Below are 144179 nucleotides of genomic sequence, written 5' to 3'. Positions count from 1 at the left end.
GCCTAATAGTTCCTTACCTTCTTTCAGTAATTTGATGCTTTTGAGATTTTTTTTTATAGTTTATCCAGCATCTTTAGTCATTATCAGTGGGCATATTAGTTTGAATAACCTAGCCCATGATAACTGGAAATAGAAATTTGAGATTTCATTATTTTCTTTAGTTTCTTGCTTTTATCTCTCTCTCTCTCTTTTTAAAAAATCTTTGGCCATGCCACGCATCATGCAGGATCTTAGTTCCCCAACCAGGGATTGAACCCACGTCCCCTGTAGTGGAAGTGTGCAGTCTTAACGACTGGACCACCAGGGAAGTCCCTCTTGCTTTTATATATCAAGACACCTTGCTAAATGTTACATTCTTGCATCACACTATTTTTTTTTCCTTAACTGTGTGCTTTGTAGGCCATTGCTCCATTTTCTCCTAGCATTGAATTTTGATATGGAGATTGCTAAAGCCAGCCTGATTTTCTCTATCCTTTATAGCTGACATGCTCCTTTTCTATGTATAAACCACTTTTTCAGGGTCAGACTTGGAGAAAATGTACTATAGTGAGTCTCTTAGCTATTGAGTACCTCCTACTGCAAGATAAGTAGGCAAAGAATAACCTCCAACTTCCAAAGAGCATGCAGGAAATCAGCTAAATTTCTTTTGTTCTAGTTTTATGTATTTCACACACATAGATATATGACTGAAGATGCAAATATGGATAATTGTGGACATACATTATTTTTATTGGAAACCTACTATGTGCTAGTAATTGTGCTATGTGCTTGATTTATATCTTTGAACATAAGACATACATCCTTGATCATATTCAATTCAAAGAGCTAGGTATTCAAGAATAACCAAACAACTATTATTTAGAGTTGTGATAAGTGCAGCCAGGACAAAGTACAGGGTGTTATGAAAGCATAAAACAAAGACCTAACCTAGTTTAGGAGATATGGATAAGTTTCAGTGAATAAGTCACAAATTAATTAGAGACCTGAAGGATAAGGAGGAATTGGTCAAGTGAAAAGTTGTGCAGTGAGCCTGTGGGCAAAGGAGATTATGTGCAAAGGGCCCGAGGTTGAACAAAGCTTGATGACTTCTAGGAACTGAAGAAAAGTTACCACTACAGCAGCATTATGAACAAAGAGGAGAATTGCCAATGAGTGTGGAAAGTCAAAGCCCAGGTCATAGAGGCTTTGTGGACAACGTTAAGGAATTGTGACTTCATCCTGATAGTAAAGAGAATTATTAGAAGTTTTTTAAGCTAGAAAAAGATTTGGTCATACTTTTGTTTTTATAATACAGTATTATTCTAGCTGCAAATGGAGAATGGGCGTGGACACAAGTAGAAATGAAGGCTCCAGTTAGCAGATGACTGTAGGAGTCCAAGAAAAGACAAAGACATTTTGAACTATTGTGGTGATAATAAAGATCTAAGGAAGTGTATTCACAAAATATTCAGAAGAAGGATCCTTGGGGTATGGGGATGTATTAGATGTAATGAGATTATCAAGAGTGCTGCCAAGCTTGTCTGAAGGAATTCCTCTCATTTCTCCCAGGAAAGCAAAGATTTATATTCTCCTTCTGGAATAAGGCTTTACTATTCAGAAAGTGGTAAACATTGAAAGTTAGGTCAATATGAAACTTAATAGAGTCAAACACAAAGAGTCAGAGGAGGAAAGAGAAGGAAATTCCTGTAGAAGGAGCTAAGTAAAAGCTGTACAGCTTTGGGGGCTCTTAGGGAAATCAGAAGAGTTAAAGGAGTTCCAGTTGGGGACCTGCTTTTTGGACTCAGTCCCTGCCTGCACTCCCACATGCCTTCCCTTACCCTTCACGGACCCCAAGTGTCATCCTTGTTTCTGGGATCTAGCCTCCATGCTCTGGCTCTCACCAGTGTCCCCTGTGTGGCTCAGATACTTTCCACCCTTTGGATTGGGCCCTATCTAGTTCCAGCCTCTGAGGCTAAAGCACAGTGACCCTCTACCCTAGTTAGACAAAACTTGGTTTCCTGGTTTATAGCTACCAGTTATTGAACATCCACTCTATAGCATTCTCTTTACATGGAAGCTACATTATGTCATTTAATCCTGACAACTTTGAGGGAGAAGCATTATTGCTCTTTCCATGTTAAAGATGAGGAAAATGTGGAAACTGAGGCTCAAGGAGTTTAAGGGACTAGCCCAAGTTCACAGTGATTGGCAGATCTGTGGTTCTAACGCTGGTCCGCCCACGCCGGAGCCCTGACTTCATGGGGTGCTATGACTCTGGTTTAGTCTCTCAGCTTTACCTCAGGTTCTTAACCTCTGCCTGTGTTTGCAAGCCCAGTCTAGAAATACTACTTGGTTTCTGATGGTTTTCTTTGTGTAAGCATTTGGCTTATCATTCTTAACCCTCGACTGCACCCCTGATTCCTTCTAACTTTGCAGTAATGGCACACAGGAAGAGCCAGAGCCCTGCCTATGAGAAAGCAATTTCTGTCAGCTTAACTCTATTTGGAACACTGAGGATAAGAGGATTAATTCTTGGGCAGCTTTGCTGCTTAGCTAATTGATTATTTGTAATTTTCCTATTAATTTTTTGGCTGCACCCCTTGCTTTCTTTAAGAGTCTCTTAAGTCCACTTTCTGTTTGCACTGTGTATCTTCCTTTGAATAACACAGAGATATATGTTAGGTTTAGGAATGCAGTTATTTACCTCTGCATTATCTTGTATTGGTAAAAATCTGAAACAAACTAAATGTACTTAATCTGGTTAAATATAATATAATTATCCATTAAATGGAACTCAATGCAGCCATTAAAAAGTTATAGAATAATAATTCTGTCATGGAAAACTATTACCAATGTACCTTAGTTTTTAAAAAAAAGCTAAACTGCACGTTTAGCATGTTGCTACTTTAAAAATTATATATATACATATACATTTGTTTCAAATAATGCATTTAAAACTTATGCTATACATAAAAATATTGGGAGGTTAAGTGATTGGACTTCAGAGATATTGTTACCTTTTAATTTTGTTTCCTCTTCCCCTTTATAAAAAAACTTTTCAACATTGAGCACAAGCTTATTAAAGATAGAAGCTTGTTAAAAATAACATTTCCATGATTTCTACAATGCAGATTTCTATGATTCTGTTATTTGGTTTCAGTTCTCGTAAAGATATAGAGTACTTTGGGGAAGATTAGTATTTTATTATTTATTGATCATTTTCCCTTTATATCACTGTGAAGCAAGTTGATTTGTTCTTAGTGCTTACTGTTTCTAACTTAGATATCTGAAAGTCTTGGTTCAGGTCTTAATGGTACAGTTTATTTCTAGGACATTAACATGCAGAGGGTTTTGTATTTCTTTAGTGCAGTGGTTCTCAAGCAAGGACACTGTAGAAATCTATGAGAATAGTAACCAGAGGCGGTGGCCTGTTGCTTGGATTTCCAAAAGTTTAGCAGGCACTGGGGTACAGATGAAAGGGCATAGAGTTGAAAGTTGATAGACATGGGTACAAAACCTAATTCTTTTCTCAACTAGCTTTGGGAAAGAAAACAAGTGAAACTGTCAGGGCCTCCATTTTCTTACCTTTAAAATGGGGATAGCAGTATTAACTCAGAGGGTTACGGGGAGATCTGAATTAGAGTAACCCTATGTAAAGAGACTGATGCATGAAAGATACTCAAATAAACAGTCGTGTTCTCACTCCCCTCTACAACAGAAACCACATGTACCAGCAACGACTATTCACAGGATAACCTAAATCTCTCATTTCTTTGATTTTGGTTGTAATCATATCACTTTGCTATGGGGTCATTTCTGTTAGAATTTTAGGTTTCTCAGTTACCCCCTCATTACTGCCAAAAGCTCTGTTGTACTTTTGGTAACCAAAATTTCCCAAAACCTGGGATCCATTAACAAAACAGTGTTAAAATGGTCTTTGCTGAGAGGGAGGACAGGGTTACTTAGCTAGGACTGCACCTAACTTTTGAAGTGAACACTAGATGGCAGCATTCAGGTGGGATTTTATGCATCAGACCAAATGGGCTACTTTCCCCCTACTCGCCCCCACCCAAATAAAAGAAAAAAATGAACAAGAAAACCCCACAAGCCCAGTGATCTTCCTGCTTGCCTTAGTTAGGGACAGTATTTGAGAATGCAGTTTGCCAGTAGCTAAACTATAAGAAGTACACTTGGGAGAGGTGAATAATAGTAAAAGGTTATTATAGTATTTACTTGTGCCAGGTGCTGTTCTAAGCACTTTTACTTATGGTAAAACAAAGAGTAAATAAATTAACAAACAAAACTCTAACCTACAAGCCCCTACCCCCCATTAAACTTCTTAGAAAAAGTAAACATGAAGTGATTTCCTCTTTCTCATAGTGGATGGGCAGGTAGGTTTTTTTTCAATCTCTTCCTTCTTTATCACTTTCATTCATGCTTTCAACAAAATAAGTGTTTCTCACAACATTGTAAATCAGCTGTACTTCAATTTAAAAAAAACTATAGCTTAAAAAAATAAAATTAATTCAAAAAAAATCTCAAAACGAGTATTTCTTAAGTATATACTATATTTAAGGTACTAAGTGTGTCAGTTTGTGGCAGAGATAGGAAGGTAAAATAATTCACATAAGATTAAGCCTCTAGCCTTTAAGGGCACTGCAAACTGAAGAGGAAAGAGCACTGATACTGTAGAACAAGGTGGAGTGTGCAGCAAAGGAGCTGTGAGTCATTTTATATTGGGATGAGCATAGAGTGAGAAAGAGAATTAATATTTATTGACAGCATACTACATTCCAGGACCCTGCTAGGCACTTTATATACAGTGTTTCAATTATGAACATTTATTTTCATTTATGTAAGTGGTTGTTAATATTTCCATTTCTGGCTGGGGACATTGAGTCTTAAGCAGGGTAAGTAACCTGCCCCCACGGCACAGAGGAAGGGGTAAAACAAGGCATCTTGGATGAATAACAGTTGCTGCTTTTTGTTTCAATTTAAAAAGAGAATACAGGGACTTCCATGGTGGCGCAGTGGTTGAGAATCTGCCTGCCAATACAGGGGACACGGGTTCGAGCCCTGGTCTGGGAAGATCCCACATGCCGCGGAGCAACTGGGCCCGTGAGCCACAGTTACTGAGCCTGCGCATCTGGAGCCTGTGCTCCGCAACAAGAGGCCGCGATAGTGAGAGGCCCGCGCACCGCGATGAAGAGTGGCCCCCACTTGCCGCAACTAGAGAAAGCCCTCGCACAGAAACGAAGACCCAACACAGCCATAAATAAATAAATAAAAATTAAAAAAAAAAAAAAACTTAACTAGCAACTTTCACATTATGCATTTAAAAAAAAAAAAGAATACAGATGTATTTTTCAGGATATAAAGTAATAGATGTACATTACAGGATGATAGAGTTTTGACCAGCCAAGTGGAGGTAAAAGAAGCTCTAGGCACAGAATGGACAAAGACACAGAAGCCAGAGGATTTGGGGCTGGAATAGCAGATATTCAGTCTGATAAGAATGTGTGTAAACAGTGCTTATTTTATTTTATTTTATTATAAATTTATTTATTTATTTTCGGCTGTGTTGGGTCTTCGTTGCTGCATGTGGGCTTTCTCTAGTTGTTGCAGAACCTGGACTCGATAGTTGTGGTGCATGGGCTTAGTTGCTCTGCGGCATGTGGGATCTTCCCAGACCAAGGCTCGAACCCAAACCCGTGTCCCCCGCACTGGCAGGTGGATTCTTAACCACTGCGCCACCAGGGAAGTCCCAACAGTGCCTCTTTTTTAATAAATTTATGTATTTATTTATTTATTTGTTGCCTGCGTTGGATCTTCGTTGCTGCGCGCGGGCTTTCTCTAGTTACGGTGAGCAGAGGCTACTCTTCGTTGTGCTGTGTGGGCTTCTCATTGTGGTGGCTTCTCTTGTGGCGGAGCACAGGCTCTAGGCACACAGGCTTCAATAGTTGTGGCTGGTGGGCTCAGTAGCTGTGGCTTGCGGGCTCTAGAGGTCAGGCTCAGCAGCTGTGGCGCATGGGCTTAGTTGCTCCGCGGCATGTGGGATCCTCCGGGACCAGGGCTCGAACCCGTGTCCCCTGCATTGGCAGGTGGATTCTTAACCACTGCACCACCAGGGAAGCCCCAACAGTGCCTCTTTTAAAGGGGAAAAGAATCGAGTTTAGAAATCTGCCCCGGGATGGAAGTTACCTGTGAAGTAGATCATTTAGGAGAGTCCTCCATTTGACGCAGCACCTCTGCTCTAGTTCAGCCCCTGTTGTATTTTCCCTGTTGCCTTCCACATTTTGATCGTATCCACAGGACTCAGATTGGTGAGGGACATCAAGTTCTGGTCCCCCACACCTGAATAGTTTTGATTTTTTCGCTTCAACACACACTTTTTCATTCCAAAGCCACCTTCATGCTAAGCACTGGCCTGTAAGATGAATGTGCAGATGCCACTTACATTGGGTCCCTGCCTCAGGTCCTCCCCTCCAAACCCCTGCTAAATTGGCAGATCCTAGAGCATAGTAGGGGACATGTGGGCCACTCCCTTTATATTTTCTTGCACATTCAGAGTGGTTAAAGCACAGACTTTAGTCAGACACACCCACCTTTGATGAAATATGGTAGGAGAAAAGTGAGAATCCCAGCATTAGAGCCCGGATTCTGAAGAAGGAAGTGCTCAGGTTGTCAGCAACACTGTGCTGAGGGCTTTCTCAGTCTCTGTGTGCTTCAGGAAATATGGGAGCCCACCCTCAGGCTGCTGAAGCCCCTAAAGGCACATAGTCTCTGCCTCTGACTTGTCTGGAAGGTCTTCAGCCTTTGACTAATGCCTAACTCCTCCTGACCTTGGGCTTCCCTGACCCTTGAACAGTCTGCTTTCATGCTGGGTTGATTAACACAGAGGAGATAGAGGAGAGTGGGTGGTTAAAGGGAAGCCTGTATGCCCTGAATAAGGGAGTAATGAAGTAATTGGCAGTGGAAATGTTACAGGAGCAGGACCCTGCTGAGGAGTGAATGAAATCAGGCTGCACTGAAGTGGAAATGTTAATTAAAAAGGGAAGATATGATCTGTAGTGTGCAGGCTCCTGGTCATCCTTGTCCTCAGGTCAGAGGCTAACACTCATGGTGTTTCTGCAGAGGGAAGACCTTGGGGGAAGCGATCTTTGGAGACATGAGTTAGTACCTCTTAGGATCTGCTTATTGCTCCTCAGAGCTGAGGGAGAGAGAACACAGGCCAGGCCCAGTTCTCCCCGAACCCATCATCTGCCCTTGGGACCCATTTCATATAACTGGAGTAGAATCCTAACCCTGGGGTGAGGACCGAGTCAGAGACCAGGGATCTCCAAGGATTCTCAGCGAGATGTTGAGGAGTCAGAATGCCACAATGGCATGGCCCACTCTGAAGCCATGTGAGGAGTTGTGGTATAGAAAGAAATATATTTGGTCTTTGTCCTTAGTTCCTGGCACAAAGCTCCTAAAGCCCTTGGAAGTTCCAGAGTGAAAGGAGTGTCTTTTAAAAGTTATTCATACCAGAGTTAATGCTGACTTAAGGTGGAGTCCCTAGATAGCCTCAGGATAGGGCTAGTCATCAGAACGACCAAGTGATTAGAGGGCTGAAGATGTCAACCCCACCCGCTGACCTCCAGGAAGGGAAGGCAGAGGGACACTATAGATTAAGCTGTATGAAAATTCTTGAGCTACAATGTTTGATGAGCTTCTGTGTTGGTGAATGCACTCATGTGCAGGGAGGATGGTGCACCGCAGTTCCACAGAGACAGAAGCTCCTGTGCTCAGGACCCTTCTGGACCTCGCCCTATGTACCTTTTCATCTGGGTGTTCATCTGTATCTTTTATGATATCCTTTAAAATAAACTGGTAAAGATAGGAAGTATTTCTCTTGAGTTCTGTGAGCCACTCTAGCAAATTAATTGAACTTGAGGAGGTGGTCAAGGGAACCTTCAATTTACAGCTGGTCATTCAGAAGCACAGGTGACAACCTGGACTTGCAAATGGCATCTGAACTGGGGACAGTCTTGTGGAACTGAGCCCTTAACCTGTGGGATATGACGCTGTCTTCAGGTAGATAGTGTCAGACTTGAGTTAAATTGTAGGACATTCAGTTGGTGTCCCCTGAGAACTGGAGAGTTGCTTGATGGTATTGGAAAACACTCCAGGAGTCAATGCCCAAGGCTGAGCTGGTCACAGAGCTTTGGCAATGATTGACCTGGTTTTGGCCCCAAGTCCCTCTCACTTCATTCCCTGCTGCGGGCCTTGACCTACCCCAAACTCTATAGTAATCCACTAATCTGGTCTCTAAATTGGGGAAATACATAGGAGGTTAGTTTTCTGCTTAGCCTGGGGTGGGGATGGGTCCACCTGGACCTTATTTCCTGGTTCCAGTAACTGGGATTTTAGCTGGATTTTAGTAACAGGCACTCTATATCATTCAGTGACCGTGTCACCCAAATTATCTTAAGTTCTAAGTAGATTTTCTATTCCCCCAGTGTCTCTAGGGCCTCACCGATTCCTTACAGTATTGGAGTTTATCCTCAAATTTAAGCGACTGGACCTTTCTTTGGAGTTACTGCTTGCTAGAACTTCTGCCTACTAATAGCCTTAAAAAAAAAAAAAAAAAAGTTTCTTGAGGCCAAGCTTTGGCTGCTGGTGGTGAAAGATCCTCTTCTCACCCCACAGTGGCTATTGCTAAACAGCTGAACCTCTCAGATTCCAATCTCCTGAAGGCTCCACACTCGCATTCTTATGCTTCCCCCTGAACTGTGAACTGACCCATGACCCTTCCCATCTAACAGGCTCTCCAAGTCCCTCCTCGGGAAGTATCACCACCACCACCACCAGCCAATCCCAGTCTGACAAATTAATTAGGGGTTATCATCTCCACTCTACTCCTTTTTTTCTTTTTTTTTTGAGGACTGTATTTGTATGCGCTCCAACTTCTCCAGACGTATGGATGATCTGTTCATCTTCTGATACAGTGTCTCTATATCCATTGCATTTCCTTTCCAAAATGGGTAGAGGAGGTTCTATGTGTTATTTCTGAGGTCATTTTTGTAGAGAGAATAGGATTTGAGGGTGGAAAAAAAAACAAAAAAACCGACCTATGGTTTATTTGCCCTTTTCACAAGCTGCCCACCAAGTGAACTTTGGAATTGACTCTGTGATACCTGTTGGTGTAAAACTCTGACCAGAGAGTGCTGGATTACACCACTGAGGTCAGCACTGGCCAGGAAAACCCATGTAAATGTGTCATCCAGTGCCACAAGGGTCAAGGTCAGCCTACTTTTAAAACTTTCTCTGTTCACTGTTCCCTCAAGCCACCATGGGATTTTCCTCCCTTTTATCACCAGACATCTCAAGCAGATGATTGGAATCTGCTGCATCCCTTCCCACATCACTCTCAACTTTAGCCCTGCATAGACAGGCTCTAGACCTGGGGTAATTGCCTCTCAGAGGTCACAGGAGTTTTCTCTGTGCAAACTCCAGTGAATCTTTTCCTGTTTCTCTTTCCCCTGACCTCCCTGGGGCATCTGGGCACAGTGCCCCCACCTTGTCTGACATTTTCTCCTCTCTGGTCTCCAAGACTCTAGGCCAACCCATGTCTCCTCCCTCTTTCTCAACCCTTTTCCTTGCTTCCTGCAGGGTCTTTGCTTTCTCTCCTCAAATATGGATGACCCTCAAGGTTTGTTCTGATCAGTTTGGTCAAACCCCTCCCCAGAGAGCTTACGTGGACATGACATATATCCCCCCCACCCGACCTCCCCCTGGAAGTAGGTGGTTCTCAGGCCCAGATCCCTAGACCTGACCTCTGATCTTACATTATTACTGACCTGCTGTGTCCTTTCCCTGAGTACCCCTTCACCCCAACATCAAACTCACCTTTCTGGAGGCAAAGTCAACATCCTACACCCTGAACTTGCTTTCCTCCTGGACGGCCCTATTTCCATTATGTCTGCCAACATCCCCTCATTTCCTAGACTCAAAACTTGGGACTGACCTTTTATTCTTTTTCTCTTGTCCCTTACCTATTCATAGGAAGCATCTTCATTATGTCTTAATAATATCAAGTACTATTTTTGTTTTAATGTTTTAAAATATTTTCAGGAGTGCATTTTTCCATCATAATTCCCCTACATTAATATTAGGCTTAATTATATATATTTAATTTATTATGGGGTCAATGTCTCCTTTTTAAATGATTGGATACTTAGTATTTAAATATAACCATAGGTACTTCTTTGACTGTAAGGGTGTCCCAATTCCCTTCTCCTGGCTTTTCTACAAACACAGAGGCTGGAAAAGCTGAGCCTTCCCAGTATACAGAAGTGGCCGGCAGTGAGACCGGGTCTGACTAATAAGATTCAAGGGGAAGTCTGCTGACTCATCTATTAGGTAAGGCTAATTGACGACTGAGTTTCTTAATCCAATTCCTATATTTTCTTTTTTTTAAAAAAATTGAGATATAATTGACATATAACATTTTATGAATTTTAGGTGTACAACATAATGATTTGGTATATGTATATACTGTGAAATGATCACCACAATAAATTTAGTTAACATCCATCACCACACATAATTACAAATTTTTTTTCTTACGATGAGAACTTTTAAGATCTACTTTCTTAGAAATTTTCAAATATTCAACACAATATTGTTGACAGTCGTCACCATGCCTTACATTACATCCCCAAGACTTATTTGTCTTATAACTGGAAGTTTGTATCTTTTGACCACCTTTACCCATTTCTCCCACTCCCCTACCCCCACCTCTGGCAACCACCAATCTATTCCCTGTATCTATGAGTCCAGTTTTTTTAAGATTCTCCTTATCAGTGAGATCATATGGTATTTGTCTTTCTCTGTTTGACTAATTTCACTTAGCATAATGCCCTCAGGGTCTATCCGTGTTGCTGCGAATGGAAGGATTTGCTTCTTTTTTTATGGCTGAATAATATTCTATTGTATATATACACCACATTTTCTTTATCCATTCATCTGTTGATGGACACTTAGGTTGCTTCACCTATATTTTCTTTTCTTTTTTAAAAAATAAATTTATTTATTTTATTTATTTATTTTTGGCTGCATTGGGTCTTCATTGCTGTGTGCAGGCTTTCTCTAGTTGCCGCAAGCAGGGGCTACTCTTTGTTAGGGTGTGCAGGCTTGTCACTGCTGTGGCTTCTCTTGTTGCGGAGCACGGGCTCTAGGTGCGCAGGCTTCAGTAGTTGTGGCACGCGGGCTCAGTAGTTGTGGCTCATCGGCCCTAGAGCTCAGGCTCGGTAGTTGTGGCGCACGGGCTTAGTTGCTCTGTGGGATGTGGGATCTTCCTGGACCAGGGCTCAAACCTGTGTCCCCTGAATTGGCAGGCGGATTCTTAACCACTGTGCCACCAGGGAAGCCCTCACCTATATGTTCTTATTGAAGAAACAGAATAATTTCCCCCAGGGAGTTCTACACTTCAGCCATGTTCTCAGGGTGTTTTACATCCTCGTCTCTTCTCTAAGGCCATAGAGACGACCTCACCACCTGCACATTCCCATGGATTCTGTAGGGAGGAAGTGATCAAGCAGAGTCCCACAGGCACAGAAAGCAGGTTGGTGGTTACCAAGGTCTGAGGGGAGGTGGGAAGGAGAAGTAACTGCTTCATGGGTATGGATTCTCCTTTTGGAGTGATAAAAATGTTTTGGGTCTAGATGGTAGTGGGGTTTGTAAACATTGTGAATGTACTAAATGCACTGAATTGTTCACTTTAAAATGGTTAATTTTATGTTATGTGAACTTTATCTCAATTAAAAAAAAAAAAAAAGAGTCCCACTAGCAGAAACATCATCCTGCCCTACTTGTTCTTCCCAGGAAGAGGAGGGATGGGGAATGGTGTAGCAGCGGCGTGTAGGTACATGAGTCACAAACTGAGGAGAACCAAGAATTCTCCACCCTCTTTGTTGCTCCTCTCCCATGGTTTACTTAGGGGTATTGACAGTGAAATGGACTGGCCTCACATCAGGCCCAAGAGAAAAGGAAAGAAGTTTGTTGTAACTTAGGAAAAGCATGTCATAGAAAGACTTCCATTATTATAAAGGCAGACATAAAATACAATGAATAAAGTTAGTTACTTGATGCAAACATAAAAGTTCATTGTTATACAGCTATTTTTTATTATTAAAAATAAAGTTCCCAAATAATGTTCTGGCTTGTGTAATAATGAGAAAGAGGGATTCAGCAATTCATCCAGACAAATCACCGGTGGACACTTGCAGGACCTCAGGTGAGAGCTGAGTGGATTGTCTGTTTAAAGGAATTCACACTGAGTTGTTAATGAGGCTTGGCAAGGCAGTAATTGCTTTTAAAGGAGAAACTTGTTTACACAGATGTATCTCTAGTTGGTGTATAGTGGGAAGAGATATTTTTGGACAGGGGCCACTGGTGTTCCTCTGTTCTCTGCTGCCCCACCCCACCCTTAGTCAGCCAGGAAACAAAATTCAGGTACTTACCTTTCATCTAAATCCTTTGACAATTCTGCTTCTCTTGGAAAACAAAGCATCACCAGTGTGTGTGTGTGTGTGTGTGTCCCACAAAGCATCACCTGGGAGCCAGGCCTTCTTGGCTCTCTTACTGGGAATCTAGAATATATTGAATATATGTCTTAATCCTATCTTAAGTAAAAGAGCCTGTGGTTTCACAGCATAGCATTAAGCCTATTACCACAACGCCAGCATTTACAGTGCCAATATCTAGACCTTGTTTAGACGAGAAGAAATATGCCACTATTATTTCAGCTTTTCTGTCACTTATGCCCTAATCTAATCCTAAATAATAAGGTCTCTGTATTGCAAAAGGCAGAGATTTTGGGGTAGTGAATCCTTAAAGTAATGCAACTAATCCCTGCCAGTTTCCTTTGAAACAAGATATTAGATGCTAAACCCGGGTGTCATTTAGTTCTGGTTGCAGAGCAAATCCTGAACATGATCCAAACACATGATATTTATAGATGTAAGCATTCTTAGGGCTTGAAGGATGTTTCCTGAATGCTGATCATGTGCCGGGCTCTGTGCCAGGCATGTTTAAGATGCTGCTCTGCATTTATTCTGCTTTATGATTTCTATGGATTTGAGAGAAAAAGTATAATGCAGTGGATGAGAGGAGGGAAAGAAACATTTTAAAGCATTTCCCCAGATGCTTCTCTCTAAGCCCCTCAAACCCAAGCAGTGTACTCCTTTTCTGTTTCTACATGGATGCTCTCAGATTTATCTACCAGGTGACCATGATCTGGTCTCCTGTTCCTGTCTCTCCCTGCCCAGACTTACATGGGCCCATTTTTGTGCGGATTACACGTCTTTCAAGAAGGTTTCCTTCTCCTAGTCACAAAGTGGCTGTGGACACAGAAGTGCTCAAAAGAGACAAATTTCTTTCTCCCCAGCCCTTTCCCATAGCCCAGTCATACAAAGCACTGCTGAATAAAATCACTTCTGCATTTCTTATAATATATTACTCGTATTATAGAAATTTGTTTCATCAACTGCTCTACCTGAAATATCTCATTCACTTCTCACAGTAACTGTGTGAGCTGGTACTATTTGCATCTCTGCTTTATAGTTGAACAGTCTGGGGTTTAAATTCATCCAAGGTCACCAAACTAGTGAGCAGTGAAGGCACGATTTGAATTTGGGCAATAAGACTTCAAAGCTTATGTATTTGACTACTTAACTATATTGTCTCTCTAATGTAAGTGCTGAATTCCTGTTAAAATAGACCCTTCAAGTCTAAGCATTACCATGGAATTTAGTTTGGAAATTACTAAAGGATCATGGAATACTGAGTTTTTTTGTAAGAAGCATTTTTAGTGAGAGACATTTTTGGCACACAGTTTAAAGGGACCTTGCTTTCAGATATGGCTGGGTCCAGGTTCTCAAATGATGTGATTAGAACTGGATATTTCTTTTTATTTGTCCATTTCTGTGTGATTAAACCACTTTGGGGGAGGTTGTTATATACACTGAATCTAATCCTATCTGATGTGCAACCCCAATTCTCAGAGCTCTGGGCGGATTCACTTAGCTTAGCTTGATGAGCTAACATGATAATGGAAACTAATGAATGTGGCCAGGGGGATTTACTACTCTTCTTTGCAAGGCCTGTCTCCCATGCCCACACCTGTGGCCCTGGAGTGGAGTCAGCCCATCCAAATACATGGCCTGACAATGTGGGGGAAACGCTTTCCCAAAGAAAACCATTGTGTTCTCACCAGAAGCAGGGAGAGTGGGTCAGGAAGGAACTTCAGCTACTCACTGCAGTAATTAAAGGATCTTTTCTATTTACAAGACTTGACATGCTAGTTTAATGATGAAGAAGCCTCCTGCAATAGAGAGGATCTTGGAGTTAGGACCGGAAGACTTATATTCTAGCCCTGTTTCTACTGAAACAAACTATCTAACAGTCCATTCCTTGACCTCAGTAACTTCTATAAACCAAAGGACTTGAATAAATCATTTGTGTATATATCAACTTTTAAAGTTCTATACCATTTTAAATGACTTTACCTACTCTTTCCCCCCACCCTCACTATGCTCCAGGCATGTCAGTCTTTTAGCTGCTTATTTATGGCTGTTTTTTCCTGTTTTTAAACCTTTGCCCATGTTGTTCTCTCTGCCTGGAAAATGCCTTTCCCTCTACTTGTCATCTGATTTGATATTCAGATACCACTTTAAATATCACTTCCTCAGCAAAGCCTTCCATGAATTCTCTATCTAAATGAGGTTGCCCTTGTTATATCTCTTAGAGCACCTGTTTTTTCTCTTTAGATTGATTACCAGAATTTGTATAATATAATATAATATAATATAATATAATATAATATAATATAATATAATATAGTATAATAATTATTTTGAGCGCATACTAGGAGCCAGGCACTAGGCTAATTCTAAGCACTAGGGATACAACAGTGAAGGCAATTGTTCCTGACCTCATGGAACTTACGGTCTAGTAAGGGAGAAAGTTGGAAAACAAATAAACGTATAAGATCACGGCAAGTAAACATATAAATGTGATGAAGAACAATAAAGCAAGAAGAATATAGCGTGACTTATTTTAGGCCCATTTCAGATTATGTGGCAAGGACAGGTCTCTTCAATGATGTGATATTTAAGCTGAATAAACTTAGGGGAAGAATATTCCAGGCAGAGAGAACAACAAGTGCAGAGCGAGAAAGCTGGAGCTGAAGGATCTGGGGGAGAGATGTGCATCTACGGATAGGAAAATGGCTAAACGAATTATATATTAGAATCTCATGTAGCTATTAGTTATTAATATTACATATCTGTTTACTTTTGTTCATTATTTTAACATATACAAGGCCTTTTCCCGACCAGAGTATGCATCTCTGTATTCTTTTTTTGTGTGTGTAGCTGTATTTTTATGTTTTTTTAAAATTTATCTGGAATTTAGTTTGATGTGAAGTGAAACTCTACCTTGAGCATTTTTCCAAATTCTTCTTCTTTTTTTATATATTAAGTTTTTATATATACTAGGATATACCTTGAGATTTTGGTCCATTCATCTGACTGTTGTGTCTTAGGTTAGTATTTCACTGCTTTTTTTTTTTTCTACTTTATTATTACAAGTTTCAAAATAAGAAAAAGAAAAAGAATTATATATATCATTGCCTTGATTCAACAATCATTGCCATATTTTCTTTATATGACTATCTTTTAAATTTCTTTATCACTTCAAAATAAGTTGCAGACATCATAATCTCTCTTCCTAAATACTTCATACACACCTCCTAAGAACACTTCCTACACAACCATTATCACACCTAAGATAATTAACAAAAATTCCTTAATGCCATGTAATATCTAGTCTTGCTTTTTTATAGCTAGTGTTTTGAGCCAGTACTGAATCAGAATTCTTGTGTATATCACATTGTTGTAATTTTTAAAGTTCTATCCTCATTATTCTTTATGGTAAAAAAAAAAAAAGTCCTAACAATTCTTCTTTTTTTTTTTCTGAGGCAAAATTTGCATACAATTTAATAAATGATTCTCCTAACTGTGCAGTGTGGACCCTGTGGTCCCATGAGGAAAAACAAAATACACCTCTTAGCTTTCCAGGTTTTTCCTTTTCATGGTAAAAAACCTACTCAGATATTGATGATAAATTCATATACTTCTAAAAAGACAAATATCCCTGAGAGAAAGCAAATCTACCATTTGCTTAGGAGAAACGGTTTTTAGATTCCCTTCTTATAAAAAGTAATTTGCCCTCTTTCCCCTATCCCAAATTCCTGAGGCTTTGAAAGGATAAAGAAACCAGTTTGGAGCTCTTTCAAAGGATTTATTTGCTACAGAATTGCCTGAGCCCACCAACAAGATGAACTCAGGATTTCTGTGTTTAAAAGGATTTTGCTCACTGCTTTATTTTTACCAGAACTTCAACATTCAAAAAGCAATTCTTTTTGCCAGAATTTGGCATGCCTAGAGGAGGTTAGAAAAAGATAGAATCTATAGAATTAGATGTCTAAAAATAGAAAAAAAATCCCAAACATTAAAAAATTTCTAATTTGGACAGGTCCTGAGTTGAAATCACATTCATCTGCAAAAAGAACAGTTTTAGGTCAGAAATGCTGTATTTTATAACTCCAGATCTTGACCTTGGACTTGACTGGTGAGCATTCTAGGAACTGCATGAATTGACAGGAGGGATGCCATTCCGTTGGCCAATTCTGGCATGTGTCCTGGCTTGTGAAGTTTTATAAGTCTCTCGTAAACCCAAACCTCCTGGTTCTGTGATGCCAATTGCCTAAATCTGATTCTCAATACTTTTTAAACAAATAAACAAAAAATTTCCCTGTAAGATCACACATTTAAGTATTTTTTGCTTGTGGATAGATACAGAGAAACCAAGTATGGATGTGAATTAACAATTCAGTGATGGAGCTGTGAATCTCTGGATGGCTATGTAAGCTGTAAGAAAAGTTCCTCACTGGACCCGCACTTGCTGTGCCCCAGAGGTGACCATCCAGGCAAGGTCAACCTGAAGAGGGTGTGAACCCCAGCAGCTGCTGGATGGGTTTAAATCGCCACTATCTGCCTCCAGCTCTTCTACCAGACCAGCTAGTTTTTCCATCCAAGGCAACTTGCTGATCATGTTTCACCTGTTTAAGCGTAGATGCCACTCGATAGCTGAAAACGGATTCACAGAGGAATCTCTCAGAGCCATCTTCTAACATCTCTCCAGCTCCTTTGGGGTAGGTGAAAAGGGCTTTCCGTGGTGGGGCAAGGTCTGAGCCACTGAAATCAGATCCAGTGACACAACTTCCACTGACCGCACCGACTGAGGAGGATGATGAAGAGGCAGCCATTTCCTCTCTAGTAGAATTCTCACTTCACTCTGCAGCTTTGACAAGTTCCTCTACAGCCCCGCCACCAAGGCCAACCGGAGTGGCCGCGTTTACTGCTACGAGGGCGGCAGCCTGCTCCCTAACAATTCTTATTTATTATTGCAGATAAAATTTAGACCTATTGGTAAAGTGCCAAAAATTACTATTGGATTTTTATTAGACTTCAGTTAAACCTATACGTTATTTTGTGTAGAAGTGATCATTTTTACTATATTTAGGTTTTCCATACAGGATTGTCTTATGTCTCATTACTTCTTTTTCAATTTTAAAAATTTTTATTGGAGTATAGTTGTATGTCTCATTAATTATTGAAATATTATTCAATGTCTTAGTAAAGTTTTTATAATTTAAATCTTGAATATTTAGTGTTAAGATTATCCCTAGTATTTTATCATTTGCTATTATGAATGCAGTTTTTTTCTCATTGTATTTTTTTTAAATTAATTAATTAATTAATTTATGGCTGTGTTGGGTCTTCATTTCTGTGCGAGGGCTTTCTCTAGTTGTGGCAAGCGGGCGCCACTCTTCATCGCAGCGCGCGGGCCTCTCACTATCGCGGCCTCTCTTGTTGCGGAGCACAGGCTCCAGACGCGCAGGCTCAGTAATTGTGGCTCACGGGCCCAGTTGCTCCACGGCATGTGGGATCTTCCCAGACCAGGGCTCAAACCCGTGTCCCCTGCATTGGCAGGCAGAGTCTCAACCACTGCGCCACCAGGGAAGCCCTCTCATTGTATTTTCTAAGTGATCGCTGCTAATGTAAAGGAAAAGGTATTGAAACTCTTATTAAATGTTGCTTATTAGTTCAAATTACTTGCAGCTGATTATTTTGATTTTTATAAGTACTGTAGTAGTTTACAAGTAATGAAATTTGACTCCTCCTATCCAATACTTAATGAAGTTTCAAACTTTAATACAAGGGCTGAGGTTTCCAAAATAATATTAAATAAACATGTTGATTGTGGGCATCCTTGCTTATTTCTAGATTTGTTTGATAATCATTTGTGGTGTTGACTCTTTTGACTGAACTTACATGTTTAATAGGAATGCTCCACATATATCATATTTACACATCATCTAAAGCTGAGTTCAAGGCAGCAACTACACAAAAGAGGACTAACTTGAATCAACATTAGATGTTTTCTTCTAGGCATAAGAATGTGGCAGTCTTTACTGAGTTGGGATAGTGACAGATGAAAACTGTATGTTCCTGAGGCACTCATGTCACTTAACTCCATGGTAAAGTTCGGCTACTTTCCTTCTTCTAGATTTCTAAATAAGTAAGATCTCAACATAAAGTCTCTCAGTGAGGAGCTGTTTGACATCAGGCAGTTCAAATCAACCATGCAGACAGGAATTGGAACCTGTGCAGAAACTATCGGCCACAAGGAATTACTTCCCCAAATCATGGTTGTAACAAAGTTTAGGTATGCTGGCTTAATCTGCAAGAGTGTATCCATCAGGGTTCAAGCAGGAAAACAAATCACTCTGGGCCTTTCAAGCAAAGAATCAAGTGTTTATATTGGGCTTCCCTGGTGGCGCAGTGGTTAAGAATCCGCCTGCCAATGCAGGGGACACGGGTTTCAGCCCTGGTCCGGGAAGATCGCACATGCCACAGAGCAACTAAGCCCGTGCGCCACAACTACTGAGCCTGCGCTCTAGAGCCCACGAGCCACAGCTACTGAGCCCAAGTACCACGACTATTGCAGCCCGCACACCTAGAGCCCATGCTCTGCAACAAGAGAAGCCACCGCAGTGAGACGCCTGCGCACCGCAACGAAGAGTAGCTCCTGCTCGCCACAACTAGAGAAAGCCCACGCACAGCAACGAAGACCCAATGCAGCCAAAAATAAATAAAATTTTTTAAAAAAATGAATGGACTAATATTAAAAAAAAATAATGAATTGACTAAAGGTTAAAAAAAAAAAAAAGAAGAGGAAGTCAGGGGAACCTGCCACTGGCTTCCAGGTTGGCACTATTGCTCTGGTCCTACAAATCAGTAAGTTGTGGCTGCCACACAGGTCAGGAAATCACAGGAACTAGCCACCAGCCAACATCGCTGCTTTGTTGCAGAGAGGCGAGTGACAAACAGTGGAATGCCTGTGCTCATTACAGCAATCCCCATCTGCCTCATCCCACACACCTGCCCACTCCACCAGAGGAAGAAAGACATGGCTTCTACCTCTCTTCTGCCTTACAAATAGTGCATGAGTGTATCTTGTGCTGACTGTAAATGGCATCCAGGATCCTGTAGACAACAGGGTCTGAGAAATACAGTTCCAAGATTCCAGCATTTGTGATATAGAGAAGAGCTTAGAAGGGAGTGAGAATGCATCTTGGATTAAAAGAGAAAAGAAAAAAAAGCAGTCTATCTCTTCGGCTTCTCAGCAGCCACACAGTGCTTTCTATCTATAGTTAAGCAAACAACAACAACAGCAAAAATTCCTTCTAGTTTTATGCAACTATCCCTTATACAAAGAAAAGCATGCCCACCTTTTCTCCAGAAGGGGACAACAAAAGTCTCATCAGCCACTATACTATTTCTGAATGATATTTCTTATTTAGTCATAATCCTCCTTTGATAATCTGTACATACTGGATTAATTTATAACATTAACTGCCACCAAATTCTTTATATAAAATAATACGGAAAGGGGAAAGGGAAAAAAATAGGTTGGTAAATAAAGTATGTACGTAACAAAACATGGAAAAGCATACATAGGAACTTCATCCTTGTTTCTGCAACTGGTCATCAGACTATAACATATTTATAACCTCCTTCGTCCACTACCTATATCCTGTTCTCTATTTCTGTGACCTTAGCTGGTCACAGTTCTCTACCAGTGGTGAGATGACCCAAATCTCCATTTCTGAAGGGTCTGAGCTCTTACTGGCCCTGTTTCTGTTGGGTTGTTATAGTTTTTTATTACATTTTAGCCACTGGTCATGGAAGTACTAAGAGGTGCTTTAGAAAATACCCAGAATTCTGGGACTTCCCTCGTGGCACAGTGGTTAAGAATCCGTCTGCCAATGCATGGGACACGGGTTCGAGCCCTGGTCCGGGAAGATCTCACATGCCATGGAGCAACTAAGCCCATGCACCACAACTACTGAGCCTGCACTCTAGAGCCCGCAAGCTACAACTACTGAGCCCGCGAGCCACAGCTACTGAAGCCTGCACACCTAGAGCCTGTGCTCCGCAACAAGAGAAGCCACTGCAATGAGAAGCCTGTGCACCGCAATGAAGAGTAGCCCCCGCTCACCACAGCTAGAGAAAACCCGCGTGCAGCAACGAGGACCCAGTGCAGCCAAAAACAAACAAATAATAAATTAATTAATTAATTAAAAAAAGGAAAATACCCAGAATTCTAGATATATTCCTTATTCCCAATGTGAAGCAATCAACATGTTTTCCATTTATAATTAGCATCAATTGCCCCTTCTTTGCTTGTGGATTCAGTGGCATGAAGATCCCTAAATGTCCAGGTGGCAGTCTTAACTTCTAGTTCAGTGGGATCATTGTTTTTATTTCCTGGAAAAACATTCCTTTCATTAGAACTAAGTTATCTAAACCAACAGAGCCAATAACTCTGGGATGAGGATAATCCCATATTGTTAATCCCATATTGTTAAACCCATGTTTAACTCTGTGGCCATTTTCAACATGAGCTCATTGAGCAAGTGCTGGAGTGGTTGGGGAATGATCCTGGCTCACATACAGAATCTGTTGTCTTGTCCACTTGATTATTGGAGGCCTTGTCTGCAGTTGGTGCACTTTGGTGAATGTTTACATGGAATGCTAACATCTTCTCATTCTGTGCTATTCTGAGAGGTAGAACCACATGCATCTCTCCTTATCACTGATCCTCTGGTCTTATTGTGCAACAAAAACCATTATCCACAAACCATTAGCCCCTGTCCCAGAGTCAGTGATATCTGTATTTCTGGACATCTCTCTTTCCAAATGAACTGTTTCAAGTTCTGCCCATTTGGAGGATTTCTCTTCCCTGTGGTCCTTCAGGGCTATCCTTAAGTGGGATTATATCATAGTTCTATAGTAATTTCTTTGGGCTTGTGTCAAATATCATGAAGATATCATGAAATATCATGCTTTAGCCCATCTTCCCCTGGATGATGGAATGGATACCATTCCACTTGATGAAGGAGTGCTGCTGGGCATTCCCAGCTTTAAATACTGGTGTGTCAGATAACACCAGTTCATGATGGGCATAATAGATCATACCATCAATGATCAAGCATGGCTTTGCTTCAAAGCCTATGGGTCTACTCTATGATTCTCCCATTAGTGCTTACCAGAGGCTCCATATAGCATCGTTATGTGCCACAGACAGACCACCACTGGATTTACTGGGTCATGAGTCCCAAGTGTTAGACCAGCTTGTTTTTCCTTTTTCTTTGGCTCCACTCAAAACTGTCAACTTTATGGGTAAATGAGTTGGAGCAGTATAAGAAATGTGGCACGTGCTGCCTCCAAAATCCAAAAGAGGCCCTCTTATCATTGCACCTCTTTCTTAGTGATAGGGAGATTAACATGCACAAAATTCTTTCACTTTGAAGTGGGTAGCCCAAGAGGACTAAGACCACTGGAGCCCTAGAAACTTAACTGAGGTAGTGGATTCCTGAATTTTCATGAGGTTTATCTCCCACTTTGTGGCATGTGTCTTCCAAGGCATCAAGCAAACTTGCTACATGCTGCTCACCAGGTCCTTCAAGCACTGTGTCCTGTGGAAGAGCAAGACAATCACAGTCCTAGTGGAGGGACTTCCCTGGTGATGCAGTGGTTAAGAATCCGCCTGCCAACGCAGGGGACATGGGTTTGAGCCCTGGTCCGGGAAGATCCCACATGCAACGGAGCAACTAAGCCCGTGTGCCACAACTACTGAGCCTGCGCTCTAGAGCCCTCGAGGCACAACTACGGAAGCCCACGCGCCTAGAGCCCTGCTCGGCAACAAGAGGAGCCACGCAATGAGAAGCCTGTGCACCGCAATGAAGAGTAGCCCCCGCTCGCCTCAACTAGAAAAAAGCCCGCGCACAGCAACGAAGACCCAATGCAGCCAAAAATAAATAAATAAAATAAATAAATTTATTTAAAAAAAAAAGTCCTGGCGGACTAGAGCATGACACAAAGTTGAGGAGCTGACACAGCCCTGTGGAAAGACAGGCAGGTGTACTGCTTCTGCTGACAGATGAAGTAAAGTGCTTCTGGTGGTCTTTACTAATTGGTATAGAGAAAAAATAGTCTGCCCAGATTAATAGCAGTACACCAGTTGCAAGGGGCTATGTTAATCTGCTCCAGTAATCAGTAAAAGCAGATCCAATTGGAATCCCTACCTGAATAAATTTTCATAATCCATTATCAAGCTCTAAAATCATGTCCTGCACAGATCAAGCAGAAGAGTTGAAAGAGATATGAATCAGACTTATGCTTCTGGAAAAAAATGGAGTTAGATGTATTTTTACTTATTTCTCCTGCCAATTATAACTAAAATCCTTGGTTGAAATACTTAAAGCACTTATCATAAGACTCTGAAAGGTTGGGGAAAAGAAGGTGGCCTGGCCAGGCCCTTTGGGACTTGAAAACTGGCCCAGCAGTGAGCTTCGTGAGGTTTTTATTTTGCCTCCTGTATATCCAGGCCTCAGTACAAGGGAATCCTGCTCTCACTAGCCAAAGGAATGGGAAAACAGTGACTCTTCAGGACAGAACCCATACTACTCCAGGTAAACACCATGAAAAAAGCCACACGCATCCCCATTGTCACTATTTCTGGCCAAGCCTGTGGGATGGAGCCCTGTCGACATTGCCCGGCCTGCACCAACACAAGCAGACGCAGCTATCCCCTAACCTGGCACTACAGAGACTGTGAGGGGGTGCATTCTTGACCGTCGCTGCACTACACTAAGTGAACAGCTGCAAAAAGGCAACGTGCTGCTCCTTCCCAACTAGTGAATGGGTGAGAATTAGACGAGAGAACTGGAAAGCAGGATTCTTTAAATCTGTGTATGAAGTCCTGGGCATACCTTTGAGCAGACCATCCATGAGGTTGACCGTAATCAACACAGCAAACTGAACTATGTGTGGACTACTGCCCAGGTTTCAGTTTGGCTTCTGGGTCACACCCAAGTAGGGCAGACCAGAATAGCAATGCAAAGGCTTTGAAAATGAGTTGACACTTGAAACATAGACCACAAAAGTGGGCCAGGACATGCATTTTGAACCTAAACAGTTTGACTGCCTTCTAAAATGGAAGATCTAAATAGGAACCAGAGTCTCATAATATCCAAAATGTCCTGGATACAATGCAAAATTACTCATCATATCAAGAACAAGGAAAATCCTCAACCTGAATGAGAGCTATAAAGAGGAACTAAATGGAAATTTTAGAACTGAAAAATACCAATGAATAAATAAATAATAAATCAATGGCTGGGCTTGACAGCAGAATGGAAAAGACAGAAGAAAGAATCAGTGGACTTGAAGGTGGAGCAATAACAGTTACCCAGTCTGAACAACAGAGAGAAAACAGGGAAGAAAAAAAAAAAAAAATGAGCAGAGCCTCAGGGACATAGGAGACTCTAACAAAAGATCTAACATTCATGTCATTGAAGTCCCAGAAGGAGAAGAGAAAAAGAGGGAAGGGCCACAGAAAGAAATAATGTCAGAAAATTTCCCAAATTTGGCAAAAAATACAAACCTACATATTTAAGAAGCTTAGTACTATGGACTGAATTGTGCTCCCCATCCCCAGATTCATAGGTTGAAGCCCTAACCCCAATGTGATTATATTTGGGGAGAGGGCTTTTAGGAGGTAATTAAAATTAAATGAAGTCATAAGGGTGGGTTCCTAATCCATTAGGATTGGTGGACTTATAAGAAGAGGAAGAGCTTTCTCTCTCTCTCTTCCTCTTTCTCGTTCTCCTTGTGCACACACCAAAGAAAGTCCAGGTAAGGACATAGCAGGAAGGGATCCATCTGCAATCCAGAAACAGAGCCTTCACCAGAACTGAATTGGCTGGCACTTTGATCTTGGATTTTCCAGCCTCCAGAAATAAATTTCTGTTGTGTCTACCTCATTCATGGAATTTCAGTGTGGCAGCTCAAGCTGACTAAGACACTGAGAAAACCTCAAATAAGATAAACCCGAAGAAATCCATGCCAAGACACATCGTAGTCAAACTTCTGAATACTAAAGACAAAGAAAAGTGCTGAAAGAAGCAAAAGAGAAATGACATTTTATCTATAGGGGGAAAAATATTTGAATGATATGATTTCTCATCAGAAACCATGGAGGCCAGAAAGAAGTGGCACACATTTTTCAAGTGCTGAAAGAAAAGAACTGTTGACCCAGAATACTATATCTTGTGAAAATATCTTTCAGGAATGAAGGAGAAATCAAGTCATTCTCAGACGAAAGAAAACTGAGAATTAGATGCCAGCCTTTAAAAAAAAAAGACTGAAGGAAGTTCCCTAAACAAAAAGAAAATGATAAAAGAAGCATTCTTGGAACATTAGAAGGGAAGAAGAAACAATGGAAAGAGCAAAAATATAGATAATGTCTTCTTGCTATGAATTCCCTCAATTTTTGTCTGAGAAAGTATTTATCCTTCACTTTTTTTTTTTTTTTTTTTGGCTGTATTGCTGCGTGCAGGCTTTCTCTAGTTGTGGAGAGTGGGGGCTACTCTTCATTGTGGTGTGCGGGCTTCTCATTGTGGTGGCTTCTCTTGTGCAGAGCGTGGGCTCTAGGTGTGCGGGCTTCAGTAGTTGCAGCACGTGGGCTCAGTAGTTTTGGCGCATGGGCTTAGTTGCTCCGTGGCATGTGGGATCTTCCCAGACCAGGGCTCGAACCCATGTCCCCTGCATTGGCAGGCAGATACTTAACCACTCACTGCGCCACCAGGGAAGTCCTATCCTTCACTTTTTAAAAAAAGTTATTTATTTATTTATTTTTGGCTGCATTGGATCTTTGTTGCTGCACACAGGCTTTCCCTAGTTGGCATCGAGCGGGGGCTACTCTTCGTTGCGGTGCGTGGGCTTCTCATTGCGGTGGCTTCTCTTGTTGCAGAGCACAGGCTCTAGGTGCGTGGGCTTCAGTAGTTGTGGTACGTGGGCTTAGTTGCTCCGTGGCATGTGGGATCTAAGTTCCCTGACCAGGGATTGAACCTGTGTCCCCTGCATTGGCAGGTGGATTCTTTTTTTTTTTTTTGAAATTTATTTATTTTTTATACAGCAGGTTCTTATTAGTTATCCATTTTATATATATTAGGGTATACATGTCAATCCCAGTCTCCCAATTCATCCCACCACCACCCCTACCCCCCGCCACTTTCCCCCCTTGGTGTCCTTACGTTTGTTCTCTACATCTGTGTCTCTATTTCTGCCCTGCAAACTGGTTCATCTGTACCATTTTGGCCGGTGGATTCTTAACCACTGCACCTCCAGGGAAGTCCCTATCCTTCATTTTTGAAGGATAATTTTCCTGTATAGAAACTTAGGCTGGTGGTTTTTTCTTTTAATAGTTTAAATATTTCACTCCATTCTCTTCTTATTTGCATACTTTTTTTTTTTTAAACAAGAAATCTGCTGAAATTCTTACCTTTGTTCCTCTATAGGTAAGGTGTTTTTTTCCTCTAGCTTTTTAAAAGATTTTCCTCTTTGTCTTTCGTTTTCTGCAATTTAAATATGATATGCCTAAGTGTTGTTGTATTTCTCTTGCTTAGTGTTCTGTGATCTTCCTGGACCTATGGTTTGATGTTTGTTTTAATTTTTTTTAATTTTATTTTTAATTTTTTGGCCTTGTCATGCAGCTTGCAGGACCTTAGTTCCCTGACCAGGGATCGAACCTGTGCCCCCTGCAGTGGAAGTGCACAATCCTAACCACTGGACTGCCAGGATATCTCCTGTTTTAATTTTTGAAAGTTTTCACTTAATACTACTTCAGAGATTTCTTCTGCTCCTTTCTCCTTTTGGTATTCCAATTATGCATATATTGTACCTTTTGAAATTGTCCTACAGTTTCTGGATGTTTGGGTCTGGCTTTTTGTTTCTGTTTTTTTGTTTTTCATTCAGTTTTCTTCTTTTGCATTTCAATTTGGAAAAAGGTCTATTGACCTATCCAAGCTCACTAATTTCTTTCCTCAGCTGTGTCGAATCTACTAATGATCACTTAGAAGGTAGTCTTCATTTCTCTTACAGGGTTTTGATTTCTATCATTTTCTTTTAATTATTTCTTGGAGTTTCCATCTCTCTGCTCACACTGGCCATCTGTTCTTACATGCTGTCTACTTTTTTTCTTTTTTTAAATTTTAAATTTTATTTACTTATTTATTTATTGGCTGCATTGGGTCTTTGTTGCTGCACGTGGCCTTTCTCTAGTTGCGGTGAGTGGGGGCTACTCTTTGTTGCGGTGCACGGGCTTCTCATTGCGGTGGCTTCTCTTGCTGCGGAGCACGGGCTCTAGGCATGCAGGCTTCAGTAGCTGTGGCTCGTGGGCTCAGTAGTTGTAGCTTGGGGGCTCTAGAGTGCAGGCTCAGTAGTTCTGGTGCATGGGCTTAGTTGCTCCATGGCATATGAGATCTTCCCAGACCAGGGCTCGAACCCGTGTCCCATGCATTGGCAGGCGGATTCTTAACCACTGCGCCACCAGGGAAGTCCCTCTATCAGAACTTTTAACATGTTATTTTAACATAGTTACTTTAAATTCCTTTTAGAATCATTCCAACACCTATATCATATGCATGTTTGGTTCTGATGATTTTTGTCTCTTCAAACAGTTTTTTTCTTGACTTTTTGCATGCCTTGTAATTTTTGTTGAAAGCCCAGTGTGCTGTATTGGGTATTAGGAACTGAGGTAAATAGGGCTTTAATATGAGATTTATGTTAATTTGGCTAGAGTTGGGCTGTGTTTAATATTGCCTGTTTAGGACTTCCCTGGTGGCACAGTGGTTGAGAATCTGCCTGCCAATGCAGGGACACAGGTTCGAGCCCTGGTCCGGGAAGATCCCACATACCACGGAGCAACCAAGCCCGTGAGCCACAACTACTGAAGCCGGTGCGCCTAGAGCCCATGCTCCGCAGCAAGAGAAGCCACCGCAATGAGAAGCCTGCACACCAAAATGAAGACCCAGTGCAGCCAAAGATAAATAAATTAATTAATTAAAAAAAATATATATATATTGCCTGTTTAGTTCTTTTTATTGTAGCCCTGTTTATGTGGTGTGTGGTGGTATATAGTGGAGGAGAGGAAGTGTTTCCTAATGTTCTAATTAAATATTAGTGTTTTTGTGGGCCTGCGTCTCGGACTGTGAACTTCCAAGTGTTTCTCCAGTGATAAAGCTCCCTCACTCCCACCCCTGCCCCATACTTCTTTCCCTGGTTGCAGAGTTCCCAGTCTATTTCCTTGAAGCACTAAACCCTTTTGACTTTTTTTTTTCCCCATTATGTGAGACCAGAAGGCTGGAGCGGGATAGAGTGGAAGGAATTCCCTTCTCCAGCTGGGATAAAGCTCTGGTAAAGTCCTTTCCTTTGCAGAGTAGGTCTTTGTCATAAAGAAGACTCTGGGCATATTTCACAGTGATTACTCATTCTTTTCCCCTACCAATGCTATGAGGAGATATTTCTTGGATCTTCACCCTAACTATGGTGGGGCTTCTGGGGGTAAAACCCAAGAAAGTGTGAGAGCCTCACTAAGACTGTAGTTCCCAGGAGTTTTAAATTAGTCTCTTTTAAATTAGTCCACACTTAGCATCCAGCAGTTCATCATAATTACCATTATGTGTTCCTACCTGTTTAGGGCTCCAGTGGCTTCTGCTCCAGGTAATCAGATCTTGGCTGTGATTCTTTGTATGAGCCTGTCTCATCAGATTTCAGGGTGGCATTTTGCCCTGCAATGTCAGTTTTCAGATGTGTGCAAAAGTTATTGATTTTTCATTTGTTCACCTTTTTCTTGTTTTAAGGACAGGAGGGATGACTTCCTTGCTCTTTACATAGTGGAACTGAAACCAGAAATCCCAAATCTCCATTTATATTCTAATCTTCATAACACCCCACTGTGATTTGTGGACTAGAGTTATTTGGTTTGGATCTGAAGAGTTTAGCATTATCTTAGAACAAGGTTCTAATAATCCACCCAAAGTCTGGATATTTTCTTTCGTTGATATATTAGTCAGGGTTCTCTAGAGGAACAGAATCAATAGTATACATACACTCTCTTTCTCTCTCTCTATCTCTCCATTTATACACACACACACACACACACTCTCTCTATATATATAGTCTCTCTCTCTCTGGAATTGGTTCATGAGATTACAGAGGCTGGTGAGTCCAAAATCTGCACTAGCAGGCTTGCAGGCTGGAGACTTAGAGAAGAGCCAGTGCTGCAGTTCAAGTCCAAAGGCTATCAGGGTACAACTAATGTTGCAGTTCAAGTCCAAAGGCTGTCTACTGCACAATTCCCCCTTGCTCAGAGGAGATCCGTCTTGTGTTCTAGTCAGGGATTCAACTGATTAGTTTAGGCCCACCCACTTTATGGTGGGCAATCTGCCTTACTCAAAGTCAACTGATTTAAATCTTTAATCCAAAAGCATTCTCACAGAAACATCCAGAATAATGTTTGACCTGATATCTGGGCACTGTGGCCCAGGCAAAATTGATACATAAGATTAACCATCACACTTGGTAAATGACCACAGGTATCTTTGGGAGAGTTTAGGAGGAAGATTTACAGTATATACTTATAACAGGGCCATAAGATCTTTTCTCAAGGATTCTTTCTTAAGATCCCCATCATCTAAGATGCTCTGGGTCTATGAAACCAGCTAAAGTAAGAGAACTAGTTGAGCAACTGGGTCTCTCCATTTGGGTGACATATCAAATTTTGGTTCACCAGATTAAGTAAGATTTTCATAGGCTACTCATTGATTAGTGAACACCAAAGATCCCTGTGGATCAAGCCCGATTACCTCTCTAACTCTGCTGTGCATTATAGCAACCTTGCTCACTGTTCTCTGTTTTCTAGTGTTGCCACTGGCCTCTACCACTTTGGAACTCCATCATTACCATTGAAATCAGGGAGCCCATTTCAACAGTGGCATCTTCCACCATCATCTCACACATGCAGACATAAAGTACAGAGCTTATCAAGAATAATGCTGATCCTCTTGAACCAATGGATTTCTTTTGGTGAAGATATTGTCCTCTGTGTCTTACTGAGGAATACACTGAAAGGGTTGAAGAGTATGTTGCACATGATGAATCCAGCACTCTTATCTCACCAAGTCTTTGATTTTTTTTCTTTATTTTTATTTTTTTCTTTTTTGGTCACATGGCTTGTGGGCTCTTAGTTCCCTGACCAGGGGTTGAACCTGGGAACTCAGCAGTGAAAGCACGGAGTCCTAACCACTGGACTACCAGGGAATTCCCTCTCACCAAGTCTTTGGATCCTTTCTTCTCTATTAAACCAAGAAAGTTCTAGTATCTTAACCTAATTTAATGAAGGCCATTATTGAGTCTGATTTCAGTCAACCAACTCAGCAGACCCTTAGAGCCACTCCTGACTTATTGAGTTAATACACTAAATCCAGAATCTCTAGTGCTGCAAACACACCAATCACTTCAATATTATATTCCTTCTTCCTTGGTTAGAACCCACTCCTACACAGGAATCCTCCAGTGCCAATGTACATTAGCAATGTCTTGCAATTATTTCCCTGTGTAAGCTTCTCCTCTGGTGTCAGACATCTTATTCACCTTCCTAGGGTATGCTGCATTCTGACTCTGGCTGTGGATCTAGGGGTAAAGAAGCGTTGGCATACCTTTGCAAGATTAATTCTTTTTTTTGGCTGTGCCGTGTGGCATGCGGGATCTTAGTTCCCCGACCAGGAATCGAACCCGTGCCCCCTGCATTGGGAGTGTGGAGTCTTAACCACTGGACCGCCAGGGAAGTCCCTGAAAGGTTAATTTTTCAGTGAAGCCATTACAGGATCATCAAGCAAGGGATGGCCAGCATCTCAGAGAGGGGAGAAGGGACTGCTTCAAGTGGCAAGGGGAACTCAGTGGGATTTGAGGATTCAAGATAATTAAGGGCTTCCCTGGTGGCGCAGTGGTTAAGAAGCCGCCTGCCAATGCAGGGGACATGGGTTCGAGCCCTGGTCCGGGAAGATCCCATAGGCTGCAGAGCAACTAAGCCCGTGCGCCACAACTACTGAGCCTGCGCTCCAGAGCCCGCAAGCCACAACTACTGAAGCCTGCACGCCTAGAGCCTGTGCTCCGCAACAAGAGAAGCCACCGCAATGAGAAGCCCGCGCACCGCAACGAAGAGTAGCCCCCGCTCGCCGCAACTAGAGAAAGCCCGTGCGCAACAAAGACCCAACGCAGCCAAAAATAAATAAATTTTTTAAAAAAGATAATTAAATTCCACCCAAACTACGAAGATGTCCCCATTCCAAATCTTAGGGTTTTAAATTAATCCCAAGCTTTCACATATGAGTCCTAATAAAGCTGTGGATTCAACTTGTATGATAATTTGACAATCAGCTGGATCAAACATTGGGTCTGACTTGTAAATACCTTCTCCCTGCAGCTACAGAAGTTATAGAGCATTGAAGCTCTCTAGTTCTTTGAGCTGTCATTTTATTCGGTAAACTCTCCAGGGCATTCAAAAGCCACTAGCCCTCTCTATAGTCCTTGTAGGCATCATTCCCACCAGAAGGGTCTAACCTAGCAACTATTTGGTCTAGCAAAGACCTGTCTTCAATAGGCAATTTATTCCCCACTGATAATTTAAGTAACTCTTTCCATTTCATGCCTAAGACTATCATGATCTCATTCTCCACTAGTGATAATGTTATCACTGCCTTCAAACAGAACTGGGTCAGATAGCTAATCCGTTTAAGCTTTAAGATTACTACCTTAAAGCTACTTTTGGCCTCAGTTACAGTCTTTGTTAAGGTTTATTTAGAAAAACAAACAAAACACTCAAAATATTTCAAGCATAGCTGGATTAAAGTGCCAGGAATAGGTGCATATAAAACCAGTGGAAGGACTGCAAGAGCAAGAGACAGGGTAGATAGAATACCACCATCTTCGGGTCAACCACTGAAGCTCTAGTCCAGGACAGTAAGAAATTCCTGCTGCCTCCTAGGTTGGAAAACCACAGGACATTTCCATTGATGGACACAGCTGCCTTGCTGTACCAACATGGATGGCTGGTAAAGAAGCGCTTCATGTCTGCTGCCACCCATGCATCTGTCTGCTGCTGTCAGAGAAATAAGAAAATGGTTTCCACTTTTATTCCATTTTCCAGTTCTCACACAAGAGTATTTTGTTGACAGAAGACTAATAACATTCAGAACTCTGGAGCCAATCTTGGAATTATAGTTCTCTTGCTTCCAGTTCCTGTGATACACAGGAAAAAGAATAGTCAGGAATGGGGAATAAATGCACATTTCTCCCCCTCCCCCCATGGCCTCTAGCACTGAGGATATCTCCCAACTTTTATGAAGGCTGTAATTTCAATTCCAAATGGATGAAAAGCTGTTCAGAGACATTGCACCCAGCCTTTCTAGCTCACCACTCACCCCCGCCTGCCACACAAACATTTTGCCTACTGCTTTTTATTTTATACTTTCCTGCCTCTCTGCCTAGTCTCTGTGCCTGTCAGCTACAGAACCCAGAGTGTGCAGAAGACAATTGAAGGAGGAAGCTTAGAGGAGGAGAAAGAGGACGCGTTCTGTTTTTCCTAGTGTTAGTACACCTAATGTTCTGCTGATTTCTGTCCTTCTCTCTTCCTCATATTAGAATGACAGTGGGAATTTTGTAAGTTCATTCTCGATAAAAATCTCAAGAGATAACTAGAGAGATTAGATTTCAAAAATATCCAAGTATAAATAATTTTCCAACTAAGATGACAGTGCAAAATGTATACCTTTGTATCTTTTGCATTTTTATACCACACACCCGCGGGGGGGGGCGTGGGGGGGGGGAGGAGGAAAGAGAGAGAGAGAGAGAGAGCGCTCAAGGCTAGTGTTATGGCAGTGCTTTCAATGCATAATCTCTTTTTAAATCCCATCCAGCTCTATGAGATGCGGAAACCTAAGCTCAGAGGTTGGGTAACTCGCTCACGATCCTACAACTATATAAGAACTCTCATCTGTGCATATTGGTTTCCATGAGATATGACAGGAAAGATACCCCAAAATTAATGGAGACTAACCAACTCTTTGAGTCTGGCCTCTCGGTTGGAATCATCTTCCATCTCAGCTGAATTCCCCAGGCACTTCGCCTGTGGCCTCTGGCACCGAGCGCATGGAGCGCCCCCACCCCGCGTCAACCAGAGATGGAGTAGGAGTAATTGAGAATGGAAGACTCCGAGCGAGGCGCAGCAGTAGTCCGCCGAGGGCCTGAGGAGGGGGTAGGGAAAGGGGGCGGGGGCGGGGTAGACCCCGCCCCCGCCCTTCCGTTCACTCCCATTGGCCGAGCGTTTCCTGGCCGTATCCCACTGCCCACCCCCAGAACGACGCTTAAAGTGTGCGAAGCAGGTGCCTCGAGTGGAGTAACAACTTTGCGCGCGTGTCCGGGCTCCGCGCGGCACCCATTCATTGCCTCTGACCATCCATCCGTCCCTTCGGTCGTCCAGCGGGGAGGGGCTCCAGCCACCCGGGGGCAGCCGCTACCCAGGGGACCGCGACCAGAAGAGGAGCCGAAAGCGCGGCTGACCCTCGCCGGCCCGGCAGGGGACGGTGACCACCACCATGCAGACGTGCGCCAGGGCCTGGGGGCTGCGTCTGGGCTGCGGAGTCGGGGGCGGCCGCCGCCTGGCTGGAGGCGCGGGGCCCTGTTGGGCGCCGCGGGGCCGTGACAGCAGTAGCGGCGGCGGGGATAGCGGCGGGGCTGGGGCCTCGCGCCTCCTCGAGCGCCTCCTGCCCAGACACGACGACTTTGCTAGGAGGCATATCGGCCCTGGGGACAAAGACCAGAGGGAGATGCTACAGGCCTTGGGGCTGGCGGTAAGGACCCCAACCCGGCCCTCAGAGGCCTCACCCTGCGCCACCCCGGTTCTGCCCGTACGGCCTCCCGGCCCCCGCCAGGAGCTCTGCTTCGCTCCGCGTGGGACCCGCACCCTGGCCCGGGGCCCCTGGTGTGGGAGCAAGCACGCGTGCTCGGTCCGCGTGCCCCAGCCTGCTCCCACCAGGTTACTTTCTCCACCCGCTCTTCGCGCCTCAAAACCGTATATTTTTCAACCTAAGTCGCCCTGCAGATGAGCTCTCACTTTGCAAGAGGAGGACCTCCTGATTTATCCGATTATCTCCGGTTGCCCACTGAAATCCAACCCGGAGTGGCCGAATCACTACCCCGACTCATTATTTTTTTTCTCCAGTGATTTTTGGTTTGTTCAAAGTTCTTTTTAAAAAGAAACCCTAATTAGACAATTTAAATGAAGTTTCCCACAAGCTTTTGTAGCTGCAAAATACAGAGGTGACTTTTAACTGAGAAGCAATTTCCTCTGCCTTTAGTGTTCACGGACTTGCGTTTTAATTTTAGAGCGTTGATGAACTGATCGAGAAGACCGTCCCCGCCAGCATCCGCTTGAAAAGACCCTTGAAAATGGATGACCCAGTCTGTAAGTGACCGGGAGACTCCGCTTGCTCCGGCCTATTTGTCTTCTATGGTCTTTGAAAGTCCAGCTGTGGGTTAGGATTGCTCAGGAGGGAGAATGTTTATGAAAATAAATCAGCGTTGGGTACCTCACGGGGCGGAAGAGGGTGGAATAATTCAGTTCTTTATCTCAGTGAGCAGACAGCAGACTTTCCAGGGGAAGGCAGTGCACAAACACGTGTAGAGGACTCCCAACTTTCCAGGCACCTGTCCCAGGCCATGGTTCTCCCATCCTTTGGCTTGAGAGGTGTCATCACTTCTCTGCAGATCAGGATACTCAGAAGGGAAAAGGAATTGCCTACAGTCATGCAAACAGGGAAGTGACAAAAATGGGAAACCCAGACATCTGGCCTCCTACCCCAAGGTTCTTTATACCACAGTATCTTCAGATTGTTCTCTCTCACATCCAAATTTTACTATTTATACTTACTGAAAGGCAGCAGTACTTTTAAAGCCTGAATGATTTTTATAGAGAAACAGAAATAAGATTCATGCTTGATTAAGAAATCTTAGTTTACCCATAGAGTCTCTTAGAATTTTATTATTTATTTATTTATTTTTATTATTTATTTATTTTTAAAATTCAAACAGAAAGAGAATTTTATTTTATATTTAAAATATTTTTAATGGTCTGAAGATCATTTGACTTCCATGGACTGAGCAAGAATCCACAAAAAAATTAAAGGCAAATAGGCAGAGCTGAAGAGCTGTTTTTTCTTTTTTTTTATAAACAGGAAAGAATTCTCATGGTTTTGAATCATAAAAATGCTATCTCTTACTTCTGGAGTCAAGTGAAGAGAAGACAATTGGTTTGTTTTAGGTTTTAGGACAGAAGGGATATGTGGAAGGCAAGCTTTATTCTGTTTTAAAGTATACAACTTGAGGTGTGAAGCAGGTCTAGCTCCAGCTGGCTGATGCTGTAATTCAGGGCGTGCTGAGGGCTGCTCCCTTTGTTAGTTTCAAATCTGAACCATTTCCCCTGACGGCGGGGACCTTGTTCATAGAAGAAAATACGCGCTTTTTGTCCAATTGAACTGATTAAGACTTGGGGATAGCTGGAAGCCTTATCTATTTCAGTTTTAGGAAATCAGAATCCTGATTAATTGAATGTTTAGAGTGAAGAGTTACATATTTTTAAAGCAAGCCATCGGTGAACATTTGAACAAGTAAATGCCCTCCTGAGACTTTCAAAGTCAGGACATGTTAGGTCAGCCCTTTTACTGTATACTCTAAAATAAAATGTTCCTGAAGAAATTAGCGTCTAGGAACCATGTCAAAGTTACCTAGCCTTTTTTAGTTCAGCTGCTTGTTTCCAGCTGACTAATTTGAACCTTGGGGGATTCCATTTCTCCTCCTCTCTTTAGAAGCAGACTTCTGATAAGTACTTTGCAATTTAAGTGTAAACTTTAAACCCAGCTTCTGTGAGACTTGGGGCTGGTTCCATCTGGTTAATCTGAGGTGACTCAGAAAATATTGCACAGTCAGGAGTGTCCCCCCCTTGCCCTGAAGTGGGCTGGCTCTCCAACAAAGCTTGCTACTTGGAAGTGAGCTGGGGGCCGGAAATGGGGAGGATGGGGAGGGGGAGGTGGAGGTGGTGGTGGGCGGCACAGAATGCATCAGAAAGGCATCAGTGTTTTACTCTGAGCTGTGCACACGTCATGGGTAATTAATGTGTTCCACGTGCGGAGAGCGAATTGGTACAGGTGACCAACCTCTAGTAGAAGCATTTTCATTTAACAGTGGAGCAGCATTATCCAAACTTGGTTTCACGTGAATGCTGAATGCCTGCGTTCCACTGTAGTCAGAGGAATTCTAGACCAAGTATTTGTTCACTGCATACAGAGAAAAGTAATAAGAGCTAGTTAGATGAGTCTTAAATCCCTCATTGCTGAGTAAAAAGAAGATTGTGAGAGCTGTAAGCAGCAGGGAGGTACTTGGGTTAGTTCTTATGCATAACTTTATAATCTCAAATCTTTATGTAGTGCTTACCATGTACTGGGCACTTTCTAAAGTGCATTTCATGTATTAATTTAATCCATATTACAACCCTGAGGGGTAACTACCGTTAACAACTCTGTTTTAAAGATGAAGAAACCATGGCATACAGAGGGTAAGAATCCTGCTCGAGGTCACCACTGGTAAGCGGTGAAGGCAGAATTCATCCCACACAGACCAGCTGCTGTTCACACTCCAGCCATCAGTCTACATTGTCTTCGTTGTGTCCTCTGCAAGGGGGTGGGTGTATAAAGTGGAAAACTCCTGTCCTGACTCTTCCAAAGCATCCAGTTTACGGGTATGCACAAGGCCAATCACAATGGAATCACTCTGCCATTTGCCAGCTGCCCTAGTGGAGATGCAGCGGCAGGCTGAGAGCACAGGTGTGAGAACACTCAGGCCCGCTGCCAGGGCGAGGGAAGGGATGACAAAAGTTCAGGACTAGGGCTGGGTATCGAAGGGCGAGTAGTTATGCTCTGCTGGACAAGGCTGGGGGAGAGTGCTGGAGCTAAAGGGACCAGCTTGTACAGGACAGAGTGGCCTGACAGAGTCAGGGAGGTACAGACGGTTCAGCCGTCCCGCAGGATACTCCCCCTCCCCTTGGACACTTCAGGAAGTGCCTTGAAAGAATACCTTGATCATTAGTTGGCTTCACAGTAAGCCATACTTTAGAGAAACAAGCAAAGATATTCAGTTCAAAACCCTATCAGATTCATCTAGTCAAGTGACTTCTCCATCCCTCACTGACATACACAAAGAACAAAAAACTAGAAGGCTATATGTCAGTGGGAACATTTGTTTCTCTGGATGGTGCCGTTATGGATGATTTTAGATTTCTTTTTATTCCTTTGCTTTTTCTAGATTTTCTACAATAACTATGTATTTATTTTATTAATACAAAATTTAAATACTTTATGAACCATGCCAGTCACTTTCGGCTATGCTATGCCTGTCAGTATAGTATTTTCAGTGAAGCCATCTCAAGTGAACCAGACTGAACTAGCCTGTAACTTCACAGAAGCAGGGTTTAAAGTTTACACAAAATTGCACATTGCTTATTGTGAGCATGCTTAGGAAGAGACAGGAGACACTAAACCCTTTAGTGTTCAAGTTATTCAACCAGAACTGAGCGGCTGAGCTGTCGGAATGAGACTTTTGACTGACAGTCTTGTGAGAACTTAGTGTTCTAAGAGATATCATTTAGAGTGATTTTAATAAATGGTTAATGGAGGGCAGTGAGCAGAGGGAGGGGGTGTTGTGTAACGCAGCTGCAGGTGGTGACTCTGTCACCCAGGTGGGGTTAGGCACTCTTCCATTTTTTTTTTTTTTTTAATTTATTTTTGACTGCGTTGGGTCTTCGTTGCTGCGTACGGGCTTTCTCTAGTTGCGGCGAGCGGAGGCTGCTCTTCTTTGTGGTGCACAAGCTTCTCATTGCGGTGGCTTCTCTTGTTGAAGAGCACGGGCTCTAGGCGTGCGGGCTTCAGCAGTTGCAGCACAGGGGCTCAGTAGTTGGGGCATATGGGCCCTAGAGCTCATGAGGTTCAGTAGTTGCGGTGTGTGGGCTCAGTAGTTGCAGTGTGCAGGCTCAGTAGTTGTGGCTCGTGGGCTCTAGAGTGCAGGCTCAGTAGTTGTGGCACATGCTGTTAGTTGCTCTGCAGCACATAGGATCTTCCCAGACCAGGTATTGAACCCATGTCCCCTGCATTGGCAGGCAGATTCTTTACCACTATGCCACCAGGGAAGTCCATGGGCACTCTTCTGAACTGATCCCAAGGACACCTACAGGGCAGTTGTTCCCCTGGCTGTGGACGTCAATTATCTTTCAGCTGGATTAAGTCTGTTGTGAGGTGCAACCTGTAAACTCTCCAGTCTGTGACAAATCTCTCCTTTGGCCATTCCTAGCTCCTTCAGTTCCCAGCACATATGAATTATTATTTCATCTTTAGGATAATTCCAATGGATTTTCATTATACAACTGTGGAAATAAATAAAGACCAGCCAAATGAGAAAAGCAAAGGCTGTTTGTTCTGAACTTGCTCTAGGAGTCAGACTTCTGTTTTGCAGAGGAGTGGGAAGACCTCATAGTGAAATAAAGGAAAGACTTCAGGTGTGCCCTGTTGGCCTGGGCAAGCTGTAGGTGGGCCAATTAAAGCAGGGCTTCCTATGTGATTGGTTAGGGGTGCTTGTTTGGCTTTGTCTGGTTGGTCCTAAATTGGAAGCAAGGACCAAGAGTAGGGAAGCTGTCAGTTATTAATCAAGTCCTGGCCCTTTTGGGCCAATTGTTATAGAAGTTATCATTCATTTTCCTCCATTGTCGCTGGAGATAGCAAAAGATGGCTTTCTGCAAGTCTAATCTGTAGCAGGCTGACTTCAGAGGTGGTTTATTGTAGATAAGGGGGTTGGTTTCCTGAGTAGGTTGCTGCAGGTTGTGGGTGAAAGTTCTGTGGTCTGGCTATTCCTTATTTATATGTTAGACTCTCACAGCAGTCTGTTGTCCTTGTATTTTTGTCATAAATTCTTGTTAGGCAGACCCCTGCTGATCTGACTGATACCTTGGACAGTCAACCTATTGCCTAAATTGTAAGTGTTTATGGCTATTTACTATAGGCAAGGAGCTGTGAGGATAAATGTATGAAAAAACAGTCACTATCCTCAGGGAGCTTCCATCTTAACATAAATTGATTCAGAAAGTTAAAGTGTCCAAGATGTCATAAGAAATATGAATAAAATGCTGTGAGTGTACAGAAATGATGTGAAATTGGATAGCAAAACAGGGATTTCTGAAAACAATGTGAAAAGTTTAAGTATATCTTTTCCTGTTAGAAAGAAAGACAAAATCTTTACATTGACTATGTTTTCTTTGTGTGTAAATATGTTATTATAAGAAGGAAAAAACTCAAAAAGGCAGCTCCTTCATTGAGAAAAAGAAAACGGCAAAATGCAACGTGTGAAGCATAATTACGGAATTATTTGAGTATTGTTATAGTCTCATCCTGGATGGAATCTTAATAGAATAATTATGCTGTCAATGATTTGGGGGATTCTGGAGTGTTTTCCAACACCACCGAGCAATTTTCAGTTCTCAGGGGACACCAACTGGTTGTCCTACAATTTAACTCACTTCTGATACTGTCTACCTGCATATAGCATCAGACCTCACAGATTAAGTCCCCCAAAACTGCCCCCACTTCAGATGACAATCACAAGTTAGGGCTGTCACCTGGGCTTCTGACCAACAGGCTATAAATTGGACCCCCTCCTCTGGTTCAATTAATTTTCTAGAGCAGCTTACAGAACACTAACATTTCCTTACATTTACTAGTTTATTATAAAGGATATTATAAGAGATACAGTTGAACACCCAAATGAAGAGGTACATAGGGTAGGGTCTGGAAGTGTCCCGAGCACAGGAGCTTTTGTCCCCATGGAACTGGGGTGGACCACTTTCCCAGCACAGGGATGTATTAGCCAGCCGAGAAGCTCATCAAATCTGCTGTTTTTATAGAGCTTATCCTGCAACCCCTCCCCCCTTCCTTTTCCCAGAGGTCAGTTGGTGGGCCTGAAAGTTCCAGCCCTCTAATCACTTGGTGTTTTTGCTGACCAGCCCCATCCTGAGGCTATTTAGGGACCCCACCCTAATCACTTTATTAGCAGATACTCAGGTGTGCTCAAAAGGACTTGAGTATGAATAACACAAGATACTCCTGTCACTCAGGAAATACCAAAGACCAGAGATATTTATTATTATACTACAGGGATATTTCAGAAAAATATGTGGTGGTATATCCTGATAAAAGTGGAGAGGTGAAAAGAAAATATTTATTTTAAAAGAGATGAATCCTAAAATAAATTGTGATCAGTTTTTTCCCCTTCCTTTTGAAACTAGAACACCAAACGAGAAATCTCAGTCTTTGTAAAGTATCATTTTTAAGCGTTAATATGTTTTGAACTATCAATCGAAGTTAGGATGTAAACTGAAACAAGCTCAAATTACCAGAAATTTGAGTTTATCTGGGAATAGCAGAGGAATTGCAATTTAGGAGACATGTGCTGTAGAAGCTGCAAACAAGTTATTGAGGGTCTGGGGCAGGTTGTGTTTGTGGGCAGGGAGCACAAAGAGAGGGACATCCAGCCAGAATCCAGCCAGTAAGTTCATTGGCTTGAGTATGGAGAGATTCTTGGTGGATGTTCATTGGTCCAGAGATAAGTCTCAGTCTTCCGTAAATCAGGCGTTTACAGGAAATCAGTCTCTCAGTTCTTAAGTTCCGTTCTTCTGAGGGAGCATGTGTGAGATTCTCCATTTCATATCCTTGGGTTCCATCTTTTTTTTTTTTAGTAGTCCTTTTTCTGCTGATAGCACCTTATCTTCATTTGGCTGTATGAGTCCCATCCTTTTCCTCTTCAACTTTATGTTTCTGCTGTCTCAAATTGTTCCTTTTTTTTTTTTTTTTTTTTTTTGTGGACGGGCCACATGGCTTGTGGGATCTGAGTTCCCCGACCAGGGATTGAACCTGGGCCACAGCAGTGGCCACCAGGGAACTCCCTTTGGGTTCCATTTTGGATTGAAATCCTTTCACAGGACTTGCTTATTTTTTGACATGCAAGGATACAAACATGCTGACATATGGTGATGAGGGACCAAATAGGTCATGTGATTGAGACAAAGAACTTAAAATGTAAAACAACTTTTTCCTTTTCATCTTTTTAAAGGATCGTGGAATTCATCCAGCACCATCAAAGATTTTATGTAAATGGAATTCTTTAACAATATTTTTAAAAATTGGCACTTTTTTGGAAAAGTTACTGTATTAGTTATCTCTTGCGTTATAAGAAATTACTACAAAACCGTGGCTTAAAACAACAATGAACATTTATTATCCTCACAGTTTCCGTGGGTCAAGAATCCAGGAGCAGCTAAGCTAGGTGGTTCTGGCTGAGTCACTCATGAGGTTGTGGTCGCACATTGGTGGACGCTCAACCAGGGCTGGAGGAGCCACTTCCAAGGTGGCTCATAAACATGGCTGGCAAGTTGGTGCTGGCTGTTAGCGGGAGGCCCCGGTGCCTCCTCACATGGGTCTCTCCACAGACTGCTTGAGTGTCCTCACAACATGGCAGCTGGATTCCTGCAGAGCCGGTGATTCAGGAGAGAAGGAAAGCCAGGCAGAAACTATTCTTTTTATGACCTAGTCTTGGAAGTTCTATAGTATCATTTATATCATATGCTGTTCATAAGAGTGAGTCACTAAGACTGGCCCAAATTCAAGGGAAGGGGAATTAGTTTACACCTTTTGAAGGGAGGAGTGCAAACAAGATTGCACACATAATTTTTTTTAATAGACGTTCCTTTTTAGAGCAGTTTTAGGTTCACAGCAACATTGAGCAGAAAGTACAGAGAATTCCCCTATACCCCTTGCCTCCACATATGCACAGCCTCCCTCATTATCAACATCCCCCATCAGAGGGGGACATTTGTTACCACTGATGAACCTACGTTGACACATCATCATCACCCAGAGTCCGTAGTTTACATTAGGGTTCACTCTTGGTGTTGTACATTCTGTGGGTTTGAACAAGTGTATAATGACATGTATCCACCATTATAGTAGCATATAGGGTGTTTTCACTGCCCTAAAAATCTTCTGCAGAGATATTTTAAAAACTACCACATTCATCTAAATTAGCATATACTTGCTATCATAAATTATAATGAATTAAAAGTACTCAATGCTATCAAAATAAAATATACTGTGCTTTAAATATGGTATTACTCTTGAGGACTGTTGAGGTACATAGGGCCATTTGCCCATACACTAAATGCCCCAACCTACTCCCCTTTGTCACCATTGGGTTATAAGCCACTATTACCAAATCTATGTCTACAGCCTCCTCCATCTACTTTCATTCCTTGAGAGACTTCAATGGAAAATACAATACTGCTTTAGGCACTGAGGGTGCAAGAATCAGGAAGTAAAGGGTGATAAAGATATGGTCCCTGACTGTAGGTTAAAACTGATAGGGAGATAGATACTGAATAGCTCCTTAGGTCTGCAAATAGGATGAATGGTTTAGCTGAGGTTATGGCATGAGCAGAGGCTTGGAAGTGTGGACATGCCTCAAATAACCTAACATGGTTATTTGAGGATGGTGAGTAGACCATGTGTGTAGAATATTGAGCTGCAGAGAGGTATGGAAAGCAAGGTATGGAGGGCCCAAAGCCATGATAAAGGATTTGTTTTCCTCTACATAATGGGGAGACATTAACAGTTATTACAGAGGGAAGTGACATATTCAAACTGTGTTTTGCAGAGTGCCTCTGAGATAGAGGCAAGGAGACCAGCTGGGAGATTGTTGGAGATTTTATTGTATATTTTTTATTTTGGGCTGCCTTGGGTCTTCGTTGCTGCACGAAGGCTTTCTCTAGTTGCGGTGAGCGGGGGCTACTCTTTGTTGCGGTGCACGGGCTTCTCACTGCGGTGGCTTCTCTTGTTGCGGAGCACAGGCTCTAGGCACGTGGGCTTCAGTAGTTGTGGCTTGCGGGCTCAGTAGTTGTGGCTCGCAGGCTCTAGAGCACAGGCTCAGGAGTTGCGGTGCACGGGCTTAGTTGCTCTGCGGCACGTGGGATCTTCCCGGACCAGGGCTCAAACTCATGCCCCCTGCATTGGCAGGCGGATTCTTAACCACTGTGCCACCAGGGAAGCCCTGTTGGAGATTTTTTTTTTTTTTTTTTTTAATTAATAGCTACTTTATTTATTTATTTATTTATTTATTTATTTTTAGCTGTGTTGGGTCTTCGTTTCGTGCGAGGGCTTTCTCTAGTTGCGGCAAGCGGGGGCCACTCTTCATCGCGGTGCGCAGACCTCTCACTATCGCGGCCCCTCCCGTTGCGGGGCACAGGCTCCAGACGCGCAGGCTCAGCAGTTGTGGCTCACGGGCCCAGTTGCTCCGCGGCATGTGGGATCTTCCCAGACCAGGGCTCGAACCCGTGTCCCCTGCATTAGCAGGCAGACTCCCAACCACTGTGCCACCAGGGAAGCCCTCTGTTGGAGATTTTAGAGGTGAGATTTTAAATGTGTCTACCAGGAAGCAGTCACCAAGCTGATATTAGATATGTAAGAGTGGGAGCAGGAGAAGGCAGGGGAGCCTTTAGACTGTGATTCAGGTCTGACCCTGGTGGAGGGGCAGAAGGATGGAAGAATTGGGTAAGAAGAATCATAGACTGCAGCACAGATCTAAAAAGTTTTGGTCAGACTGAGCAGAGTTCTTGAACCAAAGTCACCCATCAGAGGAGTCCCACATCTTACAGGAATGGGTCTGCATTAGTTCTCCTGCTGGGCTTAGTATCAATAATTGCCTGGGAGCAGCCTGTGGGAAGTATGGTTTTGGTACAAACATGGTGGTCGGTCCAGAGGGACAGCAGGTAGGACTGTCAGTCAGTCAGTTTCTAGGCTGAGTGTCTTGGGGTGATGGAGATGTCATTAACAGAGAGCAAACAGGGAGAAGAGGAGGGTCCTAGAGGAAGCCTAGATCATGGGTGTTGTTTGAGCAGAACTGAATTTGAGGTGCTCAGGAACATGCATTTGAAAAAGCTGAATCAGTAGTTGGAAATAACGAGTCTAGAGCTCAAGAGAGAGATTTGAGATGGAGTTGCAGATTTAGTGAGTCTTTTGAATGAATTAACGAGAATGAGTGAGATTTCCTATGGATGGAGTATTGGGAAGAAAGTGGAAACCAGGATACTGGGAAATAGAGCATGGAAAAGGACACAGGCAGAGCAGCCTGAGATGAAGTAATCCAAGAGGCCAGAGGATACATTTTAAGTCAGGGGTTTGTGGACCTCAGTGTCATATTCTGGACCTTTCTTAGGCATAAGAGAGAAGAAAGTCCACATGATGACATAAGGACACTCTGAGGTGGGAGGAGTTTAGGGGCTGCCTGTCTGATGATCTAAGTAAGAGGCAGGAAGGGCGAGACTGAGCATTAGAAGAGTGAGAAAGTGATCATCTGGGTAGTGAGGAGCCTAGATCACCCTGCATGGAAGTCCTGCTGAGATTTAATGGCTTGAATCTGTAAGGTTTGCTAGGATCCCCTCGCCCAGCATCATTTAGTGACCTGGGAGCAGGAACAGAGAAATGGGGTGCCTGAATTTAGCTTAGTTTGAGGATTGGTAAAGTCAAGTGGCCAAGGACTTCAAGGTCCACACAGGCTGGCTCGGGTGGGAGACAGGTGAGGCAGTCCCATCCGTCCACATTGGGATGGGAGCTCAGTGACCACCTTATGGGAATGGGAGTAGGGGGCCTGACCTGCTAAACCTCTGAGTCAGCTCGGGAGCCTGAAGGGGGGTGGTGCACAATGAGGTTGTGTGCTGCTTGCAGGAGGGTGAGTGTTGTGGCTTCTATTCCTTATGTCCTCTTTTCACCCCACCAAATGGCATTGTGGTTTGCTTTTAGAAATCTCTGTTACATGATGTGTGAAGAACTTTGATCTCGTTTTGACTGCTCAGGTTTGTTTTACTTGTTAAACCTGAAGTATTTTAATAAAAATGCAAACTGGGAATTTTAGTAAGGATTCTCAATGTCCATATCATCCAATGTACTAACTGATTAAACAATAAGGAAACAAAATTTTGGAAAATATGAAATTATTGTAGGCACTGTATTATTTCACAGAACTTGCTTAATAGCTGCAAGTTTCCCTTTAGAAATGTTTCTCTGAAGCTCATGCCTTTAGGGATGTGAGAACAGCTTGCACATTGATTTGTCATTGTGGATTCTGTGATGGGTGAGTTATTGTGAATATTGAGCTAACTATATGTGGGAGTTGAGGTGAATTTTCATTCACTTGTATTTTCTGAGCACCTAGTATGTACCTAGCAACCACTATGCCCCTGTCCACAAGGAGATTATAATTTAGTTGGCGAGATTCTTGGCTGGATTACAAATTTCTCCATATGCCTGTATTCCTTTGATCTATAAAAATTCTCTCTTTCCTGCAAACATGTTAAATTGTTTGAGTTGGACTCAATACATATTTGTCCCTTCTTGTTGTTGCTCTGCTGGCCATGACAAGCTGCTCACAGGGCAGCAAAGAGGAAAAACAAACACTCCAGGACTTCCACTCTGATTCTCATTTCAAATTGACCATTTGGCCTGCTTACGTAGGTCAACTGGTGTTCCATGTAAATATAATAAATTGTAATGTTTCTCTGTACACTTCTTTTGTAAATGTTTATAGATTGAATGAAAAGGGGCGGTTGAGGAGGTCTCCAACAGAAAGTAGTGTGACCCAAGTCCAAGAAGTAAATAACAGACATGTCCCCACTACCCCACCATGGGATGCTGTTCTGGGTTTCCTACAGCTGCTATAAAGATCTTGAACCTGTATATCTCTTGGGTGAGCAGGCAGAGCTCTAGGGGACTGCTCACTCCTGTGGAGATGAGGGACCATGGAGCCGTCAGAAACACGGATTGGACGTGCCTTGGCTCCTTTCGGCTGGAAGTGCCTGGCTGGGGGTTCTAATTCCCAAGACTCATGAGGGGCTGGGTGAGCTGGGGTATTAATTGGCTGAGCAAGAAGATGGGAAAGAGCCTGGCAGGATTAGGGTTGGGGGGCCAGAGCCCCAGGTCAGGCCTGTGTGGTGCTGCCCAGACCACATCCTGACGCATGGGGTGGGCACCCCACTGCCAGTCTTGAAGGGTTTTCAATTCAAAGAGTTCCCATGTCATTATTCTGCGTTAACAGAGCTTATAGATTGGTTTGCCTTCCTGGACTGAACAAATGCTATAATTCAGCAGACTGTGGTTGTGAAACCCTCCTTTGCTAGGGAAAGAAACTTGACAAATAAGAGGGAGTAGGGTTTAATGGGCTGGGTAAGTGGGGTTAAGCCATGCTTAAGCCCACTTATTTATGGGGGAGGGAGAGAGGTGCTGCAAATGATTAGGCGAAGTTAGAAAAAGGCTACGCATTAGGATGGAGTTTGTAGGCAAATTCTGGCTTCCACTCAGGAAATCAGAAAATCCTGATATATGCTATCATCCATGGTTTGTTTATCTTGAGACCCCAGACTCCACCCCATGGTTCCTGAGCAGCTTTGGCAAGAAAAATGCTAAAGCAGTCTCTGTCCTCCCATTTTAGCCCCAGCTCTTCCCTTCAGCCTCAGGCAGGAAAAGCCTTTTCTGGGAAATTCAAATACGAGTTTGTTGGTTTTCAGTCCTGATGATTTCCTTAGAGCCCTTTTCTGAGAATCTTGCAAAGCACATGAAGGGCAGGGAGTGGGAGGGAGGCTCTGTTGCTGGTTGAGTGGCTGCCCCATGCTGGGTGTTGCTGGGCTGCCTGGAAAATGCTCTGCGGACAGCCAGCCACTGTGGGGACGGCAGATGTCCGCACCCATGTATTTCACAAGCAGGATTTTGTTCTGGGTGTAACATTTTAACTCAATTTAAATTTTTTGAATAAATAACACAGGCATATTATCCAAAATTCAAAAGCATGAAAAGATATACAGGGTAAGCAAGACCCCTTCTCACTTACCAGTTTCTTAAGAATCATCCCAGAGATATTCTGTGAATATACAACATATCCTTATATATTTATTTTTTAATGTAAATGGTAGAATAATATATACTCTGTGGAAATTTAGGCATAATATTTTTAGATTGTCAGAAAAGCAAAAGCAAAGCATGGATACATTTTTCCATATAATTGTGGCAAAAAAAAATTGTGTTGTGTGTTTGGGAATGGGTTAAGGGTGGGGAACAGTGTGTGTGTGTGTGTGTGTGTTGGGGTGTAGCAGGTATCTTGACCCACGTAGCCTGCCTGTTTATTCTAATGACATTCTCCTAGTTCTTGTCCAAGTTCACATGTATGGGAAATTAAAACCTAGGCCTAGAAATTTAACAGCTAAATCAGCTTATTCCTACCAGAAAGTATATTTGGGGAAGTGGTTGGTACAAAATTCTCCTTGACGTTTTAGGTGCAAGTGACAAGGGAGTTACTATTGGAAAGGCTCTTATATGGAATTATGTAAGGAGGAAGCATTCATTCTGAATTCTGAGAAGCAGGAACATTGTGAGACCCACCTGTAGTTTCTTAGGGAATGGTGCCCAGGTCACTGAACTCTGTTCTTGGTACATTAGGACCAGGGCGTTATGCAACGTGCTGAGGTAGAGGAATAAACAAGGTCAGAAGCAGGTATTTATTCCACAAGAAAAGAACTTAACTGCTTAGATCGCTAAAGGATTGAGGACTTTCATGGCTGGGAGGGCACAGTAATGCAAGGTCTGGCTGCTCTTTGAGGCTGTAGGCAGACGTCTGGAGAATGACAGTTTGTCTCCAAGTGTTTTGTTTTTATTTATTTATTTATTTAATTGAAGTATAGTTGATTTGCAATGTTGTGTTAGTTTCTGGTTTACAACAAAGTGATTCAGATATATATATATATATATATATAGTTTTTCATATTTTATATATATGTATATCTCTCTGTCTATCTATATAGATATAGTTTTTTATATTCTTTTCCATTATGGTTTCTTACAGGATATTGAATATAGTTCCCTGTGCTATACAGTAGGACCTTGTTGTTTATCCATCCAAGTGTTTTTTTTTTTTAAATATTTATTTATTTATTTATTTGGTTGTGCCAGGTCTTAGTTGCGGCATGCAAACTCTTAGTTGTGGCATGCACGTGGGATCTAGTTCCCTGACCAGGGATCGAACCTGGGCCCCCTGCATTGGGAGCGCAGAGTCTTATCCACTGCACCACCAGGGAAGTCCCATCCAAGTGTTTTTTAATGGACATTCCCTTTCTCATTCTGTCTCATTTCCTCCCTGGTTTGCTTCATTGTCCTTCATATTCAGGAAGATAGTTACTGGAATTGGGCCTGTTAACAGGAAGAAGCTGTTTTTGTCAAGTTGGAAGGACAAGAGTGAGGAATGTGCACTGCTGTGGGGCTCACTCTGGGGGGAAGCTGATCATTTTCCTCTCTCCTCTTTGTTCACACAGCTTTCCTGGGGCTGTGCTGCCCAGGGTTTGGATGACACAATTGCCTTTTTAAAATGCTTCTCTTACTATGTAGGTGGAAAAGACTGCCACTTTGGACTTAAGGATCCCACACTATTTCTCTAGAAAGGCATTCTTTTCCAAGGGAGAAAGGAATCTAAATCTATCGTGAAGTACAATGGTGGATATTGCATGGTTAGGATTTGGGCTTTTATTTAGACCAATCATGCCCCCAAACTTGCTCTTAGAGACTGCTTCTGCTATGTTCCATTTCAGAGAGGTTCAGCGGTAGACCTCTGATTGTGGACTTTTCCCTCTTCTCCCCTTTTCTCCATGTCCATTGGATCTTGGCATTATTTAACACAGTAACTCAAACTCTGGGCTCCTAAATGTACTAGGTTGGCTCTTCTGCTGATTGGACCAAAGTCAGATTTCATTAGTAGGTATGAGAAATGGTGACCAGTGAGCAAACATTAGAAATAATCCAGACACTCACTAAGTTGTGTTTTTTGGGGAGTGTTTTTTATTAAATGTGACTGGTAAAGCCTGAGGTCTAGATTTTTTTAAAATTTATTTATTTTTATTGACATATAGTTGATTTACAATGCATCAGGTGTAAAATGATTCAGTTATATACATATAACTGAATTCTTTTCCATTATAGGTTATTAGAAGACACCGAATATAGTTCCTTGTGCTATATAGTAGGTCCTTGTTGTTTATCTATTTTATATATAGTAGTGTGTATCTGTTAATACCAAATTCCCGATTTATCCCCCCTTCCCCTTTCCCTTTTGGTAACTATAAGTTTGTTTTCTGTGCCTGGGAGTCTATTTCTGTTCTGTAAATAAGTTCATTTGTATCATTTTTTAGATTCCACATATAACTGATATCATGTGGTATTTGTCTTTCTCTTTCTGACTTCACTTAGTATGATAATCTCTAGGTGAGGTCTTGATTTTATCACAGTAAGAAACAGTTTAACTCTCTGTTCTTCAAGTCACAGACTGTCTTGACTTCTAGGTTGTCATGATGAGCAATGGATTAGTGAATGGTAAACGTTTCTCAAACCATTATAACTTTCAGAAGCATGACCAAGTACCTACCCTACTCTTGATGGCTCATGAGTGTCCATTAGCTTGGTGTACAGAGGACTACTCATTCTATTAACTCACTTTGTTCCCAATAGAATGTAAAATTGGTTGTCAAGACCAGGCTATGATGAGGGCCAATCAGGGAATACAATTGTCCCTCAGTATCCAGGAGGGATTGGCTTCAGGCGCCCCCTTACCCTCCACCATACCAAAATCCTTGGATGCTCAAGTCCCTTATATAAAATGGTGCAGCATTTGCATATAACCTACGCACAACCTCCCCATATACTTTAAATCATCCCTAGATTACTTATAATACCTAATACAATGTAAATGCTATGTAAATAGTTTTAATACAAGGTAAATTCTATGTAAATAGTTGTAAATACGATGTAAATGATATGTAAATAGTTGCCAACACTGGCAAATTCAAGTTTTGCTTTTTGGAACTTTCTGAAAATTTTTTTTCCGAATATTTTTGATTCTTGGTTGAAATCCACAAATTTGGAAGCTGTGGGTCCTGGAGGGCCTGCTGTATGTGTATTAGCTCTATCTGGGTAGGGGCAGAGCCCACAGGTGCTTGGAAAATTTGGTCCCATAGGGACTAGAGTATATCTGTTATAGGATTATTTGGTTGCACCAGGTCTTAGTTGCAGCAGGCAGGCTCCTTATATGTGGCATGCGAACTCTTAGTTGTGGCATGCATGTGGGATCTAGTTCCCTGAGCAGGGATCGAACCCCAGCCCCCTGCATTGGGAGCATGGAGTCTTAACCACTGCGCCACCAGGGAAGTCTCCTCTGTTACAGGATTAAAAACTTGTGTGTCTCAAGTTTGAACATTTTTATGCTTCTGGGTCTTATCTATAATTAATTTTTTTGCTCTTCTTTTATGCTAATTGGCCTTTAAATTTTTTCAAGTGTTTTATCCAAGTGTGTAGGACGTTGGCAACTATGAGGGATGATGATATGTATTGATATATGGACACCCTGAACTGATGTGGGATGTGGCAGTGGGTTCCTGGCTAGTCTGCAGTGGTGAAGGCATATGGACAGGATAGGCTGCAGAATGGACGAGAAAGGAACTGGGCTCTAACTGAAGCTCTTTCACTGGGCACACAAACTTGCACTAACATCCTCAGCCCTGCTGGGAGGTATGAGAGAATGGGTTTTCTCGCAAAAGGAAGAATCAGGTTCCTCCACCATTCTAGTTGAGAGTTTAGGGTCTCCAGGTAAATATCAACATCTCTCGTAGCAGCCACTGATGTTTTATGTACTTGTTTAGGTACCTGGGGTTAGGAGTTCAATGTATCTCTTTAGAGGATACAGTTTAACCCTTTAACCCATAACACTCCCTGGACCATCTCCCTCCTGGACTATTGTGCTGGCCTCTTACCATATCCCCCTGTTTCCAGAGTCTCCTCTCTGACCTATCCACACTACCAATAGAATTATCTTTCTGTAATGTAGAAAAAAAATCGTATTACTCAATACTCTATGACTCTCAAAGGTTAAACTCTTAATTTGACAAAGTCCTTCAAAGACTGTTCTCATTTGAGAGCTGGACCTTTTGTCCTCATGGCATAATATGGAACAGGGACCTGTCCGTCTTGCACAGGATCTTGATTGAAGCTGGCCTTGCTGAATTGGGTGTGGGCCAGGCACTGCTAATTTCCCCTCCTACTGGGCTTCTTAATCACTCTGCCCTAAGAAGACTTTGGGAAGTGATTGGATTTCTTGCATGATTGTTCCTAAGGATGCTGTACTTGCGTTATCTCCTCAGATATTGTTTTATTGTACTTTCACCTATAGTTCCTAAGTTTTCCATGGAAGAAGGCAAGATTGTCCATCATAAGGCAGTAGGGTTGTATTTACTCATGAAACCGATACTTGTAAACTGATACTTACTCCTCTCTTTTGTTAGCCTAGTCTGGCGAAATGACACATCTCTTGTGAATTTATTTACTGTGAAAGCAAGTGGGGTGGGAGGTAGGATGGAAGGTGACAGTGTTTTCAATGAAGATAAAGAAGGATTAATGAGAATAACAGTCACAGAGTTCAGTAGAATTAAAACATCCTGAAGCATCTTCCTAGCCAGTTTGCCATTTTAGAGATTGTTGTACCTAGATCTGTAACAATAAAATCAATCAATTCCAAGATTTAGTGACTGAGTCCCTAATTTTTTTTTTTTTTTTTGGCTATGTCGGGTCTTTGTTGAGGCATGTGGGATCTTTTGTTGTGGCACGCGGGCTTCTCTCTAGTTGTGGCGTGTGGGTTTTCTGTCTCTAGTTGTGGCGCACGGGCTCTGTAGTTGTGGTACACAGGGTCCAGAGCACGTGGGCTCTGTAGTTTGTGGCTCACGGGCTCTAGTTGAGGCGCGCGGGCTCAGTAGTTGTGGCACGCGGGCTTACTTGCCCCGTGGCATGTGGGATCTTAGTCCCCCAACCAGGAATTGAACCTGCATCCCCTGCATTGGAAGGTGGATTCTTTACCACTGGACCACCAGGGAAGTCCCTGAGTCTGTAAGATCTTAAAGGGGGCAGACATTTGCCTAAGTAGTTAAATCTCAGTTAAATTTTAGTAGCATGATCTAACTATACGCAGAGGGGCAGAGAAAGAACCAGGTAAGGTCATTTGTATCTAGAAAGTATCTTTCAGTATAAGTGCTATACATGTAGCAGTTCAAAATCTGGCCCATTCAGGAAAGTGTGGAAGCTGGAGTTAGTCTGGGTAGCTAATTTAAAACCGTGTAGCCTTAGGTGAGTGGTTCTCTTCAAGCCTTAGTTTCCAAAGCGATGTGGAAAGCATTTGGTACAATTCCTGGCAAAGAGTAAGTGCTCAAAATGTCAGATGCTGTTATTACATGCATGACCCAAAATAGGGTCTCATCTGCATCCGAAGACTTTTATAATTCCTCCTTAATTACCTAGTTCCTTAATGAAAATGCTGGTCAAGACTTTCCTGGTGGTCCAGTGGTGAAGAATCCGCCTTCCAGTGCAGGGGACGCAGGTTCGATCCCTGGTCAGGGAACTAAGATCCCACATGCCGCAGGGCAGCTAAGCCCGGGCACCACAAATATTGAGCTCACGCGCCTCAGTGAGAGAGCCTGTGTGCCGCAAACAACAGAGCCCACGCGCCCTGGAGCCTGCACGCCACAACTAGGGAAGAGGAAACCCGCACGCAACAACTAGAGAGAAGCCTGAGTGCCACAACTAGAGAAAAGCCCATGAGCCACAACAAAGAGCCTGTGCACTGTAATGAAAGATCCCGCATGCCTCATGACGAAACGAAAATCCCATGTGCTGCAGCTAAGACCTGACACAGCCAAAAATAAAACCAAAGGGGGAAAAAATAAGGAAAATAAATAAATATAAAAAACCCCCTGCATGTGGGTCTTTTATTATTATTATTATTTTTTTTTATAAATTTATTTATTTATTTATATTTTTTATTTTTGGCTGCGTTGGGTCTTCGTTGCTGCACGCGGGCTTTCTCTAGTTGCGGCGAGCGGGGGCTACTCTTTGTTGTGGTGCGCGGGCTTCTCATTGCAGTGGTTTCTCTTGTTGAGGAGCACGGGCTCTAGGTGCACGGGCTTCAGTAGTTGTGGCTCGTGGGCTCTAGAGCGCAGGCTCCGTCGTTGTGGCGCACGGGCTTAGTTGCTCCGTGGCGTGTGGGATCTTCCTGGACCAGGGCTCGAACCCATGTCCCCTGCGTTGGCAGGCGGATTCTTAACCACTGCGCCACCAGGGAAGTCCTGGGTCTTTTATTATAACTGATATTTTCTTGGTTGAGTGAAGGGCCTTTTATAAGTAGCCCTTTCAGTGACACACAGGAAAAAGTGTCAGAATTAGCACGGCAATTTTAGAGAATAATGTAGGTCATGTGTTATTTAAGACATACCAACTATTGGTATAAGGCAATTTAAAAGGGAAAACAGGGCTTCCCTGGTGGCGCAGTGGTTGAGAATCCGTCTGCCAATGCAGGGGACATGGGTTCAGGCCCTGGTCCAGGAAGATCCCACATGCCGCGGAGCAACTAAGCCCATGCACCACAACTACTGAGCCTGCGCTCGAGAGCCCCCGAGCCACAACTACTGAAGCCCGCGCGCCTAGAGCCCATGCTCCGCAACAAGAGAAGCCACCGCAGTGAGAAGCCCGCGTGCTGCAACGAAGAGAAGCCCCCACTCGCTGCAACTAGAGAAAGCCCATGTGCAGCAACAAAGACCCAACGTGGCCAAAAATAAATAAAATAAATTAACCCTTCCCCCCAAAAAAAATAAAAGGAAAAATATTTTACTAAGAACAGAATTTTTATTTGGTGTAAATAAAACATGTAAAGGCACAGAAGAAAACTGGAATGAGGCAGGTATCAAAACTGGGAAATTCTGACAAAGCCAAAAAAAGAAGAGCCAAAAAAAATTATGAGGAACCAACCTTGAGAAGTAACTGAGTGCTGTTTGGGGATGTTTCAGGTTCCTGCATCTAGTACTTAGTGTTGCTGAGCGGATGATTCTTATATTTTCCATATAGCTGTTCTCCTCATGTCAATATTCAAACAAAACTAGGGCTTTAAACTATAACTAGAGCTCTCTTTTGAGACATTTTCTCTCTGTAACATTTCTCTCTTTCCCACAATCAGGTGAAAATGAAATCCTTGCAACGCTGCATGCCATTTCCAGCAAGAACCAGATCTGGAGATCATATATTGGCATGGGCTATTATAACTGCTCAGTGCCACAGACAATTTTGCGGAACTTACTGGAGAACTCAGGATGGTAATGTATTTCTTGATGAAAAACAGGAGTGCTGTGATTTGTTTTGCATGACTCTTTCTGTGTCCCCACCCCCCAAAGCCTCAGAACTTGCCCACTGACACCCATACTCTAGTGCTATCCGTAACCTGCAGGAACCTACCTGGCTTTCTCTGGCTTGGGAGATTTCCTTACTCAAATGTAGAGGACTTAGAAGCTTCTTTCCACTTTTATTCCCATAAAATAATCTAGAGCTCAGAATTGTGGATGCTGGGCATCTCTTCCTCTTGCTGACTCCGTGTTTGTTATCAGTGAGCGTTTTTGAGCAAGATATCAAACCTGCAGGTGGGCAGATTCAGGGCTTTATTCTTTGGAGACACTAGGATTTGAGATTACTCAGTGAGTCAAAATCTTGGTCCATTGTCTTCTCTCAGGATTTTAGGAGCTACAGTTAATTATACCCCCCTCCCCTGCCCCCTGCCCCAAACCAATATTCTGGGTTTATGACCAACTGAAAAAAGAAGACGTTGTATCAGGTAGATGGAGATGAAAATGTTCGCTTTATTACTTAGCACTTTGTAGAGAAAGAGAACATGTGTATTCTGTGAACAGGCTCTTCTAGAAACAATCAAAGACAAGCCTGAGCTGTTAATGCTGTTACTTGTTCTGCCTCCACCTCACCTATCAGGTGACTCATTCCTAGTCCCCTAGGGGGTGGGGTAGGGGGTGTTCTTGTCCCTGCCCACTCTGGCGGCCACAGGTTGCACAAAATGAAAATGTTTCTCCAGCACTTGAGGAAAACTTCCATGCTATCTTGCTTTTCCATTCCTGTTTGCTGTATGATAGAAAGAAGGAAACAGAGGTTCACGTCCTAGTATACACTAAACCAGAAAACACCTTGGGTACTTCTTAACGGGCAAAGACCGTGGCTTCAAAGGTGCCTGAGAGCAGATCAGAGCATCTGCTTCTTCTGCCCACTGGGAAATATTGTCTGACTATGGAGGAGGAAAGATGGGGACCCCTGGGCCTTTCTTTCTCTTGTTTTTGGATCAGTGCCATTGTATACACCAGCATCTTTGAATTGAAACTTTATTTCAACTGATAACCTTATCTCCAAAGGAATGTGTGCACTTACCATCTCTAGCATAGAAACAAACCAAGCCTGGGAAGGCTTTGATACTTCCTGGGTGATTTTTTTTTTTGTTTTAAGTTGGTTGGTGTACGAGGTAGATTTAATTTTTAGTAGGACCATTATTATGCAAGGACAAAGTGATTGCCTCTGCAATTCCAAGGTATTTATAGCAAGATGCAGAGACTATCTTTTAGGTTAGCATATAGAAAAAAAATCAGCTTTAGTAAAGGGAATGTGGACCCCCCCCCATGGGAAAGCACGGAATTGCCTCCTTTGAAATACTAAGCACGTGCTCCACAGCAATATATCTTAAACATTTGCTGAACACTTCACATCTGTTTTAAAAATAGGTTTTATTTAATAAAATTCTATCAGAGTTAATTTGAATCAAATGACCAAAATTCTCATTTCAGTATAATCGCCTCATATAAGAAGCTGTCCACCTGCCATCCTATGACAGACTATTGAGACAGCTGTTAGTCCATTTTTTTCCTCAAAAACAGAAGTAAGTGCCTGCCTGAGAAGACTCAAAGCTACCCCCCAAATTTACTGTTTGTTCTAGTCAACTCCTGAAGATGGGGTCCGTGTCTCCCAGCTTCTGAGGTTGGGTAGGAGCCTAACTTCTTTTTTTTTTTTTTTTTTAACAATAATAATACATATTTTATTATATCATAAAACCTAATTTTGTCATCCTTTGAGCTTCATTATTCTTGCTCAATCAGAATAGCAGATAATAAAGTATGATATTTAAACAGTTCAAAATTTGGTAAGAGATACAGGTGTTTTGATTTCATGGGAATACAGTTTTCTTACAAATTACACATTTCTGGAGCTTGTAGCAATCACGTTTGCCCCCCTGAAATTGATGATTTTATTCTATGTAAGAGTATTATAAATTATAATGAGGTAAATTATAATGAGGAGCACATAGTCATTATGATTCCGTTTTGGCAGATTTATTTTGAAAATAGGGATATTATCAAATGTTGGTTTAGTATTTTTAAATAATTCATCAGAAAGTGATTTTTTAAATGCTATCTCTTTAAGCAAACTTCCCTTGCTTCTCAAAGTTAAACTTATTACTGGTGGTAATGAACTTCCTTTGCTTCTTAGAAACAAAATTTATACCTGAGCATAGCATGGGAAATAATTCAGGTTTCATCTTCTACTGGAGAAGTATTTAAGGTAATAAGGATTAAAATTTCCATAAAATTTGATCACAGATACTTATATTTTAAGGTACACACATTGGAGCTAAACTCTGGAATCACTAAAATACAAACATTGTATCTATCTAATGCAATTTTTCTATTTCAATTTAAAACAATAAACATAAATATCTTTGGAATATTTGGGGAGCTTAAGAACGTTTTTTTTCTGCATAGAAATATCCTTCCTTTAAATTGGTCACAGTATCGTTTCTGACATAATATTTCACGTTTGAAGCCCTGTTTTTACTTACCTTTAATTCCCTGCATGACCAGTACCATCATCTAGGAGGAGCCTAACTTCTATGAGCACCAGTTAGCAAACCTAGATGGGTTTCATGTGGGCGGCCCCCTTCCTGTTTTTGTAAATTTTCATTTCCCAGACTCTACTGAGTCCCTGCTCATTCCCCTCCCCACTCCCTCATTCTCCCTTTAAAACATCTAGTCACCTCTAAAACACACACACACACACACACACACACAAACACACAGAGAAACATGCAGCCCCATCTAAGATTACAAACGTTGACAATTTTGACATTTTAGAGAGTAAACCTGATACCCTACGTAATTTTAAACTTTGCACAAGGTGTTCTTAGTACTAGGAATAGATGTACTGTTTTGACTACTTACCATATGTGAACTTACACTCTGAACTTACACTCTGTTTGAACTTACAGTCAAACAAACATAGCGGTTTCTGTGTGTTTGAGTCTGTGAGTGAATATGTGTTGGGCCATCAGCACAGCGGGCCTTCATCTGGTGCCTAAAGCCCAGACCTGTAGGTCTGAGGACCAAGACATGTGTGTAGCTCAGGGCATAGGTTAGACTGGGTGGGAGGCACAGCGCCTTTGCATCGTTTGTCTGCTTTTGCATAAGTGCAAAGGTAGTCCTGATTGGTGAGGGTGTTTGTCCTAGATTCAGTGATTCACGTCTCATCATTATAGAAGCCAGATCTGTTGGCCTAATCACTCCTGCATTGCTTTTGGTTTCAGTATGCTCCATTTCTTTATTAATAGGAGAACAGGAATGAACTGTCAAAGAAGTAGTTTTTCTGCTTTGTGTGTGTGTGTGTGTTTGTGTGTGTGTGAACACGTGTGAAGGTATTTGTATTGCTGAGGGCTTCTTTTCCCCTGGGGTATTGGTAAAAGTTTGGATGGTAAACTCCAAGTTTGATTTCAAAAGCAAATGGCCTGTCTCCTCCTTCTTACAAAACAAGCCTCCTAAGTACATGAATGGGCTGCAGCATTCCAGCCGTCTGAATACTGGCCAGCTGTCTTCGCTCTTGGTGGCCGCACAGAATATTCACCATATTGCTTCCTGGCTGTGAGTGGATATGTTCATTTACTTTTAGGATCCACCAGAGTTTTGAGAGGGAGACAGTGTTGTTCTTTGCTTTTCAGTTCTGGTTTTGGGGTGCATTTTAAGTATTGTTCCTTTGCATTCTCCGAAAGCTGATCTGAAACAGAGGGTGATACTGGCCCTTGCCAGCCCTGATAGGGAGGGCTGTGCACATGAGCGTGGGTAGACTTCACATTATCACCCTTCTGAATGGTTGCCATAGAGATGGAACCAACAAATTCTGGTGACGTGAGGTGAAAATAAATGGGTAACATAGCCTCCAGAGAATACAAACATTTGGGCTCTTACAAGAAGATTTACATTAGGCCTAGAATATATTTTATGGGGTCTACTTTTTGAAATTTTCTATTGCTGATAATATCAGTTAACTAATATCAAAACACTTACATTTCCCTTGTGACTATTTCTGCTTTGTGTAATGTTGGCACTGGGATTAAATGAGAGAATCTCATGAATGTTTGTCTTCCTGCAACTCCCCCACGCCTTTTTTGGTTAAAATCGTAGAGAATACTGATTATTTTGGAATAAATGTTAATGCCATGTTGAATATATCATGCATCCTTTTTGAGCGGAACAGAATGCCTTCTTGGATATGCAGATACTTTTTGGGTTTTAATATTAAAATATATCTAGGAACAGAAATCAATTGCGTTAAATATCAGTTGGAACATAGAAATTGTAGATTACGGACATTTTCTTGATCACTGTTTTGCCTGAGGCAACTAAACCCTTTTATGCAGGATGGCAGGCCCTGTGCTAGCATTTTTCTCCTGAAATGAGGGTTTGTTTAGTATCTCCAGGCTTGAGACTCACCAATACGTGTCCATTAATAGATGATTTTTAAGACCATTTATGTCTGTTTATTAGTGTAAAAAAAAAAGTGTGGATTATAAAAGAAGTTTACAAGTAAAAGAAGTAGGATCATGTATTTGTCATCTCTGCAAGAAAAGTTTTAAAGCTCTCTCCTTTTAGCAGTGCTAATTAGCATCAGCCTAAGCTTGGACTTTGAGCAAGGAGAGAAAGGCTGAACAAGGGAGGGGGAATATTAAATCCCAAAGTCTGTGAGCAAAGGAATAGCATGGTCTCAGGTATGAAGGACTGTGTTTGGGAGGTTTGGGGCTTTTTCTTGCAGGTAACTGGGGAGCCATCCCCATTTGAGCAGGAAAGTCAAACACATGCATTTGCACCAGAAATATTAGATAATTTCCTATTTTAAGCACCGTGCTAGGCTAGTAAGGCAACAAAGGGGTGGATATAGGACGTCGGAAGGAAGACTAATGGCAATTGGTCATCATTTGGGCCTAAAAAAATCTGGAGTTTTTACCTTGAGAATTGGCATGATAGTGGTAACTTTGAAGGAATAAGAATATTTAAGAAAAGAAACTACCTTGTTTGGCGATCTGGTTGGAAGAAGGATAGGGAATGTGATGCTGACATGGGATGTGATGAATTTCCAGAAAGAAATTGTTTCCAAGTAGAAATATCTAATAATATCTGAATAGAAGTATGAATAGATCCTTTGGGAGAAGTCTATGAGTGTTTAAAAAAAAATTTCTAAGACCCGAACAGAGGATAAAAACGTTTCAAAACAACCAGCATTTGGGAAGGACTTTACCATTTCCAAAATGCTTTATGTATGTTAATTGGACTTGAGTGTTAAGATAATATCTGATATGGGTGATGTTATCTCCATTGATGGCCAAGAGAAATTGGCAGGGAGAGGTTTAGTGACTTGTCCCAGTTCACAGGTAATAAATTAGAGAATTTAGGTTGACACCCAGAGCTTCTTAATACTTAGCATTGGTGAAGATACAGGGAAACCTGTGAATCACTGTGTTACTTAAGGGAATACAGAATGGTGTGAACTGTCTAGAGAAAAACATGGCATATGTACCGAAAGATTTGAAATTGATTATCACACACCTTATGATTTGAAATTCCATATCTAGGGATTTATCCTAAGGAAATAATACAAAGATAAGGATGTTCACTGTTATGCTATTTCTAATATTTAAAAACCAAAAGTAATATTCAACTTGAGGGGCATTTATCCTAAGGAAATAATACAAAGATAGGAATCTAGGAATTTATCCTAAGGAAATAATACAAAGATAAGGATGTTCACTGTTATGCTATTTCTAATATTTAAAAACCAAAAGTGATGTTCAACTTGAGGGGATTTGTTAAATAAATTATGATAAATGATTTAATAACACATAACAATCAAATGCATATTTCTGAATAATATTTAAAGTTATTAGAAATTGTCCATGGAATAATGTTAACAGAAAAAAAATCGAGATGCAACTTTATACAGAGTACCATCTTACTTTGAAGTATAAATATGATTGTGATGTCAAAAAGAGACTGAAATTAATTAACCTGATTGTGGTAGTCATTTCACAAAGTATACGTATATCAAAACATCATGTTGTACACTTTTAATATACACATATTAAGTGAATTATACTTAAGTATAAGTGAATTATACTTCAATAAAGCTAGAGAAAAAAAAAGAATGTATATAGAAAAGTCACAAATTAACAAGAAAAGGGGCAAACAACACAACAGAAAAATGAGCAGGAAAAGAAAAAGAAAAAAAGACTGAAAAGAAATGTACCTAAATGTTAACTATTGTTATCTTGGAGTTCTGGGATTATGGGTGATTTTATTTTCTCAGTAGTTATCTCAATTTTCCAACTTTTTACAAAGAGCATGCATCACATAATCAGCAAAAAAAGGTTGTAGACATGTTCCTGACACACAGAAGATGGTTAATAAATGGTAGCCAATGTCTTTAAAATTTAGAACATATAATAAAAAGAAAGTAAAAATTATGGTTAATCTTGCCACCCAGAGAAAATCACTGTTTACATTTTGGTTCACGTTTTTACAAATTTACAAAAACAGGATTGTAGTATTTTACATTTTACTTTTTAAATTAATGTATCATGAGCGTCTTCTATGTCAGAAAATATTTTTACTTATCATTTTCACAATCCATAGTATTATATGCATATTGTCTATTTAATTAATTAATTTAATTAATTAATTATTTAATCATTTTCCTTTCAATAGAGACTTTGTTGCTCATTTTTCAACATTCTGTTCAGTGCTGTGATGAATTCTTTGCATGGGCTAGCTGATACATATGCATGCTTGTTTGTGTATGTGTGTGTATAAGTTTGTGTGTCTGTCCGTATGCCAAATAACGATTGTGAGTAAAATGAAAATTTCGTGTTAGCCAGGCTATCTAAGCATATGTCTTTGTGGTGGCAGAGTATGCTGTGTATGAAGATCTTATCTGATCTGAGGTCACAGTGGCCCCTTGCCTGTGCCTTTTGTGTGCCATTTCTGCTGAGATGCCCTTTCTACTTTGTCTACATTATGTATTGTGTGCTTCATTTATTCCAGTTCACCACCCGCTTAGAATTTGGCAGACTGATTTACAGTTGCTAAGCCAGGCTGTTCAAGGAATTAATTTAAGCAAAAACATACTCGGCTGTACAAACACACACACACACACACACACACACACACACACACACACAACTATACCAATGAAAGTTTCAGGGAAATTATTTCAAAGTCTTGACATTGTACTGCTTGGTAAGGCAATCTCCCCCACTCTATTCCCCCTCAAAGGTAAGAAGACATTGATTTCAAAGCCTTCAGAAAAGAAAAAAGAAAAAAAAAAGGTGGAAATATCCTGAACGTGATTACCAGATCATGAGAGAAGGAAAAGGGGTTGAAAAAAATTTTTTTTCCTAATACTCTTCAGGCTTGGAAGAATGAAAACAATAGAGATATGAAACAGTGTTAATCTCATGTGGGAGCATAGCCCCCAATCTGACACACTTTGTTAGTACAGGAATGGATTCTTGGTGAAAAGATAGCAGCTCTTTCCAAGTCCTCAGCCACCCTCTCTCCTCTTATTTTATTTTCTTTAAAATATTTATCACTCTGAAATGATTTTATGTATTTTTTATCTCTTTTTCCCCACTACAATATATTTTCCTTGAGATCAGGGACTGTTACCCATCTTGCTTATGATGTGCCACCAGAACTTATCATAGTTTTTGGCACTTAGTAGACATGCAGTAAATATTTGTAGGATGAGTGAATGAATGAAGGGATGAAAAAAGTGATGAAGTCACTAAGTGGGTTAACTCTCATACCTAAAGGCACATTTTTGGCTAATAACTGGAGGATTTTAAGGTTAGAATTCATGTCTACGCTGCCTTCTAACCATTAGTATTCTTGAATTTTGATAGGTATGGAGTTTACTACTTCCATAGACTTTTTTTTTTTTTTTTTTAATAAATTTATTTATTTATTTATTTATTTTTGGCTGTGTTGGGTCTTAGTTTCTGTGCGAGGGCTTTATCTAGTTGCGCCGAGCGGGGGCCACTCTTCATCGCGGTGCGCGGGCCTCTCATCATCGCGGCCTCTCCTGTTGCGGAGCACAGGCTCCAGACGCGCAAGCTCAGCAGTTGTGGCTCACGGGCCCAGCCGCTCCGCGGCACGCGGGATCCTCCCAGACCAGGGCTCGAACCCGTGTCCCCTGCATTGGCAGGCGGACCCTCAACCACTGCGCCACCAGGGAAGCCCCATAGACTTTTAATAACTGGATAGTGACAATTCTTTTTTTTTTGGCTGTGCCACGCGTCTTGTGGGATCCTAGTTCCCTGACCAGGGATTGAACCCGGGCCCTTGGCAATGAAAGTGCGGAGTCCCAACCACTGGACTGCCAGGGAATTCCCAACAATTCTTAAATAGACCTCTATTAATTTTTTAGAAGCACATAGAACTTCTGGTTAGTATAAACAAAGCTCCTCTCCCCCAAAACCAAAAGTTTCGAGTATTAGATATTAGATTCTTGGATACTTTTCTATTGTGAACCGTGGTTGTGGTGAGCTTTTTTTTTTTTTTTTTTATTCTGTTTATAATATCATAGGCAGTCTCAAGTTGATTTTAAGAGCCAACTTACAATACAACATACTTACAATAAGATCATTAAAATAGAAATGTAAGATTAAGTAATTTAGAGGGATAGAAAAGTAAGTACTGATTATCCCCAAAGGATAATATTGTTACTATGATTTAATGCTGAGCTTCCTTACAAAAGACAAAAAGGAAGCTTATTGATGTATTATATGATTCTCAAGAGAGGCAAACTTAATTTTCAGATACTGAATTCTAAAATGAAGGTATTTCATGAGCTTTTTCTGAATAGTGGATTCACAGTTTGGACATAGTGTTTTGGGTCCCTTACAGGATCACCCAGTATACTCCGTACCAGCCAGAGGTGTCTCAGGGGAGACTGGAGAGTTTACTCAATTACCAGACCATGGTGTGTGACATCACAGGCATGGACATGGCTAATGCATCCCTGCTGGATGAGGCCACCGCAGCTGCAGAGGCAATGCAGCTCTGCCACAGGTGAGAGGCCCAGCATGAGATTCCCTCAGGGGGAGGGACGTCTTCCAGTCTCACAAGTGCTGTGCAGACGGGGGTTCCCCTGCTCCGGTCAGTGCCCAGTGACTTTGTCCCTCTTTCCCTCTCTCTCTCTCTTTCTCTTCCCCGCCCCCTCTTTCTGTCTATCACACACACACACATTTGTGTCTATGAGATATGTTGTATCAGTATCATTATACCAGTTAGTTGAGGTAACAAACAGATGTGAAATATAGTGCATTTAAAAAAGCCACTGCTGTTTATTGTTTAACATTATGAAAGAAAGACATTTTGCTCTTCACATACATAATGTTAAGTTCAGGGATGTTACAGCAAGTCCGAGATAGTATCAAGGACCAATGCCCCTCTCTCTTTGCCATCCTTAGTGCGAGGCTTTCATCCTGTAGACTGAAGAAAAACATACAACCTAAAAGTTGCAAGTTAAGTTTTATTTGGGGATCTTACTAAGGATGAGAGCCCCGGAGACAGTCTCTCACACAGCTCCGAGGAACTGCTCCGAAGAGGTCAGGGAGGAGCCAGAACATGTAGGAGTTTTTTGCTGGAAAAAACCATGCAGTCGAACATCAAAAGATGACTGCTAATCACAAAGAACAGACATCTCAGGTTAATGATGTGAGTGCTTTTCAATATATGGGAAGATGCAAGAGTTTGGGCTCATTGAAATTATTCCTTAGAAATGCATCTTAACTATCTTTGGGCCAGTCTCCAAAGCAGATAATACTTCCTGTTTTTCTCCATCCTGAATTCCTCTCAGGGTGCACCATCAGTGGGCAGCTGCAGTGGCTAATGGCTTGATCCTTGTAGAACTGGGATGGCGGGCAACATTTTTTGTTTACTGCAATGGCAGACAGTAGTCCCGTCCACAGCCCTCCTGGTCACAAGATGACTGCTGGAGCTCTAGCCATGACGCCTGCATTCAGGAAGAAGTAAAGGGTACTTCTAGCGAAATAAGCTCTTTAAATAGTGCTTTGGAAGCCTCCACTCAACAATTTACTTATGCTTCATTGACCACCCCTACCTACAGGTGACCTGGGGAAATGCAGTTTTTTTCAGATGGGCACATTGCCACCCCCTACATGTTGGGGTTCTGTTACTATGGGTGACAGGGAGAATGGATATTGGGTAGGAACTAGTAATCTGCAATGTAATATGTAAATAAGTATCACCCTCTTTTATGAAGAATATTCTTCTTAGGTTGTATTTAATGTTTTATAGCTTGCTTTCTTTTTCTGTTTAACAATATTTTGTGAACATTTCCCCATTTCTTTAGACAGCTCTCTAAACTGTGGCTTTTATTGGCTACATAGCAATATTCATTTGCATGGAAGTACCATAATTTATGTAACCTCACCTCTATTGTTATACATTGTTTGTTCCCATTTTTCACTGTTATTAATGGTATTTTTGTGCATCTGTAGGATAAATCTTTGTCAAAAGTTCTGATTATTTCCTGAGGATGCATTTCTAGGAATAGAATTGCTGGGTCATGGTTAACTTTGGTTAATATTTAGTTAATAATCATTCTCCAGCTCCTCACCTTCTTTTGTTCTTTGCCTTGAGAATACATTTGAGTTTACCTTCCTTCCAGGTAGAATTCTCTTGTAGATGGTCATCTGGTAGGGAAATCTGCCTACATTGATGATGTGTCTGTCTGAGGTTTTGGGGGGTTGGCCCTAGTCAACTGACTGGGTGACTGCAGTGGCTAATGGCTTGATCCTTGTGGAACTGGCGGGCAACGTTCTTTGTTTACACTCTGAATGCCCATGTAAGTTTCTTTCTTGGCTTCCACAGTCTTGAGGGGTGGTTAAATTGATTCTGGTACCAATTCCAGTCAGGGAGAGGGGTTCCTCTCACACCTGAAAACAAACGAACAAACATCTGCTGGTATCTGAGAATTCAACTCAATCCTGACACCATCTACCTGGAGATGGCATCAGATTCCACAGGTTAAGGGCTCAGTTTTATAAAACTGCGCCCCTTCCCCCCCCCCCCCCCCCGCCCCTGCCCTACTTCAGCTACAAGTCGCAAGCCCAGGTTGTTACTTGTGCCTCTGACCAACTGGCTGTAGATTGGGGTTCCAACAACCCCCTCCAACTCAGGATGCCATTCTCAAGTACAGGTTGTTACCTGTATTCATCGACTGGAATTTTCATGACCCCCTCCTCAGAGCAGCGCACAGAACTCAGAGAAACATTTTACTTACTAGAAGCAGTTTATTATCAAATGATATAACTCAGGAATAGCCAGACAGAAGGGATGCATAGGGCTGGGTATCTTGAAAGGGCTCAGAGCTTCCATGCTCCCTCAGAGATCCCCATTCTTCCCAAATCTCCTCATGTTCACCAGTCCAGAAGCTCTCCAAATCCTACCCTTTGGGTTTTTTATGGAAGCTTCATTACATAGACACGATTGATTAAATCTTGGCCATTGGCAATTGATTCAGCCTCCAGCCCCTCTTCCTTCCCTGGAGCTCAGGGTGTAGAACTGAAAGTTCCAACCCTCTAATCACACGGTTGGCTCCTTTAGCAACCAGCCCTCATTCCTCTGTGGGATGCAAAAGTCACCTCATTAACATTACAAATGACACCTTGATCACTTTTCACACTTAAGAAAATTCCAATGGTTTTGGGAGCTGTGAGCCAGGAACTGTGGACAAAGACCAAATATATATGAGAAATATATCTTGGTCATCTGAATGATCAAATATTTATTTCCTATAAATCACAGTGTTGCAGTTGTGAACCTCGAACTCACTGGGCAGATGTGGAGGCCTCTAAGTTCCAGGCCCTTCTGCTTCCCAAGCAGTCCCAGGGGTGGGTTCAGGCTCTTCTTCCGGTCATCCTAGGGACAGCCGGAAAGGAATGCCATTTCTATTCTACTCTCAACTTTTCACTCCTTTTCACCTTCTCTCTTCCTCATCTACCTTCTCGCTGCTCTCCCATCCCCCACCTCCATCCCCTTTTTCTGAGTAAGAGCTTTCATCTCACACTTGCAGAAGCTGAGACCTTTGTAGTTGATGGGTCAGGGGTTCTCTCCTGAACTTAATAGAGTCACTGGGCTACGCACACTCTGCAAGTGCTTGATTTGCTTCCTCTCTCTTAATTCTCATACCTTCCATCCTGCATTTAATTTTACCCTTGAGAAGCAGCCTTGTGTTTCTTATCTTTAGGAAATGTTTTCTTCAATAGCACTGTTTTTGTTTCCATCCGAGGTCATTTAGGCTTAGATAGCTCTTCTCTCCAGAGTTATTTAGATATAGACTTTGAAGAGCTTTGTGCATTGGACAGTTAATTTTGTATCTCCCAACTCTACTTACTGTATTGAATTTATGCTTATTATAAGAATAATACCTGTTCATAGTGGAAAATTTCAAATAGTAGAGAAGGATATAATGACAAGTAAAACCTTGCTGTTTCTCAGTCCCATTGCATTGAGAAACTTGCTGTTAACTGGTCATGTGGATCTTTCTTTTTATACAATATACTTGTATCCTCCACTCATTTCTTTTTACCCAGATGTGCTTGTGATACACAAAGTGTTATGCATCCCCATCAGTTTTGTTTCCTGAAACTATGGACTGTTAGAGAACTTCCTGAATTTGGGTCTTAGACCCAACGCAGTTCCTTCCATAGCTTTGTGGTACCTGCACGTATCACAACCTATCTGAGTTCTTCTCCGCTTCCTTTGAATGAGGACACTCAGTTTAGATAATCTCTAAATGCTCCTTTGGCAATAAACTTCTCAGATGATTTTATCTAGAAGACTTAGTTTTTTGTTCCTACTCGCACCTAATCACTACCCTTTTCTTTCTTTTTCCTCATAGTATATTTTAAAAAATTTAAACCAGTTTAAGATTGATTTTGCTAAATGGGGTTAGAATGGGAATTGGATTTCAGTGATATTCTAATCAGGAAATGTCGCTATTAGTTATTAATGACTCATTATTTTTTATCCTATGCTCAGACTTTCCTTAAGTACCATCTTTGCTTTGCATTCTTAGAAGATACTCTGATTTCTTTAATGTTCATGTTGAATTGTGATTTTTTCTTTTCAACAGACACAACAAGAGGAGGAAGTTTTTTGTTGACCCTCGTTGCCACTCACAGACAATAGCTGTCGTCCAGACTCGAGCCAAGTAATTAATTTTATTTGTATTTTGAACTCAGGGATAATGTTATGCTCATCTCTGCTGTTTCTTCCTCTAATTTCCAAACTGACTGGAGTTGAACCTGGTTTAAGCTGGGGTTATTGAATTTTACTTTCCCTCCCACTTTCTTCCCATGACCTCACTGGTAAGTAAGATGTGTTAGAATGCAGGGAAAAATACACAGTGGGTTTGGTCGCCTTTGCTTTATATTTTACAAAAAGAACACATTGTTTTGTGTTCTTTTTTTAAAAAAGAAAATTAAGAATATTAAAATTGTTTCAACAGTGTTTTGAAAAGTTTGAAAAGCACAGGGTAAAAATGGAACTCTCACACAACTGTTATGATTTTGTATATATTCCTGCAAACATGGCTCATAGGGAATCCACATAATACCTAGTTTAGTATGATGTAGATGAAAGCATATTATATTTTTTAAGTGCTGTAATCAGATAAAACAAACACAGCACAACTACCACATGTGGGTGTGTTTATTTGCTTTCTCCTTGTAAAAGCCTTTCCCCCTGATCCCATACCACCATTCCTTCAGAAGTGGTTTTCTGACATATGATAGGAATTAGATAGTTGCAGGAACCTAAGGAAGGTCTTCTTCCTTGTCTTACTGAGGTTTTCCATTCACCTAAGACCTATCCAAGGTCAAAGTGGCAATGGCTCTGCAGTTACAGGTGGTGGTTGTTTAGCCCTAGGAAGGCATGTTTCTGCTCTTGTCTCAGGCACAGGTTCTGACAGGAAAGCGGGAGGGGAGGTGCTAACGGTGGCTGCAGGTGAGTGGTGTGAAGCACAGTTACCACTGAAGGGCTGGCTGTGGGATGGGGGTGTGTGCGTGTTGGGATAGGGTAGGGGGTGGGGGCACTGAGGAGGGACACAGCATACGCACGCTCTATCGTGGAAAAGAAACTGTAGATGATTTGACTTTCCCTGTAAACCAAAAGCATGGTGGTTCTTTGTCTTCTGTCTTTTCAGGTATGCTGGAGTCCTCATTGAGCTGAAGTTACCCCATGAAATGGACTTCAGTGGAAAAGATGTCAGTGGAGTGCTGTTCCAGTACCCAGACACCGAGGGGAAGGTGGAAGACTTCACGGAGCTCGTGGAGAGAGCCCATCAGGCTGGGGTAGGCAAACCTCTCCTTGTGGGGGGTCCATGGAGGTGTGTCTCAACTTTGAATTATTATTGTTACTCTTTTTAGCATGATTTTTAAAAAAATTTATTTGTTTAATTTCTTTTTGGCTGCATTGGGTCTTCGTTGCTGCGTGCGGGCTTTCTCTAGTTGCGGCAAGTGTGGGCTACTCTTTGTTGCGGTGTGTGGGCTTCTCATTGCGGTGGCTTCTCTTGTGCGGAGCACAGGCTCTAGGTGCGCGGGCTTCAGTAGTTGTGGCTCGCGGGCTCTAGAATGCAGACTCAGTAGTTGTGGCGCACGGGCTTAGTTGCTCTGTGGCGTGTGGGATCTTCCTGGACCAGGGCTCGAACCCGTGTCCCCTGCATTGGCAGGCGGATTCTCAACCACTGCACCACCAGGGAAGCCCTATTATTGTTACTCTTTTTGTTGTGTTTTAATTTCCACACCTTTATCGCTTGGTAAGGTAAAACTGCCTCCTTCCAATCTCTTTTTTTCAAGTTTGTTTTCTTCACTGGTTCCTGGCACATGGTAGGCACTCAGTAAATATTTTAAATGAATGAATGAGTAAATAAATTTCACAGGATACGAACCAACTCTGCCAGTCTGCCTATAATGGAGATAATTTGCTCTCCTTCCACTGGTCTCAGGGAAGGTCACAACCTTGTCCCTTTTCTCTTGTTTCCTTTCTAGAGCTTGGCTTGTTGTGCTACTGACCTTCTAGCTCTGTGTATCCTGAGGCCTCCCGGAGAATTTGGGGTGGACGTTGCCCTGGGCAGCTCACAGAGATTTGGGGTGCCTCTGGGCTATGGCGGACCACATGCAGCCTTTTTTGCTGTCAGAGAAAGTTTGGTGAGGATGATGCCTGGAAGAATGGTGGGGGTAACAAGGTAAAGCAGCTCATGTTTCTTCCCTTTTATTGTGGTTCTGGTTTTCCCTGCTCCTTCTCTTGATCACAGAAGTTGTTGATTTCTCTTTGAATTTAACTGGGCCATTTTGGGTCGATTAAGGAAATGTAAACATAGAGTCAGAAAAGAGAATGTATTTGGGGTATGAATGTTTGGGGTATCAATGCCCTGCCTACCCCCCAACCCCATCCCAACACACACACACACACACACACACACACCCCATTATCCCATACCTGGCCCTTCTCAAATGCCATGTACCTCTTCTCGAATGCCATGAATTTGTGCATATTTGGAAAAGTATGTGTACAATTTATAGCATATTTGTATTGAAGTCATAGAAATGAATTTTAGATTGATGAAAGTCTTGAGAGACTGAATATTTTAAGTGTGTTTTATATCTAACTAGTTTCTTTCTCAGAAGTATTAACATGCCACATGGCTATGTAAAGACAAGGGCAATAAGAGATTACCATGCACACATTGGGTGTGACCTACATTATTTCCTAGAGGTCTGCCCTTTGGCCATTTGAGTAATTTCCAAATGTACTTCCTTGAGTGCTTCTCATTGATGAAAATCCTCGGGTTAAGAATTGAGATGAATGCCATGATTATTACTGTGGAACTTTAGCATATTGTTTTTGACCTTTCATAAAGCTGGGCTATTAATGTAAGTGAGGAGTCTGAATTAGTGAATGATGTGCTGGTGATGAGAAGTTCTGAAATACTTTCACTTTGTCACATGATAGCAAAAAGCACTTTGCTTTTTAATGTAAAAAATAATAGTTTCTTTAAGTATTCTCACATTACATTTTCTTTCAATGATGTCTCTTCACCAGATGAGACAGAGGGTTTTCTAATTTAAAAGAGTTTCATATATCAGTTATCATCTTCTGATTTTTTTTTGGCTGTGTTGGGTCTTCGTTTCTATGCGAGGGCTTTCTCTAGTTGTGGCAAGTGGGGGCCACTCTTCATCGCGGTTCGCAGGCCTCTCACTGTTGCGGCCTCTCTTGTTGTGGAGCACAGGCTCCAGACGCGCAGGCTCAGCAGTTGCGGCTCACGGGCCCAGTTGCTCCGCGGCATGTGGGATCTTCCCAGACCAGGGCTCGAACCTGTGTCCCCTGCATTGGCAGGCAGAGTCTCAACCACTGTGCCACCAGGGAAGCCCTCATCTTCTGATTTTTGTATTGAACTTCTTACCTTTCTGGAAAGTGGACCTGAGAGTTTGATGAAATAAAGGCTAAGACTGCTGAATCTTTATGGTTATCTAGATTTTTAATTGTATTAAAGGAGAAATTTTATTAGAGACAAGTGTTAGGTTGTTAACATCCTTTATTTATAGCCATGTAGTTGCTTTAGATTTCTAGTATAGAAATTCTGTTTCCTTTGTCGGGTATTTCCCTTTTCTCTGAGTCTGCCAAGAAGCTCAGAGTGAAGTTTAATCCTCAATCACCATCATTTTATTAGGCTGGGTGATTCCTGGAAAATTTTCTTTTAAAGTTCCCAGCTTATTGTATATATCTCAGTGCCTCAAATCCTCAAAGTACAAACTGAAAATTAACAGTCCCCTTTAGAAGAAGATTGGTTTGTAAATTGTTTCTTTATGGCCTTGCACCTAAGTAATTTTGCTGAATTCACTTCAAGGTGGGAAGGAAAGAAGCAGTTCTGTTTATGGCAGCTCCTGGTGCTATGATGATCTGTACTAACCAGATGTTTTATTCTTGGTCCAGAGATGCCAGTGGAAAAGAAGTGTATCGTCTTGCTCTTCAAACCAGGGAGCAACACATCCGGAGAGACAAGGCTACCAGCAACATCTGTACAGCTCAGGTAGATCACATACCTGACCTGCTCACTGAATGTCTTACAGTCTACAGCAATGAGCTACTTGTTCATTTACTGAGTTGTTGCTTCATTCATCCACTGAGCAGTGTGCACACCAAAAATGTCAAGATCTTGTTGGTAGAGAAGCCTTGTGGTCTTGTCAGAACGCCAATACAATGTATTTTACTGTGGTTCCATGTGTGCACACCCTTCACCCGTTAGGGTCTCTGGCATTCTTGGCCACAGGGCAGGTCCATTATGGGTGGTAACTGGGGCACCTTCTCTTAGGGCTGAGATGGAGGCCCTCCAGGTTAGTGTGAGGAAGGCAAGGTGAAGGTGCTTGAGGTGACTGTACTGAGGGGATAGTCCAGATGGGCCCGCCGGTGGTGGCCATGGGGTACTCTTACTGGGAACTCATGAGAGGCATTTCTGAAATGTATGGGATAAAAGAGGAGGAGTTACCTGAACGTTGCCCAAGGTCTCAGGTTAGAGGGAGCAGTGTTTTCTGACATCCAGCCAGTTCCTAGGATCAGGTGGAGGACCACCCCTGAGCATATAATCCATTCTTGGTTCTCTTCCATTCGGGGTCAGGGAAAGGGAGAGATCTCACAGATACCTCAGTAGGCAGTGCAGTGTTCTTCCCCTTAGGGCATAGGCTCACAGCACCACCACCAGCTTTTAGAAAGCCTCTCCAGGGAGGGAGTAGATGATAAGGTCTTCTTATAGTTTGCTCCATATCCATTGGTTGTTGAAATAGTTTCCTCAGTTGGTTTTCCTGTATTATTTTTTTTTGTCTCAGGGAGGTGGCTGCTTGTCAGGGAAGAGCTCCTCTAGTATCACAGGAAGGAGCCAGTTGTCACAAGCTTGTCCTCTGTTGACAGCAAATTGATCTTTATGTGATGCCTTTACTTTCTGTAGTTTACCCTTCATTTGTTGAATTCCCTGCTTACATATCTTCCCTTCCTCTGCTGCTTTCTGCTCATGTTCTTGCAGAACGTGTCTCTCTGATCATAAGTGCACTAAGGGTTTTCTGCTTCAAGGTTTGAATTAATTTTCCAGGTTAACTTGGGCTATCTACAATGAGCAAAAGTTATATTCCTACTTCTTTTTTCCTTCCAGTTCATGGATAGCTGATGTTTCATTATTTAACTTGGATCGTAAGAGGTCTCTGTTTTTCAGCAATGAATAACATGATGTTTGCCTTAGAGATAGTCATACCCTGTCTTCTCTGATTTTCACTTTCTTATTCTGGAGATTTTCTAACTCTCCATTGTCTATTTCATCTCATGTGTTTCTTCTCATAACTGGTTGCATGAAACAATTGCTTGTGATGCCAGTGTCATTTTCTTTGTAGGCCTATAATTATTCTCTTTTGTTTGGAGATGACTGATATTTTTTAAGCTGTTCCTTGAGCACTCTATGTCATTACTCCAGCCTTCTTCTTGTAGCACCTCTTCCATGTTCTTCTCAGGGCTGCCCCATTCCTCTTGAGTGTTGTAGGGTCCACACTGGACTTCTCTTAGTTTTGCATCACTGATGGTGCAGAACTTTTTTTTTTTTTAATCTCTGAAAATGCATTACTGAATTCTTTAAAAAAAATCTTTCTGTAAACTCGTGACATTTCTACAGGTGTCTGAATTTGCATCATATCTTCTTCTTTATATTCTCTTATTTCTCAACTTCCACCACAAGCTTTCATTAGCTTTTTCTAAAGTCCAGGGGTATTGATGTATAATTTACATTTCATTAGCTCTTTTATTGAGATATAACTCTCCATATAATTCACCCATTTAAAGTACACCGTTCAACGGTTGATAGTACTTTCACAAAGTTGTGTGACCATCACCAGCATTTCATTTCTGGATATTTTCATCACCCCTAAAAGAAACTTGTTCCCATTAAGCAGTCACTTCCTATCCTTCTCCCCTCCCTTCAGCCCCTGGTGACCACTTATCTCCTTTCTGTCTCTATGGATTTGCCTATTCTGGATATTTCATATAAATGAGATCATACAATATGTGGCCTTTTGTGCCTGGTTTCTTTTGTTTGAGATAATGTTTTCAAGGTTCATCCATGTTGTAGAATTGGGAAGGAAAAAAAAATTTTTCATCTAACCTTCTAGGTTCTTCTAGCTGGTCTAAGAATTAAATTGATATGAGACAGATTAACAGGATAAAATAACACTTTATACATACATACAGGATCCCCACATATATGAGAGGCTCAGAGACCCCACATACATGAGAGGTTAAAGGACAGAAAAGTAAATAAGGTATACATGTCATCCTGGGCTAAGGAATGGGATAGGGGCCAGGTGCTTCCAAGCATGGGAGGGCCGTTCACTGGATGATAAGAAGAACAAGATGTTTGGTAATTAGTTGTTTGCTCTGCCATATAGATGGGGCCACTTAGATAAAATTTATCTTTGGTAATAACTCCTTTTCTGGGAAGAATCCTCAATTTAAATTCTTCTGGGCAGTTAAGGGAGGAGCAGTAGTTTCTCTTGAGCCCAGAAGGTGTCCATTGCCTGAACTCAAAATAATCCACATGCTAAAGTGGCACATCTTAGGGAGGCCTGTTTGGAACCCCTACGGTATCATGAATCAATACTTCATTCTTTTTTATGGCTAAAGAATATCCCATTGTATGGATATATCATATTTTGTTAATCCATTCACCAATTGATGGGCATTTAGGTTGCTTCCACTTTGGGGTACCTTGAATAAGGCTGCTATGCGCATTTGTGTATAAGTTTTTGTGGGGACATATATTTTCAGTTCTCTTGGGTATATTCCTAGAAATAGAAGTTCTGGGTCGTCGGTAACTCTATGTTGAACTATTTGAGGAACTTCCAGACTCTTTTCTGAAGTGGCTGCACCATTTTACATTCCCTCCACCAATATATGAGGGTTCTAATTTCTCCACATTTTCACCTGTACTTGTTATTGTTCCTCTTTTTGGTTATAGCTGTCCTAGTGGGTGTGAAGTGACATCTCACTGTAGGATTGATTTGCAGTGACCTAATAACTAATGATTTTGAGCATCCTTTCATGATTCACTTTTTTTTTAATTTTTTTATTTATTTTATTTATTTATTTTTGGCTGCGTTGGGTCTTCATTGCTTGCACGCGGGCTTTCTCTAGTTGCGGTGAGCGGGGGCTACTCTTCGTTGCGGCACACGGGCTTTTCACTGTGGTGGCTTCTCTTGTTGCGGAGCACGGGGTCTAGGTGTGTGGGCTTCAGTAGTTGTGGCATGTGGGCTCAGTAGTTGTGGCTCGCGGGCTCTAGAGCGTGGGCTCAGTAGTTGTGGTGCACAGGCTTGTGGGATCTTCCTGGACCAGGGCTCAAACCCGTGTCCCCTGCACTGGCAGGCGGATTCTTAGCCACTGCGCCACCAGGGAGGTCCCCATGATTCACTTTTGATTACTTTAAGTATCCTAATTATGTTGTTTGTCAGATTATCAAAGAAATTTGAATCTTCTTGGTCTCTCTGTTTCTCTGAACTTCCTTTGATATTCTAATGCCTTACCAAGATTTCTAAAAGTGACTTTATACTTTTCATTAATTTGTTGGTCAGTTGGTTGATATAGTCTCCTGTTTGTAGAAAGAATGATCTCTAGTTTAAAAAGTGACGTGAACCAACCTCCACAAGGCTTCTGTGATGGGAGGCTTCCAGAGCATTCTGTGAACATCAAGCCTGAGTTTTTATTCCCAGGCAGAATAGCCATGAGCCATGATACACTATATATGGATGTTTTACTTCAGACATGCCCTCTCCATAGCTATAACGTGTTGTGGTTCTTCCATATTTATTTCTAATTGTTATACGGAGTCCACAAGAGTGTCTGTACTCTCTCTGGCACTTGGTCCAAGAAAGTCTACTGCTGTGTTCTCTGATGTCTTCTTTTCCTCATTTCCTTTATCGACTCTGATTTCACTTTCTGGCATTTTTGCAGTGACCCCAGAGAGATTCCTTCTAGCAGCCTCACAGAGGAAATGTGTACCTAACAAAATAGATCTGATATTGAACATCATCCAACTTTAAAGCACTGTGTTTCTCAGCTGAGTAGTGTTTCTGTTCTGTAATGTGCCCCTTCCCACCTTGGGATGATTGAACATTGAAGGTGGACCTTGAACTGCTGACCTAGTACATTAGGACAAAAGTCACTTTAGTGGGACTGGAAACTCATAGAAACCATGGTGCTGGACCAGTGAGATGGGAGGGGCTGTGGGAGAATTGAATGGACTAAGCAGGTGAGGAGTCTGAGACTAGAGTTTGGGTCAGTTACCTAGGGCGATATTGCATGGTTAGAAGGCTGCTGGTTGGTAGGATCTAGGGTGGAAAAGCAGGTGAGGGATAGGGCCAAAAGGAGGAGAGACAGGAGGTGGGCCTCCATGATTTTCCCCCACATTGGCACTCATTTTCGTTTCTGACCCTTGCCATCCTCTTTTTGTCCTCCTCCCTGACCCAAGACGCCACCACAGTGGTCCCTTCCTTGCTCCCTATGCTGGATTCCCTCCCTGAGTCTCTGAGAGATTCTAGTGCCATTCTTTCCTATTCTCTGTCACACTAGAATACACACTTCCCTGTAAATATTTTTGTGAAACTTCAATCAACGGTCAAGAGAGATATCTTTACCTGAGAAAGTGACCTTACTGTCAGCAGGGAATAAGCCAGTAGGTTCTGGTTTTCCCTTCCTAATATATCTCCTGCCAACTCATTTTGGTTTTATTCCCCTGCGTCCTGCATTTTCATCTTTGGTGGTCCTTTGCATAGATTCACCATTCACCTCTTGATTGGCTGAAATTCACTTTCTAGTGCTTTATTTAAGGCTTCAAGAGAATTATACTCCCTGAGTTCTTGTGTGTTTGAAAATTTTTGTTGCTTTTATCCTTGAAGAACTGTATTATTGAGCGTAAAATTCTTAGATCTCACTTTTTTCCCCTGAGATCTTTGTTGTTCCACTATCTTCCAACATTAAATATTGCATCTCCATGTCTGATGACAGCCTGATCTTCCCCTTTATGGGTGACATGATTATGTTGCATGGATGGAACGCCTTACTAATGGTAACATTCAAAGGTTTAGTATAGTGACTCTAGGGTGTCTTGGATGCTGTATTTACCCCTCAGATGGTTGGGCAGGTTATAAATGGTCTCCAACTATCATAGAGAAAGCAGGGAGTCTAATCATTTTGCTTTGTACCTGCTTTTAGTTTTGGCATCTCAAGTCAGAATAACAATCCCTCCCACTGATCATCTTCCATCACATTGTTGAACCTGATTCTTTAAATGCTCTTTGTCGTTTTAGGCTCTCTTGGCGAATATGGCTGCAATGTTTGCAATCTACCATGGGTCCCACGGGCTGGAACATATTGCTAGGAGGGTACATAATGCCACTTTGATTTTGTCTGAAGGTGAGTCAGTTTTCTGTTTTAAAACTTTTGGTTATAACAAGACCGATACATGTGAGTAAATAAAACTGAAAACTCACTGCATGTCTAATACTACATGCAAAATTAAAAGTCAAATAAAAACCTAGGAATAATATTTTCAACATCTATGACAGACTGAGTGTTAATATATTTAATATATTGAGCTCTTCCTCAGTCCCCCCACCCCATACACAGGAAGAATGAACACCCTGAGAGAAAACTGGACAAAGGACATTAAATGTAATTTTAAAAGAAAGTATACAAATGAACATATATGATTTCAACCTCACTATTAATCAAAGAAATATAAATTGAAAGAATAAAATAGTGTTTCTCTCATTACATTGGCAGAGATTAAAAAGAATGCTGATATTGGTATGACTTTTATGAGGGCACTTAAACAATATGTGTCAAAAGCTTTTAAAATGTGCCTACAATTTGATACAGAAATTCTAGGAATGTATCTAAAGGAAATAATCAGATAACGATGTAAAGGGTGTGCATTGAAACATTATTTACAATAGCACAATCTTGGAAACAGCCTAAACGTCCAATAATAAGTAATTAGTTAAATTATGGTACGTAATTTAAGTTTGAATATTATATAGCCATTAAAAATAATGATAGGGGTTTTGATCTGTAGAAAAGCAAAATCTTCATGATACATTAAATTTTTTAGAAAAGGGTAAAGAAGTATATGTATGTGATATATTACACACACACACACACACACACACACACACACACACACACACACACACACACACACACCCTTCTAGAGGAATCTATACCAAGAAGTAACCACTAGTTATTTCTGGATGGTGATTATGGTGATTTTTTTCTCCATTTTTATATGTATTTCACAACTTTCTGTAGCATAATAATAAATATTTGCCTTTTTAAAAAAAAAATAAATTTATTTATTTAGTTTTGGCTGTGTTGGGTCTTCGTTGCTGCATGCGGGCTTTCTCTAGTTGCGGCGAGCAGGGGTTACTCTTTGTTGCGATGCGCAGGCTTCTCATTGCGGTGGCTTCTCTTGTTGTGGAGCACAGGCTCTAGGTGCATGGGCTTCAGCAATTGTGGCACACAGGCTCAGTAGTTGTGGCTCGCAGGCTCTAGAGCGCAGGCTCAGTAGTTGTGGTGCATGGGCTTAGTTGCCCTGTGGCATGTGGGATCATCCCGGACAAGGGCTCGAACCCGTGTCCCCTGAATTGGCAGGCGGATTCTTAACCACTGTGCCACCAGGGAAGTCCTACTTTTTTTTTAAAAAGCACCAACCAAAACACTGGGTAGCAACAGACCGTAGTAGGATTTACCTCTTTACTTCTGTGAAGTGTCAGTGGCAGAGGGTCTGGTTTCTACATAGAGACCGGTGGCTATCCTATCTTGTCTAGGTCTCAAGAGAGCAGGACACCAACTCCAGCATGACTTGTTCTTTGACACTTTGAAGATTCAGTGTGGCTGCTCAGTGAAGGAGGTCTTGGGCAGGGCTGCTCAGCGACAGATAAATATTCGGCTGTTTGAGGATCACACAGTAAGTCAGACTTTCAGTTTTGTTTGTTTGTTTGTTGTACAAATTCTATAAATTTTTATGACTTTTCTCATTAAAATTTCTCTTTATTTAAAAAAAAATCAGTATTGGACCTTTGGGCACAACTTCTTTGTAAACAATTTTCATTTCCAGTTTGGAACATTGTGACCTATTAAATGATAATCCATTGTCAGCTTTCCCTAAGATGTTGTGTTTTCATATATGGGACTCTTAGGCACATATTTTGCTCATAATACTCCTTCGTTCACAATATGACTGTTCAAGGTAAAGGCTATGATAAGTGATACGATAAGGTAAGTTAAGGGAAGAAAAAAGTGAGCATATCTAGTACCAAAAGGAGTGCCCTGCAGCCCTCTGGACTCTTTTAGAGTCCAGAAGTGGCTGTAAAACTCTCAACCTTTTGACGTTTGGGACTGGTCTAGCCTACTTTGCCCAAGGGCCAACTTGGACATAATGATACCCTGTTATTTTAGAACAACTGAGAGTTTTGTCCAGCACTTTCTCCCCTTTGACCTCTCTTGGAGTCTCTGCACTGATCTTGGCATTTAGAGCTGATGTTTTCCCTTTCATTTTCATTTCTATAGCTTGGTATTTCTCTTGATGAAACAGTCAATGAAAAAGATCTGGATGACTTGTTGTGGATCTTTGGCTGTGAGTCATCTGCAGTAAGTAAATCAAAATTCACATTCCTCATAATGACTATTTGAGGAGGTGTCACAGTTGGCTTTGCCTCTTATGGGCCTGAGTGTGAGGGAGAGGGGGTGCAGGAATGACATTAGGTGGCCTGCGTTAAAAGTATGCCACCGATTGTCCCTTGCCACTGTGACTGCTGATAGTTAGAGGTCACTGCCGTGGGCCCCAGCCAGGACTGAGCAGCAAGGCTAGTTGGAAGGATTGTTAATGGTGTTTAATTGAAACTATTCCTAATACAAAGATTCATGACATTGGCATCTTGGTTATGTTGATTCTGGGAAAACTGACCTAATATGTGCCAGGTCTTATGCTGTGCCCTGAGGCTAGTGGTAAATCAGACATACTTCCCGCCCTTTTGGAGCTTATAGTCTAATGAGGGACATACTTCCCGCCCTTTTGGAGCTTATAGTCTAATGAGGATCCAAACAGGCACAAGACTGCAATCCAGATGATGTACTATGATGGGCACTGTCCAAAGATGCTCTCTGAGCACAGAGTGGAGGGGGCTTCTCACCAACACTTGGAAGAAACTGTCCTAAGCTGAGACCTGAAAGATGAGTAGGAGCTATCCAGACACAGTTGAGAAGAAGGAGGATGGGGCCAGAGGTGTTCCAGACACTGGGAAAAGCAGCCACAAAGGCTAGGAGGAGAGAGGTTATGTGAAAACTAGAAACAGTTCAGTGTGACTGAGTTGGTTTCTAAAATGATGAGATAGCAGGGACATGTGAGCAGGAGAGTCTGTGGGATGGAAGAGAGACGTCAGCTATCTAGACCTGTGGCAAGGTGTTAATCACAACACTCTATAAGGCCTGGAGCATAGGAGCCACTTAATAAATATTTGTTAAATGAATCAATGAAAGGAAACAGAAATAGGTTCCAGAGCGTTGATCAGTGCTGCCCTGTTTGTCTGAGTCCTCTTTGAGAGATGACTTAAGTATCAGATAACAAATGTAAATCATCAAAAAAGTATTATACTGTTCTCTTTTAATCTTTAATTAATAAACAAGACTGAATAATATCTTCCCTCTAGAACTCTGCAGTAAATTTAATCACAGATACTTGTTCCACGCATTTGAAGAATATTTATGGAGCAACCACTGAGGGCTCTCATACTATCGGCCTGGAGCAGAATGAGGAGCAAGCCATGTATCTAGTTATATATTCTGGATATTAAATGCTTATCAGATATATGATTTGCAGATATTTTCCCCCATTCTGTGGGTTATCTGTTAATTCTCTTGATAGTGTCCTTTAATGCACAAAAGTGAGCTTTATTTTTTCTTGTGTTGCTCATGCTTTTGGTGTCATATTTAAGACACCATTGCCAAATGCAAGGTCATGCAGATTTGCCCCTATACTTTCTTCTAAGAGTTTTGTAGTTATAGCTTGTAAATTTGAGTCCTTAATCCATTTTTTAAAAAAAATAAATTTATTTATTTATTTATTTTTGGCTGTGTTGGGTCTTCGTTGCTGTGCGCAGGCTTTCTCTAGTTGCGGCGAGCGGGGGCTGCTCTTCCTTGCAGTGTGTGGGCTTCTCATTGTGGTGGCTTCTCTTGTTGTGGAGCACAGGCTGTAGGCGCGAGGGCTTCCATAGTTGTGGCACATGGGCTCAGTAGTTGTGGCGCATGGGCTTCGTTGCTCCGCGGCATGTGGGATCTTCCCGGACCAGGGCTCGAACCCGTGTCCCCTGCATTGGCAGGCGGATTTTTAACCACTGCGCCACCAAGGAAGTCCCCTTAATCCATTTTGAATTAGTTTTTGTATATTCTATAAGATAAGGATCCAACTTCATTCTTTTGCATGTGTATATCAAGTTTTCTCAGCACCATTGTTGAAGAGACTGTCCTTTCTCCTACTGAATGGTCTTGGCACTTGTATTTTATTAGAATTGTTCTCAAAGATAAAAGAGCAATGTCAAGTGAGAATCTTTACTTGAGTGTTATCATGGTTGTCACTTTTTTTAGATAGCCCTTTAAAATAGTTTACTGGAACTTGCTTCATTATTCAAGGAACATGCAGGGGATGTCAACTTTTTTTTCTTTGGCAGTAAAGATTGTTCACTTTTCTTTGTTCATTGTGGCTAAGTTCAACAGAACTTAAAAACAGTGTTTTGGAGAATTGCCACAATGCATGACCCCTGACATCCGTCATTGCACTGTGCCAGATATCCCTGGGGTGGGTGGTCAGGGAGGTGGGAGGTTGGATGGTAGGGAATTTCTGGTGCTCTTGTCAGAATACACGCTGAATGGAAGCCTTCTTCACATGTGGTTCCAGGCATGCTTCCTGCCCTTCAGTTTCTGTGGTCTCTCCATGCAGGAGCTGGTTGCTGAAAGCATGGGTGAGGAACGGAGAGGTATTCTAGGGACTGCCTTCAAGAGAACTAGTCCATTCCTCACACATCAAGTGTTCAACAGGTTTGTGTAGTTTGTGTGACTTCTGCATTGTGTGCTGTGGCTTGGGAGCACGGTAGAGAGTGGCTTCTACTATGGCATTCTGACTATGACGTGGCCTGGTTTATTGTGGCTCAGCCTGACTCACTACTAAATCCCAATTCTAACCTGGGCAAAGCACACCTTATTTCCTGGTGGCTGTGCTCCCTTGACACTATAACCCCTAATTCTACTCTCAAGAAGATGGGAGTTTCGATGCATAGTTGCCAGGCTGAAGATCATACCCAGGAACTCAACATCCTCTTCTTTCCAACTCTTCCTCTCACGCCCACAGGCAGCTTCTTGTCCTAGGGCATCCTCTGCGCTTCATGGGGGGTACACGCCCTTCCCTCTGATGCTTTGCTGGCATGTTGTCCATGGCCTAATTTGATCTGTATGTTGAAGGTAGATCTCAGTGTGTCTTACCTTTTAGAAGGATGTGTATGGGCTCTTACCTAACTATATTGGCCTAAACCGTGTGTTTTATGTTCACAGCTATCACTCAGAAACAAATATTGTCCGATATATGAAGAGATTGGAAAACAAAGACATTTCCCTTGTTCATAGCATGATTCCACTGGTAATTATTGCCTTTATTTCTATTTCCCACCCCACCCTGATCCCAGCTCTTTGGGTCACATCTAATATGCTGCAAGAGGGATGAATGGGTGACCATTCGGGGAGATGGGAGGGCCGATCAGATAGACCACAGCATGTCACTAACGTAATATGCTTTGGCTGTGCTTCTTAAAGGGGTCCTGTACCATGAAGCTCAACAGTTCATCTGAACTCACAGTAAGTAGGTCACTTCTATTAAAAGGGAACTTAGCAGAGGCAGTGTCTTGGCTTATACATAAGCAGATAACTAGAGAAAGTTGCTGCTGGGACCGTGATTGAATAACTGCTTTAGTAATCCTTTACCTTGCTCTTCAACAATCTTGGCAGAAACCCTAACTTTATCACAACCCGATCATTTAAATTTATGGGTGAAATTATTTTTAAATATTAAAATAATTAAACATATAGTGTTTATGTCTTCCTACCTTCCCCAACTCCCCCCACCACCCTTTTAAACCTGCCATGTTGAAAGCTTTTATCCATTTGTAGTTGTTAAGCTCAGATAGAATTAAGAACCGTAAGCCTTCTTTCTAGAAATCCTTTCTCAGTGCCAGAAAGGTAGAGATTTGAGGTTTTAATTTGTTTCTTGTATCAACAGAAGATTTGTGTCCCCTGCTATGGTGTTTGGTAAGTATCTCTACTAGGCTAGGATGTTTCCTTTTTTCCATAGGATTAGTCTGATACGACAAATCACATCAGGCAAAGAAAATCATTTTATATTCTAATAGGAGGATTTTCCCCATTTGCTTTTATGTTGGTGTTTTGTTCTGCTTCATGAAAAAAGAATGATATATGTGCTATGTAAAGAGTTTGAATAAACCATGCCTGAAACAACTCATTGGGTTTCATGGATATAAATCTATTCAGGGGCCTTTTTGTTCCTGAAAAAATAGGAAATGGTTATACTTTTGTATAAGTTCCCTTTCTGGGCCTCTGTGACCCACTTGTAAAATGAAGGCAGTAATAGTACTTACCCCATAAGACTGTGGTAAGAGTTGAATGAATGAATTTATGTAAAGTGCTTAGAACAGTGCCTGGCACATAGTAAGCACCCTTTGTGTTAGCTGTTGCTATCATCATCATCATTGTTAAAGTCAGTCTTATTACTATTACAATATGTACATATGTGTATGTTTCCTCCCTTCTTGCTCTTCAGCCTATCACATGGAAAGAATTTGCAAACATCCACCCCTTTGTGCCTCTGGACCAAGCTCAAGGGTACCAGCAGCTTTTTCGAGAACTTGAGAAGGATTTGTGTGAACTCACGGGCTATGACCGAATCTCTTTCCAGCCTAACAGGTAAGGGGATTTCTTCTTCTGTCTTTTCAGTTATCTCTTGTAGTATCATACCCACTGGGATGGATGACTAGAAGGTCCAAAGTGGCCTCATTCACATAACTGGGAAGGTAGTGATGGCTGTTGTCTGGGAGCTCAGTTAAGGGTGTTGACCTGGGCCTTGGTTCTTCTCCATATGGACCTCGCCAGTGGTTGCTTGAGCTCCCTCACAGAATTGGGTCTGGGTTCAAAGTGGAGTGTTCCAAGATGGAAGGACGTGGACGCTGCAAACTTCTTAAGGCTCAGCCTCTGGAGTTACACAACATCACTTCCAGAACATTCTATCTGTCACAGCAAGTTTCAGGGCCAGCCCAGATTGAAAGTGGGAAGGGGACAACACGTGGGTGTGAATGTCAAGAGTCCTGGTTCATTGCAGGCCATCTTTGGAAGCTAGTTACTACATCCATCTTATAGTGTAAGAATCAGAGTCGAGCACACGTGTTAACTCCTTATAAGCAGTAATGCCTCAATCTAGTCAGGCCAGGAGAGTCCGTATCCTAGTTTGTTCTGTCACTAACTTTGAAAGTTCCCTTCCTTTTTTCTGTCCTCGGTCTCTGTCTGTAAAGTAAAAACATTTGAGCAACAGTGATTTTCAAAAGCAAAGGGCTCTTGCAGCATCTCCTGGGTACTTGTTAAAAAAATATAAATTCCTGGGCCCCACTCCAGAAGTACTGATCTCCAGGGGTTGAGACTAAAAGTCTTTGTTTTTAAGAAGCAACCAAGTGATTCTGATGTAGTATAGTCAACCTGGATCCACTGGATTTGTGATCTTTCTGTCTTCATGGGAATAGATAGACAGACAGACAGACATGTCGTCAGCATGTGAATTAACATCTGGGGATACCTTCAGAGGAGGAGTCTGGTATCTGCCCCGAGGTTCTCTACCTCCCACTGCTCAGTGTGGTTCTCCACCAGCAGTCTCAGCATTGGCAGCACCTAGAAGCTTGTTAGAAATGCCAGATTTCTATTTCAAGATACAAAAATCAAAGGATTTTAAAAACTGAGACATTTATTGTCTCATTTTCTGAGACAGAAGGTAATCAGATCTTAATCAGTTACTATCAAGCCCTACCTCCTGTTTGGAAACATAGGTAACACAGCAAAGCCATACACTTTGTGAAAACAATATACCCCATACAGTACAAACCCTTTAGGAAGAGGGCATGTGACAGATGAAAGGACACAGAGCTTTTTTAATGTTAGTCTCTCAAACTCTCATTTCATAAATAGGAAGGAATTGACGTTTATGAAAGTCAGGCTGTAGTATACCTTCATTAAAATGTCATCATGCAGCTTTGCTTTTTTTTTTTTTAATTAAGGGAGGAACCTGAGTAAATTAACCTGAGGCAATATTACCTTAATTAAGTGTTGACAATGAAGAAACTGCCCTCTAGTGATGGAATATGATCACATCTTCTGTATTGTACTGGAGAGCAATTTTTCAAGACCATTTTAACTTTTAAAAGTCATTAGCTCTTTTTTTTTTTTTAAAGTCATTAGCTCTTGCAGTAAATTGAGGTCCCAGGCAGGGTCTCCAGAAGACTGACTGAAGGATGAGGAAGCTCTCCTTCCCCTAAAGCAGTGGTTCCCAGGCCTGGAAATTAGACTCACATGGTGAGTCTATAACTAATCCTGATGTCCAGATCACAATCCCAGATAGAATAATAATCTCGATGGGGAAAGACTAGGTTGAGGGAAGGATGCAGGCATGGGTATATCTTTAAGGCTCCCCGGGTAATTCCAGCTTGCAGCCAAGGTTGAAAACCATCGTCTTAGAAGTTTCTCTGTTCTCCTCAGTTTACCTAATGCTCTTTCTCTGTCTTACTCTCCTCATTTGTATGATTGTCAGCGAGGCTCCATTCTCTATCCCAGTCTTGGAGGAGGGAAAGAAATCTTTATCATTTTGTACCTCCTGGCAGTGATGCCTTCTCCAGCTCCAGAGATTCCCAGATATACCACCCATTTCCAAGAGCTGACTTGAGTGTTACAGAGGCTGTGTTGAGGCTTAGTAGAGGGATATTTCTGGTCCTGAGCAGAGGCTGCTATGACAGATAGGGAAATACCTTACTCTTTGTTGGGAAAATACAGGGGCTATGCTTCCAGTGAGTAAGGAAATTTGATGTCTAATTTGGGAAAAGAGGAAGGGATGCACCACATATTCTATGTGAGTGACTTTAGTTTTAGCTCTTCATAACCTCCATCTTGGTTTATTTGTGGTAATCTTTTCTCCATAGGTGGATTATAAATCCCAGGTCTTATAATTCTATATTCCAGGTCTCAGAGTCTACCACAAGGCTAACTACTTACTGGTTAATTAGTCATGATTTAATGCTGGCTAGTGTCCACTGAAATCTAAGGGACCAATGTAGGCTTTATAGTTATTGTAAGAAGAAACACAAGTTTTCTTGACTACTCTGCACAGAAAAAGAATTTAGTGTACCATGTCAGCCACTGAAGTTATACTCATAAAATAGAGGGTGTAGTAACCTCTTTTATCAAGGGACCATTTCCTGGTGTTTTTATTTATACCTGACAAGTTGGAACTGGTCAGTGTGTCTATAGAGTTCTAGAGTCCAGTCACCAAAACTTTGGAATCTAAATATATTTCCCTTCCTTTTTTGTTACCGCATGGTATTTAAAAGATAACTATGGCATAATTTTTAGGAAGTAGCGTTAGTAATATTTTATAACTTAATTTTTTATTGTGGTAAAATATACATAATATAAAATTTACTGTTTTAACCATTTTTAACTGTCCAGTTCAATGGCATTCATTACATTCACATCATTGTACAACCATCAACTCTGTCTAGCTCCAGAACTTTTTTATCTTCCCAAATCGAAGCTCTGTACCCATTAAACAATATTTCCTCATTTACCCCTTACCCCAGCGCCTGGCAACCGTGATTCTACTTTCTGTCACTATTAACTTGACCACTCTACGTACAGCACATAAATGGAATCATACAATATTTGTCCTTTTGTGTCTGGCTTATTTCACTTAGCATAATGTCTTCAGGGTTCATCCATGTTGTGACATGTCGGCATTTCCCTCCTTTTAAAATATTCCATTGTATGTATGTACCACATTTTGTTTATCCATTCTTCCATCAACGGACATATGGGTTGTTTCAACCTTTTGGTTATAAGGAATAATGCTGCTATGAGTGTTGGTGTACAAATACCTGTTTGAGTCCCTGCCTTCAGTTCTTTTGGGTGTATAGCCAGACATGAAATTGTTGAATATATGGTAATTCTGTTTAATTTTTTAAGGAACTGCCATACTGTTTTACAGATCTATGCAGAGGCATAGATGGAAAGAGAATCAAAGGATGGACACCGAAATAGTTATCTCAAGGTGGTAGAATTTCAAGTGATTTTTACTTTTTGTCCTTATGCTATTTTAGTTTATAAAAACGTTTTTTAACCACGATATATGTTATTTTAATACAATCCAAAAATAAGTTACTTTTATTGTGGGGAACGTGCATATTATGAAACAATGAAATTCTTGATAAGATGCTTACAGATTCATTTCCACCCTGACTCTCCTGATCTCAGGGGGTTTGGCCATCAGCTGATAGCATAATGAAGTTGGCTTTGAACTTGCCTTGGGGTTGAGGCAAACCACTGGTCTTCCTTTGTAGCAAAGCCGTACTCAAAGTGAGGAAGGTTTGCAACAAAGGGCAAAAGAGCCAAACTCTGTAGAATAGAGTAATATTTAACATCAAGTGGACTCGAAATACAACTCTCTGGCTCTAAAAAGCCTAAGTAGGAAAACTGCAATTTTCGGGCATAAACCTGAGTGTTTCTGCCTGTTTTCCTGATGGCTCCGCCTCGCCTGTGCTGCTGGGCCCTCACATAATGTCTTCCAGTCCAGAGCAGTTCTATGTTATGCCCACAGAGCGTTTTTATTCTTTCTCTCTTTCTCTAATAGTTCCCGCCTAGATAGAGACTGCCACAGGGCCTTTGTCTGCAGTGCACTTTCTTCTGAGGGGAAATCAGCGGCTCAAAGGAGAGGTTAGCTAGCACCCAGGATATGTGAGGCCTCCAGAGCTCTGTCATGTGGCTTCCTCCCTAGTTGTGATGTAGGTTTCTCTCCTATACAGCAAGAAAGGGAAAACTACCTTATTGATCTGAGATTTAATTGAGGGGTGGCTGATAAATATGGATGATAAAGGATTTTGTAACCAAAAACTGTGGCGTGAAATCTTTGGTTCATATAGCCAAGCCTTCACTTGGTCTGTTTCCTGGGACAGTTAGATCCCAACGTTGTTTAAAGGACTTGAAACAAAAATGTCAAGAAACTTGTCCCCATTTCTCTTATTTATTTGCTCAATCTATAAACGCGGAGTGCATTTCCAGCTTAGTGGAGAATGTAGCCAGATAATATTTAATTACCTTTCCATTTCCTACTGTGCCCAGCACAGCTTGCTTCGGCTTGTTCCCCGTATCCCTGTGACACTCTTAAACATTCAGCAGCACACAAATACACTCTAGGAATTGCTAGGTTAGAATTATGATGTAATGTTTAAGGCAGACAGAAACAGCATTTAACACCTTCCACGGATATCTAAAATGAAAGACAAGCTGGAATTATTATTAGCTCACTTGGCTCATAAAAGTGAGGGAGTTGTTTTTGTCTTTAAAAACTGCAAACTGGGGCTTCCCTGGTGGCGCAGTGGTTAAGAATCCGCCTGCCAATGCAGGGGACACGGGTTCGAGCCCTGGTCCTGGAAGATTCCACATGCCGCAGAGCAGCTGGGCCCGTGAGCCACAATTACTGAGCCTGCGTGTCTGGAGCCTGTGCTCCGCGACAAGAGAGGCCGTGATAGTGAGAGGCCCGTGCACCGCGATGAAGAGTGGCCCCCACTTGCCACAACTGGAGAAAGCCCTCGCACAGAAACGAAGACCCAACACAGCCATAAATAAATAAATAAATAAATAAATTAAAAAAACAAAACAAAAACAAAACTGCAAACTGTGATCTTGAGTGTAGATAGAGCTAGCAGTTGCTTTCCCGGAATCTCCTCCTGGTAAGGTTCTTCAATGAGGTGTGAACAGGGCGCAATCAGTGACTCTCAAACTTTATTGTGCATGAGAATCACCTGTAATTGCTAAGTCCCACCACCAGAGTTTCTGATTTAATGAGTCTGGATTGAGGCCTGAGAATTTGTATTTCTAATATAATCCTGGGGGATGAGGTGGTGCTGGTTTGGCTACCACACTGAAAACCACGGCCTGCAGGGGTTCTCAGTCCTGGCTGCATATTAGAATTCCTGGGGAGCCTTTGAGGTATACCATGGCCTCCCCACCGCGCAAACTAGCTACATCGGAATCGCCTCCAGGGGCAGTACCCAGGCATCACAGAGTTTTTAAAAAGCTCCTCAGGTGATACTAATGTGCATCACTGGGTTGCAAAGTGTGTTGACCTGGAGGAACACCAAAGAGGGAGGTTTAGTTATGACTAATATCTTACAGTGGAGTGAACTTTAAAACTGGCCTTTGCAGGCCAAGTCATGACTGTCATGTGCAGATCACATTGTTTACAACAAAGAGAGTCAAACCCCTGATAGTGGCCATGTCCCTCCCCTTCTTTCCTGAGCTCATGGTCAGTGTCATTGAGTAGACTTACCTCATTGATAACTTCTGATTCGCTTTCCTACTGGGCCTAGTGCAGCTTCAGAGCCCTCCCTTACAGAGAGCTCTGAGAAACCAGATATTAGAGACCCTCTCTGATGAGTGACTAATTTCCCAAGGAGACACTCAGAGTGCCAGGAAGAGAAAGAAGGGTGAAGGATGAAAAGAGCCACTTTTGGGGAAATATAAAGCAATGAGAAGGATCTCCCCTTCCCCAACTTTCTTGACTCTCAAGAGTATATTTGGATTTTTGCAGTTTGTAAGGCTTTGGAGAAGTGGTTCTCACATTGGGCTGTACCCACAGAATTTCTGATTCAGTACTCCTGGGGTGCAAGCCAAGCATTTATATTTCTAACAAGTTCCCGGGTGATGCTGATATTTGGGGATTTCGAGTTTGAAAACCACTGCTTTAAGGTGCTCTTGAGATATCAGAAAGGTTAGAGTGGCTGGATCCATCCAGATGTTTTTTGCCCAGAATTCAAAGGTTAAGCATAGAATTTAGCTTATGTCAAATTAGATACAGGTTGGTAAGAACATGTTGAGGGGGTGTTATTTTAAGCTACTAGAAGCAGAGATCTAGGTAGTGTTTGGAATATTTGAGTTATGCAACAAAGAGTTTGATTGAATTTGAATTGCTTCTAAGATATGGAAGCATATCATGTTTATCCTGTCTGTAAGTTAGGAGTCAGCACTAATTCTACCTTGTTTTCTTGAGAGTGGTCCTCTGAGGTTGCCGTGCACTGATTCAGGTCATTTTTGACACACTGGCTGTTTTGTTGATCATTTTACTGTGATTAGTTTTACCATAATGTCAGTTTCTTAGCTAACATTTCACTTGGATCATTTTTGTTCCTAACCACTCGTTGGTGGTATTTTTAAAGTAAAGAAGGGTTTGGATGAGGACAGTTTGGCATTAGAATGTCCAACATCAAAACATTATGTATCACAAGAAATTATTAATAGTGCTTCTTTCTGGGGAGTAAGACTGGGAAGAATTTGGGGGGGGGGTTGCTTTCTTTTCTTTTTTTACTGTAAGCTTCATCCCTTCTGCATTGATGGAATTTTAAAAAAATCAGACAAACATATTACTTTTATAATACAAATTTTAAATTCATCTGTAAATTAGGTGGCATATCCCAATGAGACAGATGAGAGTAAGATCCAGAGGAGCTCAGGGTAAAATTGTTTGAAAAGGGACAGCAAATCAAGGAAGGCTTTGATATTAGGGGCAAGAGAAACTCCAGGATGGCCCCATCTCTTTGTTAGACCTGGCTAGGAATGAGTGACTTTAAAATGCTGTGTTATAGGAGAAATTTAGTAATCCCCTCCCGCCCCACGACACCGTCATTAAGTAAAGGTTCTTAGGTGCAACAACAGAAGATGGGTTGGCATAATTTAAGCAGAAAAGCGATTTACAGGGTGAAGATATTGGGTGCTTCCCAGAATTGATGGAAAAGCTGGAGAATGGGGCTTCAAAAGTGAGCAAGACCCAAGGGAAGTTGGCAGCAGAGAACCAATCAAGGTCACTCCAGGGGAAGCATCACCACCACCACTGTGACTGCCCTTTTCCTAGGGTCACTCTCTCCAGATTCATGAAGTCCCAGGCTGGAGTGTCCGTTAGGTTGAGACTGGGTTACATGTCTAGCACCTCGTTCATGGGTAGTGATTGGGAATATCTGGTCCCTTTCTGCTTCCATAGGGTGTGTTAGGACCCTGCCTTTCCCTAGACTCACACAAAAGGGGAAATTCCCCTTTTAAGGGGACTGAAAGGCTGAGCATTTCTACATATACATCCACAAAAAGAGCAACAATGAGAACCTGCAAATCTCCAACATCCTAATGTAACTCTTCCTTTCTACTTCTAAGCACATTCACATGTTTGATCATCACAGCACCATTTTCTAATTGAGTTGCCTTTGTTTTTTACTGTTTGTTATGTAGTTTCTTTGTTACTGTTTTTACTGTTTATATGTAGTTTGCAGATATTTTCTCCCAATCTGTAGCGTGTCTTTTCATCTTCTTAACAGGGTCTTTTGCAGAGCAAAAGTTTTCAACTATGATGAAGTTCACTTTATCCATTTTTCCTTTTATGAATTGTGCTTTTGATTTCAAGTCAAAGAACTCTTTGACTAGCTCTAAATTTCAAAGATTTTCTTCTGTTTAATCCTAAAAGTTTTATCGTTTTATGTTTTACATTCAAGTCCATGATCTATTTTGAGATAGTTTTTGTGTAAGGTATGAGACTTAGCTTGACCTATGGAAGTCTAATTGTTCCAGCATTATTTTGTTGAAAAGGCTGTCTTTCCTCTATTGAATTACTTTTGCAATTTTGTCAAAAATCAGTTGGGTTTATATATGTGAATTTATTTCTGGTTTCTATATTCTATTCCATTGATCTATAAGTATATCCTTCCACTAATAATACACTATTTATTACAGTAACTATATAATAAGTCTTGGCATCAGACTGATTCTTCTTGCTTTTTTCTTTTTCAAAATGAAGGTATTTCAGTCACTTTGCCTTTACATATAAATTTCAGAATAATCTTATGTCTACAAAAATCTTGGTTTTATTGGATAATGATGCATATTTTAGCTCTTAAATATTATAGTTTTGGGACTTCCCTGGTGGCGCAGTGGTCAAGACTCCACGTTCCCAATGCAGGGCGCCTGGGTTCGAACCCTGGTCAGGGAACTAGATCCCACATGCATGCCGCAACCAAGAGTTCACACGCTGCAACTAAGGAGCCGGTGAGGTGCAGCTAAGGAGCCAGTGAGGTGCAACTAAGGAGCCTGCCTGCTGCAACTGAGACCCAGTGCAACCAAAATAAATAAATAAAATTTTTTTTTTTAAAGTTATAGTTTTTACAACAGGCTAGATGTTAGATATTGATATTATAGGTGGTTGAAGGGAAACAATTCACTTCGTATTTAAATTTACAGTTTATCACTCAAAAAAACCTTTTCATGAAAAATGTCTTTTTAAATGTAATAATTTTAAAAACATATAGGAAACTTCTTAAGAAGTTCAGATATTATTAGAAATAAAATAGGCCCACTGACTTGTAGACAGCTTAGAAGAAAACTTCTCTGAAACTGCACACTAAATGTGGCCATTAGTGTGTGAACTACAATGGTGTGTTAAAAACTACTGAATGATTTTCAGAAGAATATCTAGAGAAAATTAAAACAAGAATAGATTTGGTAAATCTCGATACTTGATAGTTCAAAAAAATTGTATAAATCTTGAATCATCAGCACCCAAAATTTTAAATGGTTATGATCCATAACATGATCATTTTCTTTAGGGCACTATTTTTTTTTAATTAATTAATTTATTTATTTTTGGCTGTGTTGGGTCTTCGTTGCTGCGCTCGGGCTTTCTCTAGATGTGGCAAGCGGGGGCTACTCTTCGTTGTGGTGCTCAGGCTTCTCATTGTGGTGGCTTCTCTTGCTGTGGAGCATGGGCTCTAGGCGCGCGGGCTTCAGTAGTTGCGACATGCGGGCTCTGTAGTTGTGGCTCGCGGGCTCTAGAGCACAGGCTCAGTAGTTGTGGCACACGAGCTTAGTTGCTCCGCGGCATGCGGGATCTTCCAGGACCAGGGCTTGAACCCATGTCCCCTGCATTGGCAGGCGGATTCTTAACCACTGTGCCACCAGGGAAGTCCCTAGGGCACATTTTTAACACCTTTTGACTTGTATAAATATAGTATCCCACTTTGACTTGTATAACTAAAACATCCTACTGTTTTCTCAGTTCAATTTATAGTATAATTCAACAGGAATTTTGGTGACTGCTGGGGTTCACACTAAGTCATGAATTGTAGCGTATTCTGCAGTCACGCAAATGGGTTCTATGTTACTTTTTTGTAAGTATATATACTGTGCAGAAATCTTTCTCTTAAAAACAGCAGCTACAATAATCCATCTTCAAATATTCCCAAGCAGACAACTTCTGAAGAATTTCTTATGGTGTATATAAAGTCAGCCACTGTATTCTTTAGGTGGAACAAAGAGGTTATTTAATGACTGGTTGAGGATGACTTCTGCAATCAGTGACAAAGGTACTCAGTAACTGACCAAAATGCCTTCTTTATAGGATGCAATTCACTTATAATCTTATGCTTAAATTGTATGCTTAAAAAGTGCTGTGCTTTCCACCTGTGACTATTGGCCATGCATATCATTCTGCAAAATCATCTGTAGGAGCAGGCCATCCATGTTCCTTCTTCATCATAGATAGACGTATCTGCAGTTATATTTCTAAAATCTAGTGGAAGTTTCCAAGTGTCCCTTGGGATTTATTTTGTGTGATAGTCCAATAAAAATTTGTTCCAAAGATCTAAAAATTTAACCTTTCCAGATAGAACTAAATTGTAATATTTCTTAATCTTAACCTTTGCTCAGTGCTCTTAGCAAAGGTAAAGGTAAAATGATAAAAATCTTTGAAGTTTATTTTGTCCTTCTTGCTCTAATCTTAGCAAAAGAGCTGAACTATCACTCTAGCTCTGTCACGCCGTCTTCAAATTCCACCCCCCCCTTTAATTAATTTTTTTGCCAAATTCACATTGAATAGCTGCCCTGAAATCCCACACTTACGATGATACACTGACGCTAATAGGGTCTAGGTTTAAATCATTACAAAACTGTTGAATCCCATCAACTCCAATTTATTTTCACCTTGTGGATCATTGTACTTGCTATACAGTTGTTCTAGCTTCGTCTAGTCTACTGGATTTCTCGTGGATTCTTTGTAGAATGAGTCTGGGTTTTGGAAGAAGTTGCTAGTTGTCACTCATTCTGTGTTAAACAGTACAATATGTCGCAGTTTTTTCACCAGCCTGAGTAAATGCCGTGACTGGGGGCCTTGTTTTTCTCAGACAGTTTAAGCTTATGCCTACCTGGCACTTCTAAGTGGGTCTGAGGCTCCCCATTTACTGGCCGCCTCCTCACTGTGGCTGGCTCTGCAGGTCCAGGCCACTAGCCACTTCATTTTAAATAGATGTCAGAAGACCACTATCCTAGCTGCCCCTCCACAGGTAGTACTTTTCTGATGGGTTCTGTCTGGGTTATGCTTATAAGCAGTTACTTTTCATAATACTTTTCCACCAACAGGTGGCACTAATAATTCCCCTTATTTCCATAGTACCCCAGGAATAAGACTTGTGTGGCATTTAGAACATATCTTTCGTACTTTTTTGAGTTGAAACATGGCTGATTTTTAAGAGTATCTAAGGCAGAAAACACCCAGCATTCCTGATCAAGTCTTTAGCGTGTTGCCTTTCTCCTGGATTACTGGCTCCTAGCTCCAGTCTCTTCCTTCACTCCTAGTCTAAACACCTTGATTGGTCTTCCAGCAAAACAAGATGAGTAGAAGTCATGAGAAAAACACAGAGAGAAATACAAAATCCATGTGCTGAAGTCCCTTTCCATGGGGGAAAGGATGACATTAATGTTGATTGTCTGGACTGGAGAAGAACTCAATTTTGAACAAATTGACTAAACATTTATTGCAGAGCTACTCCATGCATAGTACTATTCTATATATTCCCTGTGAGTACTATTCTATATATTCCCTGTGAATGTATAGAACTCTAATACCTAAGATCCTATTCTCAAAGCCTATACCCTAATTGAGATAAAATAGGCACACGAAGTACATGTGAGATCTATAATTTCAATGTATAGTGTATGAATAGGATGGTATTATCAGAAGAACGAGTAGAGTAAAATACTATGCGAGTTTGGAGGAGGTAAAGAATAATTCAATCATTCAGTCAGTCAGTCAGTATTTATTGAACACCCCCTATGTCAGTGTTCTTGGCGTAGAGAAAACAATGTTGATAAAGACAGATAAGATTTCTGCCTTCAGGGAAGGCCTCTCTGAGGAGGTGACACTTGAGCTGAGGCCTAAATACTGATAAGAAGCCAGATATTTGAAGAACTAGAGGAGGAGCTTTCCAAGCAGAAGGAACATTTAGTGAAAAGCCCCAAGACAGACATTGGCTTGATCTGTTTCAGGGAAGGAAGAAGGCTTGGGTGGCTGGAGGATAGTGAGCAAGGAGAGGATGGTAGAAGACACGGGTGTAGAGGTGGGTGGAAGTCACAGATCATGTGGGGGATTTGTAGGCCATGGTGAGGAACTGGATTTGTGACTTTGCGGAAGGCTTTATAGAAGAGGCAGAACTTGAGTTGGGACAGTTGAAGAATGGTGGATTTGGCTTGTTGGAGGGAAAGGAGAGGGTGATAGAGGTTGAGGGTTGTGGAAGTGCTCATTCAAATGCTGTGGTAGCCCATCCTCAGCCCATCCTGAGTCACAGAGTGATGAGGGTTGCTGCCTGAAGATGGTGATGATTGATGATGATGATGATGACGTTGATGATAGTGATGATAGTTGCCAGTACTTAATGAGTGTTTACCTAGTGCCAGGCACTGTGAAAAGCCCTTTACCATGGATCATCTCATGTCTTATCATATCTGCCCTTCGAGTTGGGTGCAATTATTATGCACATTTCAGAGATGAGAACACAGAGAGGCCAAGTAAATAGTGGTGTAAGTGGTTTGCTAAAACGTGGCATGTTCATTTTCCTGTTCTCAAAATAAAGAACATCAAATGAGCTAGAACTTGTTTTTCAGAAGCCAGAAAAATAGAAGCCCAGTGTTTGCCTCCCTCCCTGGAAGAGAGAGGAGAGAGGCAAAGCTCACTCAGTGTGGGTGATGAGGAAATGGGTGCCCCAGGTCTTATGGGGACAGACCTTTTACATGGAGCTAAACCTCCTAGTTCTGTCAGTCAGACAAGGGTTCTGTGAAGGAAAGCCAGCGCTTTGCTCCCATGACTCTAAATCCTTTGGGAAGCACAGCATGCTCAGAGGAGCCTCACTGCTTACAAGTGAAGCACGAGGCCCCTTAAGACAGGCCAACTTGTATCAGTGTCTCCGGCTGTCACTGTTGGCCGGTTGGGCATGTAATACTCTGACTCAGTTTCTTCATGTGCAAAATGAAGACAATGGTACCTATCTTGTGGGGGTATTAGGAGGATTAAATAAGATGATGTAAAATGCTTGGTGGTGACAACAACAATGTTTCCCATTTACCTGTGTTTACTCCGTGCACAGTGCCTGGTAAAGAGGAAGTGCTTAATTAATGGAGCAGTTTATACTTATTGTTATTATTATTATTCCTTAACTCATCTAGTCTCTTCTGCTGCTCTGTGACACCCACATTGTGGAAATCACCACTTTCCTTCCTTTCCTCCAGCCAGGCTCTACGCCCTGCACACCCAGATGTTTCCCTGTTCTCTGTCCTTTTCTCATGCTGAGCCCTAAATCGTCAATTCTGCCGTCTCCTGACACCAAACCATCAATGCCCCTCCGCTAGTTTGCAGATATTTCAAATCCAACTGGTTCCATCCCAGCGTTCTCTCAAAAAATGTTTTCCAATGCTCAAAATTTTAGCTTTTAGTTTAGAAATTAAACAGTTTATCCAATTTATTCTTAAGCCTTGTGCTTTTTTAGAGTATGATCTCAATATTACGGGGTGACCAGAAGCGATGAATGCCAAAACCACCGCGCCTTCCACAGAGTCAAAAGATGGTGTAATTTTGCGAAATGGAGGAAATATGCATTTTGAATGGGATTAAAAAAACCTATTACTCACTTCCTTTCCTTCCTGCAGAGAGTACTGAGAACATTAAGTAACAGTTTATGACTGACTCAGCATCCCTCCCTGGAATGTTAGTCATTAAGTGTTCTCTAAAAGTAGTGTCTTCAAGGACTGCTGAGACGGGGATGGCCAGCCTCTAGCAGCCATGATCATTAGGGCTTGGGAAAGCCAACCCTGAGACTGTCAGGAATGGTGCCACACTCAAAGTGTACAGTTCCTTTGGGGTAATCTGATCATTGACTAAACATTTGGTGATGTTAAGAAATTATTGTTCATTGTTTTAGGTGTAATAATTATCTTTTGTTTTTATTTATTTATTTATTTATTATGGCCGCGCCATGCGGCATGCGGGATCTTAGTTCCCCAACCAGGATCAAACCCGTGCCCACTGCACTGGAAGCGTGGAGTCTTAACCACTGGACCACCAGGGAAGTCCCTACAGTTATCTTTTAAAAATAATTCTTATCTTTGGAGGATACATATTGAAGATTGAATTGATGAAATGATATGATGCTTGAGTTCTGCTTCAAAATAATCTAGTTCAGAGTGAAGGATATAGGTGGAAACAAGATTGACCATAATCTGATCATTTTTAAAGCTGGGTGATAGGTATAATGTGATGGTTCCTTATATTCTTCTCTCTACTTTTCTATAATTTTGGAATTTTCCATAATAAAAAAAAATTTTTTAGGTGCATGGGTAAGCTTTAGTGCACAGACCAGGTACTGTTCTGGTTGTTCAAGCCTTTAGGCTCATGCAGGGGTCCTAGGTGAGCTTTTAGTGTCACATGTTGGTGAACACACAGCCTGTGCCCGATGAATATTGAATGAGTAAATGAAAGCAGAGAGGCATAAAGCTCTGACCCTTTTCTTCCTGTCTTTGCAGCGGAGCCCAGGGGGAATACGCTGGGCTGGCCACTATCCGAGCCTACTTAGACGGGAAAGGAGAGAGACACAGAACAGTGAGTGTGGACCGTTTGCTCACCACTGGGGGCTGGGGGGAGGGCAGCAGGTTCAGCTTTAGGGTCCTTTTCATTCTGTGGGACACTCCCTCCAAGTCTTCTTGGAAGAAGCTGGGGAAACATATAATCAAGAAACAAATGTCTATGAACTGGCTATTACGATCCTTGCCTCCAAGACGTTTCACTGGACCATTTTGAGGGAAAACATTTGGAGATAAAAGGCTTTCTCTCAAACCCAGTCTGTAAAAGTCAGCCAGTTGGCTGTGGACCTGCTCCCCGCAGGGAGCAAAGGGAGGAAGGGGCAGGAATGTTGCCATTCCAAGCCTCCCTCCTTGGCTCAGCCCTGGACAGAGGGCAGAGACTGAGCTTTCATTCTTCTGTAACTCCTACTGTGCCTGAGCACAGTTCTTGTCATATGTATGCTCAGAAAATATTTATTGAATAAATAAATTCCCTATTAAGTGATTCTCAGCTCTAAGCAACAAAAGAAGACATGGGACATGGAGCAGAGTTCACGGTTCTGCTTCTTTGTTTGCTTTGGGTGAGAGTCTAGTCTCCAGGGTCCAAACTGCTTTTGGGGGGCCCTTGTGCGGCCAGCAGGTGCTAATGGGCTCGCCAGGCCTCCACTAATCCCCAAAGGCAGTGCCTTTAGCAGATGACCTAACAACACAGGCTTCAGATTGTGGCTGAAGGAGGTCTGTGTTCCTGGGACCTTCATTTTGGTGATGGCCACGCTAAACTTGAACTTCATGAGCTGTGGAGGTGGTGTTAGAGGGAGCAGTGGGTAGGAGCCAGGAGCAGGTCGAATTGTCTGCCCAGCCCAGGAGAGTTAGAGAAAAAGGTGCTGGGGTGGTCTGGCTGCCCACATAAGTGGGGTGCAGTGGGTGGTAGTCCAATCTTAGTCCATTCCTGGTTTTATTAAAGCTGGAAGATTGTTTATGGCCAGTTGCCTGGATTTTGCAGTGAAGAATTTAAATACTATTTCACTTCCCTTTCACAAAAGGGGAGAAAAAAAATTTTCTCCCACCTTCCCTTGCTTATCCATCCTGATTACACAGGTGTGTTTTCCCAGGCCTTCGTCCTGGTTGGGGAATAGAATTGACTTTCAAAGACCTTTTGGAAAACAGGACATTTATTACTTGAATAAGTTATTGAAGACTGGCCACATGCGAGGTACTGTGTGCGCCAGTCCAGAGAGAGATCAAGCGATAAATAAGACAGACACAGTCCCTGATATTTCAACTTTTTTTTTTTCGCTTAGGTGTTGAATTCTTTAACTTTCTAAGGAAGGGTTAGTTTGGAATTACGATTGTTCTTTGGACCTCAGAATCTCAGCACCGTCATAGAGTCAGAAAGGAAACACTGGGACTCCAGTGAGAGGATGCCAGATGACTGACATTTAAAGTTGCTTTTTCTATTTTTCCTCCGTGGCTTCCATGTACTCAGTAGCCCCTGGAACTCCCCATTGTTATGTTCTTTAACCATGAGGTGTCTGGGACTCCTGGGGAGGGAGCCATTCATCCTGTGTAACCATCTTCATGTCGCTCCTGCTTTATGGAGAGGCTGCCGAGATCTACACCGTGGTGCTTGTGGAAAGCCAGTGAGCAGCTAGCGAGAAAAGGCCAGCTAAAACCCAGGGCTGTCCACTCTGTGATACTTCCCATCCCTCCTTGGTTCCCTGCTCTTTAGTCTGACACCCGGAGCTATCTGTGAATGTCTAGGAGTTGGGGACCAAACCAGAAAGGTCAAGGAAAAAGGATGAGAGACGTTTTGATTGGGCCTGGGCAGAGTTCTTCTGTGACTCATGGATTCTTTTTAGCTCCTTTTCCTTCTTTGTTTTTTCCAGTCCTCCCTTCTCTCTCAGTCCCCTTGTGTGTGACTTTTCTTCTGGCACCACTGTTCACACTACCATCACTGAAATGTTGGGAGAGGTTATTCCACTGAAGGACAGAGAGGAGTGGGATGCTGCATTTTGGGGGGTGGGTGAGGGGAGGCAGGGAAGGCTACCCAGTCACTGAGCTTGTAGAAATACAGAACTCTTAAGTTTGGAAATGTTGGCATCCTTTCTAGATTAAAGATTTTAATTAAACCTGACTTTTTTAGTTAGAGAAAAAGAAAATGACTTATTATTCAAATAATCAGGATTTTTCAACATCAGAGATGTCTAAGACAGCTGCTTCCATACAACAGACTCTAATGGAATCTAGTAAAACATATCCTTTTGAAAAAAAAAAAAAGAATGTGGGGAAGTCATGTGCTACAGAACCTCCCGGGTTCCTGATGATTCTCTTATTTCAAGCTGTTTTGGAAGTTATTTTCACATTTACTCTTAGGTTAAATTTCAGAGGTTCCTAAAATGCAATGGCCAAGTTCTTGATTTACCAGTTTAACTTGAGAGAATACAAATTATTTAACAAACACTTATATAGAAATTACCCTGTGCCAGGCACTGTCCTAAACACTTTATATTTATTAACTCAATTTGCCTGTCAAATACTAACTCAGGTTTGTTGATCAGATACTGAATTTCCTATACAAAGGGAAAACACTGACCAAAAAACCCCCCAAAAACCAAAAAAAACCCACCACCAAAAAACACCCCCAAAACCTATATGTATTTTTCTTTTCTCAGCTGCCTGAGGCAAAGGAGTGGCCTTTTGTTTTTGGATTTTACCTGTGGTAAGAAATTGATTTCCCTTGCAAAGGAGCCCTCCTCCTTAATCTGTCACTCATTCAGCAAGTCTTCTTTTTTTTTTTTTTTATAGGTTTATTTTATTTATTTATTCATTTGTTTTTTGGCTGCATTGGGTCTTCCGTTGCTGTGTGCTGGCTTTCTCTGGTTGCCGCGAGCGGGGGCCACTTTGCGTTGCAGTGAGTGGGCTTCTCATTACGGTGGCTTCTCTTGTTGTGGAGCACAGGCTCTAGGTGCGCAGGCTTCAGTAGTTGTGGCACACGGGCTTCAGTAGTTGTGGCTCGTGGGCTTAGTTGTCATGTGGGATCTTACCAGACCAGGGCTTGAACCCGTGTCCCCTGCATTGGCAGATGGATTCTTAACCACTGCACCACCAGCGAAGCCCCCAGCAAGTCTTTGAGGATGAGCTAGCTATGTTGGGTCTATACCAGGTGCATTGGGGGGTTAGAAAAACACAGCATCCACCTAAATTGGCATAAATGTACCAAAGAGGGTTAATGTTGATAAAATATCAAATCTGGGTCCTGTTATTTCCAAGTCCTTTGCAGCGCCACAATTTTTAAAGTGAGGATCCACATAGAAAATCAGAAACGTCTAACAGCAAGAAATCCCTGACAAAACCACTGAGACCTTTTCTTCCCGCTAATCCTTATATCAGGATGTGTATTAGTTTCCCATGGCTACTGTAACGAATTACTACAAACTTAGTGACTTAGAACAACACAGATTTATTTTCTTATAGTTATGGCTAGAAGTCTGAAATTGGTTTCACTTGGCTAAAGTCAGTGTGTTGGCAGGGCTCGTTCCTTGTGGAGGATCCAGGAGAGAATCTGTTTCTTTGCCTTTCCTAGTTTCTGGAGGCCTCCTACATTCCTTGACTCATGGCCCCTTCCTGCCATCACTCCAACCCCTTGTTCAGTTATCACATCTTCTACCTCCTCTGTAGTCAAAGCTTCCCCTGGCTCCTTATGATGAGAACACTTGTGAATGCATTTAGGGTCCAACCTATAATCCAGATTTCAAGATGCCATCTCAAGATCCTCAATTTCTCACCTCAAGATCCTTAATTTAATCACACCAGCAAAATCCCTTTTGCCATATAAAGTCACATTCGTAGACTCTGGGATTAGAATGTGGACACATTTGGATGCTATTCAGTGTATCACAAGATGAGTGACATTTTTAGCTTGGATGTTTTTGTTTCCTTATAACTTCTCTGGTATGAATTCTTCATTGAGGCCTTTAACAAATATTTTATATTCATTTTTAAATATTCACCTTTCCCTTCCTTGATCAGCGTTCTGCCCAGAAGGGATCCTTTTATCCAAAGATCCTTTGGTAGAATAAAAATATCTTGTGAGAAAGGAAAAATAACTCCAGCTTTGGTCCTGAGAAATTAAAGAAAAGAACTTAATACAAAAGGGAAACATTTAAACAAGAAAAAGGATTTGAGGACAACACAGCATAATAAGCATGAGACCAGTAACCATTCAAAAGAGGCACTAACTTTCTGTCTGCAGAAGAACAACAAAGTAATTTCATGTTTGCCTCTGTTTGTAGTTCTCTTTGGGTCACATACATTTTGCTTAAGTAGATGGCTTTGCTGTTTTTGAGGAAACAGCTGTAAGCTAAATATCCCCTTCATAAGCCTATTTTTATGATGCCCATCCACTTCTCTTCAAGGGGTGTCAGTATTGGTTCTGGGATTAAAAAAAATTAAAAACAGGATTGTTTTCAGGGTCAACATTGCTTCTTCTTGTTGCTTTCTGTTGGAGGGAACTCCATGAGGCCCTTTCCTGTAGTGGGGCACCATCAGATCACACAGAGCAGCTGTGTTCACATGATTTGGGGGCAAGAAATGCAAATGATTTAAATCTGGGAATTTTAACGTTGTGCCTACCATCCGTCTTCCATAAGAATTCAACACATCTTTAAGCTCTGGCTTAGGTTCTAGCTCTTGAACTACTTTCTCTTGATCTCTTCAACTTGAAGTGGCACCCCGTTATTCTGATTTCCTTTGGTACCTGTGGGCTCTAGACATTTTTTTTTAAAGAATTTTTATTTCCCCTATTATACTGACAACAACAAGATGCTTTGGAAAGAGAGGAACGGCTTCCTCAGATGAGGGAGGAGGAGATATTTCCACTGGCCAAGGAGACTAGGTTGAGGTGATGCAGTCCCTGTTTAAAGGGTCCTTTTATTTATTTATTTATTTTTAGCTTTTTAATCTGACCGCACCGCCCGGCATGTGGGATTTTAGTTCCCCAACCAGGGATGAAACCCGCGTCCCCTGCATTGGAAGTGCGGAGTCTTAGCCACTGGACCTCCAGGGAAGTCCTTCTAGACATTTATTTATACGGATGCCAGCCTTGTCAGTGAACGCAGTGTGTGAGCACAGGGCAGGGGCTGATCGGCATTTGTGCTTAGTTATGATTCTCATGGCAACTAACAATTCATTGCACAGAGTAAGCATCCAGTAATGAAGTAGTCATTGGTGTGTTGGCACTGGGAGGCCTTGGAATATGTCGGCTATTACTTCTCCTGGTCTCAGTAGAGCCAAGCAGAGCACTGGAGCTGTGATGTGTGCATTTGAGTCCTAGAGTTTAACTTCCAATCTCATGTTCTTGTAAGGTGCTTTCTATATATTATAGCTGAGACAAGGTTAGAATAAGCCTAGGCCTGCTTTTGGTGTTGCTGGGTTAAGGGAGGAGAGTATTAATATTCTGAAAGTCTTTAGGGAACAGTATTTGGGGATTCAAGTGTAAACTCCTGTTGGACATTGTTTTGCAATACAGTAATAATGAAATTGTAGTAAACTTTAAGGCACTACTGGTCAATTTAAATAGAGCATGTGGCACCTATTGAATTTATGCTCCAAGTATTTTGTAGGACTTTTCTGTCATTATTAATAGCCTGGTGGTTTTTCTCTCCTTCCTTCCTTTCATTCCATTCCTAAGGTTTGCCTCATTCCAAAATCCGCACATGGAACCAATCCTGCAAGTGCCCACATGGCAGGCATGAAGATTCAGCCTGTGGAGGTGGATAAATACGGGAATATCGATGCAGCTCACCTCAAGGCTATGGTACTCATCTTCCACTTAACAGATGGGGGAGGTCTGGGTTGGAAAGAAGTTGTGGGGATCAGGGATGGTTTATCTTCTTTTGCATTCTAATTAAAAGACTGCAGTTCCTCCTCTGAATGAGTCTAGGGAGAATGGCATAAAATCAGAAAACCTAGCCGACTCTATAAGAAAAATAAAAGCAAGAGTCACATTTCTGGTCCAGAATAAAGCTGACCACAGTCTATTTTACCTCTTCCTTCTCTAACAGGGAGAAGGTCCTTTACACTGAAATCCCATCATCTAATGTGTGCATGTGTAAGAAACTGAATGAATTATTCATGGTGGTAGTAAGGATACTCCTTGCAGGATCTACCTGCCTCCTTCTGCCCAACCTTCCCCTCCTTCCCCCATTAACAGTCAAACTGGCAGTCACTGGTATTCTCAATCTTTGTGTTGGGAATTAAAACATAAATGTAGATTCTGCAGATGCTTATGATGGCCCCAGCCGTTACCTGCTGAATTTCAGGCAATATTCCATCTTCCTTCTTGCAGCACCAATCCCCACTCCCAACCTCCCAACCTCCAGGAAGAGGTTGCCTAGCAACCGTATCTGCTTTCCACTGGTGGACTGGAGGCTGCATCTTAAGAGGGAAGGAAATCACTTGAATAGCAATGTGATTTTGTCGGGGTTGTTAGGTATGGAGACTGAGAACTTCATGTAACCACCTCAAAGGGAAGATGAAAACACACAACGCTGCTCACCTCTCCCATCCACCCTCCTGCTTCCATAGCTCCATAAAGTTTTTACTGATAAATATTCTGGGCCAGTAGTTATAATTATTAAGTCTCTCCAAAATAGGATATGACCGTAAAAAGGTTTTTTTCATTTCCACATGAGCCTGTTCACTGACTTGCTGGTCAAAAAAACAGGAACATGCCTTTTATATATGCTTGCCTTCTGTCAAAAGGAAAAAGATGGAGTTTTTTTTTTAATCAGAGCAGAATACTCCTAGTGGAAATTCTAGTTTCAGTAGAATGGGAGGGAAAGGGGATAAGGGTGGATATGGCAAGATGAGCAGAGAGAGATTAACTGTGAGAATCAACTTGTCTGGAACCAAAAAGATCTGAAATAATTATTGAGATGATTTGAACCAAAGGAAAACCACTTTAGAGAGTTGAGCCCAAAATACCCAAAAATCTTCTGAACAGTTTTTTGGTTTTGACAATGGAGACCTATCCTGAAGGGATCTTGTTATTTCTTTGGAATGATTTACAAAGGGAGTGATGGCTGTGGATCTTCTATTAGCATCATCCTACATTGAGACAGTTCCAGAAATGAATAGAACGAGTCTTCGTCCTTCTTAATCCTTTAAAATAAAAAGCGAGGGATTGGCTAAGAAAGAAACATTCCCTCTCATTGTCTCCCTCTGCCCTTTTTTATCTTTCAGGTGGATAAACACAAGGAGAACCTGGCAGCAATCATGATTACGTACCCATCCACCAATGGAGTGTTTGAAGAGAACATCGGAGATGTATGTGACCTGATCCACCAACACGGAGGACAGGTCTACCTGGACGGAGCAAATATGAACGCTCAGGTGGGCAGTGTGAGAGGGATCCCTGAGAAAATGGTTAAATGCAAAAAAAAAAAAAATTCATTTTCTTTGATTTCTTGCCAGTTGTCTTAAAACATGACACTGAATTCAGAACAGAGACTGACTTTCTATATTGCCAAATCAAACAAAGTATGTACCACAATTTCACTGAGATTACAGATCCTAAGGAGGTTATGGGGGATGCTGAGGAGGAGGTAAAAAGGTAGAAGGGAAGCAGGGAGTGAGCTGAATGTCCTTAGCTTGTCACAGGGTGTTATCCCTCTGGGGGTACTAAAGGCAATGAGGTCACCTGACTCCCTTCCTGAGGGAATTTAGACCCAAGTTTTGGCCCCTGGTGGCTGTTGATCTCCCATGGCCTTGGACTAGCTTCAGCTTCATCAGTGTGAAACAGCTGAATAGCTCTGTCCCTGAAGGGCTGATCCTGACTTCTTGGCAGGGCTTGGGGGGTGTGGTGGTGGTCTGTGTGATGTGTACCTTTGAGGAAATGCGTTAGGGAGGCTTTGGAGGACAGGGACTCATCATGTTTTTAAGAGTCTTCTCAGCTTCCTCCTCTCCTCCTTTTTTTTTTTTTTTTTTAAAAAAAATTTATTTATTTATTTATTTATTTTTGGCTGCATTGGGTCTTTGTTGCTGTGTGCTGGCTTTCTCTAGTTGCAGCGAGCGGGGGCTACTCTTTGTTGCTGTGCGCGGGCTTCTCATTGCGGTGGCTTCTCTTTGTTGCGGAGCTCGGGCTCTAGGTGCACGGGCTTCAGTAGCTGTGGCACGTGGGCTCAGTAGTTGTGGCTTGCAGGCTCTAGAGCGCAGGCTTAGTAGTTGTGGCACATGGGCTTAGTTGCTCTGTGGCATGTGGGATCTTCCCAGACAAGGGCTGGAACCCGTGTCTCCTGCATTGGCAGGTGGATTCTTAATCACTGCACCACCAGGGAAGTCCCTTTTTTAAAAAAAAATTTTGTTAAACCATTTCAGACTCTCTGCTTTTCTTTGCTCCTGTCTGATTTCTTTTGAGTAGTCCAGGGATTCTATTGCTTCAGTAGCATAAATGGATTCTTTATCTTTGACCACATTCACAATTAGTCCAAGTGCCAAAGTGGCAGGAACACCCGTTGAATGTTGTGGCTGGTGCCAGAATGGTCCAGGAAAACTGTCAGCCTCCCTTTCTCTCCCTCAGCTCAGTATTCTCTCCAACAGCCTTCCAGCCCTTTATAGCCACGTGCCCTAAGGGGCCCTTTGGTAAAGTGCATGATACCCAAAGCTGGGGTGCTAGAAATGCTGGGGTGAAATTGCCTGTTTCAATAGCACGAAGGTACTATACTTTCTTGCGCTAGGGTACTTCCTTTTCTCCCTCTTGGGGTGAATAATTAGGAATTGACTGTATATTCAATTCTGTATTTTAAAATCTAAATTAGGCTAAAAAGTCAGTTGCTGTTTCCATAGAAACCAGAAGCCACGCTGCCTGTGGGATGCCAGGTTTTGGTGGCAGTATTTTTTTTTTTTAATATCTTTATTGGAGTATAATTGCTTTACAATGTTGTGTTAGTTTCCGCTGTATAACAAAGTGAATCAGCTATATATATACATATATCCCCATATCCCCTCCCTCTTGTGTCTCCCTCCCACCCTCCCTATCCTACCCCTCTAGGTGGTCACAAAGCACCGAGCTGACCTCCCTGTGCTATGCAGCTGCTTCCCACTAGCTATCTGTTTTACATTTGGAAGTGTATATATGTCAATTCTACTCTCTCATTTTGTCCCAGCTTACCCTTCCCCCTCCCCGTGTCCTCAAGTCTATTCTCTACGTCTGCGTCTTTATTCCTGTCCTGCCCCTAGGTTCATCAGAACCATTTTTTTTTTGTTTTTTTTTAAGATTCCACATATAGGTGTTAGCATACGGTATTTGTTTTTCTCTTTCTGACTTACTTCACACTGTATGACAGACTCTAGGTCCACGCACCTCACTACAAATAGTTCAATTTCGTTTCTTTTTATGGCTGAGTAATATTCTGTTGTATATGTGTGCCACATCTTCTTTATCCATTCATCTGTCGATGGACACTTAGGTTGCTTCCATGTCCTGGCTATTGTAAATAGTGCTGCAATGAATATTGTGGTACATGCCTCTTTTTGAATTATGGTTTTCTCAAGGTATATGCCCAGTAGTGGGATTGCTGGGTTGTATGGTAGTTCTACTTTTAGTTTTTTAAGGAACCTCCATACTGTTCTCCATAGTGGCTGTATCAATTTACATTCCCACCAACAGTGCAAGAGGGTTCCCTTTTCTCCACACCCTCTCCAGCATTTATTGTTTGTAGATTTTTTGATTATGGCCATTCTGACTGGTGTGAGGTGATACCTCATTGTAGTTTTGATTTGAATTTCTCTAATGATTAGTGATGTTGAGCATCCTTTCATGTGTTTGTTGGCAATCTGTATATCTTCTTTGGAGAAATGTCTAATTAGGTCTTTTGCCCATTTTTGGATTGGGTTGTTTGTTTTTTTGATATTGAGCTGCACGAGCTGCTTGTATATTTTGGAGATTAATCCTTTGTTTGTTGCTTTGTTTGTAAATATTTTCTCCCATTCTGAGGGCTGTCTTTTCGTCTTGTTTATGTGTTCCTTTGCTGTGCAAAAGCTTTTAAGTTTCATTGGGTCCCATTTGTTTATTTTTGTTTTTATTTCCATTTCTTTAGGAGGTGGTCAAAAAGGAGGTTGCTGTGATTGATGTCATAGAGTGTTCTGCCTATGTTTTCCCCTAAGAGTTTTATAGTGTCTGGCCTTACATTTAGGTCTTCAATCCATTTTGAGTTTATTTATTTATTTATTTATTTATTTTAAAGTAAGCGGTACCTTATTTATTTTTATTTATTTATTTATTTCTTTTTTTTGGCTGTGTTGGGTCTTCGTTTCTGTGCGAGGGCTTTCTCTAGTTGTGGCAAGCGGGGGCCACTCTTCATCGCGGTGTGCGGGCCTCTCACTATCGCAGCCTCTCTTGCTGCGGAGCACAGGCTCCAGACGCGCAGGCTCAGTAGTTGTGGCTTACGGGCCTAGTTGCTCCGCGGCATGTGGGATCCTCCCAGACCAGGGCTCGAACCCGTGTCCCCTGCATTGGCAGGCAGATTCTCAACCACTGCGCCACCAGGGAAGCCCCATTTTGAGTTTATTTTTGTATACAGTGTTAAGGAGTGTTCTAATTTCATTCTTTTACATGTAGCTATCCAGTTTTCCCAGCACCACTTATTGAAGAGACTGTCTTTTCTCCATTGTATATTCTTGCCTCCTTTATCAAAGATAAGGTGATCATATTTGTGTGGGTTTATCTCTGGGCTTTGTATCCTGTTCCATTGATCTATATTTCTATTTTTGTGCCATTACCATACTGTCTTGATGACTGTAGCTTTGTAGTATAGTCTGAAGTCAGGGAGACTGATTCCTCCAGCCCTGTTTTTCCTTCTCAAGATTGCTGTGGCTATTCGGGGTCTTTTGTGTTTCCATACAAATTGTGAAATTTTTTGTTCTAGTTCTGTGAGAAATGCCAGTGGTAGTTTGATAGGGATTACATTGAATCTGTAGATTGCTTTGGGTAGTATAGTCATTTTCACAATGTTGATTCTTCCAATCAAGAACATGGTATATCTCTCCATCTCTTTGTATATCTTTAATTTTTTTCATCAGTGTCTTATAGTTTTCTGCATACAGGCCTTTTGTCTCCTTAGGTAGGTTTATTCCTAGGTTTGTTTTTTTTTTAATTTTTTATTTATTTATTTATTTTTAGCTGTGTTGGGTCTTCGTTTCTGTGCGAGGGCTTTCTCTAGTTGTGGCAAGTGGGGGCCACTCTTCATTGCGGTGCGCGGGCCTTTCACTGTCGCGGCCTCTCTTGTTGTGGAGCACGGGCTCCAGACGCGCAGGCTCAGCAGCTGTGGCTCACGGGCCTAGTTGCTCCGCAGCATGTGGGATCTTCGCAGCCCAGGGCTCGAACCCGTGTCCCCTGCATTGGCAGGCAGATTCTCAACCACTGCACCACCAGGGAAGCCCTATTCCTAGGTATTTTATTGTTTTTGTTGCAATGGTAAATGGGAATGTTTCCTTAATTTCTCTTTCAGATTTTTTATCATTAGTGTATAGGAATGCAAGAGATTTCTGTGCATTAATTTTGTATCCTGCTACTTTACCAAATTCATTGATTAGCTCTAGTAGTTTTCTGGTAGCATCTTTAGGATTCTCTATGTATAGTATCATGTCATCTGCAAACAGTGACAGTTTTACTTTTTCTTTTCTGATTTGGATTCCTTTTATTTCTTTTTCTTCTCTGATTGCTGTGGCTAAAACTTCCAAAACTATGTTGAATAATAGCGATGAGAGTGGGCAACCTTGTCTTGTTCCTGATCTTAGAGGAAATGGTTTCAGTTTTTCACCACTGAGAACGATGTTGGCTGTGGGTTTGTCATATATGGCCTTTATTATGTTGAGGTAGGTTCCCTCTATGCCTACTTTCTGGAGGGTTTTTTTTTTTTAATAAATTTATTTATTTATTTATTTATTTATTATTTATTTTTGGCTGTGTTGGGTCTTCGTTTCTGTGCGAGGGCTTTCTCCAGTTGTGGCAAGTGGGGGCCACTCTTCATCACGGTGCGCGGGCCTCTCACTGTCGCGGCCTCTCCCCTTGCGGAGCACAGGCTCCAGACGCGCAGGCTCAGTAGTTGTGGCACACGGGCTTAGTTGCTCTGCGGCATATGGGATCTTCCCAGACCAGGGCTCGAACCCGTGTCCCCTGCACTGGCAGGCGGACTCTTAACCACTGCGCCACCAGGGAAGCCCTCTGGAGGGTTTTTATCATAAATGGGTGTTGATTTTGTGGAAAGCTTTTTCTGCATCTATTGAGATGATCATATGGTTTTTCTCCTTCAATTTGTTAATATGGTGTATCACATTGATTGACTGCGTATATTGAAGAATCCTTGAATTCCTGGGATAAACCCCACTTGATCATGGTGTATGATCCTTTTAATGTGCTGTTGGATTCTGTTTGCTAGTATTTTGTTGAGGGTTTTTGCATCTATGTTCATCAGTGATATTGGCCTGTAGTTTTCTTTTTTTGTGACATCTTTGTCTGGTTTTGGTATCAGGGTGATGGTGGCCTTGTAGAATGAGTTTGGGAGTGTTCCTCCCTCTGCTATATTTTGGTAGAGTTTGAGAAGGATAGGTGTTAGCTCTTCTCTAAATGTTTGATAGAATTCACCTGTGAAGCCATCTGGTCCTGGGCTTTTGTTTGTTGGAAGGTTTTTAATCACAGTTTCAATTTCAGTGCTTGTGATTGGTCTGTTCATATTTTCTGTTTCTTCTTGGTTCAGTCTCGGAAGGTTGTGCATTTCTAAGAATTTGTCCATTTCTTCCAGGTTTTCCATTTTATTGGCATATAGTTGCTTGTAGTAATCTCTCATGATCATTTGTATTTCTGCAGTGTCAGCTGTTACTTCTCCTTTCTCGTTTCTAATTCTATTGATTTGAGTCTTCTTCCTTTTTTTCTTGATGAGTCTGGCTAATGGTTTATCAATTTTGTTTATCTTCTCAAAGAACAGCTTTTAGTTTTATTGATCTTTGCTATTGTGTCCTTCATTTCTTTTTCATTTATTTCTGATCTGATCTTTATGATTTCTTTCCTTCTGCTAACTTTGGATTTTTTTGGTTCTTCTTTCTCTAATTGCTTTAGGTGTAAGGTTAGCTTGTTTATTTGAGATTTTTCTTGTTTCTTGAGGTAGGATTGTATTGCTATAAACTTCCCTCTTAGAACTGCTTTTGTTGCATCCCATAGGTTTTGGGTCGTCGTGCTTTCATTGTCATTTGTTTCTAGGTATTTTTTGATTTCCTCTTTGATTTCTTCATTAATCTCTTGGTTATTTAATAGCATATTGTTTAGCCTCCATGTGTTTGTATTTTTTACAGTGTTTTTCCTGTAACTGATATCTAGTCTTATAGCACTGTGGTCAGAAAAGATACTTGATACCATTTCAATTTTCTTAAATTTACCAAGGCTTGATTTGTGACCCAAGGTATGATCTGTCCTGGAGAGTGTTCCATGAGCACTTGAGAAGAAAGTGTATTCTGTTGTTTTTGGATGGAATGTCCTATAAATACCAATTAAGTTCATCTTGTTTAATGTGTCATTTAAAGCTTGTGTTTCCTTATTTATTTTCATTTTGGACGATCAGTCCATTGGTTAAAGTGGGGTGTTAAAGTCCCCTACTATGATTGTGTTACTGTTGATTTCCCCTTTTATGGCTGTTAGCATTTGCCTTATGTATTGAGGTGCTCCTATGTTGGGTGCATAAATATTTACAATTGTTATATCTTCTCTTGGATTGATCCCTTGATCATTCTGTAGTGTCCTTCTTTGTCTCTTGTAATAGTCTTTATTTTAAAGTCTATTTTGTCTGATATGAGAATTGCTACTCCAGCTGTCTTTTGATTTCCATTTGCATGGAATATCTTTTTCCATCCCCTCACTTTCAATCTGTATGTGTCCCTAGGTCTGAAGTGGGTCTCTTGTAGACAGCATATATACAGGTCTTGTTTCTGTATCCATTCAGCTAGTCTATGTCTTTTGTTTGGAGCATTTAAGCCGTTTACATATAAGGTAATTATCGATATGTATGTTCCTATTACCATTTTCTTAATTGTTTTGGGTTTGTTATTGTAGGTCTTTTCCTCCTCTTGTGTTTCCTGCCTAGAAAAGTTCCTTTAGCATTTGTTGTAAAGCTGGTTTGGTGGTGCTGAATTCTCTTAGCTCTTGCTTGTCTGTAAATGTTTTAATTTCTCCGTCAAATCTGAATGAGATCCTTGCTGAGTAGAGTAATCATGGTTGTAGGTTTTTCCCTTTCATCACTTCAAATATGTCCTGCCACTCCCTTCTGGCTTGCAGATTTCTGCTGAAAGATCAGCTGTTAACCTTATGGGGATTCCCTTGTGTGTTTTTTGTTGCTTTTCCCTTGCTGCTTGTAATGTTGTTTTCTTTGTATTTAATTTTTGTTAGTTTGATTAATATGTGTCTTGGCATGTTTCTCCTTGGATTTATCCTGTATGGGACCCTCTGTGCTTCCTGGACTTGATTGACTGTTTCCTTTCCCATGTTAGGGAAGTTTTCAACTATAATCTCTTCAATTATTTTCTCAGTCCCTTTCTTTTTCTCTTCTTCTGGGACCCCTATAATTCGAAAGTTGGTGTGTTTAATGTTGTCCCAGAGGTCTCTGAGACTGTCCTCAATTCTTTTCATTCTTTTTTCTTTACTCTGCTCTGCAGTAGTCATTTCCACTATTTTATCTTACAGGTCGTTCCTCCGTTCTTCTGCCTCAGTTATTCTGCTATTGGTTCCTTCTAGAGAATTTTATATTTCATTTAGTGTGTTGTTCATCATTGTTTGTTTGCTGTTTAGTTCTTCTAGGTCCTTGTTAAACGTTTCTTGTATTTTCTCCATTGTATTTAGAAGATTTTGGATCATCTTTACTATCATTACTCTGAATTCTTTTTCAGGTAGACTGCCTATTTCCTCTCTATTTGTTTGGTCTGGTGGGTTTTTACCTTGCTCCTTCATCTGCTGCATATTTCTCTGTCTTCTCATTTTGTTTAACTTACTATGTTTGGGGTCTCCTTTTCGCAGGCTGCAGGTTCATAGTTCCCATTGTTTTTGGTGTCTGTCCCCAGTGGGTGAGGTTGGTTCAGTGGCTTGTGTAGGCTTCCTGGTGGAGGGGACTGGTGCCTGTGTTCTCGTGGGTGGGGCTGGATCTTGTCTTTCTGGTGGGCAGGGCCACGTTCGGTGATGTGTCTTGGGGTGTCTTGGAACTTAGTATGATTTTAGGCAGCCTCTCTGCTAATGCATGGGTCGTGTTCCTGTCTTGCTAGTTCATTGGCATGGGCATCCAGCACTGGAGCTTGCTGGCTGTTGGGTGGAGCTGGGTCTTAGCATTGAGATGGAGATCTCTGGGAGAGCTCTCGCTGTTTGATATTACGTGGGACCGGGAGGTCTCTGGTGGACCAATGTCCTGAACTCGGCTCTCCCATCTCAGAGGCTCAGGCCTGACACCAGGCCAAAGCACCAAGACCCTGTCAGCCACACCGCAGGTAGGAGACAGCTAAATATGCAAGTATCTCAGTGGCTTCTTAAATGATGGGAAGACGTGATGCATGAAGGACACCAACTCAAGTCTCACTGCTTAGTTCTGTGATCTTGGACCAGGCAGTTAACTTCTCTGTGCCTCAGATTTCCTTTTGTGCAGCACCTCCTTGCCCCAGAGGCCCATTCAGGTGTGAGGGAAGGGCTGTCGCTCACAGGCTGTGCTGGGAGGAAGCCCGGGAGGCTGGCGCAGGGCTGCCAGAGCAATCATATGCCTGGCACAGTATTAGATGCTCAAGATACAGGAGTGAACAAGAGAGATGATGTACTTTGGCCTCCTGAAGTTTATATCCAGTTGTATTTATATCGAGCAGGGCATATAATTTCCTTGTCTCAATTCTCTCATCTGTGGAGGGAGAAGAGACAGGCACTGCGTCCCACTCACTGCGTTCTTGGGGAAAGCGCTCCACCTCCTTGGCCTGGGGAGGGCCTCACACCGGCATGTGTAGGGCGAGGGTGGGGTACCTAGTGCCCAGAGGCCTGCCTCCTTGCGGCATTTGGGAGGTAAAGGGGGGCCACTTTACCTCCCAACGGGAAACTCAGTGCCCCTGCCCCCAGCTGAGGAACCGGCAGTTTAAAGGCCACGGGCACATGGAGGGCGAAGGACACTGGCGGGGGTGTCCTGGTTGCATTATTAAGTATGTTTCTGTGAACAGCTCCAATTGCCTTTCCTCTCAAGGGGAACAGCATGGCCGCCTCTCCAGAACACCCCTTCACGCTCTTGACTTTTGCTTTTGGCTCTTTCCCTTTGTGGTAGGTGGGAATCTGTCGTCCTGGAGACGTTGGGTCTGATGTCTCACACCTGAATCTTCACAAGACCTTCTGCATTCCCCATGGCGGAGGTGGCCCTGGCATGGGGCCCATCGGAGTGTGAGTTCTGGGCCCTGGTTTCAGGATGGCTTTGAAGACTGAGAATCAAAGATTGGCCCCAAACTCTCTGTTCTTCTCATCGAGGTCTTCAAGTGTCAGGATACCTTCACATGTGGCATGCCTATAGGGGCTGGGTGAGGAGCAGTGAAAGGGGTGCTTTTAGGGTATGTCTAAGGAGAAACATACTTAGATTTTATTAACCACAGTGTGTGACCTCACTTAGCTCCCAGTCACACCTAGACAGAGCAGGATTATTAACAGAGTAATGAATAGGGAGCTTTACTGAGCATTATGGCTGAGAACTGGCATATTAGCACCTAGAAGTGCCTCTCAGACTTTAATTTAGACTTCTAAGCAGCTTTTCTTTATTTCTTTTTAAAATCAGCTGATGGTTACATTTGAGGCTCTAACATATAACATGGTGACTATAGTTGATAACACTATTGTATAATTGCAATTTGCTAAGAGAGTAGAACTTAAATGCCACCCCCCCCCAAAAAAAAGTGAATTGGGTGTAAGATGTTGAACACTTTGCAGCCTGAATTCTTATTACATCTGAGATAAGTAAGAAGGAAACAGACCTTATTACTAGAAATAATTGGATGAAGTCAGAATAAGACTAAAGCAGTATCTCATAGCAGTTCATATCTTTACACTGTGAAGCCAAATCATTTCATGAAAATGATGCTGAGCAGCCATTTCCTGAGCATCTTCATTTTCCCAAAACTGTGCCAAAGGGGTCAGTCTTCAGGAATGCTGCGAGCCTGGCCCCCTTGCTTTTCTCTTCTTTCCTTTTTGATTACTATTATTTATAGTAAGTGAAGGAGGCCCAGTGCCTCAGCTGTGGGGGAGGCAGGGTGGCTGATGTTCACAGGCTGGCCTCTGATGTGTTACCCCATGGGGCTTCTTCTCAGCAGCATCCTTCTATATCCCTTAGATGTCTTGGGAAAGAGTGTGGGAGCAGGGGCTGGGAGGGAGAGGGTGTGTAGGGCTGGGATGTCCCCACATTCTTGTGAGCCCATGGCCCTGCATACTATTCCAGGCTGCTTGCCTCCGCCAGATTCGCCGCCACGGTTCTTGGGTGAGCTGCTGGGATGCTGATGGCTGCTGAGCCATGCCTCCAGCAGAGGAGGAAGGAAGGAACACTTCCTGAACATCTGCCCCTTAGCAGGTGCCGGGTCCCTCCCATGTCAGAGTTCCTCTGCTAGGAATAGAGCTTCCTGAGGGGGCCCAGCACCTGCCTGTTTGGTTAGACTGGATCTTTTTACAGCTTCTAAATTTGTATTAAAAAAAACAATACAGGAAGAAGCATCTTGTCCCTTTTCTGCCTAATCATCCCATCATTTCGGTAAAGCCAAGCGAAGATGCCCGGCCTTTGGGTACCGTCAGCGCGGCCCCATGGGGCTCCAGTTCCATCTTGCCCATTTCATGGGCTTATATTAAGGTGAGGCCTATGGATGTGTGTTAGAGGGGCAGGGGGGTATGATGTGTGGGTGGGGAACTGAGACTGAAGACTTGAAAATTGCTGATGACTTGAGTGGAAGAAATCTTCCTAAAGAGATCAGCTAAAACTCATTTTGTCTCTTCTTCATCAGGCTGTTTTCCTTTGGGTTCTCATAGTGGGTTTAACACCAGAGAAACTGACATGCCAGATATATTTTTCCAGACAGAGTTAAGTACCATGAGTCATATGGATGTTCTGGCCACGTCATTTGGTTTCCTGTAGGATTTGTACGGCCCCTCGCAAGTGAAAAACAGTGCACATACTAATTATTACACTTGGTTGAGATCCTGGGATAAATTTTAGGAATACATCTCATTTCACTTTATATTTCTTGGGAGCCTGGAGGATAAGATGAAAATAGCAGAAATTTGCTTATGTGGTGGTTTCCCAAAGCTCTTTGCCCTTTAGGGCCTGTGGAACTATACTCTCGGGGGTAATTAGACTTTGTCAGAGAACAGGCTTCCTTCCTTTGTGTTTTTCCAAGAAACACTACGGCCGGAGTTTATTTTATACAGCTCTTGTTCAGACTGTCCTGCCTACCTCCTGGGCTGAGAAGACCATGCATTGGATAGGAGCACTTCTTCAGCCTCTAATTAGAGCAGCCTTCCCCAACTGGCTCCCCTCCTTAGAGGAAGGGAGGATTCTGGTGAAATAAACCCCTAACTCAGCTATGCAAATCACACCGGATGACTCTTTGGGCTGGTTGTTATTCTTGAACAGTGTAGCATTTATGATTCTTAATGAAAACTTTCTGGGAAGCTGGAACAACAATTCTGTACCCCAGAGACTAAAACCTGCTTTTTGAAATGATACTCGAGTTAGTTTGCAAGTAGTAAAAACAAAAACAATCATAATAAAGGTCTGCTTCTTTGCAAACAGAATCTAATTTACAGCTTCCTTTTGGTCTCTGTAAACCTGAGTTATTTGTTATGCAATGTTATTTGGGCTGGCGATGAATCACGTATAGAAAATAAATGCCCCAAGGCTGGTTTGGCCATATGCCAGGAACACCAGACAGAGCCTCAGTTTAAAAATGAAATAAAGTAGGGTTTAAGCCACCCCTCTGACCTTGGGCCCTTTCTTTATTTCAGGCTGTTGTTACTTATCACCTGGACTCTAGAATTATCTTCTCTCCCTGCTGCAGTCCCTCTTGGAGACTCCCTACAGGACTGCTAGAGTCCCGCCAGGGCTCTCCATCCTCTCCTCGCTGGATCTCCCTAGCCTAGCCTGCACAAAATCCTTAGGGGATTCTTCCCAAATGCACTTGCCTAGGGCCCATCCCAGAAAGAATCAAATTCAGCATATGCAGGTTAGGGCTTGGGCCATCAAGCTGCTCAGAGACTCTGATGCACAGGCCAGAGGCAGTGGCTGGCTGAACCAAGTCCAGGTCCTTCCCAGCAAGGGTTTGAGGCTTGTGAGAGGTAGTCACAGCCTACCCAGCTCTACAGCACCTTCCAAGCTGCAGCCATGTGCCTTCCATTCCCTACCTTTGTTTCTGCCATTCTTCTCACTTCGAGTGTCATCCCCTTTCTCTTTGTCTATCCAAATTCTACCCATTTTCAAGTTTCCACTCAAGTTCAAACTCTTACTCTAGGAACCCTTCTTTGACCAAAATGTGTCCTCTCCTTACTTTGGACTTCGGTGTCCCTGCTCTTTTACTTGGTGCTTTCTCATCTGCTTTACGTTAGTTATGTATTAATATACATCAAGCCTCCATCATATGAGGTGTTCTGGGAAGAAAGTAGTGAGTAAAAATTGGTGCAGTCTTGGTTTTAAGCTCTTTGCTGCTAATGGCATTCACCCCATATAATCACAGGGACTTATGAACCACCAGAAAAGAATAAGATTGAACCTGGCAGTTGTTAAACATAAAGGCCTCAAATATGGACAATTGGAAGACAAACCATACAAAATGGATTCAGTGGGGATTTTGGCCAAGATCCCATGAGATTCCTGGCAATTATCAAGGCATCTCAAATTCACAATGAACAACCAAACAAAACCTCCCCCAAATGCATGTAACCTAAAAACAATTCTTTTTCCTCGGTAGATAACACAATAGTCAGCAGTTAGTTTTGCCCTGTTCTAAGCTTTGTAACTATAATAAGAAGCATAAAATTACTGTTCAAAGGAGGAAACCAAAAATTATTTCAGGCTTAGAGAGGATTGACAGATATCCTTGTTAGGATATTTCACTCGTCTGCAATCCAGAGAGTGATGGTAGGCTGACTTCCTTTGTGAGTGGGATTTATCTGGGGATACCTTTGGTTAGTGTCCATTGGGTTTCCCTGTTCCGTGGTTGACGGCTCTTTTTCCCTCTGTTGCAGATGATGGGAGGCAAGGGCCTTAAACAGGCCACAGAAATTGCTATATTAAATGCCAACTACATGGCCAAGAGATTAGAAAAACACTACAGAGTCCTTTTCCGGGGTGCAAGAGGCAAGTATGAACTTCAGTCTATATTCACCTTGGTTTTCTTCCTTGGCCAAACCAAGTTTGACCTAGTGGATGTGGCTTTCAGAAGAGGGTGGGAAACTTCTGTTTCTTAGCACAGACCAGAGAAAAGCCTAGAGTTATTGGAAAGCACTTCAGTTTAGTAAACAGGATATCACTATTTGCGAGGCTCTGCCATGCACTTAGTCTCTGAAGCGCAGGGCAACAAGGAGCCCACACCACTGAGAGACGTATACATAAATACCATGCACTCATTACCTCCTCCAGTTCCACGGGAATGAGTGGAGTAATTCAGACTGGGCAGAGGCAGGGCAGAATAGTTGGGAGAGCCTTCTGGGAGGAGGCATTTGAGATAAGCCTGAAAGGAAGAGTAGCAGAACGCCAGTAAACAGAGATACAGGAGCAAGCTGGAGAGAAAGGAGTTGTCTGGGTGGCGGGAGTGTTGGGTGGGTTGAAGGATGGGAGCAGATGAGGATGAGGCTGGAGAGGTAGCATGGGGCTTTGAAGGCCTTGGAAGGCTCTGGACTCTACAGTTGGGCCAGAAGCGTTTTTGAGCAGGGTAATGACAGGATTAAGAGGATGTTAATATCATTAAGACAGTGGGAGGAGATGAACATGCTGTTAGAAGTAGAATCAGGGGAGTTAGTTACTAATTAGTTGAGAGTGAAGAAATTTTAGGTAAGCCTCCCTCTTAGAGGGAGTAAGAGATGGGGGAACAAGGTCTCCCTGGAAGTGATGGCAGAGGCTGGAGCAGGTAGACTTGCAGAGATGTGGCTCTGGACACAGAATCTGAGAGCAGGCTCTTGGAAATGGTGGGACCCAAGGAAACAGTGTTGAGGAGCCAGAGCAAAACCCCTGAAGCAGATGGCTACATGGAGTGGGTGCAGGAAAAGTGGCATCTGGTGAGGGGGGCTCTGTGCCGAGGCAGCTTTAGATGCCCCCCTTCCCAACCCCCAGCATTTGTCACAGCGCCTGTCCTTCCTGCCTCTGCTCTGGCCCCACCTCCTCCCTGAGGCTGCCCTTTCCTTTCCTGGTGGCGAGAACTGCACCTCTTGGCTCCCTCCTCCGCGGAGGATTCTCCCACTCCGTTTATCATCTGGCTGTCTCCCGCAGACCTTGAGCTCCTGCCCGGCGGAGGCTGTGGCTGCCTTGGTCCCTGGCATCGTGTCAGCACAACACGCACAGTCAGCACGTGTGGGTGGTCTTCCGTGACATGCAGGGACAGGCTGAAGAGCAGGTGGCTTAAACAGACGCAGGTCTCATGAGTCTTAAGAAGCACCATTGCCTTTCACAATTAGGAAGCCTTTGGTCACCTTCAAAAGCAGTTAGGGCCCAACAGTGCGGTAGATGCTAGATGGAAATGGGCTGAGATGTAGGCTGAGGTTGGGAGAAGGGAGAAGCTTTCATGGTTTGGGGGGTTTGGTGGTAAAGGGGGACAGGAGCTGCTTCAATAGGATGCAGCTTTGGTTGTCTTTAAATAAGAGAACAAGATGATTTTAAGCTGCCAGAGAAAAGGCTGTGAAGAGGGGAGAGTGAAGCTACAACAGAGGGAATAATAGGAGGGGGAGTCAAGTCACCCTGGAGGTGATGGGAGGGTGGCGCTAAGAGTCAGGTGGACAGGCGGCGCATGGGCTGTGGGCACGGAATCCGAGACCAGGGAGCCACGGGTCTTGAGCTTGGGGCAGAGAGAGCAGAGAGCCGTCAGTAACCAGCGCCCAGACCCAGGGCCACGGGTACGAGGCCCCTCTTTGGCTCTTAGTGTCTCCAGCCCAGGGAAGTGTGCATCTCCACCTGTGATCTTTAATTTAAAGGCTGATCTTGCTTTGTAAATATGTATCCAAAAGGGTGGTTCTGGAGTTTGAAAATAGAAAAGAACTAAATAATCGGGAGCTCTGGTTAACAGTGCTCCCCAGAGAGTAGGAAAGAAAGTTGTGGGCAATATGTCTCTAAGCAACACAATGAAATGCTTGTGTTGGGTATGAAAGAAGCTACAAGAGCTACTAATTAATTCAAATATAGCTCCTGTGCTGTGAGATGCATCCTGCTTATGTATTGGCCTTCAGGATTAGCATCAGTATTGGTTTTGTATGATTATATAAGTCATGTACATATGCTCAACGTGGAAAATTTGGACAATAAAAAAGTTTGAGGAAGAAAATGTAAATGATCCATGGTTCCATCAAGCAGACATAACCACTGAATATTTTGCTGTATTCCTTCCCACCTTACTTTTAGACAATTGAGATCATATTATAAACACAGTGTGTATCCTGTTTGTTTGTTTTTTAATGCTTTACTTTTTTTTTGTTTTTTTAATTATTATTTATTTATTTATTCATTCTTGGCTGTGTTGGGTCTTCGTTTCTGTGCGAGGGCTTTCTCCAGTTGTGGCAAGCAGGGGCCACTCTTCATTGCGGTGCGCGGGCCTCTCACTATCGCAGCCTCTCTTGTTGCGGAGCACAGGCTCCAGACGCGCAGGCTCAGTAGCTGTGGCTCACGGGCCTAGTTGCTCCGTGGCATGTGGGCTCCTCCCAGACCAGGGCTCGAACCCACATCCCCTGCATCGGCAGGCAGATTCTCAACCACTGCGCCACCAGGGAAGCCCTGTATCCTGTTTTTTAACTTGATTTTATATTGCGATTATTTCCCTCGTCATTAAAGGTGCTTTGAAAGTGGCTACATCGATTCTATCATATATACCATGATTTAAGTAATTGTAGGGGTTCCCCCCCCCACCTCCTGCCCACCATGTTATTTGCATTTGTAACAATGCTGCAATGAATATCTTTTACCTAGTTTTTTTTTTTAAACGTCCTTGACTATTTCCGCAGGTTAGAGTTGTAGAAGAGAAGTTATCTCAGAGGATCTGAATGCATTTAAGCTCTTGAAATGTATGGCCTTGTTTCCCCTCAGAGACAATAGCAATTGATTTCATTCTAACAGCATAGGAGTGACCATCGCACTAGGGCCCAGTGAGCACCAAGTGCCAGGCTGGGAAAGCAACACAAACCAAACCCAAAATGTCTTTGCCGATTTGATGGGTGAAAATAATCTTTTTGCTTTAATTTACAAGGTTTAGGGTTTTTTTCTTCTAATTGTTATTTTTTATTTAATACTTCCTTAGGATTAAGTTTATTTAACAACTTCATTGAGATAGGATTCACATACCATACACATCACCCACTGAATTTCAGTGGTTTTTAGTGTGCTCACAGAGTTGTGCGATGCAAGCCTGAGTTCTTTACGGCAAGAACGAATGTGGTGTGGACCACATGGGGATGCATGGCACTCCAGGAGAGGAAAGTGAATGAGCACCTGTTGCTCAGGTGCCTGCTATGTGCTTGGCATCACAAGTGACTGGTTCGGGCAGACTGTCCCAGGAGATTCGCAACACAGAAAGATGGATGAAATTTCCATTTGTTTTGACATTTTATCCAAGAATTAAATAATGAATTGTATTTCTCATCCCAAGCAGAAAGAGATTGGTGATTACAGACTTTCTTACCCAACCCCAAAGTTCATGAAACCAAAAATTGTCTTGTGTTTGGTCTGGTAAACACATTCATTATACAATTGGAGGCTTAGTATTTTAGGGCCTAAAAAAGAATGATCGCCGTACCTCCTGAGAGCCCAAAATAGAAATGTTCTTAATAAACACATTGTATTCCAAAATGTCTAATGGCAATATTAGAAGACGTTACTCATCTTAATCATATTTACCAGCTCTAAATAAGACTGGAATTATGGACGACTGTGAGGCAATAATTTTAATGAACTCCAGGCTTCCCTTTATGAACCATTTCTTTGAGAGATTTGAAAATACCAGCGAAACTTGTTGAGGCTTAGGGTTTTGTGAAACAAGGAAGTGATAGCCAAGAATTGGGATGGGGAAGCATCAGTAGTATTTATTCTGCTAGGATAAGGAAAGGAATTACCTCAGGTAGGGTGAGGCATTTTTAAAGGAGGAACTGAAAAAATTCACAGGTGTCTGCTCTTGTGGGAGGCTAGGCTCACCGTTTGATCCAAGTAGAGTTCCCGTCAGTGGATAGGCCATTTTGTTAGTAGCCCAGTGTTTTATTTATGTTTTAATTTCTTAAATGCTTATCTCTTTTTGACCTTAGGCAAACCTAACTCTGCCTGGAAATTCCTGTCCCTGAAGAGGTTTCCCGGTGGCCTTTATGGGCAGGTGGACATGGGCCTTAGAGGCTGGACCCTCACATCCCTGCCTGGGAAGTGACCTCCTGAGCCTAGGGGGGGTGGCCCACCTACTTGACCTCATTCCCAGGGAAACAGGAGTCTTGATGCTGTTAGTTGTTGTCCCTGGGTTGCAACTGAAAAGCTTGACCGAGCGTTGATTGCCCACCCAAGATTTCTAATTAGCTAGTGAGTTCCATTTATTTCTAGGCACTCACTCTGAGGATGCAGGATAAGAAAGTTCCAGTGCCTGCTCTCAAGGAGGGTTTTGGGAAGCCTTATCTTTCTGTACTGTAGCACTTTCCCATGTCATCTTCAGCCTTGTAAGATAATTAACACATGAGGGGTTGGGAGGGGGGAATGTTCCAAGCTTAGAGCCAAGCCACTTTCTTTCTTTCTTTCTTTTTTTTAATTGGGGTATAGTTGCTTTATAAATCTGTGTTAGTTTCTTCTGTACAGCAAAGTGAATCAGCAATATGTATACATATATCCCCTCTTTTTTGGATTTCCTTCCCATTTAGATCACCACAGAGCATAGAGTAGAGTTCCCTGTGCTATACAAAGTTCTCATTAGTTATCTATCTTACACCTAGTAGTGTATATATGTCAATCCCAATCTCCCAATTCATCCCACCCCGCCCCTTACCCCTTGGTATCCATACATTTGTTCTCTGTGTCTGTGTCTCTATTTCTGCTTTGTAAATAAGATTGTCTATACCAGTTTTTTTTCAGATTCCACATATATGTGTTAATATACGATATCTGACTTACTTCACTCTGTATGACAGTCTCTAGGTCCATCCATGTCTCTACAAATGACCCAATTTCGTTCCTTTTTATGGCTGAGTAATATTCCATTGTATATATGTACCACATCTTCTTTATCCATGCGTCTGCTGATGGACATTTAGGTTGCTTCCATGTCCTGGCTATTGTAAATAGTGCTGCAGTGAACATTGGGGTACATATATCTTTTTGAATTAGTTTTTAATCTTTCCCAGATATATACCCAGGAGTGGAATTGCTAGATGATAGTTCTATTTTTAGTTTTTAAGGAACCTCCATACTGTTCTCCATGGTGACCGTATCAATTTACATTCCCACCAACAATGCATGAGGGTTCCCTTTTCTCCACACCCTCTCCAGCATTTATTGTCTGTGGATGATGGCCATTCTGACCGGTGTGAGGTGATACCTCATTGTAGTTTTGATTTGCATTTCTCTAATAATTAGTGATGTTGAGCATCTTTTCAAATGTTTGTTGACCATCTGTATATTTTCTTTGGAGAAATGTCTATTTAGGTCTTCTGCCCATTTTGGGATTGGGTTCTTTGTTTTTTTTGATATTGAGCTGCATGAGCTGTTTGTATATTTTGGAGATTAATCCTTTGTCAGTCAGTTGCTTCATTTGCAAATATTTTCTCCCATTCTGAGGGTTGTCTTTTCGTCTTGTTTATGGTTTCCTTTGCTGTGCAAAAGCTTCTAAGTTTCATGAGGTCCCACTTGTTTATTTTTGTTTTTATTTCCATTTCTCTAGGAGGTGGGTCAAAAAAGATCTTGCTGTAATTTATGTCAAAGAGTGTTTTGCTTATGTTTTCCTCTAAGCGTTTTATATTGTCTGGCCTTACATTTAGGTCTTTAATCCATTTTGAGTTTATTTTCGTGTATGGTGTTTAGGGAGTGTTCTAATTTCATTCTCTTACATGTAGCTGTCCAGTTTTCCCAGCACCACTTATTGAAGAGGCTGTTTTTTCTCCATTGTATATTCTGGCCTCCTTTGTCATAGATTAGGTGACCACAGGTGTGTGGGTTATCTCTGGGCTTTCTATCCTGTACCACTGATCTATATTTCTGTTGTTGTGCCAGTACCATACTGTCTAGAGCTAAGCCACTTTTATTTTGCTCTTCCATCATCCCCCCGACCCCTCTTCTTTCCTTGCTCCTTCAACTTATCATTTCAGACTCTCAGCTATAGTCATGGTTAGGCCCAGAGGAAACACATACTCACTGAAAATTAAAACTTGCACTGATCAGTTTATACAATTTCTACTTCAGATTACTCTGACTCACCATATGCCATATATTTGTATATCTTTTCTCCTTAAAAACTGCAAACAAAGATGAACATCTTGGGATCTGGCCTCCAAGAACAACCAAGTTTAAATTTCACCCCTTTTCAGCCTCAAGTAAAGAGAGAGAGAGAGAGAGAGAGAGAGAGATGCTGAAATCCCACTACAGTTTCCATTTGAACGTATTAGAATATGGACTTAGAAAATAACATCTGAACCTCATTTTGAAAATGGAGCTCTTCCCAAACCACTTGGCTGTGGCGGGGCCTCTACAGATGAAGTCTTGCTTTAGCAGCACTGGGCTGGGCTTGGCTTGATGCGGCCTTTCAGCTATTACTGAACCTCTGCTTGAAAGACTGTGCTGTCTGCCCGCCAGCAAGAGAGACTCCTCCCCACTGTGTGTCCGTCTCCTCCTCCCCTCCTGATGGCTGAGTGTTCTTCAGAGCAGTGAGCTCCATTAGCCTTCTTCTTCGAGTCATTGTCATGGTGCTGGGATGGCTGCCAGAGCCTCAGAAAAGAAAGGTCGAAGCTTGAGGTTGGGCTCCCCAAATGGGGTAGTGTCGTAGGGCATTTAGCATTCCTGAAATTAATAGTTGATGAGGATTTAAATAATGTCATGATTTTCCCCCTGAACATTCCAGCTGGTCATTTCTTTTAGGCACTTTTTTTTGGTCTAAGTTTATCTACCTCTGAAATACACCTTTCTACTTTTGAACCACACTCCTTACAATTGAATCCTCATCACGGTTAGAAAGCTTGTTTTAAAAATATGCGGTGACAGTATATTCAAAGTCTCGGGTTCTCATACTTTTGTTTTCAAACAAAGCCAATCCCTTCATATGTATTCATCACACAAGAAGCAGAGCAGTTCACATACTAGATCTTCAGGGGCTGTTAATGACTGGAGCTTTTCTTCTCAGGCTCGAGGGGTTATGTCTGCTCCAAGTATCTGTAAGTAGATTCACTGTTTGCTGAGGGTCAGGATAGCGGGTTAAGAAGGAGTACGTTATTTTCACCTGAGTAGATACTTTCTTTGAAGGAAATTCATCAGTTGTGTGGGCCATGGAATTTGGGAAGCTCCCGGGAATGTTATTCTATTTAAGAAAATGCTGACTTACTCTGTGGTTTATTCTAGATGTTGGATGGGTGGTCAACAAGTCATGCTGGGGAGATGGCAGCCTGAGGCTAGAGAGGCAATTGGTTTACAAATTAGAACAAAGTGAACTGACCCCCACAAGACTTCAGCCTCATCAGCTCCTTGCCACTTATGGTGTGCTGTTTGACAGCCCTTATTTCTAATTCTCAGCCTGAAGCCTGAAACCAAAACCTCAAAAGCCCCTTTGAAGAATCAAATAAAATTCTGTGTCTTATGGATATGTTTAGTATGTATTTACACACACACACACAAGAAACCGTTATTTGACGTTGGGAGCAATGCTGTTGAAAAGGGTGTCAATGTACCTTTAACTCTAGAAATACTTTATATAAAAGGACCAGGCCCATGATGACATGTTTAACTGTTGCAAGTAGATTTTAGGTCCTTTGAGTAGAAATGGTCTCATCCCCAGGGATCTCAGCAAGTCTTCCAGCTCCTGTTCCACCTTCCACCAGCCTCCTGGCTCATGGGTGTGTTGAGCACTGAGGACTGGACATACTGGCCCAACATGTTAACAATTTTTGTACGTAATAAGAGCAGATGAAATCTTTGTTGTCAACTATAAACTTACCAAATGCCCATGGTTTCTTGGTCCTCAACGATATGCATTAAAAAGCTGGTTTATTTGTTCATTTGCTTGGGTAAAACAACAAGCTGATGTTAATCTTGAGCTGAAATAATTTTCCTCAACAGGTTATGTGGCTCATGAGTTTATTTTGGATACAAGACCCTTCAAAAAGTCTGCAAATATTGAGGCCGTCGATGTGGCCAAGAGGCTTCAGGATTATGGTGAGCGGTCTCCCGGGAGTGACCCCTTGTAGGGGAACTTGGGTTTTTGACATTCATGTAGCTGCCCATGCTGGCTATGGACCACAGACTGAATGTGCAGGTACCATAGTAAACTGATCCACAGGCTAAATGGGGATCTGGGGGCTGTGGATAGAGAAAAAACTTTCCCCAGGACTCCATTGGTACCGTCCTTCAAAAGATATTAAATCATGCATCTTGAATCCATCAGCAGCTAGGTAAAGAAGTCTTTATAGTTAACAAAGTTAAAAATCCCAAAGAAAATGATTGCTGCTCTCTGCCCATGTTTCTGGTAAATCCTTCCACCTATCCGACTCCTGGTAAACAGAGAGGTCCATGAAAGTGAAGGAAGTGAAGCAGGCATCCTGTAGGAGTGTTAGAAAGATGAGTGGCATTTGAGTTTTATAGCCACCTCAGTCGTGGCATAGCTGTTTCAGCTGCTTATAGAGATGAAGGAATAGGTGCACCTTGTTTTCACAGAGATGATGTGATTTTCTGTGAAGTCTTTTATCTGTGTGTTGTTAGTGGATGTTCACTCAGCACAGCCCTTATTAAAATACATTTTCTTAGTGACATTATTAATAACATCACAGAACCTTCAATTCTCAGGAAGGCTAAGTTGGGGAGAACTTTGCCTTTTGATGGATGTGGAGTCCTATCTGAATTTTAAGATGATTTGAATGACTTCTTTTAATAAGGAACTTTAATAATAGTTTTACTACCGTATCATAACGGGAGTCCCACGTGTGTGACTCACTTCTCTCGTGAATGATCTTATTATGTAGAGTTACACTGATAATAAATGGGAAAACCAGAGACAGTTTTCATTAATGAAATTAGCAATTACCTCAGAATCTCCTGTTGGCTGCTCCTATGACCTGACTTAACTTCCCAGGCAATGGCTGAGTGATGGCTGATTCAGGTTAAGGCTTCCCTTCTGAGATGTGTGGTCTGTATCCCGCATCTGACTGCAGCAGCATTTGCAGGGAGGGAGCTGGGGGATGGAGGTAGGAGGGAAGTGGTATTTGAGGTTACTGCCCAGTATTTCCAAGTTCTGCTCTACCTACAACCTTGATATTTTGATGTTTGATAGAGTGATGGCTACGCTTGCCCTAAGCCCAGAATTGTCCAGGTGCCTGGCACATAGGAGGCACTCAGAACAATTGTGCTTAATAAGTGAGAGAATGAATGAATGGCTAAGTAAAAAAAAACAACAGTGAAAATGACAGCACAGATTCTGGGTCTAAATCACCTACTGAATCAGAATTACTGATTATACTAGGGGTGAGGCCTAGTAATCTGTGTTTACAAGCACTCTATGGATGAGTCCTATCAGGTGAGTGTGGGGCATGCTGCCATATGGCAGAGATTTCCAAACTTAACCTGATTCTGATATGAGTTTTTAAAGGCTCATACCTTGGATTTCCTGAATCAGGGTTAAAATCCAGGAATCCATGTTTCCATGACAACTCAGATGGTTCCAGATATGGGAACCACTACAGCAGAAAATACTGGGCTGCATTTGCTCACACATGGAATTGAGGTCAGACTTAATGGGTAATGAGATCAGCTTGTTGTTTAAAAAAGAAATCCCTTTCTGATTTGGGTGACACAGTTGTAGGCATTTGTCAAAATTCATTAAATTGTACACTTAAGATTTGTGTATTTCGCAATAAGTAAACTATCACAAAAATATGGGGACAGATATTGAATTCAGATATTGAATTCTAGCTAATAATATGCATGCTGAAGTGTTTAAGGGGGAAGTGTACTGATGACTGCAACATGCTTGGAAATGCATCAAAACTAAGACGGATGCCTTAGATATGTGATAGGAATAGATAACTAGATTATGTGATAAAGCAAACAGAGCGTCATTGTAGATTCTAGGTAGAATGTGTATGGGTGTTCACTCTACAGTCCTTTCAACTTATCGGTATATTTGAACAATTTTATAATAAAATGTTGAGAAGACAATCCCTTAAAGAATGCAGGCATGACTCTATAAAGGACTCCACGTAATGATGCACACCAGAATTGGGAACCATTGCCCTCCAGGGCCAACTTAGTTGACAGAAATATCAACCTGGGAGCTGTTCTTCATCTTTTAAAGTTTCACAGGAAAAAGTGTAAGAATTGGGAAAAAGTTGTTTTTGGCTTTTGTCCAGGAAATCTCTCTCTTGACCATGTGTCTTGTCGATTCATCTTAACATGTGAAAGCTTTTGGAAACATAGAAATACCTTCAGCTGTATTCAGTGTAAAGGTGAAGACTTTCTACATCCTGGGCAAGCCTCAGTTTCCTCATCTGTAAAATAGGGACAGTAACACTCACCCCAGCCTCCTTAATGCTTGTTACCTCATTATTTACCTTTTGGTAGGCTATAATATTTTAATTTCTCTTAGCTGAAAGTAATACATGAACATTATAAAAAGATTCTAAAACAAAGTGAAATAAAAACCCTAGTCTCATTTTCTGGCAATAACCCTGTTAAAATTTTAGTATTTATTCTTCAAAGCAGCTTCCCTCCTAAAATATACATACATATATAAAGTGTATGTATATATATACACATACACACATATATAAATGTGTATATATATAAATACTTTTGTCATTTTAAAAATAGAAACGAGACAGTATCATTAGGTAGCTTGTCTTTTTCACTTAAGTTGGGTAAACATTCAAAAATATTAACAAATATACATTTAAATACTAAGAATGGTTGCATATTTATTGTATGGAAGCCCAGTAAAATTTGCCTAACCAATCCTCTATCGTTGGATGTTAGGTTATTTCCTAAGCTTTTCTTCCATAAATAGTGCTAAAATGAATCCCTAGATATATACCGTAGCAAATTTATCAGATTATTTTCCTTGGGATAAACTATAAGATGGGGAGGGCCTCGTCTTCCAAATTGGGGAGGTTAAAGTTAGTGACACAAGTTCCTCCATCTCCTTTGCAGGATTTCATGCCCCTACCATGTCCTGGCCAGTGGCAGGCACTCTCATGATTGAGCCCACTGAGTCGGAAGACAAGGCAGAGCTGGATAGGTTCTGCGATGCCATGATCAGCATTCGGCAGGAAATCGCCGACATTGAGGAGGGCCGCATCGACCCCAGGGTCAATCCACTGAAGGTACGTAGGCACTGGTACTTTATCTAAAATATCTCAGAGAGTAGAAAACAGTGTCTGGATGGTGTGCCGGCAACCTCTGAAGTCTTACTGGAAGATGATATTCTTGCCTAGGATAAGGCCATTCTTCTGAGCAGACCATACGTTCATTACCTGGAAGTTTAAATCTTCTTGAATCAACACAACAGTGGTTACTCAAGTATAATGTGGTTATTTCTTTTCTTTCTTTCTTTTTTTTTTTTTTTAAAGATATTTTTGACGTGGACCATTTTTGAAGTCTTTACTGAATTTGTTACAATATTGCTTCTGTTTTGTTTCTGTTTTTTGGCCACGAGGCATGGGGGATCTTAGCTCCCTGACCAGGGATGGAACCCGCAACACCTTGCATTGGAAGGCAAAGTCTTAACCACAGGGAAGCCCCGAATGTGGTTATTTCTGATATGTTTTAACTTTATGTATACGTTTGGTGGTTGCGGGAGCTATTTACCCCACAAGGACCCAGTTGGCTTCCAAAGGAGGGAGCAGAGGCTGAAGGACCCTATATAGTTGGAGAAATCTTATCATTCTGTGTCTCTGTTTGATGCACTCTACTGAGATTATTTACCTTATAAACTCTGGATAAAGATATTCTTTTATTAGAGTCGTTATCTCTTAGAACAACCAGAATGGTACTTGGCCTGAATGTTTTACCATGTTTATGGCCTACACTGGAAAAAAAATTGTTAGGGATTACTTCGCCTCTTCCAAAATATGTTCCTTTTATATCTGATCGGAGCTCTAAGTTCTGCATTAGGTCCAGACATTATTAAGCTGAGGGATCATGAATTGAGAATACCTCGAAGGCTGTGGTTCTGTTGTTATGGCTTCAAGCCAGAGGAGTATGAGATGTTCAGGGGAGCTCAGACAAGTTCCAGAGCTGCCCAGCTGAAGGTGGAGGGCTGGGGCCAATGGCTGGCGGGAGAAGGCCAGCACCGTGCTCAGTGTGAGTTTGACAGGCTAGTGGAGGAATATAATATGATTTTCTCTCATTATTATTTCTCTTTTCTCTGGATTCTTTCAGGGTTTAGGCAGTTTTTAAAAAAATAGCAATAGACATCTAAAGAATACAATACTGAGATACAAAAGCAAGTGGAGGGGGCTTCCCTGGTGGCGCAGTGGTTGAGCGTCCGCCTGCCAATGCAGGGGACACGGGTTCGAGCCCTGGTCTGGGAGGATCCCACATGCCGCGGAGCAACTGGGCCCGTGAGCCACAATTGCTGAGCCTGCGCGTCTGGAGCCTGTGCTCCGCAACAAGAGAGGCCGCGACAGTGAGAGGCCCGCGCACCGCGATGAAGAGTGGCCCCCACTTGCCGCAACTAGAGAAGGCCCTCGCACAGAAACGAAGACCCAACACAGCCATAAATAAATAAATAAATAAAAATTAAAAAAAAAAAAAGCAAGTGGAGGGTAATACTCACAGGATGATATAAGGTTTAAAAGTGTACCAAACTAGGCTCTATGCAGTTTATTAATATATGCAGTAATAGTATAAAAACATGATGAGAATTGTGACAACCGAATTCAAGGTAGTGGTTATCGCTGGGGAGGAGGGCCAGCAATAAGATGGAAAGGGGATATGCAGGCAGCTTCAACTGTATCTGTAATGTTTCTTGTTTTAAAAGGTTAAGAAATATGACAAAAATGTTGATTTATGTTGGGTGCTTATTTTATTACTGTAACTTTCTGATATTTAAAATGTTTCACAATAAAAATTTTCCTACCAAAATTTCCTTCCCCCCAAACTGAAACAAAACCACCACCCTCCATCCATGGGCTTCCATCACCTCACTGGTTGATGTGACGTGCGGAAGGAAAAGGCACTGTTCTGCTCTGACCCCATCTCCCATCCATGTCTCTGTCTCAGATGTCTCCACACTCGTTGACCTGCGTCACGTCCTCCCACTGGGATCGGCCGTATTCCAGAGAGGTGGCAGCATTCCCACTCGTAAGTTCTCCTCTGAAACTGGATGTGCCAGCTGGTCCACGTTCATGTGTGTATGAGGGGCCATCACCTACTCTGTGGGGCTCACACTCTTGCTGTCTCCTCACCATAGTGACCACATGTAGGACACCTTTGCAGAACAATGCAGAACACAGTAATTGGCTTTCAGAGCTCTTGAGGTCAGAGTCAGAATGCCATCCAGGGGCCTGGGAATCCTCAGGGTGCACAGTGCAGGAAGACCAAATGGGAGTCCCCGTCAAGTGGATCGATGTTTTCTACCATCATCCAACAGAGAGATGGCCCCAAATGCAGTCTTTCTCCCCTTTGATTCTTAGGTGAAGGTGCTCTGTGGTATGCTCGGCAGAGTAGGGACAGGGGGTTTCGGATGGACAGTAATGAAGGAGGTTGGATTTTAGCTTTTTATACTTTTTGAGTACTTGTTGGGCTAACGGTACCTCAGGCCGTGGGAATATCATTGCAGTTTCCTCTTCCCCACCGAGAGAAACCTCTCAGAATATCCCGGAAGATTTCTGTCTTTTGTCCCTTGCAGCCCTTCGTGAAACCAGAAAACAAATTCTGGCCAACCATTGCCCGGATTGATGACATCTATGGAGATCAGCACCTGGTTTGTACCTGCCCACCCATGGATGTTTACGAGTCCCCATTTTCTGAACAGAAGAGGGCCTCTTCTTAGTCTTCTCTCCCTAAGTTCAAGTGACTGATTTAATGGCTTTGGAATGCCTGATAAAGAAATGTTTCACTTTCCACCACAGACTCAAGTAGGGGTTTTATATACTGTGTATATTTTTGTAATATCTCTCAAGGTAAATGTAAATACAATTAGCATAGTGAGTGGAAGCTCACTGTTGGAAGATTGATTTGCTTTGGTGCCTCTGCTTTCACATGTAGCAGTTGATGTTCAAGTTGCCTTGATCGGGACCACTTAGTTTTTTGCGTAGAAAATTTGGGGTGTGCTAGTAACTTTAACTTCAATGTAGCAAGTTTGCAGTATAGAGACTATACTGGAGATCCGATAGACATATTTTTATTCCAAATAAGTCCTTGTGGACTGTGCCACCTGTGGGAAATCCCAGGGCAAATGTTTACATTTTGTATACACTGAAGAAATCTTTTTCATCCTACTAATTTGCCTAATCTGTAATAGTATTTCTGAGTGTTCTCCTTTTTCCATGTGTGTAGTTTTTTAAAAAATCTGCAATTAATAATATTCTAATAAAAGCACTGCAATTGGAAGAATGCCTTCTTGGTCCACTTTCCAATGTTAACTCCCATGTACCCTAGTTTCAGAGGCGTTCGAAGGATAATGAGAATACCCAACCCAGCAGAACCGTTACATTATTAGTTGTGTCTTTGGCTAAAGAAACAGTTTGTATGTCTCGGTTAGCAGTGAATGCCACTTTAGCCCTTTCTGATAGAATTGTGTTTGGCTGCATATAACTGAAAAACAACCACAGCAGTTTAATTAAATAGTTCATTTTTCCTCATTTAACAGTAAGTCCAGAGGTAATAAGCCAAGGGGTAGTCTTCAGTCTTCCTGTTCTGCCCCCTTTGCATATAGTCTTCATCCTCACGGTCTTAAGATGGCTACTGCATACCTGGGCATCACATACCCATTCTAGGCAGGAAAAAGGAGGAAAAACAAAAGGCAGATTCCATCCAGGTCAGCTGCTTTTGAAATGCTTTCCCAGAGGTTCCACCCAGTAACTTCTGCTTACTTTTAACTGGCCAGGCTTGTTTCAAATTGCCACTCCTAGCTGCAAGGGAGTATGAGAAGGTCTTTTACCTGGGCATGTTACTGCCCCAAAGAAAACCAGAAGTTTGTTAACTGAAGAAAAGGAGCAGAATGAGTTTCAGGTAGGCAACTAGCAGGACTGCCACAAATAACTTTTCCCTAGAAATAGCAAATGCTTCCTATGTTCTTCCCCAAAAGTTATGGAGCATCTGCTCTAACCCTGACTACTTGGTTCCTTGTTTGTTACTCAACCAACCATTATTCAAGCTATTATGATAGTGACATGGATGAAAGGTCTGCGTGCTCTGTTGAATGCTCTGCAAGCGGTCTACTCATTCTCACACTTAAAAGTTTGTAGAACTGTTCATTTCAGCCTAACTAAGCAGTAGCGAAGTGATGGGATCCATGGTTCCTTTTTTACATAATAATTAAATGATTAATATCTGTTGAGTACTTCTCAGGTACTATCCTAAGTGTTTATTATTTCATTGGAGCCTCACAACATTCCACTTTTATACGAGGGGGAAGGTATGGAGAGATGCCCAAGGTCACACAACTGATGAGAAAGAACAGCCAGAATTTGAACCCAGGCTGAACAACTCCAGTTCCTACCGGTGTAAACTGGGTACCACACTGCCGTGGTCACCACACACCTGGAGACTCTGCCCTTCCTGAGCTGGAAACCAGGCTCTCAACACAGACTGACCATCAGGAAATGGAGTAGCCCCTTCTGAGGAAGGACAAGCATGTGTAAACAAACCACCAGAGTGAACAGCAAGTCTTTTCTTTCTTATCAGACTGTAAAGTGTTAATGGTCGAGTGCCCAAGTTGTTTCCACAGCTGGTCATCCACTGCTTGCCCTGGAATATGTTTGTTAGGGGCAAAAGCAGGTGATTTAGAGAGTTGAAGTAAACTGTTTGTCTTCACTATTAAGTCGCTCATGCATTCACCTGAGGCTTGTGCCATCTTTCCCTGCTCTGGGTCTTTGCCCCTGTGGTATCCTCCACCTGGAGCACTTGTCCCCATCACCTTTGCTTTGCTGGCTCCCGTTTGTTCTTCATGTTTCAGCATCTCTTCAGGAGGTCTTCTGCACGTCTCCATGAAATGGGCTCTCTTATTTTCTAGCTTGGCACTCAGTTTGTTATCCTACACTCTTTTGCACAGTTAGTAATTATTCTGTTTACTTGGTTTTTGTCTGCCTCATTAGACTAAGTTTTCTGAGAGCAGGGACCATATCTCATTCATCATTGGATTACCTGTGCTGAGCTGGGGTCTTCCACATCGTATGTGTTCAACAAACAAATATAAATTGAATGAATGAAGGAGTGATCCTTGATCTCAAAGAGGGACACTGCCATGGAAACCAGTATTCCCAATGCATGCTGTGAGGGTTCTATTAAAGCTAAGTACAAAATGCCAGGCCTTGGAGACACGCCTCTGGACAGGCTTTGTGTAGTTCCCCCTCACCCCCACCTTGTGATAAAATTTACCATTTTAAATTATTCAATTCAGGGGCATTAAGTACCTACAAAATGTTATGGAGAATATACCTTTTGAGCACTTTTGAAGATGAGGAGTCTGATGTAGACACACATACATCCTGTGAATCGGGCATCCCCTTGGCCTTCTCACAGCCCTGGGATAGGCCACAGGGCACTCCTGGAACAACCCTCGCCTTGCAGCTGTGTGTCATAGAGGGGAAGGGCCCCAGCTCAGTCTGAAAACCCCATGAAGGATTTCCCTGGTGGTGCAGTGGTTAAGAATCCACCTGCCAATGCAGGGGACACGGGTTCGAGCCCTGGTCCCGGAAGATCCCACATACCGCGGAGCAAGTAAGCCCGTGCGCCACAACTACTGAGCCTGCACTCTAGAGCCCGCGAGCCACAACTACTGAAGCCCGCGTGCCACAACTACTGAGCCCACACACCTAGGACCCGTGCGGCGCAACAAGAGAAGCCACCGCAATGAGAAGCCCGCACACCGCAATGAAGAGTAGCCCCCGCTCGCTGCAACTGGAGAAAGCCCATGCGCAGCAATGAAGACCCACTGCAGCCAAAAATAAATAAATAATTAAAAAAAAACAAAAACAAACCATGAACCCTCTAGATACATATAGGGAACGTGTTTTCCAGTGACCAAACTGGTGCCTTTTATCCAAATAAAAGGATGTAGGTGCCAGTTTTGGGTGCAAGAAGCCATCTGGGACAAGCAGTTTGGAAGTTGAGATGTTAGCACTTTGAGAGGTTTGCAGGGCTCTGGGACAGAACGTTTGGCTCAGACATCAGCCAGGGTTAGGGATGTTACCTAGGGCAGTGGTTTTCAAACCTGAGTGTGTCTAGATCACCAGAAGGGCTTATAGACAACAGAATGCTGAGCCCTGACCCATTTCTGAGTCAGTACGTCTGGGGCAGGGCCAGAGAATTTGCATTTCTAACAAGTCCCAGGTTTTGTTGCCTCTCAGCTTTCTTTGTTCACATTTCAGGGACATTTCCAGAACTCTAAGCCTTTAAGGGATGGGTCTGGGGAGGCAGGTAGGGGTGAGGAAGAGGCTGGACTTAGTCAACCTTGCATTTTTTATGCAAATCTTACCATTTTGAGAGGAAAATCCCTCTATGACTAGAGCAGACTGTCCTAGAGCCGATGCCACCTGTGCTTCCGCCTTGTCTGGCCTGCTAGGCTCGCTCCTGCCATTTGGAAAACAAATCAGCTTTATTATCAGTAAGAAGCCAATTGGAGACTGTGGTTTTAGATCTCTAGCTGGAAGGGCTTGCTTCTCCATTTTTACCCCCATGCTTCAGCAATCTAAGCCCGGGGACACCTCACTCAAGAAAAAAGCTTGAGTCTGTAGAGCAGATACAGTCTGTAGAGCTAATCCAGAATTGCTGCCCTGTGCTGATCCCAGGTGAAGGGGGGAGATAAAAAGAGGGGGGCTTCCCCAGTGCTAGTGGAGTAACGTGGGTTCATCATCAATCACCTCCTCTGTGGAGAGCAGTAAGAGGTAAGCCATGAGGCAGGAGTGTTACATCAGCTGAGGTCATTCCAGAATGTCCAGAAGATAAGAATCCAGGAAGCAGGAGTTGGTGCCCAACACAGAGCATACTACTCTCGTAAGTCTGTTTATTTTCCTGCTGCGTGTAGTGCAGGATAGCAACCAGGGTACTTGCTTTGTAGTCAGACTGCCTGGGGTGGTATCCCAGCTCCCCTGTATCGTACCTGTATGGCCTCAGAGAAGATAATTAGCATCTCTGAGCCTCAGTCTCCTTATCTGTAAGATGACATTACCACTCCTAGGTGAGAGAGAATTCGATATATTGTTTGGAACCTGGCACAAAGTAAGTGCTCCTAAGTGTTAGCTCCTGTTATTATCCTCATCTTCACTTAGGATCTAGTGTCCTATTCTATACATCCTGCACTCCCTGTCCCAGCACAGGAGTCCTGACTCCAGTTTGACTTACCTTGCATTCAGATCCATCTTCTTTCCCTTTCCATTCCTAACGGCCCTTTTCCTCTGGACCACCAGAGAAAGTGGGAGGAACATGAGCTGTGACTTCATACGGATCTGGATTAAGTTCTCAGATATACCAACTGTTTTGAGACAACAGGCAAATTCACTTATCCTTTCTGCACTTCAGTTACTTAAGGTATAAAATAGCAATAATAAAAGTACTTACCTCAGTCAGCCTTGTTGTAAGGATTAAACAAGACAGCGTGAGCACTTGGCATAGTGTCTGGTACCTAGAAATCACTAACTTATTCAGCAAACTGACTGAGCCATTATGTACCAGGCACCATTCTAAATGACAGAGAAAGAAGATGAACAAGAAAGTTAAGGCCTTTCATGGGACGTCAATTCTAGATGGACGAACACATCAAGACTTCACAGTATTAAATGTTCTTTAGAAAACAAAAACCAATATGGTCTGTGGGTGGGTGGTGTTTGGGAATCCTTTATATTAGGTGACCAGGGAATGATTCTCTTACAAGGTGACTTTCAGGCTAAAATCTGAACAAAAAGAAGCCAGCCATGACTAGACGTGGAGAAGGGGCGAAGGGGGTGTTCAGGAAGAGGGAGAAGCATATTTGAAGGCCTTAGTATCTGTATTCTCCATCTTATTTAGCATTTGGTTATTTTCAATCTCATATGTAAAGGGTTTTAAGAATCTCTGGGAAATAGGGAAGGAAGAAAGAAGATGAGGAATAAACGCTGGGGTTGAAGAAAGGTGTCCGAATCTTTCTGGAGTCAAGAAGGGGGAGGAGGGGTTTGAGCCTAGAGTCGAGATCATAGGGAAGAAAATAGGGTCCAGAGAGGAAAAACGGGACCCCGGCTCAGGATGGAGGGCTTTGAGGGAAAAGGAGAAAAGATATTGGGGAGGGGGGGCGGTCCTTGGGTCAGGAAGGGAGGGAAGGATTTGTAATTGGGGAAGGAGGGAGGGAAGAGAACTGAAAGTGGGAAGAAGGTGCAGGTTAGGAACAGGAAGGAAATGGGGGAGGAGGTGGTAGGGGTCTGTGGTAGGGATGGGGAGGATTCAGATGCGGAAGAGGAAAGAACATCATTAGCTCAGTGACAAGGCAGATGAAGGAAATACTGGGGGGAAAGAAAAGGCAGATGGGGGGGTAGGGGAGGTGGAAGAAAGTTCTCCAGGGTGAGAAGGAAGAGAAGGGAGTCAAGCGCATGAACAATTGGCCCAAATAAGGAGGCAGGAGAGAACTCCCTCAAATTAGGAAGAGGAGAGAAATCAAGAGAATGGGGAAGGGGGGTGGTTAAAAAGTTGACTTGAGAGCACAGGGTCTGACAAAAGGAAAGGGTGGAGGGCAGGAGGAAGCCCAAGCTTGGGAGGGAGGCAGGCCAGCAGTAAGCAGGTGGAGGAAGAGGAGAGAAGCAGTGTTGGGTGGAGGCGGGGGTGGCGAGTGGAAGAAGAGACCTAGGGTCCAAGTTCCCTGGATGAGAAAGAGGCTGGGAGGGGGGCACCAGACATACTGGAGTGGGAAGGCCTCTCAATAAAGGGGTAGAGGGAGGACCCCATGATTAGGAGGGAAATGTGTGTGGGAGGGGAGGACCCTGAGAGAAGAGGAAGGACACGGAAGTTTTTCTTAGAAACCAACTAGGCGGCAAGAGTTCTGAACTGAGGGAACCATACAGGAGCCAAACCTGAGGCCAGAGGTAAGGAAGTAAGAGGCAGGGGGGTGACTACCTCAGGGTTAGGATGTCTGTGAAGTTGAAAACCGAGTCCAGAGAGCAGCAAAGCCCTGAGGACAGGGCGGGTGGAAACCTCCCAGGAAGGGAGCCTGAGGGGCTGGAGGACCCGCCTGCTTATTACTGGCCACAGAAGCAGGCAGGGACCCTGCTGTGTACGACTAACAAAGATGTGTGGTCTGTGCGGGTGAGTTATGATGTTCTTTTTCCTCTTTCTTCCTTCTCCTGTTCATATGTAATTCTTATCACTTGCTTCATTGAGTACTTGATCTCCCCCTTCCCCCCTCTCCTAGCCCTCCCTGTTCCGGGGGGGCCTCCCAGCTGTAGCTTTACCTTGCCAACTAACTTCCCAGCCTTCGTACACATTGTCCATCTGGAGCTTTTCCCATGTCTTCTCCCCACCTCTCATATATATAACTTCCTCAGGATGGGGAATAAGTCCCTGATATTGAAGAAGCTACAATCTCTGCTGTCAGATCACCCACCCCGTAGTTTGTTTTGGAACATGTAGTCTATCTAGGGGAGGGGGCAGTCTCTGGTGCCTGGAACTGGGAAGGGTTACTGGATACCTTTTCCGTAAAAGCAGTGCTGCTCAATTAGGGTTTAAGAGGCTTTTGAAGGCTAACCTGGAAATCTACCTCTTTCCTCTGTATCACTGTTCCTATGGGAAATATTTGTACTAATTCATAGAAGAGATTTCATTTTCAACCTACATTAAGTCACAGATTATGGCCATCATTCTTTTACGAATTAAGTTCTGAAATGCAGGTTGGAGATTGCCTATAATTTCTCCTGAATTCAAGAGAATCAATGGACAACAGAAGGTTGAAAAAAAATCAACTACAAATTATTTTTTTAAATGGACCTACATGACTCTCTGGGGGTCTGGATCTCTTATAGAGGTCTAGGGTTTTCAGAACCAATGCAAGAGAATTTTAGTGTGATTTTGATCTGTCTATTGCACTGTAAAAGCACTAGTAAAAGCGTTTGTATAGTTTGGGGTATGACATTTTCAATTTCCTACAAAAGCACTTCTAAAGATCATTTGAAAAAAATAAAACAAAAAACTTGGTGAGATTCATAAGATTTAAGTGCTTTAAGTAACAGCCGAAGTTATAAATTCCCAGAAAACAGGGTGGAATCCAACAGCACCAGGAGTGATATCAGTCATCCTAAAAAAATGCAGAATTTCCCCCAGTGCTGCCACTGGGAACTTGATCCAAAATTGCTACTCACTGCAGTAGGAAGCAGCCAAAGTAGAATTAGATTACAAACAGATTCTTTCTTAAAAGTCTGGCATAAAGAATGGAAAAAGATAACTTGCTTGCATTCAAGACATTTTATCCAACGTGAACTGCATAGGAATATTAAAGGTCCCCAAAATAGAAGAACTAGATGTTTTTATTGGTTAAGAGAAGCAGCTTCAATGCATTCCAAAAGACAATGAAGAAAATACTTTCCATGGAAGGAGACAGTTGGGTAGGCTGTTACATAAACTTGCAAATAGCAAAGGAGTGAGTATAGTGTGTGGTGCCAGCCATGTTGGCGGGGGGGGGGGGGGGGGGGGGAGGAGTGGGGGGTAGAGAGGAGAGTCAGCACTATTTCTGCATTTTGTCAGAAAGACAGCCTTTAGCCTGGGACAGCGTCTGCCATTCACACCAGTGCTGTCAGTCTGAGGTCTAATGCTCCTGAACAAGGGGCAGTTTGGGGACGAGAGGCTGAAAGGAGCCAGTTAGGCAGGCTCAGTATCATCCTTAAGCAACTTCATTATTTCCCATAAACGGGTTGCATTTAGGAATGAAGCCCATGGTTTTTACACTATGAAAACGAGAAGAGTCTCTAAAAAGAAACAGGTGCCATGCAACAACCATTCAGACATTTTCAGATGAAATTCAGTCAGGTTACACGCTGGTTCTCTTTAAAATAGTGTCCAAACCTGGTTTTCAAAGAGCAAAAGGATGTAATACAAAAATACTGGAGTAAATAATCAAACAACATAGTGAAGCAGAAAAAGTAGTGGAAAGTAACACAGCCTTGAGCTTAAATTCTAAATCTGCTCCTGACTACCATTAGTAAAATGGAGATGATGGCATTTACCTCACAGGGTGTGCGAGTAGTAAGTAGTAAGTTGGTATGAAAAATACCAACGGTACTCAATTCTTTTTGGACACAGAATGAACATATACGGGAACTGTTGCTATCCCTGCTACAAAGACATGGATACGCCAGTGAAATACTTCTCTTCCCCCCATTAAAAAACACACATAGGTTCTCAAGGAAGAAAAGGAAATCTCCAGGTGGCAGAAATGAAGAGGGAACCCAAAGGGCCTGACACTACGAGGCCCATGGAGGTGGCTGGACTGGATATGTGTCTTAGGAATTGGGATTCCAAAGATGCCAGGGAAGAGGTGTTAGGAATCGAGGCTGCAGTTATAATGTATAGTAAGAAGCAGGAATGGGGTATGCTTAGAATTGGGAAAGTTCTGTTCCAATACCAGGACTGAAAAACTGGTATTTCTAGCTCAGGGTCGCAGCAGGAAAACAAGCTTTCCCTCCCAGGCCACGGGTGGAAACAAAGTCACTAACAAGAATCTTTGCTACATGTGAATGCAGAAGCCAAATTCATTACTAGTTGCATGGTGAAAGAGTCCCATTCAACAAAATTAACAACTGGTTTAGTTAAAAAGTGGGCTAGACTCAAAGAGAAAATTCAGTGAATTGGAAGATATAAGGAAATCACTTAGACCATAGCACAGAGTGGTTAAAGAGATGAAAGATGTAACAGATACTAAGGTATGGAGGGTAGACTGCTACAAACTTCTAGGAGGTCAAGGAGATAGAAAAAATGGGAGGAACAATTATTTTTAAAAGAAAAATTTAAAATTCCAGAACTGCATTTTCAATTTAAAGGAGTACAATGAATCCCAAGCAAAGCAAACAGCAATTAATCCACACCTAGATAGATTTTAGTGAAACTCCAAAGTTATTGGGGGGAAAAACATATATCCTTCAAAGAAATAATCAAATCAAAATGACATCCAACTTTTTTCAGCAATAAAAGATGCCAGAACACAATGGAAAGCTACAGGATGCTACAGAAAGAATAACTAGCAACCTAGAATTCTAAACCCAGCCAATTTATCTTTCTAAAATCAGTGTGAAAAAAAACATTTTCAGACCCACAAAGATTGATAAAATTTACTGTTCATAGACTTTCACTGAAAAGTCCATGGTAAAAAAACATCTTGAAGTATTCAACAAGAAAGTGAGTAAACAGACAAAACTTGTCAAGTAAAACAGCAAGTCATATTTAAAATAACTTGAGTTTTAAAAAATAAGTTATAACGAATACTAAACATTAATAGGTCAGAAAAGGTAATCTGAAGGGAAACAAAAATATATGTTTTATTCAGAAAAAAACTGAGCTATTGACCATATTTTATAAATATCAATCATATCAATACGCTCTAAAGTTAAGTTGAAAGATTAAGGATGATCACAAAATGATAGAAACATTACCTTTCAGTCCAGCATGTGTGTGTGGCAGGGGTGGGGCGGGGAGGATCAAATCCTCTTCATTTATGAGAATACGGAGGAAAGGTAAGAATTACTCCTGCCTCCTCCGTAACAATAAACAAACTGCAATGATAGGAATAAACATTCCAGTATAACACACATAAAGAGACTAAGTTTACCTATTAAAAGAGAAGACTATCTTAAAGCATAAAGTCCAATGAAATAAAAGTTGCAGATTTTAACATTTGAAATACTATATTTTGTTCATGAATACCTAAGTTTAAAAATAAACTGAAAAGGCAACACTGAACTCATAATTTCTTGGGAGGGGGAGGGGAATGGGCAGGGTGACTGATGAAAGTATGTCTGCTTTGTTTATAGTATTTTACCCGTTTTTGAAAGGCTACTTGGAGGACTTTGAGTACCACACAAGATGGAGTAAATATATTTCGCCTCATTCCTGCTGCTAAATATAACCAAAAACCCTGGACAAAATATATAAAGCAACTATCAAAAGGCTCTGAAAGGTGGAAAAAAGGTGGTAGCCTGGGTAGGCACTTTGGAACTTGAGGAATGACCTGGAAGTTCCCTGGGGTTTTTCTTTTGCCACCTTTTTACTTTCCTGATTTGGGTGCAAGAAAAACGAAAAACCTGAAAACATCAATGGGTACAGATGAAGAAAACAAAAAGCCTGCTCTCATAAGCCAAAGGATGGGAAAAGGGTGACCTGTATAAAAAATCCGTTTGATTATACCTGCCCCATTCCAAGTGAACACCCATCCCCCTACTCACTAGATGTGGCCAAGACTGTGGGGAGGAGCCCTGTGGACCATCCTTGCCCTGTACTGAGTGACCAGCTGCAAAGAGGCAGCATCTTAACCATCCCAACTAGAGGTTGAGGGAGGATGAGAGAGAAAGAAGCTGGAGAAAGGGTTCCTTTAAATCTGTTAATGAAGTCTTGGGCAGACCCTCAAGCAGACCACGCATGAAACTGACCATAATCAACATGGCAAAGTGAACTATGGGTGGACTACTGCTGAGGTTTCAGATTGGTTTCTGGGTAGCATCCAAGTGGAGGTGGACCAGAATAGCAATGCAGAGGCTTTGAAAATTGACACTGAACCACAAAAGTGGGCCTGAACCCCACTGAACCTAAACAGTTGGCCTTATAAAATAGAAGATTTAAATAGGAATAAGATTCTCATACTACTCAAAATGTCCAGGATCCAGTACAAAATTACTCATCATATAAACTTGAGTAAGAGATACGCGGAAGACCCAAACAAATTTTAGAACTGAAAAATACAATAACCAAAATAGAAAAAACTTACTGGATGGGCTCAATAGCAGAATATAGATGGCAGAGGAAATTATCAGTGGACCTGCAGATCACTAAGAATTAATCTAATCTGAATGATAGAGACTATAAAGTGAGTAAAAATGAACAGAATCTCAGAGACTTGTGGGAACAACAACAAAACGAACATTCATGGCATTAAAGTTCTGAAGGAGAGAAGAAAAAGTACAGGGCTGAAATCACATTTGAAGAAAAAATGGCTGCAAAGTTTCCAAATTTGACAGAAGATATAACCTAGACTCAAGAAGCTGAATGGACCCAAAACAAGACAGACCTAAAGAAACTCATGCTCAGTCGCATAATTGAACTTCTGAAAATTAAAGACAAAAAAAAATCTTTAAAGAGGCTAGAGAAAAACACCACATTACCCATAGGGGAAGAACAATATGAATAACAGGATTTTTTTTTTTTAATTTTTATTTATTTATTTTTGGCTGCATTGGGTCTTCATTGCTGAGTGCAGGCTTTCTCTAGTTGCGGCAAGCGGGGACTACTCTTCGTTGCGGTGTGCAGGCTTCTCATTGAGGTGGCTTCTCTTGTTGCGGAGCACGGGCTCTAGGCACGTGGGCTTCGGTAAGTGTGGAACGCAGGCTCAGTAGTTGTGGCATACGGGCTTAGCTGCTCCGCGGCATGTGCGATCTTCCCGGACCAGGGCTCGAACCGCTCTCTCCTGCACTGGCAGGTGGATTCTTAACCACTGCGCCACCAGGGAAGCCCAACAGGATACTTCTTAACAGAAAGCATGGAGGCTCAAGCCTTGACTAGGGGAGAATCCAGTTCCATACTCACCTCCTCTGGCTTCAGGATCTTACTGGCTGTTGGGTGGAGACATCAGTTTCTTGCCACAAGAGCCTCTCTAGAAGGTAGCTCAAAACATGCCAGCTAGCTTCTCTCAGAATGAGCAAGAGAGGGTGCCCAAGTGGAAGCCACAGTATCTCACTTTGGAAGTGACATCCCATCACTTCTATTCACTACATTACATGAGTAGAATGAAAGCATTCCAGCCCACACTCACAGAGAGTAGATTACAATAGGGCACGAAGCCCAGGAGGTAGAGATCACTGGGGACCATCTTAGTGGTTGCCTACCATGCCACCAACCAATTTATCAGTAGCTTTGTCAATTAATTTGGATAGTAAAGAAGTCAGTTTAGAAACAGTAGACGTTCTAGTTCCAAAGTATTAAAAAGATCAATTAAATTCAATTTCATGTCTACTGGTAGGCTGAGGAATTTAGGAATGCTATCAGTCAGGA

General features: G+C 42.2%; 1 protein-coding gene, 1 long non-coding RNA gene and 2 pseudogenes across 3 annotated transcripts; 1 reads left to right on the top strand and 3 right to left on the bottom strand.

Annotated features, from left to right (window-relative positions):
- Window positions 1–17020: 17020 nt before the first annotated feature.
- Window positions 17021–17353, bottom strand: LOC137770651 (anaphase-promoting complex subunit 16 pseudogene; annotated as a pseudogene).
- Window positions 17354–33119: 15766 nt separating this feature from the next.
- GLDC (glycine decarboxylase) lies at window positions 33120–131977 on the top strand. Of its 2 annotated transcripts, XM_068552020.1 has the most exons (25): window positions 33128–33409; window positions 33945–34023; window positions 53781–53916; window positions 62872–63036; window positions 67130–67207; window positions 68201–68348; window positions 69045–69241; window positions 70990–71086; window positions 76392–76497; window positions 77910–78049; window positions 78652–78732; window positions 81077–81174; window positions 81685–81769; window positions 81943–81984; window positions 82964–83106; window positions 97330–97405; window positions 103055–103180; window positions 104608–104757; window positions 113694–113806; window positions 115109–115250; window positions 117638–117749; window positions 125877–125972; window positions 128955–129127; window positions 131028–131108; window positions 131656–131977. In XM_068552020.1, the coding sequence occupies exons 1-25, from the start codon at window positions 33155–33157 to the stop codon at window positions 131797–131799; spliced, it is 3063 nt and encodes a 1020-aa protein (XP_068408121.1). In that variant the 5' UTR covers window positions 33128–33154; the 3' UTR covers window positions 131800–131977. The 2 variants fall into 2 exon arrangements, with proteins under 2 accessions (XP_068408120.1, XP_068408121.1); XM_068552019.1 differs by lacking the exon at window positions 131656–131977 and having other exon boundaries at window positions 33120–33409; window positions 131028–131525.
- LOC137770440 (DCN1-like protein 2 pseudogene) lies at window positions 92979–93775 on the bottom strand (annotated as a pseudogene).
- LOC137769909 (uncharacterized) lies at window positions 130812–141171 on the bottom strand. Its single transcript, XR_011075102.1, has 2 exons — window positions 135448–141171; window positions 130812–132741 (listed from the first exon to the last, which is right to left on the bottom strand). It is a non-coding gene; the product is annotated as an uncharacterized lncRNA (long non-coding RNA).
- Between the last annotated feature and the right edge of the window lie 3008 nt (window positions 141172–144179).

The sequence above is a fragment of the Eschrichtius robustus genome, chromosome 10 (genome assembly GCF_028021215.1).
Source record: "Eschrichtius robustus isolate mEscRob2 chromosome 10, mEscRob2.pri, whole genome shotgun sequence".
Taxonomy (NCBI): domain Eukaryota; kingdom Metazoa; phylum Chordata; class Mammalia; order Artiodactyla; family Eschrichtiidae; genus Eschrichtius; species Eschrichtius robustus.
Note: the sequence above shows the minus strand (reverse complement) of the source record. Positions and strands in the feature narration are given on the sequence as shown.

Coding starts and splice junctions, on each gene's coding strand:
- GLDC (XM_068552019.1), top strand. CDS start 33,155: ATGCAGACGTGCGCCAGGGCCTGGGGGCTGCGTCTGGGCTGCGGAGTC. Junction 68,349..69,044: donor AGAGAGCCCATCAGGCTGGG/GTAGGCAAACCT, acceptor TTTCCTTTCTAG/AGCTTGGCTTGTTGTGCTAC. Junction 81,985..82,963: donor ACAGTTCATCTGAACTCACA/GTAAGTAGGTCA, acceptor CTTGCTCTTCAG/CCTATCACATGGAAAGAATT.